General features: G+C 39.2%; 1 protein-coding gene across 3 annotated transcripts; it reads right to left on the bottom strand.

Annotated features, from left to right (window-relative positions):
- Positions 1 to 68,200: 68,200 nt before the first annotated feature.
- Positions 68,201 to 143,732, bottom strand: PRELID2 (PRELI domain containing 2). Of its 3 annotated transcripts, none has more exons than XM_003266572.4 (8): positions 143,567 to 143,732; positions 134,274 to 134,476; positions 131,366 to 131,423; positions 128,254 to 128,327; positions 126,205 to 126,365; positions 104,488 to 104,593; positions 72,851 to 72,920; positions 68,201 to 68,481 (listed from the first exon to the last, which is right to left on the bottom strand). In XM_003266572.4, exons 3-7 carry the CDS (start codon positions 131,409 to 131,411, stop codon positions 72,861 to 72,863), a joined length of 447 nt encoding a protein of 148 aa, XP_003266620.1. In that variant the 5' UTR covers positions 131,412 to 131,423; positions 134,274 to 134,476; positions 143,567 to 143,732; the 3' UTR covers positions 68,201 to 68,481; positions 72,851 to 72,860. The 3 variants fall into 3 exon arrangements, with proteins under 3 accessions (XP_003266620.1, XP_003266621.1, XP_003266622.1); XM_003266573.3 differs by lacking the exon at positions 134,274 to 134,476 and adding an exon at positions 127,690 to 127,725 and having other exon boundaries at positions 143,567 to 143,726; XM_003266574.3 differs by lacking the exon at positions 134,274 to 134,476 and having other exon boundaries at positions 143,567 to 143,726.
- Between the last annotated feature and the right edge of the window lie 447 nt (positions 143,733 to 144,179).

Below are 144,179 nucleotides of genomic sequence, written 5' to 3'. Positions count from 1 at the left end.
TTGTCTTCTCTCTCTTCTACAGGAAGATAAACACTCTGAGAGTAAAATCCAGGTCAACTTCATTTCTAGACTTACACAGTGCCTCACACAGAAAACGTGCTCCAGGATAAATGTTTATGAAGGCTCTGCCACTTACTACCTGTGTGATCTTGGGAAACTTTCTTAACCTCTTCAAGTCTTATTTTCTTTACTTATAAAATAGTGATAATATTCCTTTGCTTTCTGGATTATGAAGATTAAGGCATCCGTAAAGTGTCTTGCATGGGATACGCACACCATAAACGGTAGCTATTATTTGTAAGCTCTGGGCATGAGCAGTGGCAAAACCAAACTGCACCCCCTTCTCTCCTGCCTTGACTATCCTATCTGGCTTCTGTTTCAACCCCAGTGTGCCCAGGAGCAATAGTGCATCCATTCGTCCAGCAGAGGGAGCTAGGCTGGAAAGTAACTACAGTAAGTGAACCATAAGTACACAATAAATAGCTGCATCATACCCAGCTTTGAAATGTGCAAAAAATTATACCTGCTCATGCCAAATTAGAAATGGCTTTCAAGTGCCTGATGCTACATTCATCACCATGTCCCAGAAAGATGCTGACTGAAGGTTTTCAAAAACTTCAAAAGACTCTTGCAATAATTGCATATTCATTAGACAAATTAGTTCTAGATTATTTTTAAAACCATAACTTGGAGAAAAAAAAAGACCAACAAAGAATTGAATAAAATTATGCAGGAGTGGTGTTTAGAATATAAAAATGTAGAATACTATTCATTCTGTATGAAAGCATTAAATGGAAAAAAGTGGGGAGAGGGAGGAGGAAACCTAAAAATAAAAAGCCACAAAGAGAAAAATAATCTGTCTTTACAAAATTCAGTCCTTGGGAAGTAGATAGAATTTTTCTATTAGTTTTGGTTGGGAGGAAAATGTACAGTTTCCACCTCTGATGGGGGAACCTCATTGGGAAAATAATAACCACCATCATCATAATACTACATTGGCTGAAGTAGGTGATTAGCACGGTGTGACATCTACAATAAGTATCTGCTGGGATCTTGTTCTTTGGGGAGTCACAATCTGGTATAACAGACCTGGCTTCATTTTTTGTAGGCTCCATTATATCCAAAATAAGCTGCTGCCACTTCGCCCAGATGTATTAACAGGGTAGAAGGTCAGGAAAAGCAGAGAAAAGCCACCAAGGGTGCACCCAGTGGCTCGCAGCTTCCTGCCTTGAAGTACATTTCTAAATGGAAAAACAAGTCCGAGAACACCAGACCAGGCAGGGCTCTTCATGACAGCAGCCGTGAGGAGGGAAATGCTGGTATTCGCCATGTGGGGAAGGTTAGGTGACACGCTCCCTTCCTGAGGCCACACGTGTACAATATCAAGGTATAAATTAAAGAGCCCAGCAGCAGTTCCTGTTACCTGCCAATGACCATCGAGGTTGATCATTTCACCATATGCAAAGGGCTGGCTGGCTTTCACTTGGCATAAAAATCAAGAAGCTTTTCAACACTGCTGGTTCCAAAACTAACATCATCTTCATGATTATAAGCACAGTGCTATATCATGGGACTAGCAGGGGAGGAAGGCATTGAGAAAATAATCACATAATTAATTTATGATTGTAAATCATAGCTCATGCTCCAAAGGGGAAAAAAGACCAGAGAGCCATAGAGAAAAACACAGAGCATTATTTATATTGGGTGAAAGCAGTCAGAGAAGACCAGTATTTCTAGGTAGTACAGAACAGTTAAGAACCTAGGTACTGGTGTCAGAAAGATTTAGATTTGAGCCCGAATTTGTCCTTTACTAGCTCTGTGACTTTGATTTTAGGTAAGTCATTTTCTTCTTCAAGCCTGAGTTCTCCCATTTGCAAAATGAGGATAACACCTAGATAGTAACTAAAGATGTAATGATGTGTTCTATACTACCCCTAGAATAGACTCAGCAATCAACAAAACTGTTATTATTGAACATGATAGTCCAAAAAATATCATAACCAGTATATTAGTGTGCTAGGACCACTGCACCAAATACCACAAACTGGATGGCTTAAATAATAAAACTTTATCTTCTCATAGTTCTGAAGGCTAGAAGTCCAAAACCAAGATGTCAGATGTTTGGTTTCTTCTGAGGACTCTCTCCTAGACTTTCAGATGGCCGCCTTCTTGCTATGTCCTCACATGGCCTCTCCTCTGTGTGCATGCATCCCTAGTATCTCTCTGCATCTCTACATTTCCTCTTGTTAAAAGCACACTAGTCACATTGGATTAGGGCCCATCCTAATGCCCTTATTTCACCTTTATCACTCTTAAAAGGCCTTATCTCCAAATACAGTCACACTCTCAGATACTGGAGGTTAGGGCTTCAACACATGAATTGTAGGGGAGAGGGGGAACACAATTCAACCCATAACGACCAGTATGGCATGGAGCTGACCAATCAGAAAGGGGGCTGCTTGGTCACTGGCCAGTAGAACGAGCTGCTGATTGTATAGAACAGCAGAGTACACTAATGCATATTGCTTATTGGTATTATTATTATTACTGAGTTTTATTAGCACTGCCTCTACTCAGGGATATACCAGGTTTGCAAGCAGAGTGACACAAGATTTTCTAGAGGGGAGATTCCAGGAAGCAAAACAGTCTCCAACAAACGTTAACTTCTACACCCTGCCATGCCTGGAACTGGACAAATACAGAGATGCTTTAGAGCTACCTTGTGAAAAGAGACAAAAGGGGAAGAGCAGGAGGGGGACAGATAAGAGAGTTAATGGTGACTGAGATTTGAACAAAGACAATGAGGAAGAACATGTAAGTAGAGGAGAAAAATGACATGAAAAGAGTCAAGAGTCCCAGGGTGAAAGAAGCCTCGATGGGCCAGGCCCTAGCATTGGTTCTAGTCCAGGCTCGACAAACCAATCTGAATTTTTACGTGATCAAAATAAACTCTTCTTAGCAGACCTCCTTCATGAAATCCTGCTAAAAGAGATTCCTTTTCTTCCTCTCTATCCAAATGGATGCTTTTGTTATCCTGTGTTGTTTCAGACTGTAAGTCATGGGAGGGAAAGGAAAAAAAAAACCCACTAAAACCTCACTCTCTTCTGTATTGTTTCCTTGTTCTTCTCTTTGGTTAGCTTTCATTTTGTGGTTGCTCATGTGCAGGCACTGTGCTTCACATTCATGCTTTCATTTAATCCTCATAGTTGTTCTGTTATTATTTCACAGATGAGAAAATGTGAGGTTCAGAGACGTTTAGTGACTTGCCAAAGGTCAAACTAAGTGTAAGTGAAAAGCTGGGACTTGAACTTAAATCCATCCCACTTAAAGTCCCTGCTGTTAACCACCATTATCATCCTGTGGCTGTACATTCAGGAAGCAAACACATGGATGAACCAATCCTGGGGGCAGGTAATGACCAGCACCAGCATTTGGAGTACAGATTGTAGCCATGGGTGCTGTTGGCACCACTAAGGCAATAACAGTCATCATGGGGTCTAAGGTCAATGCTAGGATTTGAGGTCACAGCTTTAGGAAAAACTGAAGATGCAGGGAGGCTTCAAAGTCCAAGACCAAGATTGGAGTATAAGACAGATATGAAGAAAGTTGGGCTATTGGTCTCTGATTTCTCTTCCTCCCTCACTGTCCACATCCAATTAATCATCAAGTCTTGTTGCTTCTACTTCCAAAATATTTCTGCCATTCTTCTGCCTCCACCCATTCTGACTGCCACTATCCTAATACATTGAGAGAACCAGTTGATCTCTCTGTTTTCAGCTTTGCCCCTAAACATTTTATTCCACTGCAGCCAGAATGCTTACTCTGAAATATAAATCTAATCCTACCACTTCCCCACTTACATGGCTTCAGTAGCTTCCCATGGCCTCAAAGGCTTCCAAAGCTTTCAATTAACAAACCCACCTCTCACTTCCCTGGTTTTCACTCTTCCATCAGCCATACTGAACAACTTTCAGTTTCTCTGATGTAATACGCCGTGTTCTCTCTAGTCTCTAGGTCTTTGCAAATGTTATTCTTGCTCTCTAGAGCCCAGTTTCTACCTTAATGTTTTCAAGTCTCAGCTTGGACATTGCTTCTTTGCAGAAGCCTTCTCTGGCATGATAAGAATTTGGAGGACAAACATAAACTTCATCACATTGAAGTTCCTCCATGACTATTTTTTTTCTATCCTCAACACTCATTACAAAAGCAACTATAATGCTTCATTATAATCCCACATCTGTTTCAGGAGTGCTATAAAACATTGTCTATGAGTGTACAGAGGGAAGTTCTATATATTAATCAGAGAGAGAGAAAGAGAGACCAGAAAACAATTGCCTGTAGTAAATATTAAGTCAGTACCACCATAAAAAGCAGGAGTCCCAGTGTATAGAGAAAAGAGGTAGAAAGCCACTGACCCACAGGAGAAAGTAGCCCTCCTCTGCAGAGGGTCACCTAGAAGAGAAGGTAAACAACCTTCAAGCTCCTCAGCTTGCCTATCCTGGACAGTTTCTGTCTCTGAGTTCTGTGAGGAATCTCCTCCAAGATTTTCTGAGGAAGGATCCAAAAATGCTGCTTGACTTCTCTGTTCACCCTGGTCCCTGATATCACCATTCTTTGAAAAGCCCTTTGTCATGGGTTTCCCATGTTACATGGGAAGGAACAGCATGGTGATGTATAACTTCTTCACCAAATCAAGCTCTTCTCTTCTGCCTTTGTTCTTCATAATAGGTAAAAGTGTCTGTTACAGAAGAAATTACACATGTAAACCTATTCACTTTACCTCCCTCTTAAGTCTGTTACATGCCTTCCTGTAGCATCCTGTGCTCAGCCAATAGAATTGCCTCACCCAAACCCTACATACACAAGATTATATACTCCCTGTAGGTAGGGACCACATCTGAGTTATTCATTTTAAATCCACCACCTAGCACAGTGCCTGGCTTATAATGGGGATTTTCAATAACTAAATTTGAATGAATATTTATAATATAAATAAACAGTCTACCCATATGTATGCCTTCTCATTAATAAGATGCATAATAGGTGAAATTTCCCCTCACCACCCAGCCCCACCATGCCCTGTAGCAACAAGATCTAAACGGGGGAAGGGTCTTCCCCCAGCCCCACCTAAAAACGTCTTCTAATCCCAGTTTTGGAAGAGCAGAAGAAACATTCAACCAGAAATAAGAAAGCTATGAAACAGCAGAGTCCATTTAGGGTTAGTTTGAAGACTTTTTGTGTGTGTGTGTGTTTTTTAAAACAACATCTGGACAAATTTTAAAATACTTGTGATCTCATTCATGAAACGGGAAGCAGACCATGGGCTCAGAGCACCAATTACTTGCCCTTTTGTTTCCCCTATTTCTTGGAGAAAATTTAGTGAGCTAACTTGCAGCATGTCAATATAATAAAGTACCCAAAATTTGGGTAAATTATAGATTAGCTGCAGTAATTGTTCAGCTTTTAAAAAGAATTTTCCAGATAAAAAAATTTTTTTCTTTAATTTTAATGCATTTTGTTCAATGTCCTACAGTTTTGAAAAATGCGTCATAATAGAACTGAAATGATCTTATGGCATTTTACCCACATTTGATCTAATTTCCCTAATGATTTTTCCAGCTCTTCTATTAAAGCAGGACAAACTGTCATCTAGAGAGATGATGACAACAAAGTAAGAAAATAATTACAGTTTTTTTTTTAATTTGTCAGACCTGGAGATGCTAAATGATGGCCAAGAGGATCACCAGGTTAACCTGGAAGGAGGTGTGCTCTCTGGTTATTACCATGTCAATACTGCTGTTATTTAACAACCTGGCAGTGTTAATGGGACTGTTCTTCTGGGGATGAAGCCATGGGGGGTCTTCTGACCTCCAAGACTCTTGGCAGCTTTTAAGAGAAAAATGCATAAGACATGGGGTCAGCAAAGCCGGGTCCCAGTCTTAGCTCTCCCATTTGCTTCCTGCAGGGCCTTAAAAAGCACATCGTCGAAAGACAATCAGACAAACCCAGGCTGAGATTCAATCTACAAGATAACTGGCCGGGACTCTTCAAAAATATCAATGTCATGAAAGTCAAGGAAAGGCCTAGGAACTTATTCTTGAATAAAGACAAATAAAGAATATGACTGCTAAAATGCAACATGTGATCCTGGACTGGATCCTGGATCAGGAAATAAAAGTGCTATAAAGAACATGATTAAATCAACCAACAAAATTGTCATTCTTTTGTTTATCGATGTGTTACCTTTCAGATTGTCTCTTTCCAGTAGAAACTCCATGACAGCATGGACATTTTCTAATGTATTTGCTTATGTATCACTAGCATTTAGGGGATGCTCAATGATTTTTTTAATGACTGAATGAATAAATGAGTAGAATCAGATCTGTCAATCCAATCATTGTCCACAAACTACCAGTATTTCCTAACTTTAAATCAATTAAATATTTAGATGCTCTAAATCAATTATCTCATTTAAATAAATAAAGTCAGTGCTATTAGTCCCATTTTGTAGATTAATAAACTAAGAATCTTATGAAGGTTTCTATCTCCCAGTGAAACTAGAGGCAAAGCCAAGATTTAAATCAAGTTCAGACTCCCAAGTCTTTGTTTCTTCATTGCACGGTGCAGCCTCAGAAAAGCAGTCACATTCACAGTCTTCTCCTCTGATCCAATGCCTCTCACTGGCATCCTGAAATCATATATGCAAGGGCTTGACAAGGTTTCATTTTATTCTGCCACTTGTCTTTGACACGATGCCTTCAGCTGCTGTGGGTGATGGGAAGGCTTTTAACCTGGTGAATCAGTAGCTGATCTCTGTCCACCTTCATCAGTGGTGTGACACATGGCAGCCTCAGAGACATCTCAGGTCTTTAAGGCATCTTGTTTGTTGCCCTCTAGTCTGACTTTGGCAATTTTCGTAACATTAACTTGTCCTTTGGATGAAAGATAAAACCCTCAGTAGTCATTTAGGGCGTGACTTGCATCAGCAGTAATGGTAGCTGGAGTTTTGTCCTTACTTCATAAAAGTAAAAAGAAAGAATGGAAATTTTCTAAGGAAGTCCTCGTCAAATATTTATTCAGCTACCTATTGAGTTCTAGGCATTGTTCTCAAGCAGCTTTCAGTCCAGTGACAGAAACAGATAATCAAACAATATATGCCATCAGAAAGCAAGTACAGCATACCACAGGAAAGGGGGAGAAGCCAAAAAAGGTTTGGGACATGACGTCTCTGCTGATGCATGAATAATACATAGAGTTACCCAGTTAAAAGGGTAGAAGATGTCAATGTTCTTAGCAAAAGGAACTGCACATTTAATGGCCTGGTCATGACAGAGCATTACACATTGGAAGAACTTAAGACCCATGTACCTAGAACATAAGGTGCAAAGTTGCAAACGATGCAACTATAAAATCAGGCAGGAGGAAAAGGTATGGACCTTCTTCTAAAGGCAATGGGAAGCCAATATTAATTTTTTATCAGAATGATCTTCAGGCTTCATTGGAATAATGGCAAGACAATTCAGGTAGACTGAGACTGTTTCAATCAGTCTAGTCAAGAAATAAAAACCGTACCAGTTATTTTAACAAAAATAATTTAATGTAAAGAATGGTTAGCCAGGTATTGGACAACTGGGAGATCCAAAAGGAGATACTGAGATATCATAAGCATAGTAACTACAGGAAGCAGCTACTACTTCAACGGCTGGGAAAACAAAGAGAAGAGGTTGGTGTTATTAAAAAGTACAAATTTGGAAAAGGGCCGCTGGAGAGATTGAGCCCAAACCTCTGAGGAGAGGAAGCTGCCTGGCTGGTGCTCATTTCCCAGGAGTTCAGAGGGTCCAGCAAAGCTGGGATTTAGGCTTCCCAGGAGAGGCCAGTTGGCAGAAGCTGATGTCTCCAAGAGACCTCTGTGAGGCAGGTCCTTAGAGTGTTAAAAAAAAAAAAAAAAAAAAAAACTGCAAATAGGAATCAACTGCTGCTTCTAGAAGCAAGTGACTGCCAAGGAGAAGAAGCATTGCTGAGTTACAGAAACAGAAAGGAACAAGGCCCCTCTTCCTCCTCTAGTTTCACATCTTCCAGCTTCCTCTCTCTCACTGGCAAAGCCTACCGGGGAGTCAACCAGCAAAGGAGAAATGTGGTTTGCAGAGTTCCAGGCCCAGTATCAAAAAGCTAAGTAACAAAGATGACTTTGAGCTGAGAAACAATAGCTTAGTATTCATCACATCAGAGGTCTGCAGGCTTCTGTCTCCATAAATACCTTCCTGACAGCTCTGAGGATAGGATCAAACTGAGAGCCATGGATTTAAGCAAGCTCTAGGGAGAGGGGAGCAAAAAAAGGAGATGAAGCCCACCCTGAGAGTCAGAATAAGAGGGAGGAATCTAAGCATTCAGAAGATCATGGCAGCCCTATTTCTACTGCCCACTGGAAGGGCACAGCCCAATCGGGGCTGAGGCCACATAGAGCAAAGGACAATTTATCCTCAGGGCCTTGCATCTCCACTTACAACTCCCAGTGTGGGGCCCCTTACCAAATTCCAGCTTTTCTAAACAATGGCTCTTTGGTAATCCTGGAATACTTTAAGTGCCATTCACCTTACTTCCAGTTTCCTTCTGGGGGGTCTTTTTTTTTTTTTTTTTTTTGAGACAAAGTCTCGCTTCATGGCCCAGGCTGGAGTGCAATGGTGCTATCTCCACTCACTGCAACCTCCACCTCCCAGGCTCAAGCGATTTTCGTGCCTCAGCCTCTTGAGTAGCTGAAATTACAGGTGCACACAACCAGGCCTGGCTATTTTTTGTATTTTTAGTAGAGATGGGATTTCACCATGTTGCCCAGGCCGGTCTTGAACTCCTGAGCTCAAGCGATCCACCCGCCTTGGCTTCCCAAAGTGCTGGGATTACAGGCTAGAGCCACCGCATCCAGCGAGGGGATCCTCTTACCTAACCCTTCGTGCTTAGGGTGAAGTTCCAATTCAGTTTAGCAGTGGAATATATGACAGCCTCAAGCCAATCAGAATGCCACGTGTTTCTGGCCACGTGATTGGCTCAGGGTGTTTAGGTGATCCAATGAGACCCAATGAGACTAAGAAAGGGACTGTTCTCCATCTGAAACTTAAACTGGCATTAGAGAGTAGGGAAACTCCTGCAGCTACATGACAACTGCAAGAGGCAAGCTTGTTTGAATACAGGGATGCTACATCAACATGGAGAGCACAAAATCCAGAAATGGGTCCTGGTGCCGTCATTTGAGCTCTGAGCTGTAACTGAAGCCAAACCTACTGTCAGGCCTTTTCAGTAGGGTGATTACTGCATTTCCTTTTTTATTTAAGCCACGTGAAGTGAGATTTTCTTTCACTAGCTACGAAAAGATGCAGTCCAAAAAGATATAGCACCTGTTTCTTGCACTTGTCTCTCTGCTCTTTCCCTATGTGCAAGATAACCTTTTCTTCCCCTGCTTTTAGATCACAGTGCTAGCAGGAACATGACTTCATGCAATAGGAAATAACAATATTAAGCAAATGAAAATTGTTCAGCCTCACTAGCAATCAAAGAAATGCAAATTACAATGATCTCACCCTGATTAGATTGTCTAAAAAAATTTTTTTTAATTATAATAGCCAACTCCAACAAAGTTATGATGAAATAAGTACACTTATGCACTGCATGTGATAGTGTAAATTGTGACACCTATTTTGGAAATTGTTTATAATAATCTTGTCAACACTCTTTTGCCTGTAACTGTTACTTAAATCTTGCACTGTGAGTTCTTTACATGTTTTTAGCTCATCTCCCCAAAAAGACAGGAAGTTCCTGGAAGCTCTCATTTTTATAACCATTCAACGTTTCAGTCAACAAATATTTACTACCAACTAGAAACTGGAAACTGTGCATAGTAACTAACATAGGACCAAGCACAGTTGGTGGTGGTCTTCCTGGGAATATATACACTTAAAGGAATGAAAAGTAGAGCAAAGGCTAGCCACAAATGAATCAATCAAGCCTAACTGTAGAATCCCAGACAGCTTCAGTAATTATCTAAGACTCGGCCAGGCGCGGTGGCTTATGCCTGTAATCCCAGCACTTTGGGAGGCCGAGGCCGGGGGATCACGAGGTCAGGAGATCGAGACCATCCTGGGTAACACGGTGAAACCCCGTCTCTACTAAAAATACAAAAAAAAAAAAAAAAAAAAAAAAAAAATTCCAGGCGTGGTGGCACATGCCTGTAGTCCCAGCTACTCGGGAGGCTGAGGCAGGAGAATTGCTTAAACCCGGGAGGCGGAGCTTGCAGTGAGCTGAGATCACGCCACTGCACTCCAGCCTGGGTGACAGAGTGAGACTCCATCTCAAAAAAAAAATTATCTAAGACTCCTGGGTTTTCACAAAGTCCAAAAATCTTAATCAAAAGACTGCCAATGGTTGCTGTGGCCTCAGTTGTCCCTTCATGGAGCCCAAGATTCACCAGAAGAAGGGCTACTTCTCTAGCACCTCAGGATCCTCTGTCTCCAGCAGCACAGAACACCCTACTGAATACCCTGAATACTCCATGCTGTTTCATGCCTCTGTGCCTTTGACCACTTTCTTCCTTTTGTCTGGAATACTACCCTGGCCACCTGATGAATGCATCCTTCAAGACCTATCACAAGCGAGTCCTCCTCTCTGATGCTTGCTTGAATCCCCTCCCTCCCCGATCGCGGTTGATGCTGTTACCTGCTCTTATCGTTATCTGTGACACTATCCCATGGATTCCAAATACTTATTTACCTGGCTCGTATTTTGACAATACCACACACTCCTTGAGGTTCTCATTCATCTTTCTATGCCGGCATTTAGAACAGTGCTGAGCACATAGTATGCTCAATAAATGCTTATTGAGTTAATTAGTAAATAGATTTTAAACTGATTGTAGTTGAATGTTTCTGAGAGTTGCAGTCGATGGGACAGGAAAGGTTTATATGAATTTTTGTCCAGCCAATTCTACAAGCTTGTGTGTACATGGAGGTACATACACACACACACACACGCACACACACACATACACACCCCTAGGCCTCCGGTTTAACCATGCTGTGTGTTTCTGAATATTAGCAAAGGGAATACTTGACCAGCTGGAGACTTTCTCCAGGAATAGCTCCATGCATCAATCAGAAGAGTCTGGGTTGACACCAAGAGGTTAAAATGCTCAGTGTTTTCACCCAAAGGGTGACATTTTGTCTAATGATGTTAATTTTGCACCATAAACACTTTTTATACTACAAAAAAAAATCAAAGTAAATGCCTGTCAGGTCGACAATTACAAATGGCAAAGGAGAGAGAGATTAATTCCTCCAAGAGTGAACTTGAATTATACTAAAAGACAAGTATTTAAAAAACAATTTGACATAGATTAATTAGCTCTGTGTCTTCATAAAGCAAGATCTTTGTTTGGCTTTAAATGCACTCCAGTTTCCTTAATGTTAAGTATACAGATTTGCTTTATTTTACTTGCTCAGTTTTTGCCTGAATTTTTATCCTGAATTTTCCATTATTATTTATAGCTCCTCCCACAGTCAAAATGCCTCAGTTTAGGAACATATTTTCACTCATACATGGTTACCAAGTGAATTTCTAGCAGAAGCAACCATTTGAAAATAAGAAGAGAAGATACAGGTGGATGTCACCTAAAGAAATTCATGAAGGTACTGCCTCAAACTACAGCTGTAGAGAACTAAAAAATTATGCACTTTTAAAAAATGTTTCTCATAAGTTCCTTAAATTACCTACTTTTGTTGAACTTTGTTTCCAGGGGGAAAAAAAAAGAATTCTTTTTTTTTTTTTTTTTTTTTTTTGAGACAGAGTCTGGTACTTTTGCCCAGTCTGGAGTCCAGTGGTGTGATCTCAGCTCACTGCAACCTCTACCTCCTGGGCTTAAGTGGTCCTTCCATCTCAGCCTCTCAAGTAGCTGAGACCACAGATGTGTGCCACCACACCCAGCTAATTTTTTGTATTTTTGGTAGAGATGGGATTTCACCATATTGCCCAGGCTGGTCTCAAAATCCCGAGCTCAAGCAATCCACCTGCCTGGGCCTCCCAAAGTGCTGGGATTGCAGGCATGAGCCACTGCACCCAACCAGAAATAATTCCTAATTTTTTTAAAAAAAAAGAATTAGCCAGGTGCAGTGGCTCATACCTATAATCCCAACACTTTGGTAGGTCAAAGCTAAAGGATCACTTGAGGCCAGGAGTTTGAAACCAGCCTGGACAACATAGCAAGATCCTGTCTCCAAAATAAAAAATTTTAAAAATTAGCCAGGCCATGGTGGTGTGCACCTGTACTCCTAGCTACTCAGGAGGCTGAGGTGAGAGAATGGCTTGAGCCTAGGAGTTTGGGGCTGGAGAGAGCTCTGATCACACCACTTCACTCCAGCCCAGGTGAAAGAGTGAGATTCTATCTCCAAAAAACTTAAAATTATAAAAATTGAAAAATTAGAGTATCTATGTATTGAAACACTATATAGACTTTAAAAATGATGTTGGAGAAGAATACGTAACAGTTGGGAAGATGGCCTTGATATAGTGATAGGGAGGGAGCAAATCACAAGCAATATTTTGAGGCAGAAAAAATAGTGATTATGAGCATGGATTCTCAAGCCACACTGCCTTGGTTCAAATCCCAGCCCTATCACTCACTAGCTGTATGATGTCAGTCAAGGTAGTTAAACTTCTAGTGCCTCTGTTTCCTCCTCTGTAAAATGAGGGCAAATACTAGGACCTAGAGCATAAATTTGTTGTGAGAATTAAATCAATATAAATAAATACACACAAATAAAGCACTTAGTACCCGAAACATAGTAAGTGTAGCATAACTTTGGCTCTTGTTAACATTTACAGTATGTTTCTGTTTTTAAACACAGTGTATGAATATATTGTACATAAGAAAAATATCTTGGAAGTATGTGCCTCAAAATATTAGCCAAGACTGTCTCAATAGGATTAAGGGTAATTTGGGGGAGGGGGCGGTCTTTATGTTTATTTTTTACTTTTCTAAAATAAAGATGCATGATTTTTAAAATATTTTAGTGTTGATAATTTTTAATGAAATTTATTTTTCTTATGTGCTTTTGCTTTTAAAATATTTTATTAATAAAACACCATGTTTAAAAAGATGTGTAATGTATTACAATAAAATATAATGTACAGCTTCAGACTTTGCTTGAAATTAAGTACAAATTTATTGTATTTGAAGAATTTGAAGTCCATGGTATAAAGTAAGGTATGACTGTAGTTTTTGACTGTTGTTTTGTTTTGTTTTTTAATAATTTATTTCATGGATTCAACTTTCCTTTATGACATTAGGAAATGTCATTCGTTTGTTCACTTCACAAATATTTTTAGTGACTACTGTGTGAATAGAATGCACAAAAATCATGCTTTCATATTATGTAACATACTAGGAGACAATAATTGGGTCCAAAGGAAAAAAAAAAAAAAAGCAAACAGTGGCAGGAATTGGGCAGACGGACAAAGGGGAACAGAGAAGAGCCAGCTACGATGTTTAAAGGGTAGTCATGCTAACCCTCAGTGAGCACTCACTAATGCCAGAACTGATGAAAAGCCCTTTGAGAAACACAAAGACAAGTATTCCATCACTCCCCACATAGTTATTGGACACTTAGAACGTGTCAGGTCCTCAGCTGGTTACTACGGATTCAGTAGTGTCCCAAAAAGTCATGGGTCATGCCTTACTTTGCAAAGTATAAAATATTATGGTCAAACAACACTAACAAGTAAAGAAAAAGATACAAATAATTACAGATTATCCTAAGTGTGCTGAAGGAAACAAACAGGTACAGGGAGGGAAGCTACCCCTTTAGAGCAGTTGGAGATGCTCTCTCTGTAGAGGTGACATGAATGCCAGGACCTGAAAGATGAGAATAAGTCAGCCCTGTCAAGAGCCAGAAGAATAGCTGCTTAAGTACAGCAAAGAGCGTATGCAAAAGCCCTGAGGCAGAAAAGAGCTTGGTGTATTCAAAGCCCCGAAGGAGGCCTGAATGACTAAAGGCGAGTGGACTAGGAAGCAAGTGGTAGGGAAGGGGGAATAAGGTAGAGAGGAGACAGCTAATGCACAAAATCAGACTATATCACTTTTTTAGAAGAGAAATGTGGTCTTGGTCAATTTCCAGTGCCACCGCCAACCTGCTCTTCTTTCTTGAGTTGTCCCATGACATCACCCTTGCCCAGGAGAATTCAGGTTCTGGCTCAGAGTCTCTTGTGGAATTGCAGTGAAGCTTGCAGGTAGGCTGCAATCATCTGAAGGCTTCACGGGGCCTTGGGCCTCTCTTGCAAAATGGCTCGTTTACACAGCTGGGGGCACAAAGTCTCAGTCCTGCTTAGGTAGGCCATTCCACAGGACCCTTACAACATGACAGCTGGCTTCTCCCCAGAATGAATGACCCAGAGTGAGCAAGGAGGAAGCTGCAATGTGTTTTATAACGTAGCCTCAGGAGTAACATATCATCACTTCTACCATAGTCAACTGATCACATAGAGTGACTCTGATATAATATGGGAGAGGACCACACAAAAGCATAAATATCAAAGAGGGGGATCACTGGGGTCCATTTTAGACCCTGGCTAGCTAATTAACTATGTTAACATATGTGAAAGTTTAATCCTCAAGCTTGTGTGTGTGTGTGTGTGTGTGTATGTGTGTGTGTGTATATCTCAATATAACTCTTCCTAAATATGCATATATAAATATAACTCTATATATATCTAAAACTTGAAAGTCATGTATATATGGCTTAGTACAGTTTCTGGCACATAGTGAGCAATAAATAATAGCTTTTTTTTTCCTTTTTTTTTTTTTTTTTTTTACCAGTGTTGCTCATAAAATAGCCATTTGCCAGTTTAGCAGCCACTTCTGTGCCTCTCCCTTCTCAAAGTATTTCACCTCTTTAAGAGGGCTCCTGAGACAGGCACTGCTTGACACAAAAATATCACACATCTAATGGTGAAAATTTCATAATTCCAAGATTCAGGAATTATGGTCCCTTCCAAGCACATATACCTCAGAGACGCCTTTCATTCATTCATTCATTCATTTATTCACCAATATGTCTTTGACCTACCTAAACATTCCAGAATTACTTCCTTATCTCTAAAATATCTTTTTGAGATAGGATCTCACTCTGTCACCCAGGCTGTAGTGCAGTGATATCTGCTTACTGAACCCTCGATCTCCCAGGCTCAAGTTATCTTTCCACCTCAGCCTCTTGAGTAACTGGGACCACAGGTGTCTGCCACCACACCCGGCTAATTTTTTTGTATTTTTTGTAGAGACGGAGTTGCACCATTTTGCCCAGGCTGGTCTGGAACTCTTGAGCTCAAGTGATCTGCCCACCTCAGCCTCCCAAAGTGCTGGAATTACAGGTGTGAACCACCACACCCAGCCATCTCTAAAATATTTGAAAAAATCATTACAGTTCTTAACATTCCCAGCAATTTGTTGAGAACTCCAAGACTCACCAATAAAAGAATTAATTCTTTAATTTTAAAAATAGAACGCATACAGTATGTACTAAAAAATAGTATATATTCAGACCACTTTTGGTAATAAAGGCTGGAAGAAGCCAAGACATGAAGAATAAATCAGAGTAAGCAAATGATGGAGGCAGGGGGTACTGACCAAGCAACAAAGTGGACGTAGGAAAGAGAGGAAAATTATATATATATGTCATATATATACACACCTGACATATATATATATATATATATATATACACACACACATATACATAGGTACACATACAATATAAATAAATACCTGATATATAAGACATATATTTGTCTGGTATGGTATACATATGTGTGATATATGTAGATAGATAGAGACATAGATATAGGCATCCCTGTGTGCAAGTCTTGCCTGGAGTGCTATTCCTGCTTCTCCTCATTTAATCTCACAGCAACCCTAGGAGTCAGTGCATTCACAGGTGAGCAAACTCAGTGAGGCTAAGAAACTTGCTGAAGGTCTTACAGCTTCTCAATGATACAGCCAGGATTTGAACCCATATATGTCTGGCTCCAAAGCCTATGTGTACAAGCAGGGGTCAGCAAACTAACCACCTATGGGCCAATTCTCTCTGTTGCCCGCTTTTATAAATAAATTTCAGTTGCAACAAGCCAACACCATTTCTCTATGCAGTGTTTATGCTGCTTTTATGCTAGCAGAGTAGAGGTCAGTAGTGACAACAGAGACTCTATGGCCTGCAAAGCCTAAAACACTTACTTTCTGCTTTATTACAGGAAAAGTTTCCTGACCCTCTACTCTTTATCATCATCTTATCTGAAAAACTAATTTGAAGATTTGGGGGAAATTGTCATAAATGCAGTCCATTTCGATAAGAAAAGTCTCTTGGGTGTGGTGTATCTCCTTAGACAGTTTAAATCTACAGTGAGTTGGGAAATGGAGACGGTGCCTTTAAGGTTTAAAGCATTTAATGCTTGAGAATTACAAGAAGACATTTTGTGACATTTGAAGCTGTTTCGATTTCATCTGCCTGTTATCTGACACTCCAAAATAAAATCACTAAAAATTTTCAGCCTACTTACTTCAAAGCTTACATATGAGAACTGTGATTGTCCTAATGTCCCTCAAAAAAAAAATATATATATATATATGAAGTTATGGTTTGCAAGGCAATTCAAAACATAAATGCTAGATCTTTGGTATTATTATTAACTAAAAATATCATTCAGTCCTCTTTGCAAGCTCCAAAATATGAATTTCTATTATAAAGCTATAGAAAGTTTAGATTTCAATTCCAATTCATAAAAACTCATATATTTATTCATTCGGAAAATTTTGACTGAGGACCTACTGTATATCAGGCAATGCTATTGTTTACAGAATGGTTATTTGTCAGGTACCAGTTGCCTTACCTGTAGTATACATTCATCACCAATGATATTTTAACTTTTAAATGAGATTTAAGAACAGCTATGTCCCTATTATCTTGGAGCTTATAGTCTACAGGAGAAGACAGAACTCAAATAAACACAAGTAACTAAATATATCATTATAAAATTGTCTTAGTCTGTTTGGGCTGCTATAACAAGTACTAGAGATGACTGGGTGGCTTACAAGCAACAGAATCTTATTTCTCACAGTGCTGGAGGCTGGGAAGTCCAAGATCAAGGTGCCAGCCAATTTGTGTCTGTTAAGGGCCCACTTCCTGGCTCATAGAACAGTGCCTTTTCACTGTGTCCTCACCTGGTAGAAGGGGCAATGCAGCTGTCTGAGCCTTCTTTTATGATGGCATTTATCCCATTCAAAGGAGTTTCATTCTAATGATCTAATCACCTCCCAAAGGCCCCACCTGTTTGTTTGTTTGTTTGTTTGTTTGTTTGTTTTTTGAGATGGAGTTTCACACTTGTTGCCCAGGCTGGAGTGCAATGGTGTGATCTCAGCTCACTGTAACCTCTGCCTCCTGAGTTCAAGCAATTCTCCTGCCTCAGCCTTCCAAGTAGCTGGGATTACAGGCATGAGCCACCACGCCCGGCTAATTTTTATATTTTTAGTAGAGACGAGGTTTCGCCATGTTGGCCAGGCTGGTCTCAAACTCCTGACCTCAGGTGATCCGCCTGCCTCAGCCTCCCAAAGTGCTGGGATTACAGGCGTGAGCCACTGCACCTGGCCAGCCCACCTCTTTATACCATCATCACCTTGGGGTTTAGCAATTCAACATAAGAATCTTGGGAGAAACACAAACATTCAGTCCATACCTGCAGAATGTGTGAAGAATAGAGTTCTAAGAAAGATAGTAGGCCAGGCGCGGTAATCACGCCTGTAATCCCAGCACTTTGGGAGGCCAAGGTGGGCGGATCACGAAGTCAGGAGATCGAGACCATCCTGGCTAACATGGTGAAACCCCGTCTCTATTAAAAATACAAAAAATTAGCCGGGCGAGGTGGTGGGTGCCTGTAGTCCCAGCTACGGGGGAGGCTGAGGCAGGAGAATGGCGTGAACCCCAGGGGGTGGAGCCTGCAGTGAGCCGAGATCGCGCCACTGCACTCCAGCCTGGGTGAGAGAGCGAGACTCCTTCTCAAAAAAAAAAAAAAAAAAAAAAAGAAAGAAAGAAAGATAGTAACAGCATACCTAGTTCCTTTTGGAAGACTGGGAATGCTTCTTGGGGTAAGAGACATCTGAGGTAGGACCCAGAGATGGAGCAGGGCAAAGCTATGTGAATTATTTGAGGAAGAGGAGCCTTGCTGCAATGTTCACATGTCGGAATGCTGAGGATTTGGGAAAACTGGGAGCAGTATACAGTACCTAACATTTGCAAGTTGGATATTAGTATTATTATTACACTTCTGTACACACACACATCACACATGCACACACATCCTAATTTTCAAATGGGCAAACTAAGGGTAGGAGAACTGCAGAGTCATCCATTTGCCAGGTAAATGACAAATCTGAGGGTCATACCTAGGCTGACTCCAGGGGCCAGAGCTTTCCACTGACCCATGATTTGCATCTCTTCCCTGCTCATTGACATTGATGAAATAGGAAAACCCTTGCACCACAGCCTTCTTCCCATTTCAGTTTGTGTGACACTGGGGTATTTTTAAAAGAAACTGATTTCAGAGCCATATGATTTTGCTTTAAGATTTCCAAATTCAAAGAGAAGAAATGTCAAAAGCTGTCATTTAAACTAAGCATGGCCCCAGACTCTCCAGCTCTCCAGCAACCCACTCACCCTACCCTTAATAGCACAGCTGCCGCACAAATTTCTTTTCTGGAAAGAAAATGTCACCATCAATTCTTTGTATTCTTGGGGATTCCAAAAAACAGACCCTGGTGTTTGGTGTTTGTCCCTTCTTTTGGTTTCCTGGTCCCAAAGGGATCACTAACTTCCTGGGGATGTAACACCAAGTTCAGAAAGCTGAATATAAGTTCTGCAACTTCCTGAAATTTCCCAACTGAAAAACAATTTTCCTTTTAGAGCAACCACAGACATGGATAAGCATAGTCACATATCTCTCTGTGGTCACTTAATTCCCTCTTAATAGGTGAGGAAAAATGGTTGGAGTGGAGTGATGTAACCTCTGCAAGCCTAACAGACATTTAGACTATATTCCCAAAGTGCCATCAGAACCCAGTGGTTTTTCTGGTCATCAACAGCATCCCCAACTTTCTATCTCCTCTAGACATCAACCTGTAAGGATTTTAGGACCCACAGACCAAGAGTCAAATCCCCAATCCTCAACACATGAACTGCATGACCTTGGGCAACTTCAGTGACGTATGTGAACCTCAGTTTATCAAATCCATGTACTCAAAAAAATATTAACTTACTTTCCTAAATCCCTTTCCCCCCCGCTCTCAACATGGAAGATTGATATGCTGCTGGTTTTCACCAGCAAGGTAGAAGCATTTATAAAAATATTAAATATTATCTGTAGTTTTCCTAAATAGCCACTTCCAATATCACCAGAATCTCTTCATAATCTAGCAACAAAAGGGTTAATAACTGGCACATCTGGGACCTCTAGGACCCGCAGCTGGTATCATTTTTTACTGGTAGATGCCCAAGACAGTCAAAGTACCCAAAAGTGTCTGTTCTTGCTGCCCACCACAGGTTCTCCCAGGGGTCCCCAAGGACCAGCCACGCTCCCTCTATGTATTCCTCTCGGCCCTGCGGATCCCTGGGTGAACACTACCAGACTATATGGGAGCATCCAATTCACTGTAGCTCACAAACACCAATATCTGTTCTACCCGCCAGAGTGTGTCCTAGTCTGGCAAAAGCAGTGTGGGGAATACCTTTGGCAGCGCATCTAACACCCAGGTGAGCAAGCCCCTCCATGGCCATATGGACCACGAAGACGATGGCTGTCCCTCTCAGGCCAGCATGCCATGGAATTATCTCTGTGTGACCACTTGTGCTAATTACAGCCACTGGGAGCTAGGCTCTGAGAGGACTGGAGAAAGATGAGGACAGCAGATGGTCAAGTCAGGAGATATTAGGTGCCACTGCAGGCTCAGGCCAGTGGCTGAAGGCTTCAACTCCATGGATGGCAATTCCAAGAGAGAAGAGTACTTTTTGAGAGTCCTATAATTACTGTGATTCTCCCCATTTCACAGATTAAGAAACTGAGGAACAAAGAGATTATTTAAAATGTAGGCGACAGAGTCCGAATCCAAACCCAGGCACCTTGGCAACAGAGGAAGCATACTTAACCTTCACACTGACTGCACTGCCTCTCATTTAACCCGAAGTATACTTTCAACTTAATTAAAAATGGCATTCCAGTAAATGATTTTCACGACATAGTTGATAAAAGGGAATTTGACCATATAAAAATTTTAGGCAACGTTATAAAATCTAGAAAAAAATTAATGTAATTGCTTAGTTCAGCAGAAGCTGAGAAAGGTCTCAGGATCCTGAACAATAGTATTGATTTTAAAAAGAAATTCTCTATTTTTTGAGAATGCAAGTCTCCTAATGACCATCGACCAACAAATGAGCAAAGAGGTTGGTGGAGGAGTTTGATGTAATTCCCTGTGTCAAACCACAAGGTGTCACTAAGCATGTAACAGCCATGCCATCAACAAATCACAGCAACAATTTCTAAAAATCAATAAATGACCTGTAAATCATTATCTTTTTAATAAACTATGTGCATTTCAACTTATATCACTCGTTAAGAAGTTTAATAATTTAGATTAGGGAATTATAAAATATACATTGAAGGCCGGGCGCAGTGGCTCACCCCTGTAATCCCAGCACTTTGGGAGGCCAAGGTGGGCAGACCACCTGAGGTTGGGAGTTCAAGACTAGCCTGACCAATGTACTGAAACCCCGTCTCTACTAAAAACACAAAATTAGCCGGGTGTGGTGGCGCATTCCTGTAATCCCAGGTACTCGGGAGGCTGAAACAGGAGAATCGCTTCAACCCCGGAGAGGGAGGTTTCGGTGAGCTGAGATCATGCCATTGCACTCCAGCCTGGGCAACAAGAGCAAAACCCAGTCTCAAAACACACACACACACACACACACACACATATGCATTTAGTGTTTTTATTAATAGCTTGATTTATACATTAACATATTACTGTAATGCTTATTAAGTATTTTTAATGCCACCCCTGTAAATACTTATAAAAAGGATATTTTCATAAGTATGTTTGACAGTAAGCTAGCAAATTTATGATCATCTGAGTATGGTGTTCAAGCACCACTACTTTGCACAAAACAGCCCTTCAAATCTACTAATCACACAGACCACTCCTTTTCTCATCTGTGTCTGAAGGTAGAATCATGCACAGAGAAACAGGACATCAAGATAAAAGTAAAAGAACTATAGTAGATGGGTTGAGATGTGTTTTTCTTTTCTCTGTTTCTTTTTTCTTATTTTGGCTCTCAGATGCCTCCTCGGGGGAATCATAGATTCCCTACTTCATGTGGTCCTAGCAAAATGCATCAGGATGCTTTCTTTGACATAAATTAAGAAGAAAGAAAAAAACTCTGACAACCAGCTTAAAATCTCACACAAGAAGGCAAGAGGTAAAGCAATTCAATGACATTCGGGTCTCCTGTTCTCTAACTAGTTATGAAACTTGCCTGAAGCACCCCTATGCCCAGCAGGCTTCCAATTCATGCTTCGTATCAATTGGCCAAAATTAGGTCACAAAAATTTGGCTGCTAAGCCAAGGAGCACATAGGGAAAGGAATTATCCTAAATGATACAGACTAATCAAGACTCCCTACCTACCAGGGCCCCCCTAATAAAACTTCAGCAGCCAAAAGTCAGAGAAGATACCGCTTCTCTGTGGGCTTGAGTTCCACAACCACTAGAAAAAAATGTTAAAGGTAGATCTTAAGGAGGAAAGAAAGTCATTTAGCAGATTGATACATAATTATTTCCCTTTCTATTAAAACACAGCAAATACTGTCAAATAAAGCAATTACTCAACTCTCAACCCTGACAAAAATGTACACTAGACATGCAAACAGAAAGCTGGGTCCAAGTTGAGAGCTAGATTCACCATTTATTGGTCTGTGCCGCACCCATTGGCCACCAAGTGTCAAGTATACCAAGTCTTTGGAAGAAGCCAGACAGATTACCAAGCAAACATCATCTATTCAGAGCAGAGAGTTAGTAATATTAGTTGTATCAGATAGGAATTTTTATGCAAATTGTTTAAAACTCAGCTGAAATGCCTTAAGCAATTGATTCAGAGTCAGAGTGGGCTTTAAATGAACTTTGTTGATTCAGCAGTTTAGACATTATTACCAAAGACCCTTGATGTCTGATCTTCCTTCTGTCTCTTAGCTCTCCCTTCCATAGGGATTGTTCCATCATCAGATTCCATGTGGTAGACATGCCTCCAAATACACACAGTAGCTTCAGCTTTACTCTTATGACAACCAAATAGCTGCCTCAGTTTCAAGCCACACATGCTAACCCTACATGCTCCAGGGAAAAGAAAATGTCAGTTCCAATAGCACATAGCCAGGTCTCGGGATCCCTTTCATTGTCCTGAAATGGGACATTTGACTAAACCCAAACTAATAACTGCAGCTGGGGAAAGAAGATATAAATTGGCTTACGTCCATTACAGTCTAATCCTTGAACTTTGTGACAGATCAACTCCACACCAAAATCATACAGAAAAGAGAGACGTTCAAAGTATAGTGAGGGAGAAAGGGAGAAGAAAGGAATGAGTACTGGAGCATCATACAACAAATTTCCCCTGCACCTGTCCTCCACACCTGAGTGTCTGCATAAAGAACTCTTTCCAGCAAGCCTCAAATTTCCAGGTCTCTTTCACAGCTACATTTTACAAAATCACATGGCTCATTTTACTCATGCAACTTAGAGAGAAAATAAATCCATAAAGTCATGGCATATTTTATTCAACAACTGCCCCAGAATTAAAGTCACAGTACCTGCGGTGTCTTCCTCGATTGGCTCAGAAGCAGGTTTTGTGGCTACGGTTCTCCCTGATGAAACATCATGTCAAGGGGGTTTCTGGATTTGTGATCACTGGGCTGTAACCATTGCTAATCGAGCTTGGAGATTTAGTTGCTGGCATTACACACAAGATGTGAGACAAACGCTGGGCTAAGCGATGAGATGCCAGCCCAGATTGGCATGTGGATCATTTTCACTCAATTTCCCTCCACTGATGGATCAAAACTCTAAGCACAGCAGTCAACCAGGAGAAAATTCCAAAATTTGCATCTGTCCATCCAGCTTCCAGCTGCAACCTGGAAACAAAGTAAAAGACACAGAGGGAATTCCCAATTTCCAATGACATATCAAGCAATGAGATGAGAAATGAGCAAAGCATGATCTGCAGCCCAAATATGGTGTTACTGGGGTAACATCCCAAGACCACAGCAATCCGTGAGCAACAGTCTGGTGTACTCAAAACACACTTGAAATCTGGAGTCTGCATACTCATATTTGACAAAGTATTACTTGAGAATCACTTGGTGTCACTAAGGTTTAATTTCTTCCTCTGTAAAATAGGAAACAATATAATGAAACAGATAACTTTTGAAATATCTGCCTAACCCACAACTGTTCCTCTTAATGTCCCCCAGTGTATAGAGGAGCCATTTTGTCAATAGTTTTCCACAGGAGCCATTTTTGACCATGGCTGCAGTTGACTGGACTAGGAGTGAAATCTGGCAAAAGCTGGGCCACCTATGTTTCCCTCCTAGATAAAATTTAGAATTGGGCCCGAAAGGGAATATCGTCTCCTTCAGAGTGGTGGGAGCAATAAAACAGAGAGTTGGGCTGTTAGCAGCCAGATGCACTTGTACTGACAGGCAGAGGCAGATGAGCTGTGCAAAGAGATTAAAAAGCACACACAGGAAGGAGCTGAGAGTCATGGCTGCTTTCCAGGCCCTTTCAGAAGCCCAACTGAGCCCTACCCAAGAGTCGCAGGGCAAATCCCCTATTTTTAAAGTCAGTCTTTCTCAATCCCATTTTCTTGTTTAAGACACTCAAGGTGGTTTCCGTTACTTGCAAGCTAAGAGTATTTATGAACATATAATGTCTAACTCACTCAGAGGCTCTGAGAATTAAATAAAATAACAATGCTTTACAAATGGAAAGCACTCTAACAACCGATAAAAAACAATAGATCTGAACCCAAAAAGTACCTTTTTTTTTTTTTTTTGAGATGGAGTCTTGCTCTGTCACCCAGGCTAGAGTGCAGTGGTGCAATCTCAGCTCACTGCAACCTCCACCACCGGTGTTCAAGCAATTCTCCTGCCTCAGCCTCCCAAGTAGCTGGGATTACAGGCACCTGCTACTATGCCCAGCTAATTTTTTTTTTTTTTTAATTTTTAGTAGAGACGGGGTTTGACCATATTGGCCAGGCTGGTCTCGAACTCCTGACCTAGTTATTTGCCCACCTTAGCCTCCAAAAGTGCTGGGATTATAGGCATGAGCAACCTGCCCAGTGAAAAGTACCATTTTTAATGAAAGACTAAGAAAGATGAAATAGAAATTGTTTACACCAGGGGTCAACAAATACTTTTGGTAAAGAATCAGATAGTAAATATTTTAGGTTTTGTGGGCCATATGATACCTGTCACAATTAATCCATTTTACTGTTGTTTTGAGGAAGCAGCTATAGATAATATGCAAAAACAAAATAGACATGCTTGTGTTCCAATAATATTTTGTTTATGAACATTGAAATGTGAATTCATATAAATTTTACATGTCACCAAATAATATCCTTCTCATGATTTTTTTCTCACCATCAAAAAAATATGAAGTATAAAATCCAATCTTAGCTGCGGACCATACACCACCCATGCACACATGCACACCTACACACACACACACACAAACACTCCCCACAACTTTGATTCAAAATGTTAGAAAGAAAAAAAGTTTATCTTAAGGTAGTGGATTTCAGGGATACTTATTTTCTTGTTTTTGTAGCATGGGCATATATTACTTGTGGAATTATTTTTAATTAAATGGGGGAAAAAAGGTTTAGTCATTAAGTGTAGATGAAAGACAAAGAAGGAGGCAGGAAAAGGGCAAAGTTGGAGTGCACAACTCCACCAAGGTCCCCTGGAATTCTAGCATTCTTCCTGCAAGCTCTCCGAGTCGCACTGGAAGCCACAACTACGCCACTGGCACGAAGCAGAAATACTGTCTGTATCATCACAGAACCACCTTACTAAGGACCTCAGCATCTAATTCCAGAAATTATAATAAGAACCCCAGTTATAATAAGAACCACAGTGTTTTCCAGAAGGAAAGAAACAAAAATTGATGAGCATAACTCCTTTTTTTAGGACCCAGTTGATCAACGGATAGTCGGTTTTCCTTTATAGAAGGGAGTTCAAGGGAGCACCCACTCAAACTCTAACCACGGCCTGAATATTTCTATGGAGCAGCTCTGCTCGGTCTTCATCTAGCCTCCACCCGTATGAACTTCATAGAGGAAATACAATTCAATGTCCGTGGGTCACCTCCTGTGCACCAGGCAGTACACTAGGTGCTGTTTGAAAGATTTGCTCACTCTGCCAATAGCTGCAGGTCACTCTCTCAGTGTCAGCATTGTTCAGTCTAATATGACTAAAATATAAAATAACAATAACAGTGTTATACTTGTGGCACCATTAAAATGTTATCTCATTTTAAGTCTTCATGTTACCTATGAAACATAAATAACCCCAGTTGAGAAATGAGGCTCAGAAAGACACAGTGTCTTAATGAAGATCATTCCACCTGGCAGCTGGCAAAGCCAAGATTCAATCACATGCCTGGACTTCACGGTGACTAAACATCCTTTCCTAGGACCTTGCATGCAAGTTAACACTTGGAAGCCTGTTGGAAATGCAACATCTCAGGTCTCATCCTCAGGCCTGCTCATTCTGAATCTGCATTTGACACAATCCTTAAGTCACTCAAGTGTCCTTCAGATTCAAAGGAAATGAGGGCGTGAAAAAATTTATTAAGCATCTGTGGGTGAGGCACTGTGCCACTGTGATACGATTATTTTTCTTTTAATCGCCACAATGACTCTGATTTTATACTCATTTTATTAATATATCAGTGAAGAAGCTGAGGCTCAGGGAAGCTAAATAATTTGCCCAAGATCCATAGCAAGCAAGTTGCAGTGAGCAGCAGAGTCAGGATGTGACCCCGATGATCGCGACTGCACTCTCCCTCATGATTTTGTGTCAGGACTGAAGGGAGTTGAAGGGCCAAGTGGCCAACCTGTAAAAGGCTCAGCTGACCTTTGGAATCTGAGTGCACCAGTAATGTCGGAAAGAAGGTAATTTCTGTATTATGAGCTCCAAGCTTATAATAAACCACAATAGAGAATAAGGTATAGGATCCTTAAGTGTGTCCACCAGGAATGAGAGTTTTTAAAAAATTTCTGTTAAGTTAGTGTGTTTAGTTTCCTTAAGAAGCTTATCCATAAGGTACTGAAGTGGTAGCCTTTAGAATTGACAATTTTCTCCTCTCTGATACAAGTGGAAATAGAAATTAGTCTCAGGGCAACTACCAAGTCCACTACCAGCTAAGGAGAAATAAAAGGCTCTGAATGAACACTGAGAAATATTGGATCTTTTCAAAATAAAGACAGACAAAAAAAATTATTCAGATCAAGTCAAATCCAAATCTTCCTGATTTGGACATTGTGTTGTCCCTATTCAAATTATGAAGTACTGTATACCCAAAACCACAAGGAGAGCATGCAAAGGCTGCCACAGACAAGAAGGAGACAGAGCCTGGGAGACACCCAGCATGCTGCGTGACCTCAGCCCCCACCCCACACAATCTTGCCTTGTTCAAAGCTGTATTCTTTTCACCTCAAAAGATGCCTGGCACATAGCAAACACTCAATAAATAGCTGTTGAATAAATAAATGACTGAATAATATAATGCAATGATTATTCAATGTATCTGATGTTGCTCTAGGAAATTTGAGATGTGCTATTGGGGTGTCTCCAAAGCATTCTTGGGGTGGTTGGGGGTAGAGAGAACAGGCCCACTCTTCCCCTCCACACCTGCTTCCATCCAACTGGAACATCCCTGTTTTATATGTTGGGCTTCAGAGTAAAATTTGACCTACAGAAACAGTCTCATCACTAAAAAAGGAAAAAAGAAATTTTGGAAAACCAGTAGTACAGTAAGAAAATGATTAATCAAGAAAAAAAAAGGATAGATTCTAACTCTTCTTATTATTGGCTGTGTGACCTTAAGCAAGTTGCTTAACCTCTCTGGGAACTAGTTTGATCATTTATAAAATAAAATAGTTTATTGATTCAGATTATTTCTAAGGTCCCGTCCAGCTCTAATGTAATTTTATTACATCATTTTAATTGTCATCCAATTGTATTGTTTTTTCTTGTATGTATGTTTTCTGATTTATTCTAATTTCTTTAAGCATTATTTTCGTAGGAAAAAAGATTTTCAAAGACATATAAATTAAACAGAAAATTTTTCTCAACTATTCTCTACATTTGCATTGCTTTCAACAAAAGCTAGAAGATGTGTTTTCCCCCGTTCTTGCCTGGGGAGAACAACATTTGAAGTCATGCTGTAGGGAGAGCTGAGCCTTCAAAAGCAAGTAATGCTTAATCTGTTCTATTTTTGAAGCACAAAATAAAACCAAACAAAAAAGAAAAATAAAATACCGCTATGCCAGTGCCAAGTTTCCTCATGCATAAATAGAGATCCATCCAGAAAAACAGCATTCTCAGTCGGGTGGGACAAATCCTCGTGTGCTTTTGTGGAAAATTCCCCTAGCAAGCTGGCATCAAAGACATTGTCTACAGCTGCCTCTATATATGGCCAGAAAACTACACAAAGGTTGTGAGATGCATGAGCTTTGCTGTGGCAAGCACCTGAGTGAGAAAGCTGCTCCAGCCCTGATCCTATGGAATAAACATGGCTGACAGCCCTAGACCTGATTGCTAGACCACCTTGAGCAAAATTAGCATAGGGCAAGACCTACAGTTGCTATTCTTGTGTCTTTTCCTGGACGGCCTACCAAACCCTACCGAAGCCCACCCACTGAGAATCTCAGTAGTGCTCAGCTTCCCTTCCCCAGGGACCTACAGTTAATCCTCTCTTCTTGCTTCTTCACCAATACCTCTCTCAGGAAGGGACCCATAGCCACAATCATTTCAAAGTGCAAATAATTATGTGGCTTTCTCTGCTATCTCTCCCAGGTGATTACACTTTAATGAAAACCAAGGAATAGTTTTCTACTTGTGGAGTTTCTGACTTTGGTGAGATTGGTGGGAGACAGCAGGAGCAGGGGGAGCTTCCAGATCCATCTGCAATTAGACATCAGAACCGCCTCATGATGCAAGTGCAAGACTGGTGGCTAATCGCGTTGTTGGATTCCATCAGGTGGAATGAACATTCTGATGGGAATAAGAAAAAGCAGGTTCTAGTCCTAGATCTGTATTTTTTAAAAAAACAACAAAATGAAGTGTGTCTGCTCTGTTTGGCCTAGATCATTTTTCAATTTTTTAATAATAACGAGATAGGAATTTTAGAACATCAAGAGATAGGAGCCAATCACCAACCTAAAGATTTTCATACTTCTTATTCTCTTTCAAATGTAATGCTCAAATAGTATGTAGATAGTAACCATTGCCAACCCCATTTTTAGCTCCTCATTCAGAAGGCCCCAGATCCCAAAGCTGTGATCACTCCCTTAGAGACTGGAGCAGATGAGATCAGAGGAATTGAATGTGATCTTGCAATAAAACTTCTGGAGGTCAATTCCAGTTTTCTTCTAATAAAGAGGGATTATTCCGACCCATTTAATTTCTGTCCCTGGAGAAGAGAGACCTAATATTTAAATCTATTTATGGGTTTTTTTAATTTGCTTTTTTGGGGAAAGGGACAAATTTCTTGCCAATCTATTTCAGAATCTATACTTAGTAAAAGGATGATGGAAGAGGATTTCTAATCCAAAGGAACTTCTTCCAAGCAATTACTAGGTACTATTAATTTTTCCTCCATGAAGGTCTGGATGTGTGCCAAGACACTGTCTACTTTGCTTAAGGCACAATATTTTACTTATCTCTGATATACATAAATATGTTATATATATGATAAATATAAAAATATTTACTATCTTTAATACTACTTATGTTTCTATAAGAAGAAAATTGTGTTACATAGCTGTACTAATAAATCCTAGGTCTATGTGGGATATTTTCCCAAGTGCTATCTAAAGCAAACTGTCATTAACCTTGAGAAAACAATTAACCTTTCTGGGCCTCAATTTTTCCCTTTTTTAAAAAAGTAGGAAATAGACTTAAGTGCTATTAGAAGATTCTTCTAGCTCTAAGATTCTGATTGCATGATTCTAGTTTACCTACCAAATCAGTCAGACATAGGTTTAGCTTCATGTCAGAGGAATTCTTCTCCCCTGAACTACGGCTAAAACAGAGAATGAACTATTCTCTCCCATGAAAGAAGTCAGGAGGCGGGCAATCCAGACATAGCATAAGTGTCCATGATGCCAGGGCTCAGACACTTGTGTTCTTACTGTTCTACAAGAGTGACAGTCAATCTTAATGTCACTGCCTGGTCCAAAATGTCACTGAGGCTCACGCCATTTCATCTGCGTGCCAAGTAGCAGAAATGAATAAGGGATAAAAAAGAAGTTTCTTTACAGAGGTTTCCCAGAAGCTGCCATAAGACATCTCTGTTTACAACTCATAGACCAGAACTTAAACACATTGCTGCACCTCTCTGCAAGGGAGGTTGAGGAATACAGAATTTATTCAGGTGGCCATGCGTTCAGCTAAGCACACAGGGTTCTGTTTCTAAGAGGATAATATTAGAATAGACAATAAGTAATCTCTGCCACACATACCATGAAGCTATACTCTGCAATTTCACTTATCTTTGTTTACACCCCTTGACCCGCAGCTCAAACCCTTTTAATTTCCTGAACCCAAGTATTCAAGAGGATCGATGTTTACCATCTGCCCGCTTTTAGAAGCAATTTTCCAACTACCAATACACAATTTTACAGAACAAAAATCACGCTTAGAGTTTGAATCAAGAAAATTTCATTTTCACTTAGAAAGTAGGAGGTCATAGAAGAGTGTTGTTGCCATTCTAACAAAAAGAACAGGACAGTGACCTGCAAAATCGCAGTTTTGTGGAGGCCATTAAAAATCTTGGGTTGCAAAGAAATCCAGAAGAACCAAAGTCCAGAAAATAGTGAGCTCCTGCTAGGACAGAAGATACCCATGGCTGCTTTCATCCTTGGTGAAGTGGTGAAATGAGGAGGAAGCTGCCATTGATTTGGATAAGAAGAACCATCTGAACCATTTTAAGTTGTTAAAGGCTAAGTGAGCGCTATCACGACTGCTTAGTATCTCCAGGAGCCCCAGCCACAAATCTGCAGCCACCTGCCAAGTCTCTCCCACAGACCTTCACTGGGTGCTTACATGGAAATTTGGGGACAGAGTGGAGAGCTGCGAGAGACTCTCCCTGAGTTGCAGGTATGTAGTGTTTGCTGAAGGCTGAGGGCAGAGTAGGAGAACTGAGAGAATCCCTCCTATGCACTCCAGTCCCTAACCGAGTACTTACGGCTGTAGGTGGCGTGGGGTGTGGGGGCAAGAGGACTGAGAGAAATTGCTCACAGGCACTCTGGGCTTCACTGAGTGCACTACCACAGGCAGAGGCAGGGTAGCACAGTGGAGTACAGAAAGCCAGGGGCAGGACTGAAGAGCAAGGAGAATGCCCCAGTGACCCAGTAAGTTGGCAGCCAGACTGCAAAGCAAAGTGAGCTCTCTGGTGGTTCAGAACGCTGGTAGCTGCACTACAAAACACAAAGCTATCTCCAGAAATTCCCTCTACTCAAATCCCAAACCCTACTGAAGGGAGAATCCTGATGCTGCCCACAGATCATTTGAATCCAGTGGCGAACTAAATTTAACTAAAACAACAGCAAAGCCCTGATATGATCAGCTAACGCTGGTGTGCTGGAGCCATCATGTACTGGCTTGAAAGAGCTGATTGTCAAATGTTCAGCAATTTTGTGAGTCAATGTTAAATACCTGCACTATTAAATTATATACACTTAAACAAATGAATTACATTTTAAAAGGTAATAAATACTTAAAACCCATCACTCCCTAATGATTTTACTGTATTTTATAATTTTATATATATTCTTGAAGTTACATCTATTGTATTTGTATATTAGAAATACTACATAATAATATATTACTGTGCTTCTCCCAACTCTCTGTTCCGTGACATCATGTTGATAGTTTGAATTTGGCAAAGGTAGAAATCAGCAAATGCTGTAAGCCAAGACTGCTTTTCTTTCCAAAGATCCAGGTGTTAAACATCAACTAGCACACCACTGATAAATTAGATTGACTCAGCCCTCTACACTAGCAGCCTATCATACAAAGAAGTAATACCCTTTTTTAAGGATAAATAGCATTTATTTCAGCTGCTACTGTTCTTTTATATATAATATCCAGCATACAATTTTAAAAAATATAAGGCATGTGAAAAAGCAACAAAATGTAGCCCATCAAGGGAGAATATAGTATATGGAAGCAGACCCAGATATGGCTCACATGTTGAAAATATAAGACAGTAAATTTGAAAGAGCCAATATAAATATGTCAAAGGATCTAGTGGAAAAGGTAGACAACAGCAGGGTATTTCAGCAGAGATGAAAGTTATTATTTATATATATAAATTCAACACATACATGAAAAAATGGAAACATGAAAAGTGAAAAATGAAATATCAGAGATGAAGAATATATTTGATAGGCTTATCAGAAGACTGATCAAAGCAGAGGAAAGGGTCAGTCAAGCTAAAGATAGGTCAATAGAAACTGTCTAAATTGAAATACAGAAAACAGAATGAGGGGAAATAAAGAAGAGAAGAACAACACAGAACTGTGGGACAATATTAGATAGTTAACAAACATATAACTGGAGTTCCAGACAGAGAGAATGAAGTAAAAGAAATTAATATAATGATCACAATCTTCCAAAATTAATGACAAAATCAACTACAGATCCAAAAAACTTAGCTAACCTTAAACAAGCTGAACACAAATAAAAAACATACCTAGACACATTATAGTTAAACTACTAAAAGCCAAAGATATAGAGAAAAATCTTAAAAGCAGCCAAGGTTGTAAGTGAGAAGGGGAACATTACATATAAGAGAACTCTAAGAATGATGTCTGACTTTATATATATATATATATATATGTATACATTATATATATACACACACACTATGTATTTATATTTATATATAATTTATATATGTATACATTATATATATACACACTATGTATTTATACATATATATATAAAGTCAGATATCATTCTTATGGTTCTCTTGTATATATATATGCCAGAAGACAATGGAATTACATTTTTAAAGTGCTTTACATATATATATACTTTATATATATACACTGAAGTATATATATACTTTATATATATACACTGAAGTATATATATACTTTATATATATACACTGAAGTATATATATACTTTATATATATACACTGAAGTATATATATACTTTATATACATACATTGAAGTATATATATACTTTATATACATACACTGAGTATATATATACTTTATATACATGCACTGAAGTATATATACTTTATATACATAAAGTATATATAGTATACAAATATATATTTATATATAATATATATACTATATATAAAGTATACATAGTGTGTGTGTGTGTGTGTGTATATATATATATACACTATATATATAAAGTCACATATCATTCTTAGAGTTTGCCTGTATGAGAGTTCTTCTGGCACATATATATATACCAGAAGACAATGGAATTACATTTTAAAGTGCTGAAAGAGGGGGAGAAAACCTGTCACCTAGAGTTCTATATTCAGTGAAACTGTTCTTCAAATATGTATGTGGAACAAGCACATTTTCACATAAACAAAAACTAAAAAAAAAAAAAGTCTATAGCAGACTAAGAACTGGCTAACTCTAGAGCCAACATTTTGGGACAAGAACTGAACTGAGCGCCTGATGACTGCACCTGTAAACAATAAACCTTTATTTTTACCCTCTCGTCCCCTCCCCAACTCCCAGCAAGATGTCCTCAGGAAGATAGCATGAATATGGTAATGAAATATGCTCCTCTGTGGTGTTTGGTCAATGTTTTAGGCACAACACCAACCACTTTTAGCCTCAATCCACTCTGTTTATGTTAGAATTAAATAAGTGTGACAGATTGGCATGAAACTTCATGACCGAGATTTAACAAGCACAAATGCCCAAGGAACCAAACAAGAGCTAGGAAGAACTCCCCATGGGACTCCAAGGGAACAAACTTGTATTAATATCCTTCTTGGACAGAAGTAACTTCCCTGAAGTATCTTCCCTCCAGGTCAATAAACCCTATTCCCTGCTTTGAAAATAAGAATCAAATCGGTTTTGAAGCTGGAGCTTCAAAAACAAGACACCAGGAAGCTAGGACCTCTTCCCTAGAATATTTCAAGAATCCTGCCTTTCCAGGAAATAATATGGGTTAAGTTCCTATTAAGTGCTAAGTAATTTCATATATTTCACCTCATTTAACCTTCACAACCGATCTTTGAAGTTCAAATCCAATTTTGTCTGATTCTAATATCTGTGTCGTAAGTTCACAAGTCTCCTTCTTGATGCCAAATCCAAACTCCCTTTCTCTCCTTTCATTTTACCAGGCCTTTCAATAAGCATTTAACAGTTAACTCACCTGCATTCTTGAAGCACTTTCTTCTTGTTGCTTCTGTGCCATCTCTCTCTCCTGCTCTTCTTTCTACTTCATTAGCTTCTCTCAGTCTTTTTTCTGGGCTCCGCTACTTATTCCTAACCACTCAGCAGCTAATCCTGGGCCTCTTTCTCAATCTTATCTACATACTCCATCTAGGAGTATGTAGATAACTTAATCCTGGACCTCTTTCTCCATTTTATCTACATACTCCATCTAGGCGAGCCTTCCCAATGCCATGGATTTAAATACCACATCTGTATTGAAGACTTCAATATCTCTCCTGGAAATCCACACTCATACAATCAACCCTTTATTTGTCATTTCTGTTTGTATTTCTGATAGAAATGTTTGCTTTTTTATTATTGAAACAGAACTTTTCTATTCCCCAGGAATTCTTCAGTTATCTTCAGAATAAATAGCATCTCCACTCACCGAGTTACTCAAGCCCAAAATCTAGAGGTTATCTTCAGTCCCTTTATTTCTTTATCCCCCACAATCAATGCAATAGCAAATCTAGTTAACTTGTCTTCAAATGAATCCCAACAGCCATTTCTCCTCTTTACTTCTACTACCCTAATCTGAGCTGCCATCACCTCTTGCCTAGACTATTGCTATACTTTCTAACTGATCTCCCTGATTCCAATCTTACTAAAATCAATTTACTGCAGAATAGCCAGTGAACTTTTTGGAACTTAAATCCAATCAAGTTACTCTCCTACTTAAAAATCATCCAACGCTTCCATCCCACTTAGAATGAAATCCAAACTTCCCACCCTAGCTTACAACCACCCACATGATTGGATGCCTGTCTTCTTCTCTGACCTCATTCTGCTCCCACTTCACTCACCGCTGCCCATCCACACTGGTTTCTGTACTTCACACCCACCACACTGGCTTCCACCTTAAAGCCTTTGCATGTGCTAGTCACTCTCCAGAAATGTTTCTCCCTATGAGTGTCCCATGGATGGCTTCTTCTTGTCATTTAGGCTCAGTAGATAAACTGTTACTTCTGCAGAGAAGGCTTTCTTGACCATCGATCTAGAGTAGTCACCAAGTAAAATATCATCACATCATTGTATTTTAATTATCTGCATGGCAGGTAGCATTGTCTATTTTCTTATTTATTTGTTTAGGTCTAATCAAGCTTGTCCAACCCATGGCCCTCTGGCTGCGCGTGGCCCAGGATGGCTTTGAATGTGGCCCAACCCAAATTTGTAAACTTTCTTAAAACATTATGAGATTTTTTTGGCGATTTTTTTTTTTTAGCTCATCAGCTATTGGTAGTATTAATGTATTTTATATGTAGCCCAAGACAATTCTTCTTCTTCCAATGTGGCCCAGAGAAGCCAAAAGATTGGACACCCCTGGTCTAAGTCTTCTATTGGAATGTAAAATCCAAAATCTTTCCTGTCTTGTTCATCATTGTATATGTAGTGACTAGAACAGTGCCCAGCACATGGTGGGCTCTCCACAAATGTCTACTGAAAGGATGGGTCGATGAAGACCAAGGAGACAAAGCAAAGATGTTTATCATAAAGGAAGAGAAAACCACCAGGAATCCTTCACTGAGAAGAAATCATGGTGAGCTACCATGTCTTGACACTTCCATATCAGAGCCACCTTGTTTCGGGGTGGGGCCCCAGTCTGAGGGTGCTCAGAAACCTCTTTCTCATCTTCAAAGGCAAGTCAAGATTTCTTCTTCTATCTATATATTTCTTTTTAATTTTATACTGTTATAACATTAAAGACATTTTGAAAACATAAAAAGGCAATCTATGATACCATCGTAACAAAGCAGTTTTCACGTATTCATCTTTCCTCTGAGTTTTTATTCATAAGCAGACATAGTTTTCCCACAATTGCAACCAAAGTATATATGCTATTTTACTGGCTTGATTTTTACACTTACTATTATATTATAACCATTTTTTATGCTACTGAAGATCTGAATATTTTTGTAATATTAATAACAGCTAGCATTTATTGAGAGTTTTCTATGTGCCTGGCTTTGCTCTCAGCACTGGTATTGTCTTGTTTTATCTGCACGATAACTTTTTAGAGTGTGTCCTATTATTATTTCCATTTTGCTCTATTTTCTCTTCTGGACAAGGCACTTGCACCTGCACACTATATGTATGAACACAAAGTTGATTGTTGATATTGACTGACACGACTCATATACCCATCAATAATGGAATGTGTGAATAAAGTATGATACATCTAGTCTGTGTGCACTATACTGCTATTAAAAATAAGTACGTGAAACTATATAAGAAGATATGGAAAAAATATTAAGGGAAAAGAGAATCAGAAAAATATGCTTATTATGATCCCATTAATGCTTATTTTAATAAATCATGCATAGCTACATTAAAGAAAGCCACATATTATTTTATTCTATTTCTCTGAAATGTCTGGCCACACAAATCCCTAGCAACAGAAAGTAGATTAATGGTTGACTGAGGCTGGGGAGAGGGGGAAATGGAGAGTGACTACTAACAGGCATGAGGTTTCTTTGAGGGTGATAAAGATGTCTGAAAATTAGACAGTAGTTACAGCTGGTTGCTCAACTTTGTGAATATACTAAAACCCACTCAGCTGTACACTTTAAAATGGTGAATTTTATGGTATGTGAGTTATGTTTCAATAAATAATGTTTTTAAAATAACTGAAGAAAAAAGTCTTATTATATATACGCATGTATTTGAGTAAAGAAAGGGGATAAAACGATGCACAGAAAATTGGTAGTGGTAGAAGAAAGATGAGGTGGAAGTATGTAAGACAATAAAGGGAGTTTCTTTCTGCCTAGTTCTATTTCATTTGAATCATATGATTTGAATACAATTACAATTTTATTTCTTGTATTATTTAATATAATAAATTAGATTAAAAATAATTATAATAAAAATTTAAAACTTCAAGTAAGTAAAATTATAATAAAATATTATAAATTAAAATCAAGTAAGTAAAATGGGCCCTTATATTTCATTTTTGTTAGCTAACCAAAGTGCTAAGATCAATACTATCAACAGATGTAATATAAATGAGAGGATTGCAGGGTAGTGTTTCTCCTCCTTAGTTCATTTGTCCTTCAGAGGCTGAGTATTTTCTTCTCAATGGTGAGAATAACTTTTCTGGATTCATAATGGGTTTTGACATTATACTACATTAAAATTATATATAGCTACTGTCGACTTTTAAATAATCACCCTGGAGAGTGACAGTAAGGATAACTGAAGTTCATGGAAAGCAAAGAGCAAATCTGACACTGCTGAATTTTCTTATTTTTGTTTCATCCAAGAATGCAAAATAAAATGCTGAAATGCAACAGTGAAAAAGTAGAGGCATTATCTGTAGATTACATATGGTCATCTACTTAGGAAAAACAACAGAACCTAGAGACAAGCTATTAGAAAAAATAAGAGCTTAGCAATGATGCTGATATATGATTGACCTACAAAAATCAATAGTATTCCTCAATACCAGCAACAACCAATTTGAAAATAAAAAATAAAGCAACAAACTATGAAATATCTAGGAATTAACCTAAGTGACAAAACTGAATATCTCTCCAGAAAACAATCCTAAAATCTAATAAAGAACGTAAAAGATGATTAGAATAAATGGAAAGATCTTCCATAACTTGAATAAAATTAATAATAATTTTAAAGACATAAATTTTCCCATAACTAATGTATAAATTCCCAGTTAAATTTCAACTTGAATGCATTTGAGAAATTTATCATATTTGCTCTAAAATTTACATGGAAGAATAAAGACCCATGCTTAGCTAAGTAAACCATAAAACAAAAAACTAAAAAGCAAGCTTCTAGATATTAAGATATGTTTATTAAGCCATAAAAATTAACAAATAGACCAATGGAACAGAATAAATAGCAGAGAAACACACCAGTGTGTTTGAATACTTGACATATGACAAAATGCAAATAATTAAGAAAAGATTTGATTGTTTAAGAGAAGGTATTGGAAAAAATGTTTATTACGTGGTGAAAAATAGAACTGGTTTTCTCCATAATATTACATGAAAAGGGCCACTCTTGATAAGTGTTAGATGTGAGGGTAACAGGTAGAACTATAAAGTTAACTGAGGAAAATGTCTTGGACTTTATAAATAAATGAAATAAAATAAAAGCATACACTATACGGGAAAAAGAAGGTGACTGATTTGACTGCATCAAATTTAAAGAGTTCTGCTTTCTGGGTGTCCTGAGGATAATGATGGCCATCTAAATCTGAATCACTTGACAACATTTCCAAACTATAAAGATTAACAACAGAACAAATAAAACCACAGGAGACACATACCTTCAGGATAACTGGAAGATAGAGAACACTAGCTCCCCCTGAAAGCATTTGTAGAGAATGTGGAAGTCCAGGATAACTGTGGGAAGAGAAAAAGGGGAGTAGCATGCCTAAGATTAAATTAAAATCACCCTGAGAAAGAGAAGGCCTATACTAATCATGAAAAAATTTAACAAGAAGAGTGACTACAGGCTTTAAGATGTGTAGGACTCAAGGTGGCAGCCTCAGAAGGGCACAATAATTTGAGAAAAAGACAGTATAAAGAAAAACATTTCGGAGTTTTGATGGTGAAGAGAAGCATGTAAAAGAAACGGAATCCTACAAGACAAAAGGGAGTAAAAATATTGGGAGATAAATGGTAACTTTCCCATTATGAGAGAGAGAAAGAGAGAGAGAGAGAGAATACATACGCATGTGCATGCATACATATATTCATACATAATGACAGATCGATATCCACTGAAGAAGCTCCACTTCATTACACAGATAGAAGAAGGACCTCTTGAATTAAATGCTTATAATCTCCCCGGATTGCCAACCTGATGCACAAAATAAAGACTGAAAAAGAATCCACGTTTGTACAAACCTACCGGAAGGATAAAATGGAAACTTAAAATTGAAACGTTCAAAATGATAAAATTCCTCCCCCTCCAACCTCCAAAACAACTACAAAGCCAAAGAAACGACAGTGCAATACCCCAAATTAAATCCAGTGTCTTCAAACATACATGTAGGAATATGAAAAACACCTTAAATTAGATCATCAAAATCTAAGGAACAGAAATGGACATAAAACAGAAAGAAATTAAGTAAGAGTTGATTGAAAAAAAAAAGAAATCTTCTCAGAAAAATGAAAAATTAAATTACAAATTACCCAAGGAATATTATATGCAAATGAACATCTGATAAGAGGAAATGAAGAAAAGCAGAAAAACGAGACAATAAAAATAAAACATGAAGAGTCTGAAAGTGATTTAAATAAAGGACAAGCAAAGAAGATCCAATTACACGTAACTGAACTCTCTGAAAAAGAAAAAAGAATGTAATAGAACTAATATTTTAAAATATAATTTCAGAAAATGTTCAGGAAATTATAGAAAATCTAAATCCACATACTAAATGGGCCCAACAGATACTTGAGAAAATTCACCCACAGTAGTCAACTCTCAGATATATTCCAGTAAAATTATGAGACATTGAAGATAATTTAAAAAAAAAAACCCTCAGGTCTCCCAGAAGGGAAAAAAAAAAAATCTTACAATGGCAACAGAATTGTTAGCATCAGACTTCTCAAGAGCAACATACAGATCAAGGCAAGAAGCAAGCAGTATTTGCAAGAAATTCAAGAGAAAAAAAAAGTGAACCAAAGATTTTATATTCAGCTAAGCTGTTCTTCAAGATCAAGGTCTAAAAAGATAAATAAATAAAAACTAGTTTTACATATGTAAAAACTTGGAGAGTCCTGTATTCATGACTCCTTCTTGAAGAAAATACTAAAGGATTAGTTTCATCCATCCATGTTATCACTGTGAAAATTTAGGTAAAAGGGTTAATAGTGAGGACTTAATACATTTAATTTTAGATTTAAGACTAAAACAAAAATAGAGACAAAGGTAGAAGAATAACATAAAATGTCATATGCTCCCGTAAAATAAAAATAATCTGGAAAAAAAAAAGTGAAAGAAAAGGGAGAGGGGAATTGGAAAGGAGAATAAATGTATTGATTGTTGTACAGAAGCAGTTCTCAAATGTTTTGGCCTCTGAAATCTTTTACACTTCTAAGCTTTTTGAGGACCTCAGAAAGTTTTTGTTTACATGAGTTATATCTATTATAAAGTAGATATATCTGCCATATTAGAAATTAAATTTGAAAAGTTTTAAATAAAATAAAAATATAATAAATTTACAATTTATAATAAATTTATTAAATAAAATAAAAATATAATAAATTTAAAATAAAAAATAAACTCATTACATAATATAATTTTTTTTCAAAAAATATAGCAGCAAGAATTATTTCATATTTTTGCAAATCCCTTTAAGGTCTGCCTTAATAGAAGACAGCTAGATTTTCATATGTGTTTCACACTTTCATTAGCCATCATAGCAATGATAACATCACTTACCATATAGCCTCTGGAAAACTTTCACATGCATTCATGAGAAAAGGAGAGTAGAAAAGTGAAATGATGTCTTAGTATTATTATGAAAATAGTTTTGATCTCACAGATTTCATGAAAGGCTTTCAAGAATCCCCTGCTGAACATTTTGAGAACAGCTATTGTATAGATCAAGGGGAAGAGTCAAGGGTATGTCAGAAACTGACAAACCAGAGAATAAAGGCTAACCAGCAGAGAAGGGAATTTTTAAAGGTGTAAGTACAAATGTTATCACTAAATTCCTAATCCTAATACCAAAAGAAATTTTTAAAAATCATATAGAGAAACAGAAAATGTAATAAAATCACATAGTAATTTTATAAAAACTACAACTGAAATAAAGTGACAGAGTATAGATCAAACATAACAAGGATATTAGTTAATTGTGGATTGGCTTAACTCATCTTTTAAAATAAAAATATTTCTGAATTAACTCACCAACAGGTATCAAAGCCAGTATGTATATAAGAGCCACACCTAAAAACAGTGATTCAGAAGAGCTAAATCTAAAGGGATGGACACAGACATAACAGGAAATAGAATTAATAAGAAGGCAGGGTTTGCAATCCTGACATAAGACAAGGTAGAATGTCAACCAGAATAACCTTTTAATGTAACAAAAAAGCACTTTAATGTTAAAATCTGTAATTCAAGATAGAGATAAAACATTTAGGAATATTTATGCACCAAATAACAGAGCAACCACCTGCATAAAGCAGAAACTATAGGAGAAGCAAGTAGAAATATACAGAAGCACGCTAAAAATAGACTTTAGTATCCTACACCAGGTCAAGTAGACAAAACATTGATAGACTTAAACAACATTCTCAGTAAGATAGATCTTACAGATCTTATAGAAATGTACCAAACATTAAACCCTGATAATAGAAAATACATTTTCCTCTTTAGCACAGATGGAACATTTACAAAATTGATCAAGTATTAGGTAAAAAAAAAACGGTAAGTCACAAGGAGAAGAAATATCACCGACAACACTCTCAGATTATAATACAATAAAATAAGGAATATGATAATTCAAAATTTAAAAACTCAACTGAAAATAATTTGGGATTTTTTCTGAGACAGAGTCTCGCTCTGTCTCCCAGGCTGGAGTGCAGTAGCACAATCTCAGCTCACTGCAACCTCCGCCTCACATAAGATCTGCCTCACAGGTTATAGCGATTCTCCTGTCTCAGCCTCCAGAGTAGCTGGGATTACAGGTGTGTGCCATCACACCTAGCTAATTTTTGTAGTTTTAGTAGAAACCAGTATCAAATTAATAATTTTTTTTTGAGACAGAGTCTCACTCTGTGTCACCCAGGCTGGAGTGCGGTGGCACAATCTCAGCTCACTTCAGCCTCCACCTCCTGGGTTCAGTCGATTCTCCTGCCTCAGCCTCCTGAGTAGCTGGGACTACAGGCACAGCACTACAATGCCCAGTTAATTTTTGTATTTTTAGTAGAGACGGGGTTTCACCATGTTGGCCAAGCTGATCTTGATCTCCTGCTCTAAGCTGATCTGCCCACCTCGGCCTCCCAAAGTGCTGGGATTACAGGTGTGAGCCACCACACCTGGCCCCAAATTAATAATTTATTTTAAAAAATACAGTTTACCAACATTGACTCAAGTAGAGTTTAGAAAGCTTAAACCAACTTTTATAGAAAAAAAATGTATCAGGGTTATATCCCCCAAAAAAGCACCAGGAGCAGAAGTTTTCACAAGGAAATTTGACCAAACTATCAATAACCAGAGAGACCCGATGTTACAAAAATTGTTTCAAAACATAAAACATGAAGGAAAATTGTCAAAAATCATTTTATGATGCAAGTATAATATTGATACCTAAATTTGATTGTCAAAAATTTAAATAAAATTAAAGACCAATATAGCTTATAAATACTAATGCAAAAATTGTAAATATTTACCAGCAAATAGAATTCATCACCATACTGTGAAAATAATACATAACGACCAAGCAGAGTTTATTCCAGGAATGCGACGTATCATAAATATAAAGAAATTCATGAATATAAAATAAGCACACAAACACACCATGATTCTGTAGCCACAGTTTTATTTTATACAAAAACACTACAGATACGTGCAAGACTTGTACCAAATATCCTATTGGGTGCACAGACCAGGACTATTCAATGTAGAGAGGTCTATACAAAGGAGTAAATACATGGAGATGGGATTATTGAGCCATTCTGGAACGTTTGCAAAACGTATCACAGATAAAAAGCTATTATCTTTAATATATTTAACAACTTAAAAGGGGGAAATAACTAAAGCCTTCATAAAACAATGAGTTAAAGGCACAAGCCAAAAATTCATTAAAAAGGCATACAATGGTCCTTAATCATATGAAACTATATTAATTTTACTCATAATAAGAGAAATGCAAATAAAATTACACTGAGATACCATTTCTCTTCTATCACATTGGCAAAAGGTTTAAAAGCTTGGCAACACATTCTGTTGGCAAGGCTTGTAAGGCACTCTCATTCATTGCTGGTGGGAATGTAAATGATACAACTCTTAACGTTGGGGGAATTTGGCTATCCCTAACAAATTGTATGTGCATTTTTCTTACAACTCAGCAATCTCAAATCTAGAAGCTTACCCTGAATATATACCTCCAACAATAAAAAAAGCAAGAAAGTAGGGTTCATAAAAATATCCTCTCTCTCCTCTCAAATGTCACCAGTTGTGGTGAGCAGAATAGTGGTCCCCGAAAGATGTCCATGCCCTAATCCTTGGAACCTGTGAGCCTGTTACCTCACATGGCAGAAGGGACTTCACAGTTATAATGAAATTGGGAATCTTAACATGAAGATACTATGCTAGATTATCCAGCAGGCCCAATCACAGGGGCCCTTATAAAAGAGAGGTGGAAAGCCAGAGTGCAACTTACAGATGCTATGGGGAAGGACTGAAGATGGACGTAGGGGCCAGCGACAAGCCAAGGAATGCAGGTGGCCTCTTGAAGTTGAAAAAAGAAAGGGGACAGATCTATCTCTCTTAGAGCTTCTGGAAGAATGCATCCCTGCCGACATCTTGATTTTTTTAAATTTTTTTAAAGATGGAGTCTCACTCTGTCACCCAGGCTGGAGTGCAGTGGCATGATCATAACTCACTGCAGCCTTGAACTCCTAGGCTGAAGCAATCCTCGCACCTCAGCCTCCTAAGTAGCTGGGACCACAGGTATGAGCCATTGCACCCAGCTCAACAACTTGATTTTAGTCCAGTGAAGCCCATTTCAGACTCCAGGATTTTAGTAAGATATTACATTTGTGTTGTTTTAAGCCGCTAAGTTTGTGGTGCTTTGTCAAAGCAGCAACAGGAAACTAGTGCACCAGTTTACATAATAGGTGATTAAATCAAATGATTATAAATGCAACGAGTATAAACTGGTTTGGGAACTAATGCAAATTATCCTTGGGAAACATATAACTCAACTTTTGAGACCAAAAGTCTACCAATGAATAAGTGAGGTGTACTAGTAGTGATTATTCAGGATGCTGTGGGCATTAATTAGCATGTTTTATGAAAAAATTGAGACTACTCACTAATCCAGTCAGCCAATCTCTTAATCCAGAAAGAGACAATTTATTTTCATGGCTGACTTTTATTGAGTTGCTACCTGCCAGGGACTATGCTAATTATTTTTACAATGACTCTATAAATAGATACCATTATCAATTACATTTTACCAATGAAGAAACTTAAATTCAGAGTGATTAAATAACTTGTCTCATCACATAGTAAATGGCAGACTGACTAAGGAACACGTGAACTATGATTCACTAATGTGAAAGCTTAGGCTTTTAAGGCTCCTGCTGAACTTGAGTTTCTCTATTTCCCAGATGCTAACGGAAATGTTTCATTTCACAGATAAAAAGCTACAGCCGGGCACAGTGGCTCATGCCTGTAATCCCAGCACTTTGGGAGGCTGAGGCAGGCGGATCACGAAGTCAGGAGTTTGAGGCCAGCCTGGCCAAAATGGTGAAACCCCATCTCTACTAAAAATACAAAAAATTATCCAGGCATGGTGGCAGGCACCTGTAATCCCAGCTATTCGGGAGGCTGAAGCGGGAGAATCACTTGAACCCAGGAGGCAGAGGTTGCAGTGAGTTGACATTGCGCCATTGCACTCCAGTCCAGCCTGGGTGACAGTGTGAGACTCCATCTCAAAAAAAAAAAAAAAAAAAAAAAAAAAGCTGCAATTAGTCTAACTCATCTTAACTCCAACACTGTATTAGTCAAGATCACAGCAAGAAATAGAATAGCCATACTGGATAATTGGGGGGGAGTTTAATAAAGGGCTTTTACAAAGATGTGTTTTTATACACACTCAGAAACACATCAAGTGAGTCATAACATAGTTTACTCCACCTCAGAGAAAGAGGGAAAATAAGATTTGTGACAATGACATGACATAGTGTAAAGAAAATAGTTTGTGCTAAAGAGGCATAAATCAAGAGGTATACAGATATTTCATGACTGGAGAAAAAAAGAAAAAGAAAGAAGTATAAAGACATTTATCTTTGGTGTATTTAGCATTACATGACATTACTATGCAATTACATTTAAGGCGTGATAAATATGTGGCCATGTAGTGATTCCTCTTTAGCCATTTAGTACCTGCGTGCTCCTGGACAAGTCACTTACCCACTGTGAGCCTTTGATCCTTCATCTTAAATCACCTGCTACCATCTTCACAAGGTTGCTTCAGGGATTAAATGAGATAAAGCATGTGGAAGTGCTTAATCAACTAAAGCACCCTCTACAGATGTAAGGGATTGCAATTACGTGTGAAATAAGTGAAATGGATGATCAGCATGATCGACCACATTGTGAGACTAAAACAATCTTACTTGGCACTCTCTCTGAAGTGAGTAGAATTTTAGCTCATCAGAGAAACGCCAGGTTTTGTTTAAAACCTTGCTGATATTAAAGGTTTGTCACCCAGGACCTCTCATCACTGCCTCTGACATCTGGGAAATGCAAATTGAGCATCATTTTAAAATAAAACAAGATGACAAATTAAAGTCTGGGCAGGTTCCTTTGCAATTACAACCTAACACTGCAACTGGTTCTTGTTAAAATGGTTTCATTAAATCCAGCCCTTCAATTCTCTCTTGCAATGTATAGTATTTAACTGTTGCTATACAGTGGGATCACACATTTGTTATAAAAATAAAGTGCCAAAAATCACAAGCCTTTGGCCTTTGTTCTCTTTAATGTTTTAACCGAGTTCTTTGCATTTGTCATCCTTTCTTATTTATTCCTCCTCATCAGAATGATGACGAATCAAAGACTCACAGAGAGTAAGTAACTTGCCCAAGAACACACAGCTCTATCTAAGACAGTGACTTCTAGCCTCAAGTGACTATTAGCCTCACGTGACTATTTGAATTCAAATCTGAATTAGTTGAGATTATATAAAATTAGTGACAATGAGTAGACTATTCAGACTTGTTCTTTGATGAAGAGGTTTTTGTTTGACTCTATGATCTATCTGGTGAGCCAGAATACATGCTAACTGAATAGGGGAGAGGATTTTTTAAATGTTTCATCTTCCATACTTCTGAGCAAAATATTTGTTAAACCCTGTAAAGGGACAGAGGGCAGCAGATAGATGCGCAACTGATGTTGAGGGTAATTCCCAAAAAAATATGTAAATGATCAATAAATAGATGAAAAACACTTCGTCAGCTTCATGGGAAAACAAACTTTGTTTTGTGAACCCAGAGAGCTTGGCACATAGGAGATGCTCAATTGTTGTGGACAAGATGAATAAACATTCCTAGTATTCAAATAAGTGCAAGATAAAACCATAATTAGATGTCTTTATTCATCTAACAGATGATCAAAATTTCAATTTTGCTTTTCATGATAAAATCTAATGCTGTCAGAGCTCAGGAGAAGACTTCAGGAACAATTTTATTTTGGGAATTATTTAGAGGGTGGTGGAGAAAAAGAGAAGAGAATTGAAAGAGGATACATGGGAGAGAGGAAGAGATAAAAGGAAGACAGAAGGAAAAGAGGAGAGAAAGAGAGACTGAGACTTTGAATTCATCTATTTCAATTGTCTTACTTTACAAATGAAGGTGTCACTCATTTATTCAAGATGGGACCAACTTTTGCCCTCAAGGAGTTTACAGGCAAGCAGACAAGACAGGCTCTGAACAGTTATTATAAGAAGAAGTATAGGGTGCTAGGGGGGAGCATAACAGGGGACCCAGACTCGTGTGCAGGCTCAGAATGAGCATCTTAGAAGAAGTAATGCTTCTGCTGAGAAATAAAGGAAAAGTGGAACTTAAATAGAGGAAGGCATGCAAAGATTTGAGCTTATAAAAAGTCAGTGGTGGTACAACTAAAATCCCTGGATGTTATTTATTTAAAAAAAAACACACACACATAAAAAGACTGTGAAATGTGGAGTGAAGAAGATAGGAAACTTGGGACCCAAAGAACAACACTGCTGTAAGTTCCTTGAGTTTTATTTTTGCCTCACATATTCCAGGCCAGGTACTAGAGAAGCTGGCAGCCTGAAAACAGCAACAAGCACAGACAATTTTTTAAAAAGGATGCTCTCTCCAGGCAAAAGACCAGGAAAGGAGCAGTCTTGCGAGGCAGAAATGTTTAGAAGATAACCTCTGTATTCCAGCTAAATACCATAGAAAAAAACTGACTCACCATAATCCATACTGGCAAGGGCTGAGTGGGGAGCCTAGACTTTCACCCTCACCAGGATGTAATGTTGGGGAAGGCAGGGGGACAATCCTCCTGCCAGGGTGTTGTCAGAGAAGACCTAGTAGGGAGTTGGAAGTGTCATCCCACCAGGAGGTAATGAGCCCCACTGGAGACTGTGTGAGGAGCCTGGACTTCCACCCCACCTGGCAGAAGGAGATATCTCTTTCCCACCCCACTGAGGTAGTTCCAGGAAAAGCCTAGTGAAGAGTTAAGACTTTCCCCAAACCCATACTGACAGTGGAGGCTAGATGGGGAGCAATAATAAGACACTCCTACCCTTCCCAGGGTGATATCAGTGGAGTCTAATGGGAAACCAGAACTCCCACTCCCATCAAGTGGTAAAAGGAGAACTCCACATCTCAGTAACAAGGTAATGCCCACCCTTCCCCAGCTGGAGTAATGTCACAATAACCCAGCTAAAACAAATCATTTAAATAAGATTCATAACATAATACCCAAAATATCCAAGTTTCAATAAAAATATCACTCATTTCAAGAACCAGAAAGATCTCAACCTGAAAGGAAAAAGGCAAGCAATGGATGCCAACATTAAGATGTCAGACACATTAGAATTATATGGCAAACATTTTTAAGTAGCCATCACAAAAATGCTTTGGTAAGCAATTACAAACACACTTGAAACAAATGAAAGTAGAAAATCTGAGCAAAAAAAATAGAAGATCTAAAGAGCCAAATGGAAAATTAGAACTGAAAAAAAATAGCCCAAAATTTTTAAAAATGCAAGAGATGGGCTCAACATCAGAATGGGGAAAGGAAACAATTGGTAAACTGGAAGATACAACAATAGAAATTACTCAATCTGAACAACAGAGAGAAAATAAACTGAAAGATAAAAGTAAACAGAGCTTCAAGATATGTGGGACTAAAACAAAAGACCTAACTCCTGTCATCATAATTCCAGGAGAGAAGAAAAAGGGTGAGGCTCTTTGAGTAAGTACTCAAAGAAACAATAGCTGAAAACTTCCCAAATTTGGCAAAACACATACTTTTACAGATTCAAGAAGATGAGTGATTCTAAACAGGCCAAACCCAAAGAAATGCATATCAAAACACATCATAGTCAAACTTCAACAAAAGTACAGACAAAGAAAAAAAATCTTAAAAAACTGTGAGAGGGAAACATCACTTTTCCTATAAGGGAAAAACAGTAGATTTATCATCAGAAACCATGGACGCTACAGGAAGTGGCAAATTTTCAAGTGCTGAAAGAAAAGAATTATCAACCCAGAATCCTAAATATGCAGTAAAAATATACTTCAGGAGTTAAGGGGAAATCAAGACACTTTCAGATGATGAAAAACTGAAAAAATTAGTCACCAGCAGACTACCCTAAAAGAATGGCTGAAGTAGATTCTCTAAACATAAAAACAATTTAAATAAGAAATTTTGAGGGGGGCTGGGTGCAGTGGCTCACGCCTGTAATCCCAGCACTTTGGGAGGCCAAGGCAGGTGAATCATGAGCTCAGGAATTTGAGATCACCCTGGCCAACATGGTGAAACCTCATCTCTACTAAAAATACAAAAAAATAGCTGGGCGTGGTGGTGGGCACCTGTAATCCCAGCCACTCCGGAGGGTAAGGCAGGAGAATCGCTTGAACCTGGGAGGCAGAGGTGGCAGTGAGCCAAGATTGCACCACTGCACTCTAGCCTGGGCAACAGTGTGAGACTCCATTTCAAAAAACAAAAAGAAATTTTGGAACATCAACAAGAAAGAAAGAATAAGGTAAGCAAAATATAAATAAATATAATAAAATGTCTTTCTCCTCTGAGTCTTCTAAATTATGTTTAATAATTGTAGAAAAAAGTTACAACATTCTCTGATGTGGTCCCAGATGAATGTACAAGAAATATTTAAATAATTGATTATAAACAGGAGAGGGTAGTAATGCAAACAGAGGCAAGTTTTCTACATTTCACTGGGAGTGATAAAATGACCACATCAATAGGCTTTTTAAAGTTATGTATATATAATGTAATATATAGAGCATCTACCTAATTTTTTTAAAAAACTGTATAAAACAATTTACTCAAAAACATTATATAAATTAATCAAATTATAAAATGTATCCAAATACCTAAAGTTTTTAAAAAAGACAAGCAAACAAAGAAAAAAATAGAAAAATAAATAAAAAACATAAACCCTACGTCAATAATTACATTAAATGTAAATGGCCACGACACACAAATTAAAAGTCAAAAGCTGGAAGAGTGGCTTAAAAACCATGACTCAACCATATGCTATTAACAAGAAACTCACAACAAATATAATCACACAGGAAGGGTGAAAGTAAAAAGATTTAAGTATATATATCATGCAAACACTAATAAAGGAAGTAGGAGTGGCTATATTAATACAGTTAAAGTAGATTTAGTGCAAAGAAAAGTACTAGGGAGTCATTATATAATAATAAGAGGATTTATCAAATATATATATGTATATATAGCAATCCTAAATGTGTATGCACCAAACAACAGAGCTGCAAAATATGTGCAGCAAAAATTCATAGAATTGAAAGGAGAAATAGAGAAATCATTATAGGTGGTGACTACAATGACATTCTCTCAACAATTGGTATAACAACTAGATAGAACATCAGCTAGGATATAGAAGAATGCAATAACACTATTGAAAAAATCTAACTAGCATTTATAAAACATTTTACCCAACAACATCAGAATAAACATTCAAGTGCCCATGAAATATATATATATTTTAAATATAAATATATAATATATAAATAACATATTTTTATATATTTTATTTAAATATAAATATATATATAAATATATATATATTTATATATTTTATTTATATATAAATATATATAATATATAAATTATGTATTTATATATTTTATTTATCTATACATAAAAATTTATTTATATATAAATAATTATTTATAAATAATTTTTATATTTATATAATATATATTTATAAAAAATTATTTATATATAAATAAGTATAAATAAAATAAATAAATAAAAATATATAAATAAATAAAAATATATTTATTTATTTATATAATATATATTTATATATTTATGTATTTATTTACATATTTATATATTATTTACATTATGTATAAATAAATTTATTATATATAAATATATAATTTTATTTATATATATAAATAAAATTATATATTTATATATAAATAAATAAAAATATATATAAATACATATTTTTTGTCTGGCTACATCCTGAGCCAGAAAACAAAGCTCAACAAATTTAAAGACTTGAAATAGTACAGAGTTTTTTCTAACTCAGTAGAATCAAACCAGAAATCAATAACAGAAAGACAGTTGGGAAATCTCCAAACACTTGGAAATTAAACAACAAACTTCTCAATAATCTAGGAGCCAAAGAAGTCTCAAGGGATACAAAAAAAAAAAAAACCACTAAATTTAAAAGAAAATATACCCTATCATAATGTGTGGAACAGAATTAAAGCAGTTAGAAAGAGAATTTATAGCACTCTATGCATACATTATAAAAGAAAAAGTCTCAAAACAATAATCTAAATTCCCACCTCAAGATCTAGAAAAAGAAAAATAAGCCCAAAGCAAGCAGAAGACAGAAATAATAAAGATAAGAGCAGAAATCAATGAGATATAGCAGAAAAGCCATACAGAAAATAAAACTAAGAACTGCTTATTTGAAAAGATCAATAAAATTAAACTTCTAGCAAGACTGACAAAGAACAAAGACAGAAGATACAAATTGCCAATATCAGGAATAAAATGGGATATCACTAAAAACCAGGCAGATACCAAATGGATAATAAGGAAGTACTATTTGACCAAAATTTGGCAACTTAGATGAAATTGACCAATTTCTCAAAAAATATAAATTACCACAACTTATCCAATATGAAATAGAACATTTGAATAGCCCTTTCAAGTATTAAGAAAATTAGAGGGCGGGGCCAAAATGACGGACTAGAAATGGGGGTGATCAGAGGCTCCTATGCAAAAGAATCATAATGGCTGAGCACGGTGGCTCACACCTAGCACTTTGGGAGGCCGGGACGGGCAGATCACCTGAGGTCAGGAGTTCAAGACCAGCCTGGCCAACATGGTGAAACCTTGTCTCTAATAAAAATACAAAAAATTACCCAGGCATGATGGCGCACGCCTGTAATCCCAGCTACTTGGGAGGCTGAGGCAGGAGAATCACTTGAACCCAAGAGGCGGAGGCTGCAGTGAGCTAAGATTGCACCATTGCACTACAGACTAGGCAACAAGAGTGAAACTCCACGGCAAAAAAAAAAAAGAGAGAAAGAAAAGAAAACAACCATAATAGGCATGTGAATCCTTCACTGGCAATCAAGGTATCCAGGTTCTCTCATCAGAACTGACTAGGAGGCTGGCACGATCCATGGAGAGCAAGGAAGAGCAGGGTGGTGTGGCGGACCACCAGAAAGCCACACGGGGAATCCCCACCCCCCAGCCAAGGGAGGTAGTGAGTGAGTGTGCCACCCAGCATGGAAACTGTGCTTTTTCCACGAAACTGTGCAACCCATGGGTTGGAAGATCCCACTTGTGAACCCACACTACAGAGGCCTGGGGTCCCAACCCTGGAGCCGTGCAGGTTCTCAACAGCCTCTCAGCCCCTCAGCTGGAATCTGCTTAAGCCTACCCAGCTCCCAGTGGGAGGGACAACCAGCACCATAGCTGCAGCTGCCTGCTGTCTAAGCCATTTGAGCTCCTTGCGGGAGGAGCAGTGGCCAGCACTGGAACTCACAACTGCCTAACACGCTAAGCTCCCTGGGCTGGGGAAGGGCAGCATCCATCTCCATAGCCCCAGGCCATGCTTTTCCCCTGCTGCAGGCAGGGAGGCTGGACAGCTTGGTCCCAAGACGTATCCCCCATAGCCCAACACACCAGCTGTGGCAGACTGTGGCCAGAGTGCCTCTTCAGGCCTGACCCTGACTCATCCTTCCTCACTGGGCAGGGCTTCCCTGCAGGAACTCCAATAACTCCATCCAGAGGCTCAGGGACAGAACCCAGATCTCCCTCGGCCTGAGCCCCTCAGGGGAGGGGTGGCCGCAGTCTCTGCAGACCAGGATACTTACCCTTTTCTCCTGTGCACCAGCAGACTTAGTCTTTCCTCAGACTTAGTGCTGAGGAATCTGGGCAGACCAGACGAGGGGTTTTCCCCCAGTGAAGCACATCCACTCCACCAAGGGACAAAGTGCTTTGTTACATGGGTCCTGTTCCCTGTGCCACTCAACTGGGTGAGACCCTCCAACAGGGGTTGTGAGACACCCTGTATAGAAGCAATCCTACTGGCATCAGGTTGGTGCCCCTCGAGGTCAGAGATCCCAGAGGAAAAAGCAGCACCCATCTGTGCTGTTCTCCAGCCTTCTTAAGTGACATCGCCAGGTGTGGGAGTGAACCAGATCAATAGGGACTGAAGTGAACCCCCAGCAAACCACAGCAACCCTACAGAAGAGGGACCTCACCATTGAAAGAAAAACAGAAAGCAACAACAACAGCATCAACAACAACAACAAAAAGTCCCCACAAAAACCCTATCCAAGGGTCAGCATCCTCAAAGATCGAAACTAGACAAACTCACAGGGATGAGAAACCATCAACAAAAAAACACTGAAAATCCAAAAGGCCAGAGTCCCTCTTCTCCTCCAAATAATTTCAACGTTTCTCCAGCAAGGGCGCATAACTGGACAGGGGATGAGATGGAAGAATTGACAGAAGTAGGCTTCAGAAGATGGGTAAGAAAAAACTGTGCTGAGCTCAAGGAGCATGTTCTAACCCAATGCAAAGAAGCTAAGAACCTTGATAAAAGGTTAGAGGAGCTGCTAACTAGAATAACCAGTTTAGAAAGGAACATAAATGATCTGATGGAGCTAAAAACCCAGCATGAGAACTTTGTAAAGCATACACAAATATCAATAGCTGAATTGACCAAGCAGAAGAAAGGATATCAGAGTTTGAAGACCATCTTGCTGAAATAAGGCATGCAGACAAAACTAGAGAAAAAATAATTAAAAGAAATGAGCAAAGCTTCCAAGAAATATGGGACCCCATAAAAAGACCAAACCTATGATAGATTGGAGTATCTGAAGGAGATGGGGAGAATGGAAACAAGCTGGAAAACACACTTCAGGATATTTTCCAGGAGACCTTCCCCAACCTAGAAAGACAGGCCAACATGCAAATTCAGGAAATACAGAGAACACCACTAAGATATTCCATGAGAAGATCAACCTCAAGACACATAATTATCAGATTCTCCAAGGTTGAAATGGAGGAAAAAATGTTAAAGGTGGCCAAAGAGAAAAGCCAGGTCACCTACAAAGGGAAGCCCATCAGACTAACAGCAGACCTCTCAGCAGAAACTCTACAAGCCAGAAGATACTTGGGGCCAATAGTCAACATTCCTAAAGGAAAGAAGTGGGCCATGCACGGTGGCTCATGTCTGTAATCCCAGCACTTTGGGAGGCCGAGGAGGGCAAATCACCTGAGGTTTGGAGTTTGAGACCGGCCTGGCCAACATGGTGAAACCCCTCTACTAAAAACACAAACAATAAGCTGGACGTTGTGGTAAACACCTATAATCCCGGCTACTCAGGAGGCTGAGGCAGGAGAATCACTTGAACCCAGGAGGCAGAGGTTCCAGTGAGCCAAGATCACACCATTGCACTCCACCCTGGGTGATAAGAGTGAAACTTCATCTCAAAAAAAAAAATGAAAAAAAAGGAAAGAATTTTCAATCCAGAATTTCATATCCAGCCAAACTAAGCTTCATCAGCAAAGGAAAATAAAATCCTTTCTAGACAAGTAAATGCTGAGGGATTTAGTTACCACCAGGCCTGCCTTGCAAGAGATCCTGAAAGAAGCACTAAATATGGAAAGGAAAAACCGGTACAAGCCACTGCAAAAACACACCAAAATATAAAGACCAATGACACTATGAAGAAACCGCATCAACTAGTGTGCAAAATAACCAGCTAGCATCATGATGACCAGATCAAATTCACATATAACAGTACTAACCTTAAATGTAAATGGGCTAAATGCCCCAATTAAAAGACACAGACTGGCAAATTAGATAGAGTCAAGACCCATCAGTGTGCTGTATTCAGGAGACCAATCTCACATGCAAAGTCACACATAGGCTCAAAATAAAGGGATGGAGGAAAATTTACCAAGAAAATGGAAAGCAAAAAAACAAAAACAAAAACAAAACAGGGATTGAATTCCTAGTCTCTGACAAAACAGACTTTAAACCAACAAAGATCAAAAGAGACAAAGAAGGGTATTACATAATGGTAAAGGGAACAATTCAACAAGAAGAGCTAACTGTTCTAAATATATATGTACCCAATACAGGAGCACCCAGATTCATAAAACAAGTTCTTAGAGACCTACAAAGAGACTTAGACTCCCACACAGTAATAGTGGGAGTCTTTAACACCCCACTGTCAATATTAGAAGATCAACAAGACAGAAAATTAACAAAGATATTCAGGACTTGAACTCAGCTCTAAATCAAGTGGACTTAATAGACATCTACAGAACTCTCCACCCCAAATCAACAGAATATACATTCTTTTCACTGTCACAGGGCACTTATTCTAAAATTGATCACATAATTGGAAGTAAAAAACTCTTGAGCAAATGCAAAAGAATGGAAATCATAAACTGTCTCTCAGACCACAGTGCAATCAAATTAAACTCAGGATTAAGAAACTCCCTCAAAACCACACAATTACATGGAAGTTGAATGACCTGCTCCTGAATGACTCCTGGGTAAATAATGAAATTAAGGCAGAAATCAAGAAGTTCTTTGAAACCAATGAGAACAAAGAGACAATGTACCAGAATCTCTGGGACACAGCTAACACAGTGTTAAGAAGGAAATTTATAGCACTAAATACCCACATTAGAAAGCTAGAAAGATCTCAAATCAACACCCTAACATCACAATTAAAAGAGCACAGAGGCAGGAGCAAACTAAGACAAAAGCTAGCAGAAGATAAGAAATAACTAAGATCAGAGCAGAGTTGAAGGAGAGAGATATATAAAACCCTCTAAAAAAAAACTGATGAATCCAGGAGCTGTTTTTTTAAAAAAAAAATTAAACAAAATAGATCGCTAGCTAGACTAATAAAGAAGAAAAGAGAGAAGAATCAAATAGAAACAATAAAAAATGATAAAGGGGATATCACCACCGACACCACAGAAATATAAACTACCATCAAAGAATACTAAAAACACCTCTATGCAAATAAACTAGAAAATCTAGAAGATATGGACATATTCCTGGACACGTACGTCCTCCTAAGACTAAATCCGGAAGAAGTTGAATCCCTGAATAGACCAATAACAAGTTCTGAAATTGAGGCAGTAATAAATAGCTTATCAACCAAAAAAATCCCAGGACCAGATTGATGCACAGCCGAATTCTACCAGAGGTACAAAGAGGAGCTGGTACCATTCCTTCTGAAACTATTCCAAACAATTAAAAAGGAAGGACTCCTCCCTAACTCATTTCTGAAGCCAGCATCATCCTGATACCAAAACCGGGAAGAGATATAACAAAAAAAAGAAAACTTCAGGCCAATATCCCTGATAAACATCGATGCAAAAATCCTCAATAAAATACTGGCAAACCGAATCCAGCAGCACATCAAAAAACTTATCCACCATGATCAAGTGGGCTTCCTCCCTGGGATGCAAGGCTGGCTTAACATATGCAAATCAATAAACAAAATCCATCACATAAACAGAACCAAAGACAAAAATTACATGATTATCTCAATAGATGCAGAAAAGGCCTTTGATAAAATTCAACATCCCTTCATGTTAAAAATTCTCAATAAACTAGGTATTGATGGAACATATCTCAAAATAATAAGAGCCATTTATGACAAACCCATAGCCAATATCATTTTCAATGGGCAAAAGCTGGAAGCATTCCCTTTGAAAACTGGTAAAGACAAGGATGCTCTCTCTCACCACTCCTATTCAATGTAGTATTGGAAGTTCTGGCCAGGGCAATCAGGCAAGAGAAAGAAATAAAGTGTATTCGAATAGGAAGAGAGGAAGTCAAATTGTCTCCATTTGCAGACGACATAATTTTATGTTTAGTGAACACATCATCTCAGCCCAAAAACTCCTTAAGCTGATAAGCAACTTCAGCAAAAATCACAAGCATTCCTTTACATTAACAATAGACAGAGAGCCAAATCATGAATGAACTCCCATTCACAAATGCTACAAAGAGAATAAAATACCTAGGAATATAGCTAACAATGGATGTGAAGAACACCTTCAAGGAGAACTACAAACCACTGCTCAAGGATATAAGAGAGGACACAAACAAATGAAGAAACATTCCATTCTCATGGATAGGAAGAATCAATGTCATGAAAATGGCCATACTGCCCCAAGTAATTTATAGATTCAATGCTATTCCCATCAAACTACCACTGACATTATTCACAGAATTAGAAAAAACTACTTTAAATTTCATATAGAATCAAAGAAGACCCTGTATGGCCAAGACAATCCCAAGCAAAAAGAACAAAGCTGGAAGCAACATGCTACCTGACTTCAAACTGTACTACAAGGCTACAAATAACCAAAACAGCATGGCACTGGTACCAAAACAGACATACAGACCAATGGAACAGAACGGAGACCTCAGAAATAACACCACACATCTACAATCATCTGACCTTTGACAAACCTGACAAAAACAAGCAATGGGGAAAGGATCTCCTATTTAATAAATGGTGCTAGGAAAACTGGCTAGCCATATGCAGAAAACAGAAACTGGACCCCTTCCTTACACCTTATACAAAAATTAATTCAAGATGAATTAAAGACTTAAATGTAAAACCTCAAACCAGAAAAACTCCAGAAGAAAACCTAGGCAATACCATTCAGGGCATAGGCATGGGCAAAGACTTCACGACAAAAACAGCAAAAAATCAATTGCAACAAAAGCCAAAATTGACAAATGGGATCTAATTAAAGAGCTTCTGCACAGCAAAAGAAACTATCATCAGAGTAAACAGGCAACCTACAAAATGGGATAAAATTTTTGAAATCTACCCATCTGACAAAGGTCTAATATCTAGAATTTACAAGGAACTTAAACAAATTTACAAGAAAAAAACAACCCATCAAAAAGTGGGCAAAGGATATGAACAGATACTTCTCAAAAGAAGACATTTATGCAGCCAACAAACATAGAAAAAAAGCTCATCATCACTGATCATTAGAGAAATGCAAATCAAAACCACAATGAGATACCATCTCACGCCAGTCAGAATGGTGACTATTAAAAAGTCAAGAAAGAATAGATGCTGGTGAGGCTGTGGAGAAATAGGAACACTTTTACAGTGTTGGTGGGAATGTAAATTAGTTCAACCATTGTGGAAGACAGTATGGCGATTCCCCAAAGATCTAGAATCAGAAATACCACTTGACCCAGCAATCCCATTACTGGGTATATACCCAAAGGAATGTAAATCATTCTACTATAAAAACACATGCACATGTATGTTTATTGCAGCACTGTTCACAACAGCAAAGTCATGGAACCAACCCAAATGCCTATCATGATAGACTGGATAAAGAAAATGTGGTACATATACACCATGGAATACTACACAGCCATAAAAAAGAATGAGATCTTGTCCTTTGCAGAGACATGGTTGAAGCTGGAAGCCATCATTCTCAGCAAACTAACACAGGAACAGAAAACTAAACACCGTATGTTCTCACTCATAAGTGGGAGTTGAACAATGAGAATACATGGACACAGGGAGGGGAACAACACACACCAGGGCCTGTTGTGCGGTGGGGGGCAAGGGGAGGGAATTTAGAGGATGGGTTGATATGTGCAGCAAACCACCATGGCACATGTATACGTATGTAACAAGCCTGCACATTCTGCACATGTATCCCAGAACTTAAAGTAAAATTTGAAAAAAAATTAAATTAAAAAAAAGAAAAACATTCAATTTATAATTTAAAATCTCCCCCAAACAGAAATCTCCAAGCCGAGATGGTGTCACTGGAGAATTCTACTAAACATTTAAGAATATACCAACTCTGCAATCTCTTCTAGAGATTGCTGAGTGTTTATGTGCCAGGAACTGCTCCAATTGTTTTACATATCTCAACTCATTTAATCCTTTCAACAACCCCATAAAGTAGGCACTATTATTACTCCCTCACATATGAGGAAAATGAAACCCAAAGAGCTTAAATAACACAGCTAGTACACAGCACTGCCAGGATTCCAGTTTAGCTCCTGGCTCCTAAGCCCTTATTCTCACCCACCACATTATGCAATCCCTAAATTTCACAGAGCGTGGTTTGTGGCCATTGCTCAAAAAATATTGGAATCAAATCAAATCAAATGCTAAGATTTCTTAAGTTTTCATCTTAATCTATTACCAAATTTTCAACTTTCACGTTTATAACAGGAAATTCAGATCTGACCAGGATATACTATTTCAACAAAGAAGTTGGAATACTATCATATTTGCCATTCTTAATAGAAATATGTGCATTCTGTAAATTTTAAAAAAGGTTATTCCTGCTGGCAACTGCCATACAATTCCCATTCAGATAACAGTTAAAATATATCAGAGAGAATAAACCAGAAAAGAGTTTTGTTATTGGAAACGGTAAGAGCATCACTAAAGCAGAACCAGCTGCACCAATATAATTACAAGAATCAAGAATCACAACACAGCCTTATTAATTTTTTCCATTGTGTTTGTTACTTTACCCCTTCAAGACTAATTATACCAATTCCCATTGATTTTAACGAGCACCCTGGATTAAACACTGTAGACTGACTGGTTAGAGATGTTGCGGTATATAGGTATATCTGACCTGCCTCCATTTAGGAAAAACTGGTATGTTACAAGCATTATATTGACAAATTACATTTTTTTCTGACCAGGAAAACAAAAGAGGAAACAGTGTTGCCCAAACACATACACTACAGGGAAAATCATCTAGAATTTAATGTTCAATAAATGCTCATTGTATTTATATATAGGACTTCTTTCTCAACTAAGAGCTTTAGTAACTAAGAGCTCTATATTAACTCAGTATTCAAAATAACTCATGATGCTGCTGATGGCAAGGCTTACCCAGGCTTCCTGGATATGCTGCGAGAATACAGGCTGATTCTACAGAACATGGAAATTCTAGGAGTTCCAGTGATTGATTGGGGGTGGCCTCAATCAGGGCTTCTCTAACTTTTCCAAGAGACCCCAGATCCCTACCAGCAGAATAAGGCTCTGGAGCATTTGGCAATGTACTGATCGCAAGTAATTGCATTAGGCTGAACCATATGCAATTGCCATTCTTTGGAATTTCCATTACGTTCAACCAACTATAACACTGTGTGTTAGGCAGCATTCTAACCATTTCCAGTGCCCCAAACACAATTTAAGTCTCACTTTTTAAAAATTCAGAATCCATTCCAATTTTACTTCCTACAAAGTTATTTGCCTGTTGTAATATAAAAATACCATTTTTCCACAAAGCTTTGAGAAAAATTAACGCTTCAAAAGAAGAGTTTTTGGGCCAGGCACGGTGGCTCGCGCCTGTAATCCCAGCACTTTGGGAGGCCGAGGCAGGTGGATCACCTGAGGCCAGGAGTTTAAAACCAGCCTGGCCAACATGGTGAAACCCTGTCTCTACTAAAAATACAAAACTTAGCTAGGCATGGTGGCGGGTGCCTGTAATCCCAGCTACTCGGGAGGCTGAGGCAGGAAAATCGCTTGAACCCAGGAAATGGAGGTTGCAGTGAGCTGAGATCATGCCATTGCACTCCAGCGTGGGTGACAAGAGTGAAACTCCATCTTAAAAAAGAAGAGTTTTTGTCGGTCTATCTTGTGGCTTAACACACCCCTCACAGAGATGACTGCAGATCCCTAAGAGAACAAATACCGTTTTGAGAATTGCATACAATACCCTCCAGAAGGAGGTTTCAGAGGTAGACCAGCAGAAAACTAAATGTCTAGCTGACTCCTCGCTCTTCCCCAACACTTCTCTGCAAAACCCTTTCCTTTAATAAGGCTCAAAAAAACACTGTTAGCATTTATTTTTCCAAAAAGAAATGGTTCTCATAGCACTTGACAGAACAATTAACACCTAAAGAAACAAGTTACAATGCTAGCTTCTGAGATCACACATACAGAAAGACTACTTTCCATACTGGAATAGCTCCTATAGTAATCTGATGCATACTGTTTAATGCAATCTGAAACCGTAATTTAAAATTGTGGCCATCTAGTGCCACCAATCCGACTCCAAGATTTTTAAGGTCTTTATGTCCAATCACCAAGAAACTAGCAGAAAAGCGTCATTAAACTCTTTTTGCTGTACCTAAAGATATGTTGGGTGCAGGGTTCGGGGGATGGATTGAACACTATAGACCTCCATGCTACATCTTCCAATTCTCTAAAATGTCATTTGTGAAAGAAAATATCAGACAATAGAGGTTTTCCTCCATCACCCTCATCTAATCAGTGACAGCTACGACCTTGGTAGGGTTCTCCATTTCTTTCTCCCTCTCCTCACCCCACATCCTGTTGCCATTTACAATAACTATATTTTGGGGTGATTCATTCATTAAACCCTTCCTGCCTGCTTTCTGTAAGCCTCCTGCCCTGGGGCCCAGGGAATTGTTTTTTGTTTTTTGGTTTTTTTTCTCTGATTGACAAGAATGACTTTGGTTTCCACAAGACTAATGACTACATTCTTAAACAAACACAAATGAAAGAAGGGGCTTCAGTCCAGAAAATAATTTCCCTACAAACCACTGAAGAAACTGGCAGTGCAGTAATTTTAAAGTTTGAACAATTGATGAGTTTTCAAATGTAGGGAGACACCTAAACTTAAAATGGGAAAACAAAAACATGCAATTGGACAAGTTCGCATTTTCTCCTTTGTCATCGGATCTAAAAGTTTATCCTGGCACCGGCACAAAGAAGTAATGATTCCATCAGCAGCCTAACAGATGGCAGGCACGAAATGGCTCTAACCTTCTCTGAGAATGCTGGAGAATAGCTCCGTGGAGTTTAATTTAACAGGATAGTGGCTGCTATTTTCTCTCTGCTGCCTCTTGCACAGCATGCAGTCCACAGCTACATCTTAAGGTCTGGCCCTGCAGTTACTCAGGTTAACCCTTCAAGACAATCAAGGGTCTGGAGTTACTGTGGGATCCTTTTTCTGCAAGGGATTCTGTTCCAACAAATGCAATTTAAACTTTTGATCATAACAAAACAGGCTGCGCACGAAGTACTATTTTTAGAATCTCTTTTCTTCTATTAGCATTTAAGAGGCACCGGAGCACTTTTTTCTAGGACAGTGAATTGTATTTTTCTGAAGGACTTGAGGTAAAACACCAGAAAGGAGAGATCTTTTGTCTCAAACTTCCTTCTCCATCAAGCTTCCTAAGGGTTACTACTGACAAGAGAACATCATGACTTCTGGCTTTGGTAGGAATAACTGCCCGTGGCTTCAGGATCACCTTGGGAGCTATATGCAACCCTGATGCTGGGGCCTGCATCAGGCCAGCAACCCTGATCAATAAACCAGAAAGAATCTCTGAGGGTGAGACCCTGGCATCAGCGTTTTTTAAAGTTCCCTAGGTTTTACCAATTGGCAGCTAAGGTATAAAATACTGCATTTAAAATTTTGAAGACAGCATTTCAAAATTCTGTAAGTTAAGTTTGAGTTAACTTCTGTCCTGAGTCGCTACCACACTGACTTTGCCATTCTTAGGACTCTCCCTCTTCACCTTCCTCAGTCTTTCCAAGGCTTGTGTTGAGGTTCCGGGGCTTGCAGGACTAGCCCACACAAATCATCATGCTACCCTCCTGCCCTGAGACATCAGGGAAACACTGTGCTGACACTGCAGCCTGAATTCAAGGATGTCCTCAAACCAGGCTGTAACCATCAGAACAGCTTGAAGGTAAAAAACATTTACCCCTCAATGTCCTGTACCCTGCAATTTGTGTACTGCAAAGCTCCTACCTGACTCAGATGAGGTGGTCTCATGCAGCCAGCTCCACCCTTCTGTATATAAGGCTGGGCTAGAGAGAAGCTGTTATCTCACCAAAGGTATGACATGCCCTTCTCTCACTCAGACATTATCATTCACAGCCGTGCATTTGCTGGTGAGCTTTAGGGCCACCAACCTATGCATTTCTGCTGATCTCTCCATTGTGCATCCTATGCTAATTTTTCTTCTGCATCCTTTAAATAAGTAATCATTGTTTGATATACCCAAGAGGTAACTGTCTGGTATTACCATCAATTGGTTCCCACTACTGCCATCTGTCAGTGCACGGAATCTTTTAAATTCATGGAAAATGCATATTACAAAAAACTATGCATGAATTTCAATTTTTTTCACCAAAATAAACTCATACTAAGTTGTTATAATATGTCTAAACAGGATCTGGTTTGAGGCACTAAGGAAGCTAAAACATTAGTTTGAAAAGAGCCCCTACCAGAGCAACATAAATTTTGCTAAGATTGAAACAAAAACATCAAATTTATGGTGAAGCTTGGGATGAATGATGAAATCATTGATGTCTTACAATTCTGCAAAGAAATCAGCAGTTTACAAATGGATAGCTCATTTTAAAAAGGGACCAGATGATGCTGAAGATGAACCCTACAGTGGCAGGCCATCCACATCAATTTATAAGAAAAAAATTAATCTTGTTTGTGCCCCAACTGAAGAGGACGGCAATTAGCAGAAGCAATAACCAACACCATAGACATCTCAGTTGGTTCAACTTCTACAATTCTGATGGAAAAATTAATGTTGAGCAAACTCTACACTCAATGAGTGTAAAAATCATTGCACCCAGATCAGGTGCAGACAAGAGTGGAGCTTTCTATGGAAATTTTAAACAGGTAAGATCAAGATCCTGAAGCATTTCTTCAAAGAATTGCACAAGGAGATGAAACATGGCTTTATTAGTACAATCTTGAAGACAAACCACAATCATACCAATGGCTACCAAGAGGCAGAAGTGGTCCAGTCAAAGCACAAGCAGACTGGTCCAGAGCAAAGGTCATGGCAACCGTGTTTTGGGATGCTCAGGGCATTTTGCTTGTTGACTTTCTGGAGGGAAAACAACAACATCTGCTTGTTATGAGGGTATTTTGAGAAAGTTAGCCAAAGCTTTAGCAGAAAGATACACAGGAAAGCTTTCTCAGAGGCCTTCTCCACAATAATTCTCCTGCTCATTCCTCTCATCAGACAAGGACAATTTTGTGAGAGTTTTCATGGGAAATCATTAGGCATCTACCTTACAGTCCTGACTTGGATCCTTCTGACTTATTTTGTTTTCTGATCTTAAAAGAAATCTTTAAAGGCAACCAATTTTTCTTCAGTTAATAATGTAAAAAAGACTGCATTGGCCTGGTTAAATTCCCAAGACCCTCAGTTCTTTAGGGATGGACTAAATGGCTGGTATCATTGCTTTAAAAAATGTCTTGAACTTGATAGAACTTATTTTGAGAAACAAAGTTTATATTTTTATCTTTTAATCCCATTTTTCTGTGAACTTTTTAAAGCCCCCTCATATAATGATACACGCCTTCTAGTGATGCACTGGACCAAGTCAAAAGAGAAAACAAATCCTGCCGTTTTCCTGCACACAGCAGATGCTCAATAAATGCTGGCTGAACTTAGGACTCTACCCCTAAAGGAAGGGTCATCACCATACCTGGGCTCTAGCAAAGGAAGGGCATTAACAGGGTGTGGACAAGGCATTCTGGTAACAAGGCACAGAAACCCACCCAAACACATTCAAGTAAAAAGAGGACAAATGAAAGGATAAATATGAAACATGGAAACAAAGTACGGAAAATAGAGCTGAGCCTCACAGGCCAACAAGAAGCTACTCTCTCTCTCCTTCACCCTTTGGGAACACCTGGCTTCGTTCTGTTTGTCCATGTTGGGCTTCATTACTTCTCCCTCTGCAGATCCTGGTCCTTTGTTCCGTTAGCACATGGCCCACCCAGGTCACTCAATAATGGTGGCCTCTGCTTATTTCTGGGAGAAACTCTAATGTCTCACCTTGAGGGAAGGCAGGGGGCTAACGTCATATGGTCAGGATAACACCCTCATCTGGGGCAGCTGAAAAGGACTGGGATTATTACTATAAATGATAACCACAAGCTCGGCTAAGAGATGGGATACCCCCCAAAATTAGAATGCACATATAAATATCAGTTGTAACAACTTTATTTCAGAATGACTGCAGGAAGGAATTTCATAGGTAAACAACTAATTTATAGTTCTATATCACAATAACACTGAATCAGAAACACTTCATCCCACACAAAAATATGGCCTGATAATTTTTTGAGTTTTAATCCTCTTAAGTTTCACATTATAGAACTGAATACACAAAAACACTAACACAGCTGGGGGAGACAATGGTTTATTGATCAAGAGAAATTATTTCTAGCAATATCTCACTTGCCGTGAGGTCACAAATATGACAACTGCAGATGAGGATAAAGAAGTAAGTTAGAAGAAGAGAGTTGAGCCACTAATATAATGTCACCAAGTCAATGTAGCAAAGTACATTCATTTTTATTGCTAGAACAGCCTCTCAAAACCTCATTCAAATCCTCTCTACTCTTACTCAACATATAGTATGCAGTTACACAATTTCCCAACCCCAGGGCAAATTAGAGAAAGGTTCCTAGAGGTAGGCACAGTAATGGGAGAGACAAATGACAGATAAAAGTGAGGGAAAAGAAAAACTCTAAAAACCATGGTAGAACTCAAAGAGCAAACATATCTGGAGCCTTCAGTGTAGGGACTTTAACAAAACTAAGTAGGACCTTGAAAGAATTAAAAACATATATGACAACTCTGAAAAGATTTAATTATCCCCAGTAGACTGTGTTTGCAAAAGCAGAGAAATGTATACTAAATTAAGAAATAGTTTGACGTAAATGATTGAAATAAAGTAAAAAAGATGTGCAAGTTAAAAGAATAACCTTGAGTTTTCTACACCATGCACTGCACAATGTCTGATAAAGGAATATCAGTACATATATACTGCTTATAAAATACACAAACTAGTTCATAGAAAAAGAATACAGCACCTTTTTCATCCATATATGATTGAAATTATAAAAGCCCCTTCCTGGTAAAAGCACTTCAATCATATAGGGATAGTTCAAGTCAGCTTCTCTCTGCATAAGAACTTTATAATGTGTCCTGAATGATCAACTGAAATTCCACAAATCAGAATCGCTGGGGAAGGGGCCTGAGAACCTGCACTTTAGCACATTGCCCCAACGATTTCTGGTACACGTGAAGTCTGAGAATCACAGGGTAAATCATCGCCTTGAAGACAGGAGGAGACTGGCCAGGTCTGTGAATTAACCCTTTCCCACTCTTGTTTCTAGTATGCCCAATAAGGCTGTACTCCTGGTTTTGACATTTCTTAAGCTACATGGTACAGAATAAAAAACATGGACTTCTAAATGTTTTATCGCAAAACATATAATTAAAAAAAATTAACAAGCCCTAATTAATTCCAAAAAGAGGACAGACACAGCAGCTCACATCTGTAATCCCAGCACTTTGGGAGATAGAGGCAGGAGGATCATTTGAGGCCAGAAGTTCAAGACCAGCCTAATCAACATAGTGAGATCCTATCTCAAAAAGAAAGTAAATGAAAAAAAAAAAAAAAGACCATAAGATTTCTAAGCCATATATGTGAAGCTGGAAGCAATAGCTGCCTGCAGGAGGAAAAATACTGAGTGAGAAAAAGTAATCCCTGGGGATTATTTAGGAATGAAGAAGAAGATACATCTAAAGGTAGTCTTGGAGGAGAGGCAGAATACAGCATACATCCAGAATACAAAAATGCAAATCTATTAAAGCTTGGCCAGGATGTTTAGGCCTGTCCTTAACACTCTGGAAGCAGAGGCTAAAAACTACTGGCTGGCAAACATGTTTTTTGTTTTGGCCAGCACGAAGGTTTTAAACAATTCTGAATTGGCTGCCAATAAAAAACTGGGAGATTTTTTTTTTTAATTCTATCTTTTCTTAGAAAATTGGAAATAGGAAATACTAAAAAAGACCAGCGACACAACCACACTGTGCTGGAACTGGGCACACAAGGCAGAAATTCAACCTCTCTGTGCCTCACTCTATTTCTAATAAAAAACTTCCTGCTACAAAGATCCTTTCCAACCACAGAGATATTAAGAAAAAAAATTAGATAATGTCTGCAAATACCTGGAAGTCATTGTAGTGTTCTTAGCTGCCCACTGGAATTACCCAAGGAGTTTTTTTAAAAGCTGATGCCTTTGTTCCACTACCTGAGATTCTGATTTTTGGTCTGAGAAGCAACCCAGGCATCAGAATTGCAGAAAGCTCCCCAAGCAATCCTAACAGACGGCCAAGGTTGAGAACTCCTGCCTTCAGAGGATGGGAGTTGTTGAGTGTGAAGGGTTAAACTTACTCTAATGTCAACCTCCAAATACAAATTTCTTGCCTCTCACTTCCACAATAATTTGCATCACCTCTTATTTTTGGAAATAGGCTATTACTCCAAAAGCCTACCAAATGCCATTTACAAATTAGAAAGAAAGGTCAAAGTGTGTTTTAGTTTCTACCATTATTTTTCCCTCCAACACAGTTGAAGAATGAAACACTATGAAGCTGAAAAGAAATTAAGAGACAAAATTCAGGCAGCACAAAGAGCTCAGATACAATAAGAAGAGGCTCACAGTGGCAGACTTGTATGAAAAAATACAATTGCTTTGAAATTTATCAATAGATTAAGTGGAAAATTTTTCAGACATTTGAAAAAAAAATTTCCCCAAGACTCTCCAGTAATGGCTTTTTTTTTTTTTTTTTTTTTTTTTTGAGATGGAGTCTTGCTCTGTCACCCAGGCTGGAGTACAGTGGCACAATATCAACTCACTGCAACCTTCACCTCCCAAGTTCAAACAATTCTCCTGCCTCAGCCTCCCAAGTAGCTAGGATTACAGGCATGCGCCACCACACCCAGCTAATTTTTTTGTATTTTTAGTAGAGACGGGGTTTCACCATATTGGCCAGGCTGGTCTCGAACTCCTGACCTTGTGATCCACCTGCCTTGGCCTCCCAAAGTACTGGGATTACAGGCATGAGCCACCACACCCTGCCCTGATTTTTATCTTAAGAAGATGAATTTCAAATTATTACCACTCTTCAAGATTTTTTAGATAGTATGTATTTATATTTTGGCTTCTGATCATGAGAAATGCAAACTACTGCCATCTAAGTTTCAAACGGTAGTACCACTTTACATTCCAGTTAAAAAGTATATTTGCAAAATGTTTTACATAATAATGGCTTCCATTTCCTGGACTTCTACTATGTACTAGGCAGCGTGCTAGGTACTTCACAGGCATGATCTCAAATCAGTCCAACAATCTCACAAAATTAATTCTATCATCTTGTTTCACAAATTTTTTTAAATGAGATTCAGAAAGATTTAAAATTATGTTCAAGATCACTGAGCGAGTAGGTGCCAGCACTTGGATTCAAACCCAGGTCTGTCTGTTGACTTAAAAACCTGCACAAAATTACCTTGTTTAATCATCATAAAGCATTGGTGGAAAGACCTGTGCCTGATTATCCCCATTTGCCCAATAAAAAACAGAGAGGTTAATGATTTGCTCACCATCATAGAACGAATTAGCAGACAAGAAACTGCCTTCCCACTCTTCATTTCATGTTTTTTCAGAGGACCAAATCACAGTTTACATATTACATTCTAAAAGCTATACTTATGGCAGTTACATATGACTTATGGAAAGGATAAAAATCTCCTAATTTCTGAGAATCTTAAACATTATTATAAATGCAGCTTAGCTTCAACATAGGTCTGGTACATTCCTGTTTGTTCCAGTCCACCCGTGAATCAGGTACCAATTCAACTCCCTTATTGGTTCCAGAATCCCCTCACAAATCCTGTGAACAATGGTGCTGATAACACAAGGGCACAAGCACCCTCTCTAGGCCTTTATCCTGTCCTTAGCTGCCCTGACACCATCATCAGACAACCAGCAGAACACCCTGAGGAAGGGCACACATAACTTACATGGGTCTTTTTTCCTTTATTTGTAAAATTATAAAGAGATTGTGTCATAAAAATCCAGCAAGAAGGTCTTATCTCCCTGAGTCCCACTATTCGAAGCAGGCTCCCAGAGGAGGGTAACATTTTATGTCCTGGCAAGAAGGTCTTCTCTTCTTGAAGCTGCCAACACTGCATCCTCAAACCTGTATTCCAGAAACTGTGTCTGTGATGTGTTGTGGCCAAGAAGTGATTCTCAAAAAATAAAAATAAAAATAAAAAAGTAGACACGGATACAGCTCTCCTGCAAGAGAAAGCAAACAGGCTTTATCACCTCGTAAACATGTCTCACCAATCAATACTTATTTGCCCTCTTTTCTGAAGCAACTCTTCAGAGTCCACTTGAATTCTATCACTACGGATAATTCTTGAAATTGCATTTCTCCCTCCTAATGATCTTCGAACAAGGAAAGCACCTCATTTTATTAAGTCCAACTACCCAAAGGAGCTGGTTCAGAGAGGAGTTAAGATATAGCTAAAATCGAGGTCTTAATCATTCCAATGTGATAGAACTCTGCTATGTTGTCAAATCTCACCAAGCCTGATCTCCCAACTGCCAGTGGCAAGAACAGACAGATGTCAGCATTGTTTTATTCAAAAACGACAGGAAATCAAAAATCTATCAAATGGATGTGTCAACAGCAACGCCACAAGCATATTGGTTAGTGAGATTTATGTGTCTCCATTTTGGCTCATGACAAAAATCACCTTCTAAGCTTTCTAATTTTCAAATGCCCACTTGGACATACAGGTCAGAGAGTTCTGTGAAGTATCTTTAATATTAGGTACAATGTAGAATGTAGTCACTTTCTATGTGAATTTAAATTATGAAAAATTAAAATGTGATATGATATTGTCTCTTTACGCACATTTCTGCAAATCCCACAAAACGTCTTTTAAGTATTAAAAATTGCAAAATTCCAAAGCGGGCAAATTGAGTAAATTATAAATAGCACCTACCCTACAGCCTCATCACAGTGCCACTTTATGTGCCAAACTAAATGCCTATATGTCTACTCCATTGTGTACGTGCATTGGAACTTTATGAGCAATTTTAGTGACCACTGTTGCTGGCATTTTAACTTCCTGTTATTATCATTTTAATACCTTTTTATGTCTTAATATAAAATCAGCCAAGTCTTCACAAAGTGTTGACGTTAGAGCTAATGCAAGAAAAACAAACTGTCAAACTATAAACTTTAGGGGTAAGACGTGATCAAACACTGTATTTTAAAAGGCCAAACAATCACCACAACACTCCTTGATGTGAATTTAGGACACTAACTCAGTAGGCAAAAATTTTCTTCAAGGACCAGACAGTAAATATTTTATGCTTGCAGCTGTAAGGTCATTGTTATAACTACTCAACTCTGCAGTTGTAGCTTTGAGCATAGGAGCATAGTTGTGTTCCAATAAAACTTTATTTATAAAAGCAGGCAGCAGGCTAAATTTGGTTTACAGGCTGTATGTAGTTTTTTGACCTCTACTTTATTATAGCTATAGAGCTAATTTCCCCCACTTCTTTTAATGTAGCATTTTACAACTCATGAAAACAGTAGTACCCCCACCGACAACCACCCCCTCCATTTTCCATATAGTTAATTCTGAGAAATTAAAAAGTTCCATTAAAATAGGCGCATTTCAAACTTGAAAAACTTTGTAAAAACAGTCAAGAAAATGGGAGAAAACGAAAGGAATAAGCTGGCAGCATTCGATGCAACATCAAATTGTAGATTTATGTGGTAAGAGTACGTACATACATATACATATATCCCCTACTTTACAGTTACTCCTCTGAGAAAACCGGTCATGAATTTTGAGTTTGAATTATATAAATCCTTCAGAAAATTTCATTGCATTGAATGCATTAAATGCAACTGTCCTGTACTAAACTCCTGGTTATATTCAGACCTCGACTATTTCACTTAAGAGAGGAGAATAAGTTGCTTTTCATAAACAATACGATGCCCTGAGTTCATGGCTTAGCCCTCAACCACAGGACAAACAAACAAACACACCAGCCTGGGCAACATAGGGAGACTTCATCTCTATAAAAAAGGAAAAAATTAGCCAGGTGTGGTGGTGCACGCCTATGGTCCCAGCTACTAAGGGGGTGGAGGTGTGAGGATTGCTTGAGCCCCAGTGGTCAAGGCTGTGGTGAGCCGTGATTGCGCTACTACACCCCAGCCTGGGTGACAGAACAGTAAGACCCTGTCTCAAAAGAAAACAAAACAAAACACAGAACATGGGTAACAAGACAATAGGTAATGCTGTAAACTTGTTTAATTTACTCATCTTCACTACCAACAATTTAAATCCAAATTGATTTAAAGTACAAGTTGATGTGAATCTCACCTCCCCTCTTTTCAACTGCATTTGCTCCAGGGTGGAGCCTGGCCACATTTAAGCAACAAAAAAGGGGGCAAACAAGAAGCTGAGATGCTAAAATCAGGGAAAAGCTATACAAAGAATATCATTCTTCCTATTAAGCAAAAGTTGACTGAATACATGACAACAATATCTAACTCCTAGCTATTAGCTTTCTCAGTGCCCTGGCATTTCATCTTTCTCCACCCAGAGATGTGAACTCATTTAAAACTGCCATTCTCAAAGTGTGGCCCCAGGACCAGGACCACCATCACCTGGAAATCTGTTAGAAACAAATGCTCAGGCCCCATTTCAGACCTACTGAATCAGAGCTTGGGGAGTGGGGCCCACCAATCTGTGTTAACAAATCCTCCAGATGACTCTGATGCTCAAGAAAGTTTCAAAAACACTAATTTGAAGTTTGATAACCAATAGGTGTATACCCTTCCCATGGAAATGGAAACCCCTCATTCCCTCATTTACCTTGGAGCTGACTTGTGATCCCACCCCCCAGAGTAAGATGGGATCTGTGCCTAAGCATGCAAGTACAAGAGGTGCTTAGTGAGCCTCACAAATATGCTAGCTGAGAAAAACAGGGAGATGTGGCCAAGTTGTTCTCTATAATTTTTTAAGGAACAGGGTGGGTGTAGGAGTAAACCACATTTAGATTCAATTCCAACATTTATGAGCACCTGCTATGTGTATGCCTATGCTAAATGAAATTATCTTGTTTAGCTTTTTCAATAAAGGAATCTATTAATATGTATTAAGTATACAGAGGTTTAATATTAATCAAAATGTAGTCCAACCTGCAAATAAGCAGAAAGACTTTACAATTCTGCAAATAATGTTCATTCACAGGTCTGGACAGCATGCTTTGCATGCCAAGGTGCTTGTATATGATGTTCCTTTTGCTTCTTTTTGCTTAACTGCTCTCAAACTTTATTGTTTATCACAATTAGAATGCCAGGTTGCTTACACAAGACCATGTGTCTCAACTTTTAAACCAACACAAGAAAACTTGAGGTAATTCTACATTACCCAAGGCAAAGTTTGTTTTATTCAAAGGTTTCAACCCTCAGATGTTAAAAACCTAAGGCCTGGCTGGGCACAGTGGCTCACGCCTGTAATCCTAGCACTTTGGGAGGCTGAGGCAGGTGGATCACAAGGGCAAGAGTTCAAGACCAGCCTGGCCAGCATGGCGAAACCCAATCTCTACTAAAAATACAAAAATCAGCCGGGCATGGTGGTGCACACCTGTAGTTCCTGCTACTTGGGAGGCTGAAGCAGGAGAATCGCTTGAACCTGAGAGGCGGAGGTTGCAGGGAGGTGGAGGTTGCAGTGAGCCAAGATTGTACCACTGCACTCCAGCCTGGGCAACAGAGCAAGACTCCATCTCAAACAAACAAACAAACAAAAACAAAAAAACCTAAGGCCTATAAATTCTGTAAGATGTAAATCTATCATACTCATTTATTTGGGGCTTTGATTCTCTCTTAAATAACTCTGCCCTGCCCTTTCCACTATAAAGACCATTCTCCCTGATTCACACAATAGAAATTTAGGGGGTGGGGGTAGGGAGTTGAGTAGTTCTGCAATCCCCCACTATCTGTCAACCCTATACCATTTGCCCTAAACTAGATGTGGCACATGCTTCGGCATGAGTGCTATCCCTCCTTTCATCCTGTGCCCATGGCAGACACTGTTAACCATCAAGGCACTCTTACCCAGAGCCTGGGAATTACTCTCAAGACCTCAGAATCCCTTTCAATAGCATTTCAGGCAGCTACTCACAATCAGTGGAAATACATATGACTAATAAGAGATATCTGTTTCACTGGCCAATCAACATGCCCCTTCTTTGTTTCTCTTCCTGCTCCAATTACATTTTTAAAGCCTTCCTTTGATTATTTTCAGAACAAAAACATTAAGCTTCAGTTAATCTGAGCTGCAGGCTTTACAAATCTATGACACCTTGAGGCTCTCAATCATGGTAGATTGTGCAACAGTTTTAACAATTTGAATAGAGTTGTAACCCAGCATGTAATACAAAACTGCTCTGAAAATCAAAGAACCAAGTAAATAAAAGTACTGAAGAGATAAAACACCTGTGAAATAGTATTCTGTGCATATAACTGGGAAATGTGCAGTGTGAATAGCCCAGGGAGGCTGCTGTAGAATACCAGGTTGATAAGCATGAAAACATGGCTTGCGTAAATAATTCTGACTTTGCTTTTGGTACTCACTGATGATTCTTTATTCAGCTAAGGGGGTACCACACTGTTCCTTTAGCAGCATCTCCATGATCCTAATTCCCTATAGAAAGAAGGAAAAAAAAATTAAAATGCCCTATTTCACAGACAAGTACTTTTATATTTATCACAACCTTTTCCCTTCAAAGAATCCAGGTCATGGCCATATATTCATTTCAACAAAGTAGGCTCATAGCCATACCTGACATTTTTATAATATTTTACTCAGCAATTTCACATACGTTATCTCCGCATGTGCTCAGAACTACTCAGGGACACAGGCAGAATGGAGCTTATGATCTCCATTTTAAACATAAGAAAACAGCCCAAGAGTAGTTAAATAACTTCTTGAAAGTGGCCCTGCCAGAGCTAGAATGATAATGGCAGTAGTTAATATTCATTGAACATTTACAAATATGCTAGATTCACTGCTGGGGTTTTATGTGCATTACCCGGGGGTAGCTAGTGCTATGGTGTACCACTGAGACCCCTCCCAGAACTAAAGCACTCCTTCCCTTTCCACCAAGACTGTAGGCTGCTGCTGGCACACAGCCACCCTCAGCCAAAGGGAACTGCCTTACCTGAAGTCATGTCCCTCCAGGGGCAGCCTATATCATTGGATGACTGGTAGGTACAGGGGTATAAAGACCTGGCCCCCTTCCCTTAATTTGGGACAACTCTGAGGAGCATCCAACCCTCAAAGCTCCCCAAGGGATCAGCTAAGACCTGTTCCAAGTGCATTGCAGTTCAAAAATCCCTTCCCATACCCCATGACAAGAGTTATTCCTGAGTGTGCTCTCCAATACCACCTGCAGGCAAATCTCAAACTGAGTCTGTGCCCCAAAAGCTGACCTAGGACACCTTAATACACATAAAACCTCCAAATAAGTACTATCCTTACCCACATTTTACTGATGAAGAAACAGAAATTCAAAAAGGTTTAAATAATTTGCCCGAAGTCCCACAACTATTAAGTAATAAAGCCAGGGAAAGAGCACAGGCACCTTCTTCCTTTTCAAAGGCCTCCATGAACCTTCTTGCAATGTTCATTCTGCTACTGTCCATACCCACCTGTCTACTCAGCATCCTGTCCAGAAAAATTCTACCTTGGAAGAAAGCATAAATTCCTTTCCTCCTTAAAGGACAAGTTTTACAGACCAGAGGATAAACCTTCAAGTGGGAAGACAGGGTTATGATGCAATTATATACTGAGGTCTCCAGTACATCAAAGTTGGATCCATGGGAAAGGGAGCTGCTATTTTCAGAGACCTGAGCCTAAGAATTATTGCAGAGAAGAATAATGATAAGGGGAACTTAAAATACAGATCCCCAGGCCCCTCCCAGGAAAATTCTGATTTAATGGGACTCAAGCAGACACCAGAGCTCTATACCCTTAACAGGCACCCATATGATCCTCTTATGATTAGGCAGGGCTGTGAACACCAAGTTGGCCTGCAGGAAAAAGGCAGGGACTTCCTACTTGGGATCTGAGCCCAGGGATGGGGACGGAGGGTAATCAAAGGCATCACTAGAGAAGACAATAAAATATATTTAACACCAAAGTAGACTAAACTAAAGTTAGTATTTCCTTGAGGATTCAGAAGGTCCTTCAGATTCTGCCTGGCCATCACCACAAATACTACCATTCTCTTGGAAGGAAAAAGTATTACTGGATCTTGAGAGAATGCTGAGTAGTAAGGAGTGTTTGCTAAACCAAAGCAGCAAACTATAGGACCAGGAGCACCACTGTCAGAGGTAGGAGACCTGAGTTCTAGTCACAGCTCCACCAATCATTCCGCTAGGTACCTTACGCTGATCACTTTTACCAAGGAGTAACATAGACCACAGAGGTCAGGGCACTGAGAGCTAGACGGGATTAGTGCTTTCTATACCCAGCTGCACTCTAGCATTACTAAGGGAAGTCACAAAAGAAAACAGACTCCCAAGAGTCTACCCAAGAGTGTGTTTGACTCAGTCAGAAATTTCAAGGCTCAGGCCTGAGTCTGTATGTGTATAACATACTTCATGTTGATAAGGACAGGCAGAAGGAAAATACTGGGTAGAAAAGGGCAGTCCCTGGTGAGGGCCACACCCTCAAGCCTGATCCTGTGGCACAAAGTCAGAATACGCATTCCTGTTTTCCCACATGAATGTTGCCTTTTCCAAAACCACCCTGGCCCACCCCACCCCCCATCCTGTACCCATAAAAACCCCAGGCACCACTGGTGGAGTGGCAGAGTGGCAGAGGAGAGAGGAGAAGAAGCAGCTGGACATTGGAGTGAAGCAGCTTGACTTCAGAGGGATGGCCTGATGGCAGAACCTTGGAGAAGAATTCAGCCAGGGACAGCCAAACTCCAGGGGAAGATGACCTTTCCACTCCATCCCCTTTCCAGCTCCCCATCCCACTGAGAGCCACTTCCACTGCTCAGTAAAATCCTTCACATTCACCACCCTTCAATTCACTTACACCACCTGATTCTTCCTGGACACAGGACAAGGACCTGGGTGTGAGTGCAAGAGGCTGTCACACTGACCCTCCACTGAGCTGTTTAACACTTAAGCCATCCATGAATGACAAAGCTAAAAGAGCACACTATAACATGCACTCTCTGGGGTTCTGAGGGTCACAGGCAACCTCTAGATGCTTCCATAGGCCCGCACAGAGTTCTGCTCCTGCTGGTTGCCCAAAAGCACTCATCCTGGCATCTGCATCTGCTCACCTGTGTGCTCCCCCTTTTGCAAGGGGTTGAGAGCTGCTTGCTGAGTAAATGAGCCAACCCCTTCATAAGTCATGGGAAGGGGTCAGGGAACTATCCCATTTCAATGATTCTGAAACACAACCAGTTCATTTACTAGAATTTGTAAATAGCAGCTTTACACCATCTCTTCCAACTCTGACGGTCTTGGAATTGATTAAATAGGTTATCCTTAATCATTTCTGAAGATATAGTATATACTGCACTCTTAAGAGGTACCTGCCATGTAAAGAATTAGGGGAGGCCAGGCACGGTGGCTCATGCCTGTAATCCCAGTACTTTGGGAGGCCGAGGCAGGTGGATCACGAGGTCGAGATGGAGACAATCCTGGCCAACATGGTGAAACCCTGTCTCTACTAAAAATACAAAAATTAGCTGGGCGTGGTGGTGGGCGCCTGTAGTCCCAGCTACTCAGGAGGCTAAGACCAGAGAATTGCTTAACCAGTGAGGCAAAGGTTGCAGTGAGCCAAGATCATGCCACTGCACTCCAGCCTGGTGACAGAGTGAGACTCTGTCTCAAAAAAAAAAAAAAAAAAAAAAGAAAAGAAAAGAATTAGGGGAAAGGGGATTGGGGCCAAGGGATGAAACAACCAGTGAAATGAAAATTAACTAAATTCTTAACAGAAAACCTGCATTGTGCCCCCTTTTTGTTCTTATTGCCTTAAAAACAGATCCAGTTAACAAATATATACTATGCACCTACTATGTGCACTAGAGATTAAATGGTGAATGAACAAGATAGTTCCTGCCCTCATGGAGTTTACAGTCTAATAGATTCCAGAAAATTTTCATTCCCTCATTTCACTTTTTTATTCTAACAAATCTCTGGACAATAATTAAATGTCTTCTTTCTATTTTCAGGAAGAATAAAAACTATCACATTAATTCTCTTTCAAGCTTCTTTTTACAGAGTAGAGCATAAATCCAGACAGTATGACTTTAAAATAAGAAAAGCACAGTCTTTCCCTAGGAGGTAAGGACCTGCAAACTTTCCCATCCATCTAAATTAAGACCTCCACCACTTATTGAACTGAACACTAATTGACATAAGTGAAGACTGAGGTTTTCCTTGGGAATTGAAAGATGTTATTTATTGAATCAATTAAGTTCACAGGGTGACAGTTGGTTTTTCTTTCTCTTTTTCCCCCCTCTCTCATAGCACTTTAGTCTTTTTAAGCAGAACAGTTAGAAATGGAACACGGAGAATGGGGGCAGGGAGAGAGAGGCCTATAAAATAAATAAAAAAGAAAAAAAACACCTAACAGGGAAGCTAAGCCATGATTTAGTACCTCTCTTTGGTAAAGAAGGACCAAATCAAAGCCCAATCAATAGAGTCCTTTCAAATAAAGTTCCAACGCTTAAATCTCAACCCCCAGGAGATCAGGCTTAAAGGGGCTAAATTTACACCACTTATCACGCAATGATGCCTGAAATGCAGAACAAACATTAAGTGGACCTACATTTACAGATAAGGCTTAAAAGGTTTTTGGACTGACAAACCATAAACCAGCTTGATTTTATTATTTCTTTCTCCTCTGAGATTTTTTTTCTCTATTACAAGGCTATCTTTCTCTATTTGCCAATGTACAGATAAGTGAGCTATCTTGCAGGTTCATTTCCCTAATACCAGAGCTGTGCTGGCCAAATGTATCCCCGCAAAGGAGTCTCAGAGTCAGATTCAAAACACTTCACAAATTCTACACCCTAAGAGTCTCTGAGAAATAGCTGATTATTACTAAAAACACAAACTTGTCTTAAGAGGATCAGGAATAAGTTGAAACTAAAGGTGGCTAACTTCAAACAGTATATTTACTTTGCTATAAAACTGATCCTTCCTTGAGAAGCTCTGATTTATGTAGAAGGCTTGGAAGAGAGTAATACTAGACCAAACAAAAATTTTCTGAAGCAGTTCTCAAAAGGTGCATCCACAGGGAACTCTTAACAAAAGAGAATTGCTCATTTAATTATCAGTGATAAAAGATTGGTATTAAAGACCCCCACTGGAAATAATGCTTTCTTGTGGGTCATGGCTTTGGAGTAAACACCATGAACTGATGCGCCCACTGTGTGTAAGGAAGGGCAGGGAAGCTATGTGGAACAGGGATGCAGATAAGACAAGAAGCCTCTACTCAATGGGCCATTGGCCTCTTCAGAGGAAATAGAGGAATTAAAAATAACCGAAAGGCAAGACAGCCTCTGAGAAACACTATGACTTTTAAAAGAAAAAAGTACAGTAATGTGCTGCTTGATGACGTTTCAGTCAATGACAGATGATATATATGATGGTGGTCCCATAAGACTGTACAGGAGCTGAAAAAAATCGTATCACCTGGTGACCTTGTAGCTGTCATAGCATCATAGCCCAACACATTCCTCATGTGGTGACATTGGTGTAAACAAACCTATTGCACTGTCAGTTGTATAAAAGTATAGCACATACAATTATAACACCATAATACTTGATAATTATGATAAATGACTATACTACTGGTTTATATATTATGTTGTACTTTTTATCATTTTAGAATGTACTTCTACTATGAAAAAAAAAATTAACTATAGGGCTAGGCATGGTGGCACTTTGGGAGAGGCTGAGGTGGGAGGATTGCTTAAGGCCAGGAGTTTGAGACCAGCCTTGGCAACATAGTAAGACCCCTTCTCTACAAGAAAAAAAAAAAAAATTAATTAGCCAGATGCAGTGACACAAGCCTGTAGTCTTACCTCTTTAGGATCACTTGAGTTCAGGAGTCTGAGGCTGCAGTGAACTATGATTATGCCACTGCACTACAGCCTGGGCAACAAAGTGAGAGACCCTGTCTCTGAAAAAATGTTAACTGTAAAAGCCTCAGGCAGGTCCTTCAGGAGGTATACCAGAAGAAGGCATTGTTATCACAGCAGATGACAGCTCCATGTTACTGCCCCTGAAGACTTTCCAATGGGACAAGATGTGAAGGTGAAAGACAATGAGATTGATGATCCTGATTCTGTGTAGGCCTAGGCTAATGTGTGAACGTATATGCCTTTGCTTTTAACAAAAAAGTTTAAAAAATTAAAATTAAAATTAAAAATTTTTAAAATAGAAAAAAGTTTCTAGAATAAGGATATAAAGAAAAAATACTTTTGCATACCTGTGCAATGTGTTTGCATTTTAAGCTAAGGGTTATAACAAAATAGTCAAAAAGTTAAAATTTACAATTTTATAAAGTAAAAAATGTTAAAGCAAGCTAAGGTTATTTTGTTATTGAAGAAACAAAAGTATTTGTTTATAATGTAGTGTAGCCTAAGTGCAAAGGGTTTATAAATCTGCAGTAATGCACAGTAATGTCCAGTAAAGTCCTATGCCTTCCTACTCACCACTTACTGACTCACCCACCCAGAGCAACTTCCAATCCTGCAAGCTTCATTCACAGTAAGTGTCCTATACAGGTATACCCTTTTTTTAATCTTTTATACCATGTTTACTCTACTGTTTCGTATATTTAGCTATGTTTGGATACACAAACAGTTATCATTGTGTTACAGTTGCCTACAGTATTCGGTACAGTACATGAGTACAGATTTATAGCCTAGGAGCAACTGGCTGTACCATATAGCCTATTTGTAGGCTCTACCATCTAGGTTTGTGGACGTGCACTCTATGAGGTTTGTACAACGACAAAATCGTCTAATAATATATTTCTCAGAATGTATCCCTGTTGCTAAGTGACTGTATAATGGAAGAAGGGAAGTAGAAACTAATGTTGCAGGAAGGAAGGACTTGCAGAAGCCACTTGAAAAAGAGGGATTTGAGTAAGACCCAAAGTCTAGTCGTAAGTGTGACACACAAAGAGAAAGACCAAGCAGAAGGAGGCTTAAGAAAATGGATGGGAGTGGCCTGGCGCGGTGGCTCACGCCTGTAATCCCAGCACTTTGGGAGGCTGAGGCAGGTGGATCACCTGAGGTCAGGAGTTCAAGACCAGCCTGACCAACATGGAGAAACGCCGTCTCTACTAAAAATACAAAATTAGCCGGGTGTGGTGATGCATGCCTGTAATCCCAGCTACTTGGGAGGCTGAGGCAGGAGAATTGCTTGAACCTGGGAGGCGAAGATTGCGGTGAGCCGAGATCGCACCACTGCACTCCAGCCTGGGCAATAAGAGCAAGATTCCATCTCAAAAAAAAGCATGAAAAAAAATGGATGGGAGTGGGAACTGCATGGGAGGAAGGAAGAGATGAAGGGAGGAAAGGGGGAAGGGATCTACATCCAGTTTTCTCATCAAAAGGTAAGAGAATACTGCATGACACTTCTTCATGAAGAGATCTTCTACCACAATAAAGCAACTTTTATGCAACTTTTAATCTGATGCTGTCTAATCCTTCTAGATGCAGAACTTTATCTAGAAAGTGGAATAACACCTAATAATAATCTAAAATAAACAGTTAAAATTCATTGGCACATACAGTATGCCAAGCACTTTGCCTGCAATCACTTATTTTACCCTCCCATCTCCCCTTTTTTTTTTTTTTTGGATGAGACCAAGGCTCAGAGAAATTAAACAACCTGTTCAAAATCACACAGTAACTAAACCTCAATTTGACAGGAGACAATCAGGCTTAAGAATCCAGGACCCTAAATCTTACTACACTGTGGGGATGGGAAGTTTAAATGAGAATGCAAAAGTGAAAACCCCCACTACACCGTTGGAACTAGTCTGTGTTGTGCTGCTGTAACAGAATACTAGAGGCTGAGTGATTTGTAAACAAAAAAAAGTTTATTTGGCTTACGGTGCTGGAGGCTGGGAAGTCTAAGATTGAGGGAGTGCATCTGGCAAGGGCCTTCTTGCTGTGTTATAACATGGCAGAAGGTACCACTTGGCAAGAGAGCATGTACAAGAAACCAAGAGATTGAACTCACAGTTTCAAGCCCTTTTATAATTGGCATGAATCCATTCAAAGGGGTGGAGCCCTCACTATCTAAACACTTCTCATTAGGTCACTTCCAACACCGTTGCACCAAGGATTAAGTTTCCAACACGTGCTTTGGGGGGACACATTCAAACCATAGCAGGTACATAGCAAGAGCTTTTCTTCCTTTCTTTATCGGCTGTATTCAAAGAGCCTAATAAATAAGTCAGGTATTTTAGTCCTGCTCCCAAACAAAATAACATGAATCTTAATATATGAATCAATATCTAATCCCATCTACAAACTGTTTTAAAGACAATGTTTTTCAATTAGAAATAGCCTGCTAGAATGTATGGCTTCAATATAATTTTCCCATAGTAGCTAATAAACTCTTAAGATTCATTTTTATTTTTATAAGTAACCCAAAATCTTTAGGTGTAACTGCAGAACATTAAACTGATACAATAATTCAGATGTCTTTGCTTCACATTATAAAGCTTTCTCTCTCCTTAAAGAGAATATTTAATTCTCACAATTTATAATGGAAAAGAATATATCCTCAAATAATAAAGTCTAAAAATTGGAAAGGACCTTATATTTTCTAGTCCAGATAGGAAACTCTAAGCAAAGAATCAAAAATGGTCCACCTGATTTAAAGAGATTTCCTGCAATCAAATAACAGAATGAAAGATCAATTAATAAATCATTTCCATGTTGCTGATTTTCAAATAAACCCTAACTTAACATGAAGATTTAAGTCGCTGGTGTTTTTCTATTTTACAAAGTTCCTTCCGCCACCTTCCAATGTGACTCAATTAATCTATTTTCATTTTGAATTTTAAAAAATTTGACCTGCATATAATTTTATTTTTCCTCACTTGCACTTCATGCAAAATATGGCCTCTCCCCCAGTGCCATGTCCATCCATGACATTTATAACAGTTGATCATCTGTTACCTGCTGGAAATCTCCATTCATGGGAAGCATACTGTTCCTTAGACCATCTGTGCTTAATTACGAGACAGTGCTTCCTCACGTTGAAGAGTAAGGAACTGTTTTAGTGGCTGGCACCAGAGCATCCCAGTACTAACTCCTGTACTCTCAAATGTGCCCAAGTGAAAAGCAACAAGGTTCCTATTATTTCCCCTTTATCAGCCATTTTTTCACTATTAATCAGACTTAAGCTCAGTCATAATTTTCTCTTTTTTCTTCCCTATTCTGAGATAAAGTGGTTAGCAGCATGCTTGTACATTTTATCAACAAATTGTCTTTAACAGAATAAATGAATCCAATTGATGCTCAAATAGTAAATAAATCCAACAGCTGCCCACATAATTCTGCTTTTATCTTGTATCTCTACCCTTCTCCTTCCCCACAGGTTCATACAATTCTGTAAGTCAATGATCTTCCTTATATAAAAGGTCGGTCTACTGTGTCTTCAAGTCAGGTGTTTCCTTTCAACAAAATAGAATTTTTCAAAGCCATATTTCAGTCAAAAACCGATATCACCAAACCTCAATATTGAATCTAATGATAATTTATTATGGGCTTACTGTATGCTGACACTTTACTTACATTATCTCATTTAACCCTCTCAATAGTCCTGTGAGGTAAGACAGTTCTGCTCTCACCATTTCCAGGTAAGAAAACTCAGCCTCGGAGAGATAAATGACTTGTTCAAAGTCATGTAGGTAGCAAGTGGCAGACCTAGGATTTAAATCTGGATTTTCTCCACCTCATTCCACAATGAGTGCTTACTTGCCTCACTGAATGTGTTTCTGTGCCTGAAAATGGGTGGAGGGAAGAGAATAAGTACACTTCCCTGCAGGATCACTCCTGAAGATTAAATGAGACAACATATAAAGCTACTGGCACACAACAGACTTTTGTTAACCATTACCTCCCATTCTTCCTGTGTCCTAAAAAGTAGCTACTGATTTATATATGGACTCTCTCTGACTAGGGGCCCCTCATAATGGGACTTCTGCAGTGAGGCACCTCCCCACATTCAGCTAGAGGCTGATGACCTATAGGAAATACCAGCAGGGGCTCACCTCATGCTTGTTCACATTTGCCTTGCCCTTCACATCACCTCTAAGAGTCACTAACACTTCTGTTTCACACTATTAGGCCCAGCAGGGTAAACCAGGTTTCCTCAGGTCACAGTGGTCATCAGAGACAGAACTAGAATCCAGTTCCAGGGAAAGAACTAATTAGCAAGAAGGCTAAGGCCTCTATCTACTAGACTGTGTTGAGCACATTACATGTCTTCACCCTCACATCCTACCTACAACTCAATTACATAAGAAAAATGAAGTTCAGCTAGGTTAAAACAGGTAACCAAAGACACTCAATTAATAAGTGGCAAAATCAGGCCAGGCACAGTGGCTGACACCTATAAACCCAGCACTTTGGGAGGCTGAGGTGGGTGGATCACTTGAGGTCAGGAGTTTGAGACCAGCCTGGCCAAGATGGTGAAACCCTATCTCCACAAAAAATACAAAACTTAGCCAGGCATGGTGATGTGCCCCAGCTAGTCAGGAGGCTGAAGTTGGAGAATCACTTGAACCTGGGAGGTGGAGGTTGCAGTGAGCCAAAATCAAGCCATTGCACTCCAGCCTGAGCAACAGAATGAGACTCCATCTCAAAAAAAAAAAAAAAAAAAGTAGCATAATCCAGCTTCACACCCTGATTTTTGTGACTCTGAGCCTTCCGTATACTATCTCCTTGAAAAGGTGTGTTTATAGGGTTTTCTCAAATTACCAAAAAATGACATGTCAGCTTAGGCACATTCCTTACTACAATCAAAAAATAATTTTCATCTACATCTGCATGGTTTTAATTTTATTAATTTAGAAGAGGCAGGGAACATGTAGTTCCTGAAATTGCTGTAAGAAAAAAAGCACCTCCCCATGTATGCAAATGAATTTTGTTTTCTGCTGACACTAAGTGAAGCTCCCTTGTGCACTCTGGAGAAGCCAGAAGAGAAACATTCCACAGGGAAGCATTTCTGCTTTAACACAATATCTGCCTATTAGAATTCCATTGTGTAATGCCAATATGGAGGGCCCTTCACTTCCCACTAAAAGCCTTTCAGTACTGAACAATGGTCATCATTTCTTGGGGACAAAACCCACAGTGGGTGAATGAAGTACAAGGTTAGCCAGAGTGCTGTCATTAACAAAAGCAACATAAATATGATACCTTGGCTTCACTCCTCATCCTTTGCACTACCTGTGGGGTGAAGGAACAGTAAGTCCACGGCAAGTTTAGGAAGTGACATTTGTGTTTTAATTCCACATACTTAACACTACAAATTAAAAAGAGTAATCAGAAAAAAAAAGCTACATACAGGAAAGCTACTAAATGATTAAAAAAATAAAATCTCTATACACAGATAATAGCCTAAAAATAAACCATGGGCTGTTTTTAAGTCAACTATTTGCAAAGAAAAAAAATGCCTGCAGTGCTTATAGTCACCCCTTATCTGTAGTTTTGTTTTCCACAGTTTCAGTTACCCACAGTCAACTGTGGTCCAAAAATATTAAGTGGAAAATTCCAGAAATAAAAACTTCATAAGTTTTTAAGTGCATGACATTCTGAGAAGTGTGATGAAATCTTCTGTCCTGGCACATGAATCATCTCTTTGTCCAGGATATCCACACTGTAGACACTACTGGCCTATTAGTCACTCTGCAGCCCTCTGAGCTATCAGATCAACCATTGCAGTATCACTGTGCCTGTGTTCAAGTAATTCTTATTTTACTTCATAAGGGCCCCAAAGTGCAAAAGTAGTGATGCTGGCAATTCAGATATGTTGAAGAGAAGCCACAATGTGTTTCCTGTAAGTGAAAAGGTGAAAGTTCTCAAATGAAGAAAGAAAGAAAAAAAATCATATGCTGAGGTTGCTAAGATCTATGGTAAGAACAGGTCTTCTATCCATGAAACTGTGAAGAGGGAAAAAGAAATTCATACATAGTGTATGTAGAGTTCCATACTATCCACGGTTTCAGGCATCCACTGGGGGTCTTGGAACATATCCACCAAAGATAAGAGGGACTACTGTATATACAAATGCTCTTTAAAGCTCCCAAACCCTGTAATAAACTGGTAAGGGGAAGGAGACACTGAAGAAACAGATGTAATAATGTTGATACTTCTTAAAAGTTGCTCTACTATTTCAATTGCTAACTAAGTGGGGAGTGTTCTTGGTTAATCCCTAGGATATTCTTTGTATGATTTGGTTGAGATATCCCTGCATGGATTAATATCTCCCACATGGACGATGTTCCAAATCTACCATCTGTCTTTAATGTTAAAGAATCTAATAAAATTATTCCTTTCAATAAAAAAATTAAGGCTTGTATTTTTAAAAAATTCACAAATCCTTCACTTGGTGAACTGCAAGGGTGGGATTGTTTTAAAAAACCAAGTGCTGTAAGCAATTCTGGTTCTTGTTTGGAGACTGATGCAAAATTCCCAAGACTGAGGGACAGCTCTGATTCACATCTTATATGGAATTTGGCCAACAAATTCAGGTTCTCTAGATAATAGTTTGTTACAGTGGCTGAAGTAAAGAAGTGAACTGCTGGAAAAGTAAAATGAGGGGGAATTTCCTTTTTTGTTTTAGAAATGGGGTCTCACACTCTGTTGCCCAGGCTGGAGTGCAGCAGTTCAATCATAGCTCACTGAGGCCTTGAACTCCTGGGCTCAAGCAATTCTTCCACCTCAGCCTCCTGAGTAGGTGGGATTACAGGCATGCATGAGCCACTGCAGCTAGCATGAGAGGAAATTTTCAGTACCTTAAAGCCAGGCAGCCTAGTAATTATGTGCTCAATCTGAGTCCCACTGTCTAGTTTAAATCTGGATTCTACCACTCACCATCTGTGTGATCTTGGGCAAGTCAACTCACTTCTCTATGCCTCCTCATCTATAAAATGGTAATGATAGTAATGGCAGCAGCTGCTCCAAATGGCCTGCCACTGCTATCACTGCTGGCTGCAACAGGGAGGCACCACCAGGGCTGCATGCTCCATGAAGCTGGCAGGAGCCCAGGGGCAGGTGGCAGCCCCGCCTGCCTGGGCACAGCTACAGCCACCCAAACTGCAGCTGCAGACCCAGGCCTCCTGCTCCATGGAGCAGGCAGAAACCCTGCCCCCATGGGCACAGCTGCAACCACCCAAAGCACACTGCAAACCAAGGCATCCCTACACTCTTAGGGGCTGGGCGGGGGGTGGGGCGGGAAGGGCCCCCATGCACTCACAGACTTGGAAGTGCCTGTCCCTGCTGCCTGGCTTCTCTCAGCTGTCAGGGCCTGCTCCAATCTCCGAGCAACATCAGGGCTGAATCTGGATGCCACAAATGGCAGCAGGAGGCAGACAGGTTCCTGGACGGAAGGGAGCAGGTCCCAGATGAAGCCCCATCTTCAGGCCAGGGAGGGCCTGAAGGCTGGGGGCGGGGCTGCCAGTCCCACCAGAGTGGGAATTTGTGTGCCTTTTCTGGGCCTCCGTGGACCAACCGGTGCACACTTCCTCCCCTCTGAGGCCCATTAAAGACCCGGGCTCAATCAGAGCTGAGCAGATGTTGGGAAAACCAGCCACAGAGAAGAGCTACCCACTCCAGGGCCTCCTCTCTGCTGACAGCTGTAGAAATAGGATTATCAGCAGCAGAGGGGAACAACCCACTCCAGAGCCTCCTCTCTGCTGAGAGATACAGGATGACTGGACGACCTGCTTGTAGAGAGGAGCTTCCCACTCCAGGGTCTCCTCTCTGCTAGGAGCTGAACACTCTACGGGACACCCTGGCTGTGGAAAGGGGCTACACATGTGAATTCCCTCTGAGCTGTTCTATCACTCAGTAAAGCTCCTTTTTGTCTTACTCACCCTCCATTTGTCCATGTATCTCATTCTTCCTGATCACAGAACAAGAACTCAGTACCCGCCAAGCTGAAACAGCTATAACACAAACAGTGCCAACTGGGGAAGCTGCTTGTAGTGTGCCTGGCCCAGCCACAGCTTTGCAGAGAACTGGAACCCATGCCAGCACCTAGAGCTGCCTGCCCCACGGCAGCAGCTGGTGTGTCCAACTGCTTAGTGGCTGTACTCCACGCTTGCTCACACACCCCTCGCTGCTCCACGCCTGACTCACAGTCTCCCTTGGAGGCGTGGAAGCCAGGGCGGTAGTGTGAACTGAGCACAGCCTGCCAGGCCAAGTGGGTGGAATGAGCCCAGCAGGCCCAAGTAAAACTCAGGCAAAGGTGTCACCAGCCACAGGTTTCCAGCCAGAAAAATGATACCCCAAAGATCCTGTAACAATAGTACTCACCATAGTGAATTGTATGGTGGATGCTAAGCAAATTGGATGAGGTAATACATGCAACATACTCAGGATGATTGATGCCTGGGGCACAGAAAGTACTAAAAAATATTACCTGTTACTGTTACCTTTCTGATTACTCCTGTGTCATATAGAAAGCGCCTCTGCTTTTAGGAGTGTTGTTAAAAGATAATAGAATGAAAACATAAAGTCTAACCACTTTTGGAAAATAATATTATAATATGTTCATTTGTTCATTAATTCAATAAATATTTATTGAACATTGATGATGTGCTAGGTACTAAGGATAAAGTGGTAAGCCTTAAACAGAAGCCTATCTTTCAGTGAGAGAGATAAAAAACACATTCAAAGGATCATGAAAGTAGTCACATACAGTTAAGATGCTTCAGGGAATCTTTTCTAAGGCAATGCTACAAAAATATGAAAGGTTATATGTATAAAGTTGTTTCACATAGTGTCATTCATAATGGTAAAGGTGGAAATAACCTGAAGGTTCAATACTAAAGGGCGATATAAATTATCATATATTTAATGAAATATTATATAATCATTAAAATGATGAATTTGGAGTTTATGTAGTTACTGTGAAAGGGATTTATTATAAAATATTACTTGAAAAAAGCAAGAAATGAAATTGTACTAACACTGTTTAATTATGACTTTAAAATTTGCAAATGAGACTAGAAGGAAATATGACAATTTGGGTCATAATGAAAAGGTAACAGTTATCATTTATGAAGTATTTATTGTGTGCCAAGGTATTTTAAGTACTTCATTATACTATCTCCTTCACTCTCATACTCATAAGATAGACAGCATTATTCATGTTTCACCCAGAGAGCGGTTAAGTTCATCCATACTCTATGAGGGAGGGCACTGTGATTTAAATCCACATTGGGTTGATTCCAAAGACAAGGTCATCACAACCACTAAACATTTGTTTATAATGTCATAATGGGAAAAATAAGTTATTGTTTTTAACTATCTTGCATTTCGCTTTTTAAGTAATGTTAATAACAACAACTAGCTTGAGCCCAGGAGTTCGAGACCAGCCTGGGCAACATAGTGACACCTTGTCTCTTAAAACAACAACACGGGCCGGGCATGGTGGCTCTCGCCCGTAATCCCAGCACTTTGGGAGGCTGAGGCAGGTGGATCACCTGAGGTCAGGAGTTCAAGACCAGGCTGGCCAACATGGCAAAATCCCATCTCTACTAAAAATATAAAAATTAGCCGGGTGTGGTGGCAGGTGCCTGTAATCTCAGCTACTCAGGAGGCTGAGGCAGGAGAATCACTTGAACCCAGGAGGTGGAGGTTGCAGTGAGCCAAGATCATGCCACTGCCAAAATCCAGCCTGGGCAACAGAGTGAGACTCCGCCTCAAAATAACAACAATAGGCCGGGTGCGGTGGCTCACGCTTGTAATCCCAGCACTTTGGGAGGCCGAGGCAGGTGGATCACGAGGTCAGGAGATCGAGACCACAGTGAAACCCCATCTCTACTAAAATACAAAAAATTAGCCGGGCGTGGTGGCGGGCGCCTGCAGTCCCAGCTACTCAGAGAGGCTGAGGCAGGAGAATGGCGTGAACCTGGGAGGCGGAGCTTGCAGTGAGCCAAGATCGTGCCATTGCACTCCAGCCTGGGCGACAGAGCAAGACTCAATCTCAAAAAAAAAAAAAAAAATGACAACAATAACAACTGATCATTTGTTGTTGCCACATCCTATCCTAAGAGCTTTATGTACATAGCTCATTTACTCCTCACAACACTCTATAAAGTAGGTTCCAATATTGTCCTCCTTTTATAGATGAGGAACATGAGACACAGAAAATTAAATGGCTCAGCCAAGGTCATACAGCTGGTCAGGGCAGAGTATTCTGCTGGCTTCAAAGGGAGCTGAGGGAAAAGAACATAAATGGCTCTATTGCAAATATAATTTAAAATATTTATGTGCAGGTAGTACCTATTTAAAACATTGTTAAGTAAGTTTTTCTAATTTTGTTTAAAGATTTAAAAAGTCTTTTTAGGAGGAGTATGGTAAGTTTTTAAATTTTGAACTATTTCAAACGTATCAGGAAGTTCAGAGAATAACAGAAAAACCAACAGGTTTTAACAAATGTTAATGTCTAAAAATAACAAAAGCTACACTCCACTAAAGGCCACTGATTGAGGAAATTTTAATTATAGTCTTTAAATTCTACTTAAATTGGGACTCAATAAGAAAGGAGTTACTTAACTGTCAAAAAGCCACCATTTTCCTTTGGAAATTCAGAGATGGTGAGCTGGAATCTAAGGAAAGAAGGTAGCCAAGGAAAAAGGAGTCAAATCCCAGACAGCAAATAGAATTCAAAAAAACTGAAAGTGACAAAGAAATGTCACTCCAACAAATCCAGCTTCACTAGACACAATGCTTCCTTTTCTCCTAATAACAGGCAGACACTGCAGCCTCCTCCCCACTGCCTTCCTGGGTCACTGCCTGCTGCCCATTAGGGGTGGGTACAACCAAAGGGGTCTTTCAGGAAGGATGAAATTCTATCTTAGAGTGGGGAGCCAGGATGAGAAATCACCATAGACAAAGGGAGGGAGAATGCTCCAGGGGAACAACTGGACACCTCAGAGAGCTCAAGGAGCACTGAAGTAGCATGCTGCAGGGCTTAAGGACACAGCTGTTGCTAAACTAGTAGATATATCCTTAAATGAAATTACCTTTACTATTCAAGTAGCTCTACCCAGAATTCTGTATTAGTCCCTCAGCTGATATGTCTGAATGACATTTTCCTGATCTTTTTGGTCAAACTAAAAGCCTTAATTTAACACAAAGAGCCTAGGAAAATCCAAGTCCAAGCCTGTAAGTAATGATGCCTTTCTTTCATTTACAACAGATGTGTTCCTAAAGGCACTTAGTCCACACAATGTGCAGATGCAGCCCCTATATTTATATTTTTATATATGTATGTTTGTGTATATACATACACAATATATATACTATATACAATATATATATATACTATATATACTATATATATACTATATATAGTATATATATACATACTATATCTATATACACACATACAAATACACAATTTATTTTTGGTATTTCAATGCAGCCTGGCCAGAGCTATTGCAGCTTTCAATTCCATGCCTGCCTTAGGTTTATACAAGGTACATGAAGATTTATAGTGGCCACAAATTCCTATTTTCGCATTGTCTTTGTCTTTGAATTTAGCACAAAAGAGTGAGAGAACAGGTTCAGAAAACTAATAGATTGGTTGGAAATTCCATCCAGAACAGCTGAGGGAACACAGCTCCCAAATCTCTTCGGAGAGATTAGAGGAACTAATGGGTGTGAGAGTAAAGGAACACTAAGAAAGCAAGTCTCATATTAAGTGTTTTGAAGATGAGAACATCTTTCCCTATAGTCTAACAAGTATCTACTTCAAAGTCATATGTACGTCCAGTGCTGATGGAGACAAGTCATGCATTTGTCTTGTCTCCTTCACCTGAACTCTTTGGGACTCTGACCTCCCTGTCAGGGAATCAAAGTAAATGGCGGTTGAGAGGATGGGGTCTGAGGTCAGACCACCTGGATTCAAATTCCAGCTCTGCCACTTACTGGCTGATGACTTTGTGCAAGGAATTGGACCTTTGTGTGCTTCTATTTCCTCATCTGTAAAACAGAAAAGTGGGAGTAACCACAGTCTCTCTTCCAGAAGGTAACTGGGAAAACTAAATGTTCATACAACAATGTAGCACTTGGCTCACGGTAAACATTCAATAAATTACAGCTACTATTATATCTGGTCTTCCCCAAAGTTTCCAAAGGCTGTGTTTATAGAAGGCATAGATTAAAAATAAGCCAACATATTTATGTGAATAGAATTATAAAATGAAATTGTAACCACCCTACCACGTTTACCATGCCTTCTGCTAATTAGCATTTTATAAAATTATGTTTCTTATTTTTAAATATTTTATTGCCATCTCAACCCTTGACTACAAATTTGTTAAATGGATTACCTCTGATGCTCTTAAATCCCTAGTTAGCTTAAACTACTGCATTTTGATGCAGGGCTTAAAGACTATTTGTCAGACAGAAAAATCTTGGTCAGACATTGAAGGAAGGGAGGGAGAACTTTTTTTAAAAAGTCATACAATTGCCTAATTGAAAATGACCTACCCAGGTAACTCTGATTTTACAGAAGATGTTAGTGAAGCTCAGAGCAACTACTTCAAGCAACACAGCCCTTAGAGAGCAGCCAAGACAGGGCCAGAGCCCAGGTGTCCTGACTCCTGGCTGGGTTGACAGGCTCCTCACCGCACTGTGTGGAGAGGCACTTTCTCCCATCACTATGCTCTAACACATCTGGAGCTCAGGAAACCACTTACTTCATTTCAGGCAAGAACTTGACTTCCGAGATTTCATCTAGTTTCATAGAAGGCAACGTCCCAGAATTTCAGCTGGTAAATCAACCAAGAATTCCCAAAAGCTTTACCATTGAGCAAAGTCTGTTACAACCAGGATGAATTCAAATGAGCCATGAAGGGATTTTGGATTCCCAGGTTTCACAGTCAAGGTAAAGGCATTGATTTAAACTCAGTAGAAGGAACAAAAAAAGGTATCACTCACAGAATACTCATTTCCACAAAGCTGTTTTCCCTGCAACAGCTATGTTTCATCAGATGAAAACTCTAGAGGTAACAGTAGTAGCAGGGCTGATGGGGAAGGAGATGTGTAAGAAGACAGCAACTACTATGATATACCTGGTCTAGAAATAAGCTGTTAAAAATCAGAATTCTTGGTAATATTCTCAGGACAGCTAATTAATAAATATCAACTAAATCAATCTATCTGAGCACTCAAGGGTGGGATTAAAAAGTATTACCAACAGAGGTAAATTTGAACTGGGAAATAAACCCTCTGGGACAGGAAAAAAACATTTCATCAGTTTTTTTCATGTGGTTCAAGTAACAAAGAATCTTGAAAGGATTCACATGAACAAGCAGGAAATGCAAGTCTCCAATATATAATCAGTATACTATCACACCCTGTTCTTATATCACACTTGAGACCTCTCCTTATTCTTTTGAATAACAGTTTTATTTGCTCTTTGCCTCTATCTTGAAATTACTGAATTTTGAAATGTCCACTGTGTTTTAGAATTGTGACTACCTGTGTATGTGTGTACCCTGAACAGTAAGTTCACAGATAAAGAACTGAGCACCTCAGAGCAATTGGTCCAAGGTAGGATATATGAAAGGCTTGGAGGGGGATTGGGGCATGGTGACTCACACCTGTAATCCCAGCATTTTGGGAGGCCGAGGTGGGCAGATCACTTGAGGCCACAGGTCCGATACCAGCCTGACCAACATGGCAAAACCTGGTCTTTATTAAAAATACAAAAAAATTAGCCGGGCATGGTGGTGCATGCCTGTAGTCTCAGCTACTCGGGAGGCTGAGGCACACGAATTGTTTGAACCTGAATAGCAGAGGTTGTGGTGAGCTTAAAAAAAAAAAAAAAAAAGAAAAGAAAAGAAAAAAATTCATGGAGGGGGGACTAAGGTCAAACAACTAGTTAATGGCAGAATCATTAACTTTCAGTAGTCTTCAAAGTAGATATCAGAAGACCTAACAATTTTGTTTTCTTCTCAACAATTTTATGAAGTGAGATTAGCCTAATTTCTTAATGATAAATGGAAGTTTTAAGAAGTTAAGTCTTTCATTCAAGTTATACAGCAAGAATATGGATGATATCCAGTGCCAAATTTGCAGAATTCTCTTGGGAGAAAATTTGGCAATAAGCATGAAAGGTCTTAGCTCAGAAAGCAACAAGAAATGTACACAAACATTTATATGGCATTTATATTCAAAAATTTATTCCAATGTTATTCATAATAGTGAAGAAAAATAGAAACCAACAATAACAGCTATTATGCCAATGGAATATTATGCAGGCATCAAAAATCATATTTTCAAGGAATATGTAATGACACAGAAAAAAATGTTTATAAATATGTCCACAAATGAAATAGTTGGGCTAAATAATCCCAACTTTGGTTTTTTTTTTACAAAAAAACCATACATATACATACATATGCAAACATGAACAGACATATAAAAAGATCTACGTCAAAATGTTAAATGTGAATACACTGAGTATTAGAATTATGAATGATTTTATCTTACTTGCACTTTAATTAAAAATTGAAAATGAATATTTAGTACTTTTATAATTCAAGAAAATGATAAAAATATATCATTTTTAAAAGGAATACCACAAACTTGCCCTGTACTGCTGTATATCTAAAATATTTGTATTTAAAAGGCTATCACCTATAAAAAAATACTTCTTAGCAGAGAACATCTCTTAAAGCTAACAATGATTGAGATTTTACTATGTGCCAGGCATATTTCACATATGTAACCTCACTTAATCCTTTAAAAATCCTGTAAAATGGGGTTTATGATCACTTCATTCTAGAGAGAGAAAGTTAAGGGTCTGAGAGAGAAAAGTGTGACTTGTGGAAAGTGAGAAAGCCTAATCAAGGGCCAACAAGCTTTTCTCTAAAGCTTCATACACAATCCCTATGTTAAACATACAGACAAAACTTTGTTTCACACTGAACAATCTTTCTAAAGGCACAACGTACTATGCTTTTAGTTCAGAAGTTGATATTTGGTATACGATTGTTAAGATGTCTATAATTTGCTTTAAAATACTTCAGCACATGATGTATACTATGATAGTATGAGTGTTAGTTCAAGTTATACACTAGGTACAGCTAGATGCCCTAATGCAGGCCTCACATGCCAGAGGTTGTCTGTGAGCATTCTAATCAGCAACCTCGCTCTCCAGAAACTTCATTCAGACACCAAAGGCTTTGATTATTAGCACGAGGAATGTTAAAATTGCAAATTTTCACCGGTAAAAGTAATGGCTTGTTAACTAGCATAATGGATATTAGAAATGGACTGTCATTAACTCAATGAATGGAACTTAAGATATGTGGATTAGCTCAAAATTCTGAACGAGCACCCATGCTTGTGCCATCAGGGTGTAAGTCTATCTAGCAAGCCCTTCACCCTCCAACTTTAGGGATGGAATCCACAGTTTATGCCTAAATGGTCCCAGGGCCAGCTACTACATCAGAAGATTCTGGTTACCTGATGCTCTCTATAAAACAGCTGAATCCTGCCTTTGGAATATTGCCTGCTCTGCCTTCAGTGAGCTGTTCATGCAATTCATGGTCAGAGCACCCAAAAGGATGAAGACTTAATCAAACTTACAGAACAGGTCAACTATTTTGTGCCTACTTATAAATAAATAACTAATAAATGTCACAATATATGTGTCACAGAAATTTCCATAAACTGTTAATGAGGTTTCTGGGATGCAGCTGACCCTCAGCAACCTCTCGTTATCATCAATACCCAGTATATATCAAAAAGAACTTAACACTTCTGCCTACAACTCAGCATACAGGTTGGATAAGGTCAGTGTGGCAGGCAGCTTCTGATGTGGCTCCTAGTGACCTGTGCCTCCTGGTATTTATGCCCCTGTGTAATCTCCTTTTTAGTGTGGGCTGTGACTTTCTTCTAATGAACAGAATACAGAAAATAAAAGGATGTCACTTCAATTAGTTTATAAAAAACCATGATATTTCACCTTGGTAGCACTCTCTTGCTCTCACGCTCACTGCCACATTCTGAGATCATCTATACAGAGGCCCATGTGGCAAGGAACCAAGGGAGGCCCGCTGAATCCTGCCAGCAACCATGTGAGTTTGGAGATGAAGCTTCCCTATTGAGACTTCAGATGAGTTTGCAGCCCCAGCTAAAATCTTGATTACATCCTTGTGAAACCTTGAAACAGATCCAACTAAGCTGTGCCCAGACTCCTAATCTACAGAAACAAAGGTAATATATATGTGTTGTTTCAAGCTGCAAAGTTGGGGCAATTTGTTACACAGCAATAAATAACTCATATAGTTACTTTACAAAAATAATGCCACCAAATGTCTCAATGTTTTTCAAATGCCTACTTGAACTACATTTGTAGTATCTCCACTTTTTCTTGAGTCCTAGGAAATTATCTGCCACTACTAAAATGGATTTCTATAAGGCTAAAATAACAAGCATACACCCCAAGGAAACAGCATATTCTGATTTCTTTAGCTGTAGCATGTCTAGACCAGACCTTCTTCAAAGCGATGTTCAGATTGTTTGACTTGCCCGCATTGTTTCAGTGACAAATATTTCACACACTGTTGAATTCAATCTTTCTCTGCTTCAGCCTCCTGATCACAATAAGAATAATGATGGAACTAATAATGGGGCCTTGCCAGGAGAGTGGCGGAAATAACAAATTATTTCATCACACATTTAAAATGTATTTCACAAACTCAAAAACAAAAAACAAAACAAAAAAACACGTCTATGCGATTGCATAATGAGAGCTCTGCATTTCCACAGCATTTGTAGTACTCTAAAGATTCAGAAAAACTAGGCTAAAAAAAGAATGCTTGCATAACAAGACTGTTATCACCCATGTTATCTCCTAAGCCTCCCCAGAGAAGCAAAATGTGGAATTTGTAAGCAACTATGTGGGGGTTCACCAAAATGTTCTTTTGCTTTGCGTTTGGAAAATTTTGGTTGAGATTTTTGGGGACTGGGAAGCTAGCAATTTTTTCACTTCAATTTGGAGGGACAGAGACAAAAGCTCCCTAAATAGTATGCCCAAAATAGTAAATGGTATGCTGTCTCAACAGGGCAATATTGAAAAGAGGCAACAATTTTTTTTTTTTTTGACATAGGGCCTCACTGTCACCCAGGCTAGGGTGCAGTGGTGCCATCACAGTTCACTGCAGCCTTTACCTCCCAGCTCAAGCAATCCTCTCACCTCAGCCCCCAGAGCAGCTGGGATTATAGGCACGCAATACCATGCCCAGATAATTGTTGTGGTTTTCTGTAGAGCGGAGATCTCCCTATGTTGCCTACGCTGGTCTCAAACTCCTGAGCTCAAGTGATCTTCCCACCTCAGCCTCCCAAAGTGCTGGGATTCCAGGCATGAGCCACCACACCCAGCTATCTTCACCTTTTATGTACAAATTGAACATAATGTAATACATGAACAAATAATCAGTATATCTATGGTCTTAAAATTTCATGGTGAAAAGAGCAATTAGGGGGAAACTGTGTAAAAAGGCTCCTGAAGGGAGTAATAATGAAAAAAGGGTTGAGAAACACTGACCCAAGGAAAGCCCTCCCCAACTGGTGAGCACCTGCAGAGCATCAGTGATGTCTCTGTTTCCTTCCCTTTGGGTCCCTGAGGTCTGAGATCACGACTTGACTCTGGCTGGGTGTCTTCCAGCTCTGCTTCACACAGTGATTGGGCCACCTCCCAAGGCTGTAGAAATGTATATGAAGGCTTTCATGTGTCCCAGATTTCCACCAACCACTATTTTCCTTCAGATCTTTATCTTTTTGATCTGCTTTCTGAATGTACTTACTTATCTCAAGGCATATTAAAAGCTAACTGCATATTTTAGCATGACTTGAGATAAATACTTGACTTCAGCATGTTTTTGGCACTTCCAACATACTATCTTCTATTGGCCACCATGGGTCAAAAGTGTCCACCAGCACAAGAAATCTAGGCTGAGAGAGACTATGGCACAGTCAAGAGATGAGTGAATGCCTCTCAGATTGAGGAACACACTGTATGGCACACCCACCAGTGCTCACTGGCTGACAGCATATATTCGTTCTTCTGTATAGAATTGAGAAAAAATCACAGAAATGGTATACCCCATTGCTGTCATGCACACAGATAGACAACTATCTCAAAAGAAGTGGCCCCCTCTCTCCACTTCTATTCAGTATAATACTGGGAGTTTTGCTAGAGCAATTAGGCAAGAGAAAGAAATAAAAGGCACCCATGTAGAAAAGGAAGAAGTAAAATCATCTCTGTTTGCTGGCAACATATCTTATATATATATAAAACCCTAAAGACTCCACCAAAAAATGGAACTGATAAATGAATTCAGTTAAGTTGCAGGATACAAAAATCAACACACAAAAATCAGTATCATTTCTATACACTAACAACAGACTATCTAAAAAAATTAAGAAATCAATCTCATTTATAGTAGTTACCAAAGAAATACTTAGGAATAAATTTAACTAAGGTGGTAAAAGATCTCTACACTGAAAAGTATAAAACATGGACAAAACTGAAGACACAAATAAATGGAAAGATATCCCATGATCATAGCTTGAAAGAATTAATATTGCTAACTTATCCCTAACACCCAAAGCAATCTACAGATTCAATGCAATCTCTATCAATATTCCAACAACATTTTCCACAAATTAGAATAAACAATTCTAAAATTCACATGGAACCACAAAAGACCTCAAATAACCAAAGTAATCTTGAGTAAAAAGAACAAAGCTGGAAGCATCACACTACCTCATTTCAAAATACATTACAAACCTATAGTAATCAAAACAGCACAATACTGGCATAAAAACAGACACATCGAATAATGGAATAGACTAGAGAGACCAGAAATGAACCTGTGCATTTAGAGTCAATTGATTTTCACAGAAGATGCCAAGAACACACAATGGGAAAAAAACAGTCTCTTCAATAAATGGTGCTGGGAAAACTGAATATCCACATAGAATAATAAAATTGGACCTGTATTTCACACCATATACAAAAATCAACTCAAAATGAACTAAAGACTTAAACATAAGAACTGAAACTATAAAATTACTAGAAAGAAATATAAGGGAAAAAAATCTATGACATTGGTCTGGGCAATCATTTTTTGGATTTGGCCTCAAAAGCACAGGGAACAAAAGCAAAAACAGACAAATAAGATTGCATCAAACCAAACAGCTTATGCACAGCAAAGGAAACAATTAATGAATAGACAACCTGCAAATCGGAAGAAAATATCTACAAATATACATCTGATACGGGGTTAATATCCAAAATATACAAGGGATTCAAACAACTCAATTGCAAGAAAACAAATAACCCAATTAAGAAATGGGCAAAGAACCAGATAGCTATTTCCCATAAAAAAACATACAAATGGCCAACAGGTATACGAAAAAAAGAATGCTCAAAAGCACCAATCATTAGAGAAATGTAAATTAAAACCACAATGAGATATCACCTCATACTTGTTACAGTGGCTGATATCAAGAAGATGAAAGATAAAAAGTGTTGGCAAGAATGAGGAGAAAAGGATGCCCTTGTACACTGTTGGTGGAAATGTAAATTAGTATACCTATTATGGAAAACTATATGAAAGTTCCTCAAAAAACACAAAATAGAACTACCATATGATCCAGCAATCCCACTTCCGGGTATTTATCCAAAGAATTTGGAATCAGTATTTCAAAGAGACAGCTGAACTCTCATGTTCACTGCAGCATTATTCACAATAGCCAAGATACGGAATCAACCTAAGTGTTCAATGGATGAATGGACAAGGAAAATATGGTATATGTACACAGTGGAGTACTAGTCAGCCTTAAAAGAAGCAAGTTCTGTCATTTGTGACAACATGGATAAACCTGGAGAACATTATGTTAAGTGAAATAAGGCACAGAAGGACAAATACCTCATATGTAAAATCTAAAAAAGTTAAACTCACAGAAGTAGAGAGTAGAATGGTGGTTATCAGAGGCTGGGGGAGGTGGCAGAGAATGAGGAGATGTTGGCCAGAAGGCATAAAGTTTCGGTTACACAGGAGGAATAAGTTTTTGAGATCTATTGTATAGCATGTTGACTATAGCTAATGAGCATATATTGTAAATTTCAAAATTGCTAAGAGTAAACTCCAAATGATCTCACCACAGAAAATGTTAAATATGTGAGGTGATGGATATTTTAATAAGCTTGAATTAATAATTCCACATTGTGTGTGTGTGTATATATATATATGTATGTATATATCAAAATGCCACATTGTATCCCAAAAATATATACAATTATAATTTATCAATTAAAAATAAAAAATTAACTTAAAAAATTAAAAAAACCTTTTAAATGAGTCCTCAAAATATTAAACATATAATTCAGCAATTTCACTTCAATTTCCCTTGAAAGCAGGGACTCAAACAGATATTTATATACCCATGTTTATAGCAGTATTATTCACAATAGCCAAAAGGCAGAAGCAACCCAAGAATCCACCAATGGATGATGTCTGCTTTCACACTGCTAATAAAGACATACCTGAGACTGTGTAATTTATAAAGGAAAGAGGTTTAATTGACTCACAGTTCCACATGGCTAGGGAGGCCTCACAATCATGGCAGAAGGCGAATGAGGAGCAAGTCACGTCTTACATGGCGGAGGCAAGACAGCTTGTGCAGGGGAACTCCCATTTATAAAAACATCAGATCTCATGAGACTTATTCACTACCAAGAGAACAGGATGGGGGAAACAGCCCCCATGATTCACTTATCTCCACCTGGCCCCACCTTGACACGTGGGGATTATTACAATTCACGTAAGATTTGGGTGGGAACATAGCCAAACCATATCAGATGACTAGACAAACAAAATGTGATATATACAAACAATGAAATATTAGCCTTAAAAAGAAAGGTAATTCTGACACATGCTACAATACAGATGAACATTGAAAACATGCTAAGTAAAATAATGCCAGTCACAAAAAGACAAATACTGCATGAGTCCACTTATATGACATAACTAAACTAGCCAAGTTCATAGAGACAAAAAGTAGAACGGTGGTTGCCAGGGGCTAGGAGGTGAATGGGATGGGAAGTTATTGTTTAATGGCTAAAGAGTTCCTGTTTGGGAAAAGAAACAAAGGTCTGGAGATGGATGATGGTGACAGCTGCACAACAATGTGAGTGTACTTAATGCCACTGAACTGTATACTTAAAAATGGTTAAAATGGTAAATTTTATGCTATGTATATTTTGCCACAATAAAAAACAAACTTTTAATATTATTTTTAATACAAAGGTATTTTCAAAGCAAATAACAATACATCTGCAGTACATAGTGAAGCAGAAAAGAGGGTATGTCATTACAGTAAAAACGGGAGAAACATCAGCTAACACACTGTCAACCTGCATGGCACTGTGGAGTTTAGGCCAGCTGTAGTGTGGACGACAGATGCTGGGGCCTCTGAACACAAGGGAAGATATTCACTTGCCCCTCAAAGGCTGTTTCAAGTAGCATGGCCCCATTCCTCTGGCCCATTCCAAGTTCCTCTCTTGTAACTGAACTCTCTACATTTGCATTCCTCCATCATTACTGTGCATCCCATCGCCTCACTCTGGTTATATCAAGAACACACAGCTTGCCCCACGCAGGTGGCTTAAGTGCATAGATCATGAATGCAGCACTGTGCTGCAGAGATCAAGAGCACTCTGGGGTCAGACAAGCTTGGGTTCAAATCCCCGGTTCACCACTTACTAATTCTGTGACCTTGAGAAAACTACTTTGCCACTTGGGACCTCAGTTTCCCTATGCATAAAATGAAAATAACAATTCCTATCTCATTATGCTGTCCAGAAAATCAGATAAGGTAATGCGTGCCAAGGACAGTGCTTGGCATCTACTAAGCTCTTGTAAGCACTAGCTGTTATTTTAATATGCTTCTCAGCACTGATCATAGTGCTGGCACTGAACACCAAACAAGGCTCAATAAATTTTCTGCACCAGCAGATGTTTATTCATTGTCTGTCCTGCTTTCCACCCTGAGCTAGATGTCCCAGAAGTAAAGCTGCTTAAGGCACAATCTCTATCTTGTGAATTATGTCTTAATTCTTACTTGTGTCTCCAGCATCCTACCCAATGCCGGGCACATAGGTGACATCCAAAAAGTGCTGGTGGAATTGAACTTAAAATCTAGTTGTCTAGACTGTATGTGTTTGCATGAATTTGAGGGAGAGAAAAAAAACATATAACCATAAAAAGAAAACATGTTAAAGAAGTATGTGGCAGTGATTTTTTTTAATTCTTGAACACTAAAACATATTTTGTATATTTGACCTGTGTTTACCAACTTACAGAAAGCTATCAAAGTTTTCACATGTACCTGTGGGAACACATTAAAATCCCCATTTTGCAGACAATTAAACTGAGAATAGGGAGAGCCAAAGTGATTTGTGCTGGGTTACAAAGGTGAGGAGAGCGAGTCCAGAGGACTGCAAGTTCAGAACCACTCCTGTTTCAAGGATACATCTGTCAACTTGACTGCCAAAGGGAAATCCCAGTTCTCCTGCCCACAGATTTCTACTCCAGGAGGAAGGAGGGGTCTGACTGGTGTGTGAAAATTCAGCATTTGTGACACAAAGGCTCCCAAATTCCAAGTTACCTCCCTTTAAGAGTGATGAAGGAAGGAGAAAAACGCAATTGAGCCAGTCCCCAGAGGCACAGAATACACGTATGACCTCAGCTTGGGGATCCATAGCTAAAGCCAGCTTTTAATTTACAAACATAAAAATATAAAGTTTGTGAGTACCGAGTTTTGATTTTTCTGGAAAAAAATAGATATCAGATCCCATCATTACCACTACTAAACAGACTCAGCAATAAGTCCTAAAGTGAAAATAAAGTCACCTAAAACACTTTTATGGTGACTTCCACAGAAACCATTTATGCAGGCTCAGCTGTGAAGGTTTATCAGGAAGTCAGGCTGATACCAGGAAACATGACCACTTGGATAAAACAAAACAGACACTCAAGCATAAACGGCTCCTAAAATCAAAAAGCTAATTAAATGTGGCCTCTTCAAAAAGAAAAAGTAAGTCAGAAAAGGCAAAAGCTAGCAGGAAAAATATATTCTTACTTCTGAGCATAATAAATGAGAATAAAAAGGAATCACTTTAAGAAGTTGAAGTCACCTAATTATTTCCAGATAATATTCATCAGAAACCAACTGTGAACCTCCCTGGGCATTTCCTTTCTACTCATTCCCACAAGAATGGATGGAACACTGTCCAAGGTACTACAGGTTGGGAGGAGGGAATAAGAATTAAGGTGAATCAAACCACCTCTCTGCCATCAAGGAACATAAAATCAAATGTGGGATTATGCTAGAAATTTTGGGGAGTATATATCCGCCCCACAATCCCTTCCCCTGAGAAGTGGCCCCTAACCCTGGTCCATGTGGTCATGGCAGAGGATGAGCCATAACTGGACAACTTGACTTCCACCTTCCTGGTGGTGCCTGACTTATGGGAAGCCAATGAGAGTCCCTCTCAAAGAATTAATAAAGAAAAGAAACAAGCTACTTTATTATTAGTGAGAATTCTATTAATATATAATATGTATGCTTGACAGTGGAGGCCCATGTCCCATTATATAATCTGGGGAGCAGAGAAAACCAGACTACACAGAAAGAGTGGAATAAAACAGACACACAATCTTATAGACAAGAGCTGAAGAAGGAATACCACTTGGGTTCCTGGCAGTGTTCAGTTCCCAGTGAAGACCTTTCTGAAGGCTGCCAGCCTCACCACCCTTGTACACTTAGAATGAGCTAGCCTGAAGTGGTTTCTGTTACTTGCAACCAAATAGTCCTAATAAATCCAAAGGGAGTAAGACCACAACACAAATTCATCTAATGAACAAAAATATTAGTGAAGTTCGTGATGCTAGGTAGGCAAGGATTTCACTTCATTCATCTGAGGGCTGAAGTAAAGTGGCAAGAGGGAACTCTCATTGACAAAAGATAGGGATTTAAGTCCAGACTCCACCCTTTGCTAGTTCTGTGACCTTGAAGAAACACATTTAGCCCACATTTAGCATAGTGCCTAGTGCAAAGCAGGTACTCAATATATATTTGTAAGAGGAAGGAAGCAGGGAAAGCAGTTACCACATATCAGGTATGCTTATCTTTTAAGTCAAGTCATTTCCCATTAATAAAATGGAAATTCTCATTCTCATTAATAAAATGGGAATAAAAATTTCACTTTATGTGTCTCACAGGATCAGAATGTACATAACCACTGTGCGATTAAAAGTCATTATTAGGTTCATCAGATTAATCGATGCATCAAATACAGACCAACTTCAGTTAATGAAATAATATTTATCTGAAATAGGGGTTAGCTATACCCTACAAGCCAAATCTAGCCCACCATCTGTTTTTATATGGCCTGCAAGAATGGTTTTTATAAATGAACATTTGCAATCAATTTGATAACACGGAACACGAACTTTGAACCCTACTTCACCTAAATGTTATCCCTCTCTCTCAGAAAAATCCCATTCTTCTAGTGAATATACCTGTATTATAAAAAAAATTCAATTTATTACTGTTATTATCATAGAGTTTAAGGGATGCACAAAAGGTCAACTCAGTAAGAAACAGGGCAATGAAATTACTTTTCTCATCAGTTCCACTATTTTTAGAGTGCAATGCTGCAGAACATGGGAGTTTTTACAAATGCATAAATTGCAACATAGCAGAAAAATTTGCAATAATGTCTGAGTGAGTGAAGGTGACATAAGATCTTCTGGAAGTTCAACTACTCGCTTCAAGTCCAGGTTTAAAGAGGCTGGACCAGTCTGAATATGTGCCAGGAACCACCTCAACTGGAGCAAGAACACATCGTCAATCACAACAGTATGTCTATGGTGTACAGAACAGTACTGAATATTCATTCACCGCCCTCAGCCTCCCAGATGAACACCTCCTAGCACAGGTTCATCCTTGAACCCAGACATGCAAAAATGAAAACAAGGGTCCATTACCAGGAAGTCTCTGAGGGTCATAACAATGGTTCTTTACACCAGCGGTTAATTCTATCCCACAAAACAAAATGAGGTAAACTTATACAAAAAGCCCTGAGTAAAATCTGGAAATAAATGAGTATAATTATCATAGCAATTAATAACGATAATAAAACACTTTGGAGCAACTGCTCTATACTGAGCACTGCAATAAGCACATAAAAATGCATAAGCAATGGGTTTTGACATGAAGTTTTAAAAATAATGCTATTAAGGAAAGAAAATAGAAGATATAAATGTTATATGGAATACCATACAGGACAGATTAAAATGGAAAAGCTCTACTTAAAATAGAGCACACAGGACCTCAGAACTCCAATGTGGCTTCTGAATCACTTTCATGGAAGCCTAAGCTCCCTTGAGAATACGGTTTGAAAACTATAAGAATGGACAATTGGGGTCTCTGTATTTTCCTCATCCATAATATTAGGACAACAATAATAGCTTCTGCAAAGGTTTGTGAGGATTAAATGAGTTAATAAATACAAATTCTTTTAGCAGTCAGTAGTACATAGTAAGTACCCAATAAATATTAACTATCATTATCTTTATTAGTTGTCATCATACTATACATTATTATTCATTCTGATTATTTCTTTTAATTAGATTATAAGTATGCTCCAAATTTTCACATACTCTTCATTGGCATATTTTTAATTTAATGAGCCATAAATGGCACTTTAGTTTTACTTTGATTTGAATTTATGTAATAATTTTGAGGGTAATTATTTTTGCATATATTTATTAACTATATGTTTTTCTCATTATGTCTGCTCATGAGTCTTATTCAATAACCCTATTGGAACTCCTGTTGTTTTTTAAAATTAATGTTGGTTCAAGGCAGAAATATGGTTACCTTCTGGGCTCCCTGTCTTAAGAATGTGCTGGCAAAAGTTTCTAAAATACAGTTGAGAAATCCAACTCCTGTGATTGAAATCCTGCCTCTTTGAATGAACTCTGTCCTGCAAAAAAAAAAACAAAAAACACATCTTTGATGTCATTCTATGCTTGGATATGTAAACTACAGACATTTCTAGCTGCATAATTACCACTTATAATCAATAAAAAATAATATCCTTAATAATTCAATAACTACCTGTTATAAGAAGATTTTGTTAAAAGTAATTTATAGTTTATATAATATTAACAACAGTCTTATTCAAATTAAAGAATATTCATTTCATGCTGCAAAATCTCTTTTTAAAATTGAGTCTGAGGTAATTATCAATGATATGACCTTAGGTAAATTATGTAGACTCTCTATAACTCGGTTTCCTCACATGTAAAATGGGAACGACCATAGTATCTTTCTTTTACAACTACTGTGGCAAGTAAATGAGTTATCATACATCACAGGAATATGAAGAGTTCCTGACACATAAGTATTTACTAAATGTTAGCTACTATTACTAAAGAGAGTCAGATAGAGACAAGATTGGAAAGCCAGACACCTGGAATGACTTTTTCAATCCTCGATTGGAGAAGGGGGTGAGACAGAAGAGATATGTCACCATCTCTACCAATTTTAATTACCAAAATTATACCAATATTAATTATCTTCATGTCATAAAACAGAGATCTAGATTACACTTAAGAGTGATGGAAGTAAGATGGCTGAATAGGAAGTCCCAAGCCCTCATTACCCCCAGAGACAATGACTTAAGAACAATATACAAACCAAATTGCCTTTATGAGAACTCCCTCAAGAATTAGCAGCACCCCAGGTGGGTGCAAAGCCAAGAAGAGCCACATCAAAGCAGATAAGAAACTTTGTTGCTTTTACCTATGATAGCTCCCTCCCACCCAGCATAGTGTAACGCAGACAAGAAAAAAATCCCAGCTTCTGGCTTCTCCCTCAGGAGGGATAGAAAAGGGCTAACTGTGCATCCAACATTCTGTCTTTAAGAGGGGCATGACTCAGAGTGCTAAACGAAATGGCAATATACTTTCAAAAGCAAGCATGGTGGCTTGTTACACTAGAGAACCTGCAGTACCTCAGACAGACACCAAGGGTAACAAAAGATCAGGGCTCTTGAGAACAGGGGCAGTCCCCTGTGACTGGGAAATTACACCCAAGCCCAGAGAAGATGCATCCCCCAAAAAGGTTTGAGAGGCCCCCAGAATCTCAAGCTAGGCTGTCCAGTGACGGTCTTCCCTATATGAAGCCAGTCCATAAGACTGGGAGAAGTGGCTGTTTTTTTATATACCCAAACCTCAACAAAAGATCACGATGCATGCAAAGAAACAAGGAAACATGGCCCAATCAAAGAAACAAAATAAATCTCTAGAAACCAACCCTAAAGAAACAGAGATCTATGAATTACCTCACAAAGAACTTGAAATAACCATCTTAAAATGCTCCATGAACTAAAATCGACAACTAAAGGAATCAGGAAAAATAAAGTGCAAGAACAAAATGAGACTATCAACAAACAGAAACTATGAGAAAAATGAGAACTAAGCAGAAATTCCAGAGTTGAAGAATACAATAATGGAACTAAAAAACAATTCACTAGAGGAGCTCATTCAATAGCAAACTTGATCAAGCAGAAGAAAGAATCAGCAAACTTAAAGACAGGTTATTTGAAATTATTGAGTCAGGGACCAAAAAATAAATAAAAAGAATAAAGAAAAGTCAAGAGAGCCTAAGGGACTTACAAGACATCATCAAACAGATCATTATCCACATTACGGGAATCTCAGAATGAGAAGCATGAGAAAGAAGCAGAGTGCCTATTTGAAGAAATAATGGCTGAAAATTCCCCAAATTCGAGGGAGGAAATTGGCATACAAATTGAGAAAGCTCAATGAACTTCAACTAGGATAAATTCAAAAAGACTCACATCTGTGCAAATTAATTCAACCATTGTGGAAGACAGTGTGGCGACTCCTCAAGGACCTAGAACTAGAATTACCATTTGACCCAGCCATCCCATTACTGGGTATATACTCAAAGGATTATAAATCATGCTACTATAAAGACATGTGCACACGTATGCTTATTGCAGCACTATTCACAATAGCAAAGACCTGGAACCAACCCAAATGTCCATCAATGATAGACTGGATTCAGAAAATGTGGCACATACACACCATGGAACAGTATGCACCCATAAAAAAGGATGAGTTCATGTCTTTTGCAAGGACATGGATGAAGCTGGAAACCATCATTCTCAGCAAACTATCACAAGGACAGAAAACCAAACACCACATGTTCTCACTCAGAGATGGGAATTGAACAATGAGATCACTTGGTCACAGAGTGGGGAACATCACACACCAGGGCCTGTCGGTAGGTGGGGGCCTAGGGCAGGGATAGGATTAGGAGAAATACCTGATGTAAAGGATGAGTTGATGGGTGCAGCAAACCAACATGGCACATGTATACCTATGTATCAAACCTGCACGTTGTGCACATGTCCCATAGAACTTAAAGTATTATTTATATATATATATATATGTATACATATATATATATATATATATAAAAGACTCACACCAAGACACATTATAATCAAACTGTCAAAAGTCACAGAAAAAGGCCAGGCGCGGTGGCTCACGTTTGTAATCCCAGCACTTTGGAAGGCCGAGGCGGGCGGATCATAAGGTCAGGAGATCGAGACCATGGTGAAACCCCGTCTCTACTAAAAATACAAAAAATTAGCCAGGTGTGGTGGCGGGCACCTGTAGTCCCAGCTACTTGGAGAGGCTGAGGCAGGCGAATGGCGTGAACTCGGGAGGCGGAGCTTGCAGTGAGCCGAGATCGTGCCACTGCACTCCAGCCTGGGCGACAGAGCAAGACTCCGTCTCCAAAAAAAAAAAAAAAAAAAAAAAAAGTAACAGAAAAAGGGAGAATCTTGAAAGCAGTAAGAGAAAAGCAACTCATCACATTAAGCTCCTATAAGATTTTCAGTAGATTCCTTGGCAGAAACTTTGCAGGCCAGAAGTGAATGCAATGACATGTTCAAGATACTGAAATTTAAAAAAAAAAAAAAAACCTACAAGACGAAAATACTATATCCAACAAAGCTATCCTCCAAAAACGAAAGAGAAATTAAGTGTTCCTAAATAAACAAAAGCTAAGGGAGCTCATCACCACTACAGATTTGGATTACACTTAACTTTGCCTCATTCATTCATTTGTTCAACACACTGACTACATGGCTACTATATGCTAAGTGCCATACTGACTGCTAGAGGCCCACAGAAAAGGAGATGGTCTCTCTCCTCCAGGATCTCACTGGCTAGTGGAAAAGACACAGAGACAAGTGGGAGAGTGTCAACAATTGGAGGTGAAGCATTCCATCAGAGGAAAACCACAAGGACCCAGGTAAGGAGGCGTGAAGGACGAGAGATGTCTGAGGAGCCACAGGTTATCTAAAAATGCCCAGTACATGGCATGGGGCTTGACAAATTCTTCCCACAGGAATGACTGGAGCATAAGGTGGGTGTAGGAGATGTTACGGTATGAGGCTGAAAGAATAATTGAAGACAAGACTGCAAATGGCCTCAGGCTGAGAAGTTTAGGCTTTACCCTGAAGGTAATGGTGGCTTCTCTTCTGAGGACACCAAGTACCAGGTATAGATTAATAGTCACATCTGCACCACTGACTAAAATGCTCATTGCCATTCCTTAATGCTTTTAGACAATCTCCTATCCCCCATGTTCACCACAGTGCTTACACTGAATGAGTTCAATGAGCATTTGTTAAATGAATTAATTCAATTTCTTTGTAATAAAAAATATTCAACACAGAAAACATTTTCCCAACCTTACATCTCTGTGGAAAGGAAATGAGAGCCACGTCTCCTGTATGTATAGTTGACATGTGTTTATATGCACGTATACATGAGCACATGCACTGAAACAATCAAAAAAAAAATCTGAGAAAATACTGGATCCTACAAACTGTCATTTTGGTCAAAATGGTTATTAAAACCTCTTAATTAGACCTCGCTAATAGCAGTAGCCTCTACATTTAGATCATGCATACAGTAAAAGGAAGCCTTCAGAATTCCTCTCTCCCTCTCCCCCTTCCCTTTCCTCCCCTTCTCTTACACACACACACACACACACACACACACACACACACACGAGTTATCCCATCCAATCTGACATAAATACCTTCCGTCTAAGCAGTTTTCACCCATTAGATTTAAGCCTATTTAAAATTATTTTCTCATGTAAAACTATATCCTGGTGACACTAATCTTTCCTGTCTTTATTCTGGATTAGTCAGAATAGAATTTTACAGTGATTTTAATATTGAGAAATGAAAAGTTGAGCAGTCTCACACTCTTGGGAGAGATGAACTCCTCAGTCTTCAGTCCTGAAGGCAAATGTAGGTGAGGGATTAATAAGAGTCTCTTACATCATATTCTAACCAATATTTCTTTCTGCCACTTTTGGGAGAAGTAAGTCCTCAGAAAAGCACTCTAGGGTTTTGTCCACATATCAGAGAATAACAGAGCAGTAAAGCAGGGTCATGCCCTTGCCATCAACGAGATGAGAGTTTATCCTATTATATTTTAAGACTGCCAGAGAAGAAAATATTGCACTTTCCCTCAATAACTCATTGATAAAGCACATCAGACACTCTTCTTACTACAAATAGCTAACCTAAATCCTTCACACTAGAATTCATCTCCATTTAAGTTCTGTGCAAAACACAGCAGTTTACAAAACATATGGTTTAATTTCAGCTTCATTTAAAAAAAAAGACAAGATGGATAGATGGATGGATGGACGGATGGACAGATAAGTAAGTTAACAGAGCTAAAATGTTAACAATATTAGGGCATTAGAATTATATATATTATTTACTTGCTTTGTTCTTTTTAGTGGTTTATAAATTTTCTATTTAAAAAATATGTATTCCTTTGGCAATCACCAAAAAGTCTATTAAGTAAAAAGACCCTGAGTATCACTTTTATATAAATAAATAAAGCATTTTATAAATGGCTCTGTGCCTTTTAAACCATTTTCAGCAACAGTACCTGCTAACTTCTGGCTTGCTCTTCATTTAAAGTCTTGTTAAATCACCTCTTGGCTTTTCTTTTCTGACGTTATGTAATCTCGTTTCTTTGTAGCTCATGTCTTAAGACTTTCTCCCCACCCTGTACTTGAAAGTACATAGTGTTTCATCATCCTCAAGACATATAAGGATGACTCAGGTTTTCCTTCACCTGTCTTTCATCTCTGAGAAGCCTACAGGGAGGACTCTCCATCACATTTATGATATTACAAATTCAGGGTCATACTTACTCCTCAAAACCCAGTATCGTTAACAGTGTACATTCTATATCAGACATTGTATTATCTTCTGAGGTTGCTATGCTTTGAAAATTATTTTCTCTCTTTTATACATGAAGAAACTATGGCAAAGAGATGTTAAATAACTTGCCCAAGGTCACATAGCTTAATGTCATGAGGATTCACTAGCTATCACCTCAAAATCCTAGTCTTCCTCTGCTCTTAGTGAATGACATAACTGTTTTTCTAGTCCACGAGATTAGAAATCTTAGCAACATGTTAGACGGTCCCCTCTCTAGAATCAATCTAAACATCCAGTAAGTCACCTGATTGTGCTTATTTCACTTGTGATGTCCCTCAACAATCCATGTTACTCTCTTCCTTGCTACTGCTACTGCCTGGGCTTGGCATAGAATTTTCTCTCTCCAGGACCATTGCAAAGTGCCTCCCAATGGGGTCCCTGTCTCCAGCATGAATTCCCTAAACTCCATACTGACAAAAGTCAACTTCCTAAGCACACACTGATCATGTCACTGCCTATTACGGCAGGGTGAATAATGCCCATGTGCTCAGTCTTATGTGTATAAGACTCATCTACAATGTTGCATGTAGTTGTTGTTTGTTCATTTTCATTGCTACATAGTGTTCTACTGATTGAAAACACTCCAAATTATCCAATCTACAGAAAATATTTAGAATGGACTCAGTTTATGGCTATTATCAACAGTGCTGTTATGAAAATGCTTATAATATAACCAGACATATATGTGCACAAGTATCTCTGGAGTATCCAGCAGTCAGTTACCTATGCCATAGCACATGCACAGTTTCAACTTTAATAGATCAGGCCAAATGTTTTTCTAAATGGTCGTATCTATTTTTTCTTCGTTGAATCCTCAATTTCAACTGCAAAGACTAGCACATGGTAGGAAATCAATAATGCATTTGGGAAGGAAAGAATGAAGAGATGGAGGGAGTGTAGGGAAGAGAAAGTGAAGAACCAAAAGAAGGCAAGAAATGTATAATACATCTCAATACTTGTGTCAGGGAAAATGAACCAGATATCACAGGAGTTCCACCGGCTGAGGTCAACAGAAGACAACCTTCACCTGACTGTGGGATAAGCCACCTACAAAATCTGAGAGTGAGGCTCACCCACTCAAGCAGTGCCTGTATCTGAGTCCCATCTCTTGCTTTGTCCACTTAGTGGGTGTAATTCAAAACAAAACCCAATGGAACTGTGACAGAGAAAGCACAACTCAAATCCCAGAACACCGTTGTGAAAATGAAGGGCAGCTTATGCAGTCATTTAAAAATTTGTTTTCTTCTGGATTTGAGAAAATAAAAAAGTTCAGGGGAAATACGGATCAGGAATTAATCCCCAGAGCATGCAGCCACCAGTGCTGAATCCACAAAATGGCAGTTTCCGGGAAAGCAAAAGATCTTAATGAGATCCTGTCCTTGAATTATTGACTGGTTAGGTATGGCAAATCTTGCCTAATTGTTTTCGTGATGGGAATCTAATTAAAGTGTCTTTGAGGGGGAAAAAAATGTTCCACAGATACTCTTGTTGTGATGACCTCAGTTCTAATCATGTTTTTAGCATTCTCCTGTAAGCACACAGAAATAGGGGTCCCAAAGGAAACACGGGGTCTTCAAGTCAGACTGCCCACTCACTCCTGACCAACTCCCTGGCTCTGCTGCTGCCGCAGAGACTTCCTGACTCACTGCTGCTCCACGATGGCAGACTATATAGTCTCTCCCATGCTGTCTGTCTGAACCCATTTACATAACTGCCTCCACAGAAAACCAATGCAATTTGCAGAGCTCTCAATACATGCTATGCAGTTTCAGCCTTAACATGAACATGTGTATTTATATGTGTAAAATCACACACACACACACACACACACACACACACTATATATATATATATGTCTTTAAGACAGGGAATGAAAGTGGGCTCCTGGAATTAGACCATTTACATTCACATCTTGTTTTAGCTTGCCTACCCACCCACGTAGTAAGTTCCTGAAGCTCTGTGAAGTTTGCTGTTCTCTGTAAAATGGGGTTAATAATACCTATTTCATGAGTTCTCTCAAGGTTGAATAAGGCAATATGTGGAAAGCACTCAAAGTGCTAAGTGTAAGCAGTCAACAAATGTGAGTAAACAGTACTAACATTAGTAATAATTATGCTGTTCTACTACAACTACCATTATTATACCAATTTAAAGTATATAAAAAAAAAAAAAAAAAAAAAGCACAGTGGCTGAGAAGTCAAATAACCACTGTGAAAATCCAGCCCAAGCCAACTCCAAGACTCTGTAATTCACTAACTTCTAGATGGAACTCAATCACCATAAACCACTTGGCACTGAAGGGAATGAACCCCTTCCCGCCCCAGTTCTGACATTCAAAGCTCTTGGAGCAGAAGCCTCCCAACTTCCCAGACTCCTGTCCTACCCTGCTACCCCACACTCTGCACTGTGAAACCAAACATTCTACCATCCTTCTCTGACCTCCTCTCCTAAGCACTTTCCCTCTGAGCTGTTCTTCTAACCCATCCCAGAAACCAACAGGTTGTTACCTAAATTATTAACAATGAGTATCAACAGGGTATGCCATAACACTAAGAAATAAATTAAATGATAGAATCTCAGAGGCTCAGCAGGTTAGTGCAAGTATACATTTCAGGACAGTCTGGCTCTGTCTCTTAAAACATGGTATTTAAGAATTGATTATTAATATGCCTCACGTCTGAAATCCCAGCATTTTGGGAGGCTGAGGCAGGCAGATCATGAGGTCAGGAGTTTGAGACGAGCCTGGCCAACATGATGAAACCCCATCTCTACCAAAAACATAAAGAATTAGCTGGGTGTGGTGGGACACACCTGTAAACCCAGCTACTTGGGAGGCTGAGGCAGGAGAATTGCTTGAACCCAGGAGGCGGAGGTTGAGGTGAGCCAAGATCACGCCATTGCACTCCAGTCTGGGCAGCAGAGCTAGACTCTGTCTCAAAAAAGAAAAGAACTGATTATTAATAATAACAGTTAACATATTGTCATAGCCTATTGTGGTAAAGCATTGTATTAAGTTTTTATATACATGCCTTTCAGTTAATTCTCACAACAGTCTTATAAGGTATATAATATTAACCCGAGTTTACAGATTAAAAAAACTGAGGTTCCAAGAGGCAAACTTACTGATGGTCATACAAAAATAAGTGACAGGGCCACTATTAACACAGTTAACTTCAGATCCCATGTCCCTTCCCACAACCCTATTACCTAGAAAAGTGTCTATTTAGTGAAAGCTTATGGGCATCCTGAGTTGATGGCGAAGCTTCAAATTACTCAATGGTTTGTAAACTAGCTTAGGTGGAGGCTTGTCTTGGGATATCAGGCCCAACAGTGCATGCATCCCACTCACAGCTGGTGCTGACTGTCTGCCCAATGGAGGAGGTAGACCCTAAGTCTAGATTGTCACCAGGTTCCTCTCTATTGTCTCGAGATCTTTAGGTTATTCTGCATTATCTCAATGCCTGGTTAATAAAGTATCATAATTTTTAATAACAAAATTTTTTATTTCCTATAGCTACAAAAGGTAACCAAACAAAAGAAAAAAATTTAACTGGCATCTGTGTTTCCTAAGAGCAGAAAATGCAATATAGTGTTGACACTAATCATACTTACTGAAGTCTCCCCTCCTAATCCCTTATTTCCATTGATCATTCTTCTTGCATAAATTCAGTAGAGCCCTCATATGAATTTTGACTTTTCAGCAGGTGTTTCCACTGAAAGTGTTTAGTGTTTGCTAGATAGCCAAAATATTAACTGATCATGCTTTATAAGATTAACAAGAGTTTTGCAAAAAATGAAGTTCCAAAAGGGCTGCCAGCTGTATGTTTGCTTACCACTGGGACCATGGGATACTTACTATTTATCAGGGATTCCAAATCTAGCTACTCAACAGATTCATCAGGAGAACTTTAAAAATGTCGATTTTCATGAGCCAGCCCAGGGATACAAAACTAGAATTACCAAGGTGAATCTACATTTTTAACTCCGCCCCTGAATCTTGGGCCAATATACAACTCAAAACAACTCAAACGAAAAGGAGGATGAAAAAAATGTCAACAGGCATCCACTAAGATACAATTATGTATCACCTAACAATGAAGATATGTTCTGAGAAATGCCTTATTAGGCAGCTTCATCGTTGTGCAAATATCATAGAGTGTACTTGCATAAACCTAGATGGTATAGCTTACTACACACATAGGCTAGACGGTATAGCCTATTGTTCCTAGGTTACAAGCCTGCACAGCATGTTACTATACCGCATACTGTACACAATTGCAACACAGTGGTATTTGTGTATCTAAACGTATCTAGACATAGAAAAGGAACAGTAAAAGTACAGTATAAAAGACACATACCATGTATATACCGTTTATAGAAAATGATACACACTTACCATGAATGATGGAGCCTGCAGTACTGAGGTCACTCTGCATAAGTCAGTGAGTGAGTGGTGAGTCAATGCAAAGGTCTAGGATATTACCATACACTGCTATAGACTTTATAAATACTGTACACCTAGGCTACACTAAATTTATTTTTAAAATTCTTCTTTTTTCAATAATAAATTAACCTTAGCTTACTGTAACATTTTTACTTTATAAATGTTTTCATTTTTAACTTTTTCACTCTTTTGCAATCACACTTAGATTAAAACACACACTGCATAACTGTACAAAAATATTTTTTTATATTCTTATTAACTTTTTTCAATTTTTAATTTTTTACTTTTTAAATATTTTTGTTAAAAACTAACACAAAAACACACACATTAGCTTAGGACTACACAGGGTCATGATCATCAGTATCACTGTCTTCCACCTCCCCATCTTATCCCACTGGAAAGTCTTCAGGGGCGATAACACACATGAAGCTGTCATCTCCTATGATAACAATGCTTTCTAGAATACCACTTGAAGTACCTGCCTAAGGCTGTTTTACAGTTAACTTTTTAAAATATTTTCTAAGTTAGGAGTACACTTTAAAACAACAATAAATGGTATTGTAATTACATAAACCAGTAACACAGTCATTTATTACCATTTACATGGTTTGGCTCTGTGTCCCCACCAAATCTCATCTCAAATTGTAATTCCCATGTGTCAAGGGAGGGACCTGGTGGGAGGTGATTGGATCATGGGGGCGGTTTCCCCCATGCTGACAGTGAGAGAGTTCTCACGAGATCTGATGGTTTTAAAAGTGGCAGTTTCCCCTGCACTCTATCTCTCTCCTGCCACCTTGTGAAGAAGGTGCTTGCTTCTTCTTCACCTTCTACCATAATTGTAAATTTCCTGAGGCCTCCCCAGCCATGTGGAACTGTGAGTCAACTAAACCTCTTTCCTGTATAAATTACCCTGTCTCAGTTATTTCTTTATAACAGTATGAAAATGGACTAATACACCATTATCAAGTATTATGTACTAATACACCATTATCAAGTATTATGTATTGCATACACTACACTTTTACACAACTGGCAGCACAGTAGGTTTGTTTATACTGCCATCACCACAAACACATGAGTAATGCATCACACTATGATATTAAGATGACTATGATGTTACTAGCCAACAGGACTTTTTCAGCTCCAATATAATCTTATGGTACCACCTAAATATATGCAGTCTGCCATAGACTGAAATGTTGTAGGCAGTGTCGGACTGTATCTCAAAAGCTCCTACTTATGTCATCAAATGCTCTCTTGGCTAAACATCATTGTTTCTAGCTCAATTATCATTTCCCTTTTCAATAAAACAGCTTACTCTACTTTTCAAAATCAGTAACTTTAAACAGTAACCACACTTTGAAAACAACATTTAATCCCATCAGTTCCAACAACTTACATTTATTCGATGCTTTATAAATGTGCAGAGCATGTCTATTTTTTATCTTATTAAGTCTTCACATCACTCTGTGAGGGAGCTCAGGCCAGCTTTATCCCTTTTCCCACAGTCAAAGAGCACATAAAATGACCAAGCAGAAACAAGAGGAGAAGCTCGCATATTACTGGCTCAATGTAGAAATTCTCTCTACATGGCATTTCCTACCAAATCCTACTGGGCTTCCCCAGTTTGCACTTACCCTGCAGCAAATTCCTTCTCTTTTCCTTTCCCACCCACAACCCCCGTCCCCCGCCATTCCCATTTCAGCCCACAAGTGCTATGCGCATCCCCTTTAGCAGGTTTTCATTCATCATTCATTAGACAGATGGTGATGAAGCATCTTCTGTGAGCCAAGCACTGTGCTAAATACAGGGGATACAGTGGTAAACCGTGACCTCAGCGCACAGCCACCACAAAACAATTAGTACAGGATACAAAAACAGAGGAGACTCTGATTATACGAACACAAACATCAAATGGCAAATGAGTATCTTTTGGAGGGCAGTCTTATTAAGCCAAAAATAAAACTCCAGCCCAGATGATTATATTTGTATAGAAAAGGCCTCAATGCTTGGCTTTTCATAATTGGCGGTGCTTTCTGCTAATTGTTTGATTATCCACTGGCGCACTGGAAATCAAGGTCAATATGAGCAGAGGGAGTCATGTTTTGGGACGAATACGGTAGTATTTATTCAGGCTATTAGTTAACTATACCCTCAAGCCCTTTAGCTCCAGGACTGGGCTTAGAAATAATTCCTAAGTCAGCAGAGCCAGAGTGTTTTAATACTTCAGTAAAAGCAGGTCTGGAGGTCAATCAAAAATGCCAGTGCCAATCTTAAAAACACACAGAAGTCACCAGACTACCGAATTCACTCATGGAAAAAAAACCAAAAAGACTCTAGAGCAGGGTGAAAAAACGGACACACCAAAAAATATGCCCAATTAGCCCTCAGCACATGCAAATTATACTATTTGTGATTTTTCAGATGAACATTTGAGACTTAGGACGTTTTAACCCAGAAATTCAAAAATAAAACATTTAAAAAGTTATATGTATATCTATTAGAGAGTGAAGAATACTCATGAGTAATTTCAGTAGTAATGAAAATGTTTTGACGCAACAATAGCAGCAGTCAGGCGCAGAGACTCATGCCGGGAATCCCAGCACTTTGGGAGGTCAAGGCGAGAGGCTCACTTGAGGTCAGGAGTTCAAGACCAGCTGGACAACACAGTGACACCCTGTCTCTACAAAAAAGAAAAAAAAAATTAGCCAGGCATGATAGCACACACCTATATCTCAGCTACTCAGAGGCTGAGGTGGCAGAATTGCTTGAGCCCCTAAGTTCAAGGCTGCAGTGCGCTGTGATTGTGTTACTGCACTCCAGCCTGGGCAACAGAGGAAGACTCTGTCTAAAAAAAAAAGAAAAGGAAAAAAAAGAACAGTTTCTCATCTCATTAATGTAATCTGTGTTTAAGTTTGATTTTTACTTGTTTTTTACTATATTCCACGAGGGATATATTCAAATTATTAACACACACTTTGCTAGGCTGAGCTTTTTTTTTTTTTTTTTTTGAGACATGGTCTTACTCTGTCACCCAGGCTGGAGTATGCAGTGGCGCAATCTGGGTTCACTACAATCTCCGCCTCCCAGGCTCAAGCAATTCTTCCACCTCAGTCAGCCCGACCAAGTAGTTAGGACCACAGGCACACACCACCATACCCAGCTAATTTTTGTATTTTTAGTAGAGACAGGGTTTCTCCATGTTGCCCAGGCTGGTCTGGAACTCGTGGGCTCAAGCAATCCGCCTGCCTTAGCCTCCCAAAGTGCTGGGATTACAGGCATGAGCCACCGTGCCCAGCCCCTTCATCAAGTCTTGACACACTGCCATGGCCCAACTATGCCCAACCACTCTGCCCAGGAGAGGGTGGGCCAAATGGGGTCCTAAAATGGTTTTCATTCAATGAGGCTATAAGCACCTGGAGACAAAGAGCCAGCCTCCAACCTGGCCATGGGCCTATGCAGGGCCCTGGGAGAGTTTTTGCTTTTCCACCTTTCCCGGCCTCCCAAAGTGCTGAGATTACAGGTGTGAGCAACCGTGCCCAGCCTGGCTGAGCGTTTTTAATGTCAAAAATAAGCATCAGAGGATAAGCAGAAGCTTTTAGATGTAGAAAGCTGAAGACATGGCCATTGAAATGCTGTGCTGAGTGTAGAAGAATAATCTTGTTACTCAAATGCAGGAAAAACCCAGTTCGACAACATCGTGAATAGAATAGGTCTCCATTGATGGTAGTAACTTGAAGATACCAGAAAGTTTTTACTTAGCATAAAAACACATATGCTGAAAGAGCAAAGCTGAAGAAAATACTTTTACTAGATGATTATCTTCCAGAATTACATTGCAGTACTCGGATAAAGCAAATGTCAATTACTAAAACCAAATCAAATGCATGTCAATTATATTCCCACATGGTATAACAAATACCTATTAAGAGGAAAAGGGTAATAAATAAGAACCAGAAACAAATAAATATATTTTAAAGAACAGACACAAGCACAAAATGATAAATTAACAAACCTATCTCAGAACATAAGGTTTTGGAGGGTAAAAACCATGACTTTTTTCTTCCTTCTGAAAAGTCTAAAACAATACACTTCATTCTCCATTTTCCAAAGTAAATGCCTGTGTCCTGCTCTACATAATAAAGCATATTCCCACAAAAGCTGACTTTAATTTTTTCCTCTTTTCAGATTAAGATTCACTTTTCTTTTTTCTGATTTGGCCCAAGTGTCTTAAGGCAAAACAGAGCACGAGCATGGCATCTCTCATTCTACACATTCGAGCAGTGCATCAGAGGACCTATGTGATGCCCCTGAATCTACAACTGCCAAGATCACTGCATGAACCTAGAAGAAAACCAGAAATGTGAGCAGATTCAGTCCATGCCAATTGCTTGCATTGACCCTGAATACTATTCTCTCCAGAGCTTAAATTTCACTCTGGAACTAAAATACAAGTTTCCCAGTCCCGTGCTTCTCAAATTGAGGCACTCATAGCCCCAAAGATGTGTACTGAGGGAATGCAAAACTCCACAATGAACATATTTGTGCAGTGTAACAGTAAATCATTACAAACGCTGTTTCTGTATTAAATACATTCTGAGAATTAGAATCAAAGGTATCAGAATTTTTATTATGAAAATAACAACTGTAAAAGTAATAATACAAAACACTAATATCTGCTGACCACTATGGGCTGGCACTATTTTAAGCTCTCTCTATGTACAACTTCATTTAATCCATACAACCACCCTCTGGGAAAGGGTTATCATTCCCGTCATATAGATGAAGAAACCGAGGGGTGGAGAAGTGACACAAATTGTACAAGGGCACATAGTTACAGTTTCAGAGGCAGAATTCTTCTTTTGCCTCTTTGAGACGGAAGTTATATTAGTCCATTTTCATGCTGCTGATAAAGACATACCTGAGATTGGGTAATTTATAAAGGAAAGAGGTTTAATGGATTCACAGTTCCACGCGACTGAGGAGGCCTCACAATCATGGTGGAAGGCAAAAGGCACGTCTTACATGGCAGCAGGCAAAAAAAAAAAAAAAAAAAAACTTGTGCAGGGTAACCCCCCTTTATAAAACCATCAGATCTCATGAGACTTACTCACTATCACAAGAACAGCACGGGAAAGACCTGCCCCCATGATTTAATTACCTCCCACTGGGTCCTTCCCACGATATATGGGAATTGTATGAGCTACAACTCCAGATGAGATTTGGTTGGGGACACAGCGAAACCGTATCAGGGGTCTTGCTCTGTTGCCCAGGTTGGAATCAATGGCAGGATCACAGCTCACTGTAGCCTTGACCACCCAGGCTCAAGCGATCCTCCCACCTCAGCCTCCTGAGTAGCTGGGACCACGGGCACGTGGCACCATGCTCGGCTAATTATTTTATTATTTGTAGAGACAAAGTCTTGGTATGTCACCAGGCTGGTCTCAAACTCCTGGCCACAAGATACTCCCACTTTGGCCCCCCAAAGTGTGGGGATCATAGGTATTGAGCCACACCTGGCGCAGAGGTAGGACTCTAAACGCAGATGCCTACTCAGTTACTGTGTCATAGGACATGAGAGGAGAGACCCTGTGCAGGCCTGGAGGGAGTCAGGTTGGCGGTGTAAATAAAGCATATCTGTAAATTACTAGACAAAATAGCCAGACACAGAAAAATAAGAGACTATGAGGCTGCCTTAGGTCTTGCTGGCTTTCCAATTCCTGGTTCCTATCCCTTAGGAGGCCTGATCACTGGTACAGAAATATCCCCGTAATCATCTGCAGTAGTGAGTTTCCATTACTTCCAAAGCAAAATAAAGACAATGGGCAGCATGGTGCCAAGAAAACATGAAGAGGAGAAAAGGTGTGCAGAGTCCCCTTCTACTATGCCCCAATTATTTCTGTTCAGGTGCCTACCATCCCCCATGCAGCCCATGTGCTTCAGAGGGACATGACCTCATCCCCAGCTCCAAGGGCAGATCTTGACTGGATCTGCCAATACACCTAGATCATTCCTCTGAACACTGATTGGTCTGGGGGAGCAGGTGTTCTAAGTTAACTCAATCAGCATCAGGTGAAGGGCTTTTTTCCTCAAAAGGTTCCCTCCTCTACATAGGAGACAGGTTCCCTCCTCTACATAGCTCTTTCTCTCATTAAAGGTGGAACAAATTAGTATGCTGCTCCTAGATGATGTTGACAGTCATGAGGAATTCAAACTTGAAAAAAAAAAAGTGGACATACAGAGAAAGGTAGAGCCAAAAGAATAAGAGCTATGGAAAAACTGCCCACTTGGCTATGAGATAATGCAGTTCCTTAGTGAGAGGAAGGGCAGTGTCACTGCCAACCGCTCAGATTCTAAAGCCAAACAGCCCATGTTTGAATCTGATGCTGCCACTTACTGGCCATCTTATTTCATACAAGTCACTTGACATCTCTAGCCTCAGTTTGTAAAACAAAGATAATAGTTCCAACCTCACATGGTTATTAGGAGGATTAAATATAGACACACATATACACACACACATATACATACATATATCGAGCACTTAGAGCAGAGCCTACACATAGTAAACACATGTAAGGGATGGCTGGTATTGTCTGAGTCAGGGTTTCTGCTACTTGCAGCACAAGGCGGCCTAACTGATACAGGAGGAGGGATAAAGTAAGTACAGGAGAGCTTCTCTGAGGCATGGAGTGCCAACCTGGGTTCTGGGAGAGTCAAATGAGTGAGAAACAGGACATCACCCTATCTTCCCGTACCTATTATGGAGAGAATAGAAATTCCATTCCATAAAAACTACAGGAAGACAATGTCGGATAAAATTAGCGAAGGAAGAAAGCACATTAGAGCTATCCAGTTGTGTGACAGTACAGATGGGGGAAAGCCCAATGTAGTTCTCTCGCCCAAGAAGATGCCACAACTGTAGAGATGTCAGTGGGAAGCCAAAATCAGAACTATGTAAAGAGGACATTGAGAAAGGCTTAGTTTCTAAAGGAAACTTATTTTGAGCCCATCTCTGAATTGAGCCAACAGGCCATGCACAGGGACAGATTGACATCTGGTTTCTAGTCACACACCCACACCTGCTAACCAACACACAGCTTGAAAGTCTAATTTTACACTTAGTAGCCCTGACAGCTTTTTCATTCCCTTTAAAAAAAAAATCTTGTCCCTATTCTGGGTGCAGTGGCTAGCCATTACTCTCATATTTCCTTAGCAAAGGGAAGAAATTAAAGTAATAATGAATCTTTCTTGGATGCCCCCACTCCATCCCGTTACCCATTTATTTAGAATGTCTGCCTAAATGCCTTTCTAAATCCATGTCAAGAGCTAAGGAAACTAAGTTCTCTAGAATGTGGATCCCAGCTTTCAGCATATCAGCTCCTACTCAGAAACCTCTGTGTGGCTGCTTGTTGCTGAAGGGACAAAACCCATTCTTCATACCTGGGATCCAAAGCACTCTACAGAACAAGATAAACCCATCCTTTGTAAATGTTTGTATTCCTGCCTCACCACTGTGCTCAAGGTGGAGTCTACGATATCTGCATTCGTATCTTGGCTTAGCAACCTACTGACTGTATCACCTTAGGCAAGTTATTTAACCTAAGCCTCCAAAGAATGCACGTGAAGGATATAGCTTTGACCTTGACATAGTAGGAATCAATAAGTGTTAGCCTGCTGTGTCAATGATAGAAAAGGTAGTGTTTTGGAGAGGACTGGAACATAACAAACCAAAGAAAGAAAAAAAAAGAAAAACATGTGGCTGGTCAAACCCTCTTATACAGAAGTCTGGTCATATGTACCAAAATATAAAATGCATACAAACTTTGACCAAGAAATCTCACTTTGCTCAATCTACCTTAAATGATAACTGAATAAGTGGGAAAATATGTAATCAGAGATTTTCATCACGACACTGTAAGAGCAAAAACAAATAATCTAAGTTTCAATTAGGAATGGATCAAGAAAATCATGTAAACAGACAATATCTTCAGGTATGATTAATTTTCCTTTTTTTCTCAGAATTGGTTAATATTTTTACAAGACACATGCATTATTGTTTCTAGAATCAGAACGACTATTTTAAAATACTTTTTGAAAAACACACAAAGGAAAATTGTTCCTAAAGGATGTCCTCCCTGGATTTTCAGAGCTAATTGTCATTTTACATATCACAGATGAAGGTTTAGTTCACCTTTTAAGACTAGCTAATAGCTCAAATATGTGCAAAAATTAAGGCTAAAACGAAGTAGATGAAATGATTTTTTTGCACAAAATCAGCCAATTCCATCCTTTTGCTATTTCTACATACAAAGAAAGGAGCTCTATTCTCTGGCCACAGCCTTTACACTTAATCCCAAACATCTATGCCCTATGTGAAACTCTTATCATGAGAGAGACTAAGAAAGAAAAACTAGTGGGTGGTTCAGAGCAAGCCCACCTCTGATGCCAATGAGACATGGCTTTCACACCCACTCAGCGGGCTGCTGCAGCATCCTAGAATTATCACTACAGGACCAAAGTTATGGAGAGCGGTAATGATTTGGACAAGTATTTGGGCTTAAGAATGGATTTTAAATTTTTGGCTTATAGTTGTTTGGGCTTGAGGGCTTTACTGTTTCCATAAAATGATAAGTATATAATAAAAAATTCAAACCACACAGAACAATAACAAAAAACACAGATAATTATCCAGTTCACAGCAATAATCACTATTAACATTTAGTGCTTTCTAAACGTATTTCAAAAAATTAATCATTTTTCACCCATTATACTAGCAAAAGTTAAAAAGCATGTGAATAAGTGCTGACACCGTTGTATGGGAATGAACATGCTCATGCGTAAAATGTGCATATTAACACACTGGAAGGCAATGTGACAGAATCTGTGTGTTATGACTGCATGTCAGTGCCCTCCCCCGCCACCCCCAATTCATGTGTTGAAACTTTAACCTACAACAGGATGGTACTAAGAGACTGAGTCTTTGGGAGGTAATTAGGTTTTCATGAGGTCATGAGTTAGAGACTGCATGATGGGATTGGTGTCCTTATAAAAAGAAACCAAGACTAGAACTCACTCTATCCACCATGTGAGGCAATGAGGAGGAGGTAGCATCTTCAAACCAAAAACATGGCCTTCACCAGACACTGGAAAGGCCAGTGCCTAGATGGTGGATTTCCCAGCCTCCAGGCCTGTGAGAAATTAATGTTTACCGTGTAAGCCACAAAGTCTATGGTATTCTTGTTATAGCAGCCCAAATTAAAACACTATATAAACTAATAAAAGTATGCATGTCCTGAGAATCAGCTATATAGTTTTCTGTGTTGAGATATAATTCACTTGCCATAAAATTCACCCTTTTAAGGTACACAATTCAGTGAGGTTTAGTATATTCGCAGAGTTCTGCAACCATCAACACTAATTCCAGGATATTTTCATCACCCCAAAAAAGAAACTCCGTACCCACTGGCAGTCACTCATCACACTCCTCTCCCCCTAACCCATGGCAACCAATAACCTACATTCTGTCACTATGGATTTACACATTCTAGACTTTTCAAATAAATGGACCCATACAATATGTGGCCTTTTGTAACTGCCTTCTTTAACATATTTTCAAAACTTGTCCATGTTTAACCACAAATCAGCACTCCCTTTTTGTAGCTAAATAATATTCCATTTTGTGGATACATTACATTGGGCTACATATTTATCAGTTGATGGACATTGGCTTGTTTCTACATTCTGGCTATTATAATGCTGCTATGAAAGTTTTGTACAAGTTTTTGTGTGAACATATATGTTCTCATTTTTCTTGAAGTACCTAGGAGTGAAATTGCTGGGTCAAATGGTAATTCTATGTTTAACTTTTTGAGGATCTGAAAAACTGTTCTCCAAAGCAGCTGCACCATTTTATATTCCCATAAGAAACATGTAAGGATTCTAATTTCTCCACATATCCACAACCAACACTTGTTATTGTGTGTCTTTTTTTGTTTTTTTTGTTTGTTTGTTTGTTTGTTTTTTGAGACACTCTCACTCTGTTGCCCAGGCTAGAGTGCAGTGGTGCGATCTCGGCTCACTGAAACCTTCATCTCCTGGGTTCAAGCTATTCTCATGCCTCAGCCAGCCATGTAGCTGAAACCACAGGTGTGCGCCACCACACCCAACTAACTGTTATATTTTTAGTAGAGACGGGATTTTGCCATGTGACTAGGGTGGTCTCGAACTCCTGGCCTCAAGTGATCGGCCTGCCTTGGCCTCCCAAAGTGCTAGGATTACAGGCATGAGCCACCGCACCCAGCCTGTTTTTCACCTTCTTGACAGTGTCCCTTGAAACACAAAAGTTTCTAATTGATGAAGTCAATTTTATCTATTTTTCATTTTGCTGCTTAAATTTTTGCTATCATATCTAAGAAATTACTACCTAACCCCAGATCACAAAGATTTATACCTATGTTTATTTCTAAGTGTGTTACAGTTTTAACTCTTTCATTTAGGTATTTGATCTGTTTTGAGTTAATTTTGTATTCTACATGAGGTAGGGATCTAACTTCACTCTTTCATATGTGGATATCCAGTTATCCCAGCACCATTTGTTGAAAGAAATATTCTTTCTCCATTGATTGGTCTTGTAATATTAACTGTTTTAAATCTATCTAAAATGTTCTATAGTTTAATTGTGGCAGTGATGGCACAACTATATGTTTGTCAAAACTCAAAGAACTATACATTAAGAAAAGTTTTATTGTATGCAAATAATATCTCAATAAACCTGATATTAAAAAATTCTACTCTAGGCCAGGCACAGGGAATCACGCCTGGAATCCTAGCACTTTGGGAGGCTGATGTAGGAGAATCACTTGAGCCAGGAGTTTGACACCAGCCTGGGCAACATAGTGAGACCCCATATCTACAAAACAAATTTTTTAAGTAACAAGGCATGGTGACACATGCCTGAAACCTTCATCTTCTGAAGCACATGCCTGCAGTCCCTGCTTCTCAGGAGGCTGAGGTGGGAGGATCACTTTAGCCCAAGAGGTTGAGGCTGCACCGAGCCATGATTACACTACTGCACTCCAGCCTAGGTGACAGAGCAAGACTGCATTTCAAAAAAAAAAAAAAATCTACTTTAGATAAACAACTCATAAATAACATAAAGGATCGTATACAAGGAAGATATGCTTCACAAATATTGTAGTATTGTTTGTAAAAAAGAACTTAGATACCATCTGTCTATCAAAAAAGTAGTAGCTACATAAAATGTCATATAGTCACAGGATTGAATTATATGTGATAAAGGAATAAGCTAGTTTTATATCTATATATATATCACATGGTTTAAGCTCAGAAACATTCCATTAAGTAAAAAAAAGAGAAGTGCACAATTTACAAACTAACTTATAACTTACAATATATGTTTTAAAATATATACAAAACCATACTATACAGGCTCTATGAGTATATATTTAAGTATCTAAAGTTATCTCTTTAAGGTCTGGAAGAATATTCAGCAAACTGATAACACTCACTACTTCTCAAGAGGGTGAAAAAGACAACAGGACTGGGGGAGATGGTGAGACAGAAGTTGACCTCTGTCATTTCCTGACCTCCTTTGCAAAAAAATTCATTAATTACTATTATTAAAAAATTAATAATGTGGAATTCGTATGAGTTATAAACAGAGGTCATAAGTATAGAACCATAGATTTTTAATGTATGTACTCATGTGTCCATCCCTGCATCCAAAACACACACACACACACACACACACACACACACACACAAGTCTTACCAATTTGGGTTTTCCATACTTTCCCGGAAGACAGACTCTTCCTTCATGGATGCATACTGTGTCCACGTAAGGCAGTGACTCCGTATAGCCATGTTTCTTTCCCGAGGATTGAGCCATGACTCCTCTTCTAATTGGATATTAGGTACTTTCAAAATGCTCACCTGTCCAACAGAAAGAGAATAGCTTTCTCAATTTAGGAAGAGCAGGCAACATAATGACTGCTTCCAGAGTTACTCTCAGTCTTAGATAACCAAGAGGACAAGTAATCCTGATATATGGATGATGGCTCACCAGTGGCTGTACGTTTTTGATAATCAAACATACTATGACCTTACTAAGTGCTGGTGAGGACATGCAAATGACCCAGGATTTATGTAGGCTATACAGTCTCTGGCCTAATTTCCCTAACTGCTAAACACTAAGCAAATTATCAGCCTCCTTCGTGTCTCCTCTAAGGCTGGTTATGGCCTTCTTAAATTGATGGATTCTAATCGAGTCCACTTACAAGCTCACATGCAGAACAATATCAGGTAAAATATTTTCTTCATTTTAAACTCTGTTCAATACCTAGAAATGTATGGTTTCCTAGCTGAAGACATGAAAAACTACAAAGGCAGAATTGTACAAGTCAGAGGTGTCCTTAAATTATTTAATAATTGAGATATAAGACAAAGTTGAATGCCTTTTTAAATAATAGATTCAGAGTGAGTATATAGGGCAAAGGCAGGGTACACACTCTGGAAAAAGCCAGTAATAATTTGCTGCTACACTGCAACAAGTTTTACCATCTGGAAAATAAAAGAAAGTTCATTTTCATTGTCATATCAGCTTTATTACACTGAAGAATGTGACAGTCTTTTAATTCATGATAAGGAAGTTTTGGAAGCTGCCATTTGTTCCACATACAGCACAGCAATTTAATTTGCAAGCTAATCGGCAGGAGCCAAGCTGGGTTCCACATCTGATATGGTTTGGCTGTGTCCCCTCCCAAATCTCATCTTGAATTGTAGCTCCCATAATCCCCACATGTCATGTGACAGACTCAGTGGGAGGTAACTGACTCATGGGGGCAGGTTTTCCTGTGCTGTTCTCATGATAGTGAGTAAGTCTCACCAGATCTGATGGTTTTATAAAGCGCAGTTCCCCTGCACATGCTCTCTTGCCTGCTGCCATGTAAGATGTGCCTTGGCTCCTCCTTCACCTTCCACCATGATTGTGAGGCCTCCCCAGCCATGTGGAACTATGAGTCCATTAAAACTCTTTTTATTTATAAATTACCCAGTCTCAGGTATGTCTTTATTAGTAGCCTGAGAATGGACTAACACAACATCACACACAGAATCTCTCTCAGGTTGAAACTACCCTTTGAGACCTGTTTAAAGGGCATAGCCAGATGCTTTCCTCTGACTTCCTCATAGCTCTAAAAGGACTCCCACTGAAAATCCCTCTATGGGTCAAGCAATGTGATTAAAAATTTCCACTCACCTTTTTCCAACAAAGAATCACCAGAGTGCTTAAGGACTTCAGAGAGAGAAAACAATTTGCCAACATGAAGGTTCATCATCAATGATATTACTTTAGAGAAACACACATAAAGACTTACAGAGGGTGTGGAGAACATTATACTCTGGGAAATAACTGTTATCTCTGATAGTGAATTAGAAACTGAAGTTTTTCTCTTTCTTATTAAAGATGAGACTAAATATTTACATTCTTCCCATTTCTGATCATTCTCACCTAAGAGTCATTTCTAATCATGAACAGATTAGTCACTTCATGTGAAATGCCAAAAGTATCTTTAAAGTAACTGCACAACATCTCTATGTCCATTAAGAGTTCTTCACAAGACAGAGAGACAAAGTATCTCCAGTGGCATCTGCTAAAAGTGAGGTTGGGTAAGAAAGAGCTTTCTTCCTCAGAAGGCTCTGAGGTAAAAGGAGTAGGAAGTTTCTAATGCTCCTTTCCATCAGAAAATGCTGTTCCTTTTCATGACTATTAAAAATTACTCAATGTTACAACAACTGTGATTAAATTTTAAAATGAACTTACCTTCCTTAAAATTTCTGGAACCACGTTCTGACAGATTGCAATCCTCTTTCTGTAGATGACCCCTGTTGATTCATCTAAAAAAGAAAATTTTTTACACACAAAAAAATGAAGGAAATGTGTTCTTTTCTTAGTGTCAATAAATCTTGCGGGGGTAGGGTTTTTTTTGTTGTTTTCTTGAGACACCCAGGCTGGAGTGCAATGGCATGGTCTCAGCTCACTACAACTTCTACCTCCTGGGTTCAAGGGATTCTCCTGCCTCAGCCTCCCGCAATGAATCTTTTAAAGTCAGTATCAATTTTCTATTTGCAGAATTCCTACAGAAAATGTTTAACTCAAAATTCAGTTTCCCTGACATCAAAATTCAGTTTCCCTGATGCTTTTCAGGGCCGAATCAGATATTCCTTATCTGGGATGAAGTAATAAGGGTACAACAGTAACTCAGAATGCACACTCCAATGTCAAGGATGAAAGAATCACAACCATTCGCTGCTCTGGACTAACCGTGTCAGTGCTCCAATGACGATGACCAGCGGGACTCCTGCTCAACTCCAAAGAGAATGTTTCAACAAAAAGGGGGAGAACCTGATGCTGCTACCTTTTGTACCAAACTTTCAAGCACAGATTTCTGGCTACAAAATTTAAACCTATAATTAATTATATTAGCCACATTTATCTCTCATAAGGGAGTAGACTTCCTATTGTTACCGGCAGCAAACCTGTACCGTTCTGCAGCAACCTCAATTATGGCCTCCTCAGAAGAAGGAATTCGACTGAGGGGCATAAGGGAGAAGGAGGGACCAAGACAAGTTTTAGAGGAGTGAAAGTTTATTTAAAAAGAATAGGAAATGGCTATTCCTGTTCTTTTTATAAACTTTCCTAAACAGGGAAAAGCTATTCCACTTCCTTTAGAATGGGAATGAAAAGAAGGAAAGTACAGTTAGAAGACAGCCAAGCAGGCAACCTGAAAGGCAAGCGTGTAGTCCGACCTTTCGACTTGGGGTTTTACGCGCGTTGGCATACATCCGGGGTCTTATATCACTTATCCCAACTCCTGAGCTCTTAACAGGAAGCTGCTGATCATCAGTTTCAGGTGTTTTCTATCTATTAGGAGCGTGCCTTTGCCTGGTGCCAGCTGTGACCAATTGTTACTTTAGCGAGACAGTTAACAACCGCCTGACCATCACCCGATGGTCATCCAACACTTCTGGGTGTGTGTGTGTGTGTGTGTGTGTGTAAGTCCTCTTCTGTGTGTGTGTATGTGTGTGTAAGCCCTCTTCTGTGTGTGTATGTGTGTGTAAGCCCTCTTCTGTGTGTGTAAGCCCTCTTCTGTGTGTGTGTCTAAGTCCTCTTCTGTGTATGTGTGTGTAAGCCCTCGTGTTTGTGTATGTGTGTGTGTGTGTAAGCCCTCTTCTGTCCTGCTCATACCTGACTAGCTACCTACTGTAACACTAGGACTGCAACCATTTTGTTCTGCGGTGAAGTTTCCAGAATTAAACCAGGGATGTAGAAAACAATGTTAGTTAAGAAAAAGAAAGGCAGAGGCAGAGAAAAGAATAAACTCTGAAGTGCGGTCTTCTGCTTTGTGAATCACTGTGACTTAGCCATGCTGTTACAGGTTTTCTCAAAGCTCTGGCTATAGTAGTCCCAACCCTTGATGCAAAAACCCTGACTGCCCAGAAGCTGTTGATAGGGTGCAAACCCCTCTGCCCATTGGCCCTCCCTTTGGCCATCTCATTCAGTGTTTGCTGCACACATACTCGAAATGGATTAGCCACTCCCAAAGGCAAAGATGCCCCTGACAATGACAGAAATTATAATTAACATTTAGAATTTAGAATATGCACAGTGTTCTCTCATTTGATCTTCATAACAACCTAAACACAAGATTATTTTCCCATTTGACAGATGAAGAAACTGAGGCTCCAGAAAGTTAGGTCACCAAGGTAGTAATGAAATCAAGATTTGAAATCTAATTTGTCTGATGACAAATAACAAGTTTCTATCACACTGCAGGTACATGAGAAAATATTTTTAATATATATATATAGTTATAGAAGTACAGAAAATGCATACACAAGCAAAAGGCAGTTATGTTTACCAAGCAGAGAGAGGGCTTCAGAGTCACACACAATGAACAGTAGCATCTCATGATTCCTAAGAAGCGTAAAGAGCATGCTGGACCTAGGCCCCAGTGTCTCCAAAGCTTTGTACATTGACTATGTGAATTGTCACAGCTTCCTGCATTGCCCAGTTCTCAAGTTTAAACACTGACATTGATAATGGTTTCTGCTGGAGATGGGGATAACACAGAACAGAAGAGATTCCTATGCTCTAGACCAGGAATCAGTAAACATTTTCTGCAAATAATCAGATGTTAAATAATTTAAGTTTTGTGTGTAATAAAGTCTCTGTGGCAACTGGTCAACTCTGCTGTTGTAGTGAGGAAGCAGCCATAAATGACATGTAAACAAATGTGACTATGTTCCAATCAAACTTTACTTATTAAAACAGGCAGCACAAGCCATAGCTTGTCAACTCCTGATTTAGTCAATGCTAAACCACACTGCCAAGTAGTTATGATTCCATAAGCCATCACTTTATGGTCACATCTCATATTTAATCATATACATTTTACCATCTACAAAATGATATAATAGGCTACAGCCATGTGACCTTGAGCAAGTCACTTAACTTCCCTGTATCTCAGTTTCTTCACTCATTAAATGACTAGTCTAATACCTATCCCAAACATTGTTCTGAATATTAAATGAATTAATAAAAATAAGAGTACCTGCCACATATTAAGTGCTCAAAAATGTTAGCAGTTACAATTATATGTAGCTCAGTGTTGTCATCAATTATTAGTTAGAAAGTGACAAAAAGCATCAGCAGGACTTTTACTATCATAAATCCTGGTGCTCTACCTGCCACACCTTTCTAAGTCACCTCAAGTACAGAAATACACCTGTTTAAAAAATAATAATGGAAGAAACTGCAGGTGAACAATTTTTTTTAAAAAACCTAATAGGCCACACACACACATACACACATCTTTACAAAAATCACTATCATTTAATGATCATTACTGAAAAAAACTGTACAGAGAACTTACCTCTTTTTTCCTCCATGATTTTTACAGAGATGACATTTTTATCCATGGGGTTGGGGTACTAAACAAAAACATATAAAAAAGAATTACCATTAATCTTCTACCAAGGTGAATTACTTAGAAGTAACCACAGCTGTTTGCAGGACTAGTAAATATTTTCCAAGAAACTTCTAAACAAAGCCCAGTTTTGAATCATGGATCTTAATTTTATAACTTGGGCCTAGATAAATGAGATGCTATCATCATCTTGACTTACATGAAATCTGGGGAAAACCTTCTTTAGATGCAACCTAGCCCTGAGCAGGATGAGGTTAAGCTAATCAGTAAATAATAATACTATTAATATTGAACCAGCCTAACATAAATCAAGAGTGTTCTTTGTGCTAGGCACTGTACTAAATGCTTTCCTTGCACAATCTTGTTTAATCCAACAGCCTCTCTGTTATAACTGATTTATGTGATACCACCATCCCCATCTTTCAGATATGGAAACTGACTGAAGACTGGATTGCTTAGGGTCACCCAGCTGGCTCCTGGTGGAGCCAGGGAATTAAACCAGGCCTGTTTAACACAGAGTGGACCTCTTCGCTATGGTCTAATATCATTGTCTGGTGGCTGGGTTAGCACCACAGTAGGACAGTCATAGAAGTATGCTTTGCTAGGCACATAGTAAATACTCAATAAATATTTAACATGTTGATTTAATTCCCCTGAAAAGCAATTTGGCTGTGACAAGGTTGATAATAGCCACTGCTTTTGTCTTAGGCAATTTACATACTTTAGATACATTAACTCAGTTAATTCACAAAACCATTCTATAAAGTATGTGTTATTCTTTCCACTTCATATATGAAAAATAAGGCTTAGACAAATTAGATAATTTGCTCAAATTGTCCAGCTAATGAATAGTGTATCTGGGGGTAACATAATTTACCCCCGATACTTGCTGCCAGCCTACAAAGCCTGACCACCTAACCTACCACCAAATCACCTAAGAGTTAACCTAACACAATCCTTTCCACTACTCAGATGTGAAAAGAGAGACATTGGAAGCAGAAGTGACCTCCTAGAAGCCACAGGACAAGGTAGCTGCTGACCCGAGCCTACTGAGCCCCCTTGGACTCTCTTCCCTGAGGTTTACCAATGTATCATGTGATCAAATCTGAAAAGAAAATTAGCAAGAAGTCTCATCCATGACATCACAAAGTGCTAAGCAGACGGCAAGAGCAGCAGACAGGCTGAGGAGAGAAAGAAGAAAGGCCCCTCACTTTGCAAACTTGAGCTTAACGTTTTCCAAACCCTAGGAAGTGAAATACAAAACTCTGAGTGTGGGTTTCCACCCACAGCAGGCGTGTGTGTGTGTGTGTGTGTGTGTGTGTGTGTGTGATACTGATTTATTAATGGATTTTTCAGGGAAAGGGGTTCATCATTTTAACACATACTTAAAGATATCTATGACCCAAAAAGACAGTAGATTAGAACACAGGCTCTCTGAGGGCAGGAATACTGTCTATTTCAGTTACTCCTATTATCTCCACCAGCCAGCATAATGCCTGGCACATAGAAAGCACTCGGTCAATATTTTCTGGATAAATAAAAAATTTGGAATATAAACCTCAATGACCTCAGGGATCAATTTGGAAAATGAGCCTGCCTTCAGTCAGAAACCAATCTATGAAGAGAGCGGTAGCTCAGCTTTCGGCAACCTCAATATCTCTTCATGTTCCATGTTGGTAAACTCTGTCATTCACACGTCCATCCTGGAAACTGAAATCTTGATAACTGATGAAAAACTTGGTTTTTAAAAATCTATTTATTTATATATTCATTCATTCATTCATTCATTTTAGCCCTAGAAAAAAAAAAAATGCTTGGCTGGGCATGGAGGTTCATGCCTGTAATTCCAGCACTTTGGGAGGCTGAGGCGGGTGAATCACTTGAGGTTAGGAGTTTGAGACCAGCCTGCCCAAAATAGTGAAATGCTGTCTCTACTAAAAATACAAAAATTAGCCAGATGTGGTGGTGCACACCTGTAGTCCCAGCTACTCAGGAGGCTGAGGCAGGAGAATTGCTTGAACCTGGGAGGCGGAGGTTGCAGTGAGCCGAGATCATGCCACTGTACTCCAGCCTGGGTGACAGAGTGAGACTCTGTCTCAAAAAAAAAAAAAAAAAAATACTTGGAACTACAATGATTGCTTTCTTGAAGTTCAGCCCTTCCAAGTTACATGCCCATGACAGAGGGTCAGGTTTAGATACTCTGCTCCTCAGCAAAGGAGACTTTCGCTTACACAGTACCCCTAAAGCAAGGGAGGTATTTGAGACTCACACAGGTCCTCTGAATTGTGATTATATGTGTGTAAACTGTAACTTGTTCACTAAAGTAAAACGTGCTTCTCTCGTTTACTACAGTTCTAGCTTGTTCATTACATACCCATAAATATATATTGACTGAATATTATAAATTCAACATAAGTTGTAGGAAGATAACTAAACTATAAAAGATGTTGAAAATGTAGTCACCAGGGAGACGATGATCAAACTTTTCAAGTTCTGATTACTTCACTAAGCTATCAGAGAAATTCTTAAACATTATAAACTCAAAGACTTCACACTTACATAATTTTTGGAATTGAACAGCCAAGAGCCTCAAGTTTCCATAGAAGAACAGTAGAAGAAAGTAGGGGTTTATTTGCAGTAGCTAACTACCATATTATGAAAGGCACATATTTCAATCTCTTTAAAGATTTATTGAACTGAGGCTCCTCCTACCTGGCGTTACTTGAAATGATCTGACGCCATCTTGTGGTAACTTGAATATTCATGTTTTAATTCGTGAAAATTTACCAAAACTCCCATGAGAAAAAGTTGAAAGAGGGAAGACTTCTCAGAGGTCAATACCAGAAACACTTACCTGGGAAGACAGGAGGCAGATGGCCAGGTTTTTCTGGACACCTTTTCAAACACAATCCAGTATGACTGCAGAATTGATCAAGCTAAATCAGGATCACACCCATCAAAGACTTAACTGAGCAGCTACTGTGTTCATGCAGGATGCTATCCTAGAGAAGCTGTCATGCACATGATCTCATTCGGTCCTTCTCAAAGCATGGAAACCTATCAAGTATTAATACACAGAGTATTTCTGCTATAAATATAATAGTGTAAAGCCCGCAGACAAGCAGGTTCACACGGGATTCTTCAATTCCCATTTCATACTAGAGACTCTCATGAAAACAATGTGATCTGAAGACCCAGATATCCGCCAAAAGCCCTTGTCTTTCTTGATTCTGGCTTAGCTGATCACAAATGGCAGTGTGCATGAGAACGATGCCACAGGCCGCATACATATGCCATGTATGCTATACTACTTTATGGACGATTTAAGGGATTCTTAAAGGTATATGTGACTTCATTTTGTATTTCCTTATAATTTTTACTTTCTTCACGGAACGTGTAAACTGACTCCTTTTCCTTTCCCCAAGACACAAAACTACTGCAAATACCACTGTACATATCATATGTACGTAACAGTCTAACAAGGGTAAAATGTAGATGCGCCTAAAGCTGTTGTATCTGCTTGCTTTATTTTTTACATATTAAAAGATAAGCCAAGAACTCCATAATATTGGGGGGGGTGGGGAATATGCATTGAAGCAAACACAAACATATAAAAAGTTAGAGGCCAAGAAACTGAATCCATCTAATTACAGAATATTCAATATGTTTGTGGGAGAAGCTTCATGAAGATACAACATTTTGCATTCATATTTGCTGAGGGAAAAAAAACCCATAAGCTTTCAGAAAGCCTACTCTTAAAAGAGTTATTAAAATATCAACTTTCCAAAAAGCTCAAAAGCCAATGCCTTTTCTTTATAACATTTTCTTCCCCTCTCAGAAACAGTCAATGACATCCAAAGGAGTCACTGTCTACCAATTTACAAATGAGGTTACCGGAGAGAGTACAAGGAAGCAGGTGAGTGACAGGTCTGTCTGAAGAGCCCTGCAAAGAAGGCAAAGAAGACCTACAGTAAGTCTGGTATATTAACATACCCGTGTTATAAGCATTAAGGGAATTTGTTATCTAGGCTGCTGCCAAACATGTCATGCAAAGAGATGGGGCTGCTGAAAAGAGATTTGGTGTTTAGCAGCAGAAAGAAATCACCATGAGCTATGCCAAATTCCTTTTATGAGCTCCACACCATAGTCTATCTCAGAAGAAAAGCAAAGTTGATTTTATACCAAGAAGAAATGAGTTATAAATTAACCAAAATTTCAATGATCAAGGACAAAACATACTCAAGTTGAAAAGTATTTCGAATGGCTGTTCATTGGTCTTTCAATAGGATGATGAAACAGAAAGAACAAAGGGCAACGAGCCAAGACATGCAGACTACAACGCTGCCATCTGTGAGGTCGGGGTGATGAACCACCAGGTGATCATCCAAGATCCTTCTGGCCAGGAAAAGCTATGATTCCAAACAAAGGTCAACCAACGGCACATCAGCCTCTTTCTTTCAAAAACGGCCCAATAATCAGCAATGGCATAGTGAAGGTTTTGAAAACACAGTTTTTCATTGCAACACAGAGGAAAATCCTCTTATCACAACATCAAATGTATGCATAAACCCAGTGCAGCTAAAGATACACTACAAATAACTGCCCAGCACTCTTCAAAATCACCATGGTCCGGAAATGCAAGGAAAGACTGAGGAACTGTCCTACACTGCAGGACACTGGCAGCTAAATGCAATATGGGGTCCTGAACTGGATCCTGGACTGGAAAAACGATATTAGTGAACAATTGACAAAATCTAAATAGGGTCTATAGGTTAGTTAATAGCATTGTATCAGTGTTAATTTCCTGGTTTTAAAAAGTATACTGTGGTTTGGGGAAGCTGGAAAAAAGTATGTGGGAATTCTTTGTTACTGCAATATTGTTTTTGAAATGTTTTATAAGTCAAATTATTTATAAACGAAAAGTTAAGAAATAAAAAACAAAATTAAAGACACGACGTTAGAAAACAGTGAATTTTAGAGCCCAAGAGATCTGAATTGGAATCCCATCTGTCAGAAGCTTGGACAAATCACTTTAATCTGCCCTAGTTTCTTCATCTGTAAAATGAGAATAAATACTTACTTCAAAGAGTTGTTACAAGAATTAAAGGAAACAATTTAATTACAGTATAATACCTAGCACTGTGCAAGTAGAAAATAAATGTAGCTGGTTTTGCTACTAACAAATGAATCAACAGTTTTGAAAACTTAAAAAGTTTCAAGATTTCGGTTCTTATCTTGCAATTTACTGTGGTGTGGCATTAAACATATTGCTGGCATCTATCTGCAATCCAAAAATACTTAAACAATGATTTTAAAATGATGAGAAGATAATATATCTGATTTTCCTAGACTAATAAAAAACTCACAAGCTCGTGCTTTACCAGTTCAAAATTTGTGTAAGATACAAGGCCTCCCTGACACTTCACTCCACACTAGCATTAGGGAAAGGGCTGCACCAGAGAAGTAAGAGTGCTGGAGAGAATATTTACCTGTTTTTAAAAAGGCAACTGTTTCTAAATAGTTTCAATGCTTCCACGGATTTATAATTAAAATATAAATCTTGCCCCATACTATAATGTAATGTCTGCCATATGCCCCGAGAAAGCCTTTATCATGAAAATTAATATATCCTCCTCTGTCCCTTTTGACAGTGAACTCCTTGAAGACAGGTCCACGTACTTAGACAGTGAAAAAAATCCTTTTTTTTTTTTTTTTTTTTTTTTGAGACTGGGTCTCTGTCACCCAGGCTGGAGTACAGTGATGCAATTACAGCTCACTGCAACCTCTGCTCCCAGCTCAAGCGATCCTCGTACCTCAGCCTCCCCATTACCTGGGACTACAGGTGTGTGCCACCATGCCCGGCTAATTTTGGGGGGTTTTTGTTTGTTTTTGTGTCTGTGTGGCTTGGGGTTTTGTTGGTGGTGGTGGTGGTGGTGGTGGTGGTAGAGATGGGGGTTTTGCCCTGTTGCACAGGCTGGTCGCAAACTCCTAGGCTCAAGTGATCAACCCACCTCAGCCTTGCAAAGTGCTTGGATTACAGGCATGAGCCACCATGCCTGGCCAATATCTTCTGTCTTTTATACACTGATTAAGCCACAATCTCCATTAGATAAGTTTCTAAGTATACTTTATAATTATTCAAATGGCATTTAGAAAATATTCCTAATTCAAATGTGTACCTTTATTCATGCTCACTCTCCCCTTTATTACTCTAAGTTAGTAAAGATTTCTGGGGCCACTTCTCTCAGCTTTTTATTTTCAGGCTCATGAAATAAATGCAACAAATTATTGTTGTCGTTATCATTATTCAACAAGTACTTTAAAAGAGCCTGCTGTGTGCTGAAATTGAGCTAGGTATATTACATATAACTGTATGCATTATCCAATTTAATTTCTCCAACAACTCCAGAAGATAGTGATTATTATTCTCATTTTGCAGATGAGGAAATCGAGGCATAGAAAACTGAACTGGCCTGGCCAAGCTCACAGGGCTAACAGCGCTCCATCCCTATCTTCCCCACCCCATCCAATGTCAGAGCCCACATTCTGCACATCTGCACCATTCTGCTTTACATCATGCCTAATCTTCTAGTGGAACTGAGGACAGGAAGATAAAAGTGAAGAAAGACTAGTACAGCATGTGACAAAAGATAAATAATCATTATGTTAAACTAGGCCTATGGTTTATCAAATTGTTTATTTTAGAAATGCAGGTTCACCCCAAATATTTCTGGAGCTTTTAAGGAAGATATGTTCCACACATGTAAGTGTCAGATTTGCAAGGGAGAAAAGATAGGATCAGAAATGGGAACATTATTAATTACCCAATCAACTTTCTACTCTAAATGGAAATAGCCATTCATAAATCCCCTTTATGAGCTTAAGAGTAAACATTCAAACCATTTTGTTCAGCACACCAGGCTCCCAGCCAAAATAAATAACACCCAGGGTCATTCTGTCAAAGCAAAGAAATTATTAATATTTTAATCTGTCCATTTTATTACAGTATCCAAAGTAAGGACATGTTTCTGAATTCCGTACTGACTTCAATCTAAAATTGCACAGGGCTAATCCCCAAAAGAGTCAGTTCATTCATTCATTCAACAAGGATTTGCTGAGTACCTACTATGTTCCAGGATCTCTTTGGGTAATTGGGATACATCAGAAACAAATGACAAAAATCACCACCTATGAAGGTGATATTCTATTCACTATGATTCTTTGAACCACAGCATAAAAAGAAAGTCAACCTTCCGAAGGTAAGAAAAATCTTTACTTCTCTGGCCTCATTTAGATATAAACAAGAAAACCCAGTCAATATAATGGCTCTCTGGATCCTTTTTAATGACTTTAAATTTCAGGCAGATGAAATTTAAGAAGTTCTCTGAATACAGCTCATGAAAGGCAAGCCCATTAAAAAGGTCTAAGTGAGATTCCAGAGAAGACCCATTTTCTACACTGCTACATTCATCTATGCAACTTTGTGTTCTCTTTGTAGATGATTTTAAGTAAAAGGAAGGAAACAGTGGTAAGTGATTAGAGCTAGAAAGCTAAGAATCACACAAAGAAAGAAACTAAAATACACTGTCAAGTGCATTGACACTATAGTTCTTGGAAAGTACCTACAGTTCAGCATCCAATGAATAAACTATTTTGGGTTTCATAACATTCCTCTATGAAGAGTTTACTGAGAAATACTATATTTCACGAACAAAGAGTATCATATTGTTTGTTTTCACAATGTCACTTAGCTTTGAAAGCATGCAGCTAATATTTTGCCCGTGGTATTCAACAGGCAGATGTAAGAAGAGCAAACATTCTTCAGGTTTTAAAAACAGTAGTATATTATAACTTGGAAGGCAACTCCTAACAAACCAAAAGCCATAGATCAGTAGATCTGATTTAAAATAGAACTTCCTCAGTGCTAAAGCAGCTTCAAACATACCATTGTGCAAAATCAGATTAAATGCTTCCCAGCAATCCTCATATGATTGTCCCTTCTGCCAAGTGCTTTCCTTTGAAAAAAAAAAATGAAGACTGAAAGAAAAATAAAAGTGTATTTTGCCAAAAAGATAATTCTTACTACCTTAGGCTTATAAAAAAACTTATGCTTTTCAAACTGTTAACACATTTGACATCCTCACAACAACCCTGGAAGGTAGGTGGGGTAGGTGGCATTACCATTTTCACAGAGGAGAAACTAGGGCTTACACAGCTGTGATGCTGCTCACAGCACAAGTGCTCCTGGTCGAGTGGGCCTGTGGGCACAGGACTGCATCCACCTGGAGGAAGCAGTACCTTTTTCTAATTTGCATAAATAGTCTCATTTGCTTTCCCCTAGCCCTATGAACTGTGAGCTTATGGAGTGGACCCCTAAAAGATGCCTTTTCTAATTTGCACAAGGACACAGTATAGGATGGTGAAAATTGTTTCCCATGGCCACCCAAGCTAACAGCAAAAGCATAATGATCAAGATCCAGGTCTACTGACTTCCCGTTCGTGGCTTCGCATAACATAAGGGGAAAATTCACCCAGCAAATGGGTTTACTGACATCTTAGAAATAGTCACATAGTTCCTCCCAAGGAATCTCTGAAGGATTCCTTTATGAATGAATAGAAAGAAAGGAAGTACAGTGACATGCATGATGTTAACACTGTCCCATCACTAGACCTTTAGTCTCCAAATGTTTGTCTCTCATTTTCCCAGTTCTGCCTTCCATTTCCCAGTTCTGACATCCCCAGTTCTGTCTCCCAGTTCTGCCTTTTCATAATACTTATTCACTATGTACCAGGTACTTTGCTAAATATTTTATGTGAATTACAACAGGTTCTAACTGAATACAGCTACATAAGTGACCTCAGCTATACCACACAGCACACAAAAATCAACCACATGAGCTTAGTCAACTCACAGAATTGTGAAAATTAAAAGCCTGTCATTGGTTTAAGTCACTAAGTTTTGGAGTGGTTTGTTACATACCAATAGATAACTTAAACATTCTGTGTTCTCACCCTAACACACATCAAAGTTATATCTTTATATCAGGGTCAACAGCTCCACTTAGCTGAGCAAAGAACTGAGAGAAGACTGTGAACAAAAGAAAACAGATTGAGCACAGCAAAGTTTTTGGGTTTTTTTTGTTTGTTTTTGTTTTTGAGACGAAGTCTTGCTCCGTCACCCAGGCTGGAGTGCAATGGCGTGATCTCGGCTCACTGCAACCTCCGCCTCTTGGGTTCAAGTGATTCTCGTCTTAGCCTCCCGAGTAGCTGGGATTACGGGCATAGGGCACCACACCTGGCTAATTATTTTGTATTTTTGGTAGAGATGGTGTTTCACCATGTTAGCCAGGCTGGTCTTGAACTCCTGACCTCAAGTGATACGTCCGCCTCGGCCTCCCAAAGTGCTGGGATTACAGGCGTGAGCTGCCACACCCGGCTGGCAAAGTTGATTCTGAAACACTGTATTACCTCAATAATCGTTGAAGTGCCTATTATATGCAATGCAGCACAGACTGGTGGCTAAGGGTGTGAGTTTTGGATCCATGTGTTAAAATCCTGGCTGTCCTACCTGCTAGTTGTGGGAACTTGAGGAAGGCACTTGGACTTATCTGGTCCTCAGTTTCTCTATATTGTAAAATGGAAATTAATGATAACTACTTCTTGAGGGTGCTGGCAGCAGTAAACATGATAAAGTATGGAAAGCACACATGAGCGCACATACACACACCACACCACACACACAACACCACACCACACACCACACACCCAGCCTTCCTAGGAAACTTCTATTCATGCTTCAGCCATCATTTCACAAGTGCCACTTCTTCAGGGAAGCCTTTCCTAAAGATCACCCTCTCTGACTTCAGCAGGCCTCCCTGCTATATTCAAGCACCATGTATTTTCCTTACTTTCCTTTCATAAGTACACATCATCAATTTGAATTTTGTGTTCATTTGCGCATCACTTATTTATGTTAATCTCACCCACTACACACCATCAGTTCCATGAGAACAGGGTCTGTGGTGACCTCCCACGTTTTTCTAGCACCTAGCACAAATCTTGGCACACAGAAGATAAGTATTCAACAAAAGAAAAGCATTTACCAAAAGCTGACAATGCGCCAGGACCTCCATAAATAAGAGTTTGGCATTGTGTTATGTGCTTCCGCAGGAGTGAGTCTCGCCTTTAAAAACCTTAGAGTCTAACTAGGGAAACACAACACATACAGAAGTCACCATCTGACACCGCAGACAGTCAGCCAGACCTAGACAGAGTGCCCTGCGAGTTCTGAGAAGGTGGAGATCAACTGACTCTTGATGATGACAATCCAAAAAGACTTTACAAAGGAGCAGTGGCTTAAGGGTACCCAGACTCCAAAGTGCCAGTCCTAACAAAAAAATTGGGTGTTGGCTGTTACTTTTTGGGCCCAGAAGCCTGGCCTAAGACAAAGTCTACAACAGATCTGTAAATCAATCTTTCTTTCATTTATTCATTGCTCAGGTTTTTATTAAATACCTAGTAAGTGCTAGGCACTAGTCTAGATACTGAAAATCAATGAACATATCAGCAAGCTGACATTCCTTCTAAAGAGGCCCCCTATAGCAACAAAGTGTTAACCAGTGTCCTCCTCACTCCTCTGTGACCAGGGCCACCGTGTCACCTCCTCTAATGGAGGCTACACCTTATCGTTTAACAAATGACCTTCGTCTTTCCAGCATCTCCCTTAGTTTGGCTTCCAGGTTGCATATGGAGTTCAATGTCCCGTGGCTGCTAACCAAGGCAAATTGCAATTGTTGCAAATTTTGCTTAAGAAAGTGAAAACTGAAGGGGATCTTCAAAGATCTTCTGGTACAACCCCTTCATCTTATAAATGTGGAAACTAAGGCCTAGAGAAAAGACCCTCAGCCAAGGTCACCCAGAGAACTAACCACGCATAGAACCAGACCAGAGTCCAGGAGTCCTACCTCCCAGGCCTGGGAGCTTTCAATTTTTCAAAGACATTTCCCATTTTCCTATTATCAGGAACCCACAATCCTAGAAACAGTCTTAGGGATTCAGGGCCACTCAGTATTGAGTAAGAGTTCACTATTTGTATTGAAATCAGTTGTAGTAATACAAACAACAATAACATTTTAGAGCCCTAACTAAACATCAGTAGCAGTGAGAAAAAGAAAAATAGCTCAGAGCAGATTGTGTGAGTTACAGTGAAATATGCAAAATCGATCAAGCCCAGAGAGACAAGAGTATAGGACTTTAGTGGTCCCCTCCTCACCCAACCCATTCCTGGGAGCAACTGGTTAAAGGCATTTTGTTCCCGACCAGTTGCCTTACCCATTATCTTCAAGTTCCTGGAATTTGTGATACAAAGAACAATGTACAGCCAATCAATAGTTTATGTTATTTTAATATAAATTCTTGGTAAACAACTTAGGAAGCGCTTCTTATTCTCCTTTAAAAACCCACTTTCGACTTCTGCTCATCAGAATGTATACTCAGGGCACCTTCACTCCCAGGATGCAGTCCTCAAACTTGGCTCCAAATAAACTCTCTTTTTATACTGATTTTGCCTCAGTTTCTTCATTTAGGTCACAACTGTGATAAGCACTTTACATAAGTTACCTCATTTGGATCCTCACAACAACTATGAGTCGGTACTATTATTTTCCCCATTTTACAGATTAGCAAACTAAGGCACAAAGAGAGTAAGCAACCTGCATGAAGTCCCACAGCTGTTTAATAAGGGGCAGTGGAGAGGCAGCAGAACGATCATGCTGAGTAAACCAGGATGACTGCCCAGTGGCCTCCCCTCGCTTTTAAGGGGTCAGTGATGAACGGGAAAGCTCCACACGTCGGTCATTTGCAACTCCACGGAGCTCACGAGCTGGGATTCCCGGAGGCTCTTCCTGAAAGGAAAGCCTCTTCTTTCAAATGGGGCAGGTGTGAACGTGATGCCAAGCACGGCTCCTTTTCCCGCTCCGTGTAAGGGGAGTCTTCGAGGAAATCCCTCTCGACCCACACATCCCTGAAGGAAAGCCCGCAGCTGGAAAGAGAGACTGGCGGTGCCAGCTTCCGCGTGGATGGAGGAGAGAAGAGAGGGGCAAGCAGCGGGGGCAGCGCGGGATACGGAAGGTGGAAGCGGGGCAGTACCTTTCGGAGAAAGCTGGCGACCACCTGCTCGAAGGGGTACTTGTACACCTGGTGCACATCCACCGAGACCCCCATCACCGCGCGCCGCGGGCCCCGCGCACCCGCCACGCCTCCGCGAGCGCAGAGTCGCCCAGGGCTCCGCAGAGGCCCGCCGGCGCCCACACTCGGACAGCCACATGGGCGTGGCCTTTTTCCTCCGCTTTTCAAACTTTCGAAACTTTATTGGCCACTCGGAGAAACGCGCAGTCGGCCACGCCCACGCCCCTACTGCCAGAGTCGGGACCTGGGGTTGCAGAGCGTGGGAGGGGCTGGAGTGCTCCCAGAGCACCCGGGGCCCCGCGGTCTCCACGCTGGCGGCGCCAGAGCGGCCCTGGTGCCCTCCGGCGGCCGCGCCTGCCGAGAAAAGCTTCTCTGCCTGGGAGCCATCACGCCCCGCCCCAGGAAACCTGGACCTTGGGCTTGTGCGTTTATGGTATCACCGCCTGGAGTCACAGAATAAGCCGTGGTTGACAGCACGGGATAAAAGTATTAAGAAGGAAGGCCTGGTGTGACAAAGGCCAGCATTACTCATGCCACCAGGCAGCTGCCTCTGAGGCTTGGAGTTGGGCCTCGT

Source organism: Nomascus leucogenys, chromosome 2, assembly GCF_006542625.1.
Source record: "Nomascus leucogenys isolate Asia chromosome 2, Asia_NLE_v1, whole genome shotgun sequence".
Taxonomy (NCBI): Eukaryota; Metazoa; Chordata; class Mammalia; order Primates; family Hylobatidae; genus Nomascus; species Nomascus leucogenys.
The sequence above is the reverse complement of the archived record's forward strand: the minus strand, read 5'-3'. Positions and strand labels throughout refer to the sequence as shown.

Bases quoted from the DNA above. Each gene is read 5' to 3' on its own strand.
- PRELID2 (XM_003266573.3), bottom strand. From the start codon at position 143,641: ATGGGGGTCTCGGTGGATGTGCACCAGGTGTACAAGTACCCCTTCGAG. The intron at 128,328-131,365 runs GTAAGTTCTCTG...TTTCTTTTTTAG, and splicing joins AATCATGGAGGAAAAAAGAG to ATGAATCAACAGGGGTCATC. The intron at 127,726-128,253 runs GTAAGTTCATTT...CTCTCTCTGAAG, and splicing joins TTCCAGAAATTTTAAGGAAG to TCCTTAAGCACTCTGGTGAT.